Raw genomic sequence first — 129,135 nt, 5'->3', positions numbered from 1 at the left:
GGGGTGGGGTATGGGTGGGGGGCACCCACTAACCCCCCCTCTCCCCCCCTCCCCACCAGGCTACGGCTCGGTGGCCCCCCTCTCGGCGGCCGGCAAAGCCTTCTGCATGGCCTACGCCGTGGTGGGCGTCCCCATCACCATGTTGACGTTGACGGCGACCGTTCGGCGCTTGACGGTTCCCTTGATCGACCGGCCCCGGTTGTACCTACAGGCGCGTTGGGGCTACAGCCGGCGCGGGGCCGCCCGTACCCACTTGGGCGTCACGGCGGGGGTCGCTTTGGGGGTCTTGGTGCTTCTCCCCGCCGCCGGGTTCTACCTCCTGGAAGGCACCTGGTCCTACTTGGACGCCGTCTACTTTTGCGTCATCTCTCTCGGCACCATCGGCTTGGGAGACCTCGTCCCGGCCGAGGAAGCCGGTCAACCGTGGAGACAACTCTACCAAGTGGCCGTCGCCGGTGAGTGAAATTTGGGGGGGGGGGGGGGGTCGGGACCCTCAAATTTGGGGGGGAGGGGGGGGGGGGGTCTTGGGTCTCGGTTGGGTTGCTGACGCCTTGTCCCGCCAGCGTATCTGCTGCTGGGGTTGACGGGCGTCCTGCTGTTGGCGCAGAGCTTCCGTCGCTTGGCCGAGCTCTACGGCATCGCCGGCGGCGCCTCGGCGGCGGAGGAAGGGGCCGGGTTGGTGGAGGGGAGGGGGAGGGGCGTTGGGGGGCGCGGGGGGGACGGGACGCCGTCAGTGGGTAGCACCCTTGGGTGGGGACGGGGGACACCGCGGGGGGCAATAAAAGGGTGCCCAACGCAGGTGCCGTGTTCACCCCATGGGTTGGGGAGGGGGGTGGTTTCCGATGGCAACCGCCCGTTTTTGGGGTGTCGCTGGGTGGGGGGGGGGCATTTGGGGGGGGGGTCCCCAGTCTCAGGGAGGGGGGTCCCAGTGCAAGGCAGGTCCCGATCCTGGGGGGTCCCAGTTCCATGGGGGGGGGTCCCAATCCCAAGGAGGGGATCCCAAGGTGGGGGGGGGCAATCCCAAGGGGGGTCCCAAGGTGGGGGGGGATCCCAATCCCAAGGGGGGTCCCAAGGTGGGGGGGGGATCCCAATCCCAAGGGGGGGGGGTCTCAAGGGGGGGGTGTCCCAATCCCAAGGGGGGTCCCAAGGTGGGGGGGTCACGGTGCCAGGGCGTCCCAAGGTGGGGGGGTCCCAATCCCATGGGGGGGTCCCAAGGTGGGGGGGTCGCAGTGCCAGGGGGTCCCAAGATCGTGGGGAGGGTCCCAAGCCCATGGGGGGGGGGTCTCAAGGCCATGGGGGGGGTCCCAAGGTGGGGGGTCCCAGTGCCGGGGGGTCCCAATCCCATGGGGGGGTCCCCAAGTTCCAGGGGGTCCCCAATCCCATGGCAGGGGGGGTCCCAGTCTCAAGGGGGGTCCCAGTCCCATGGAGGGGGGGTCGTAGCGCCGGGGGGGGGGCACCAGCACCATATGGGACCCAACCCCATGGGGTCCCAGCACCCCTGGGGGTGGGGGGCACCCAAATAGCCCCCCCCAAAAAAATGGGGGGGGGGATGAACCCACCCCCCAGCACCCTCATTTTATAGAAAACCTTTATTTTGTAAAAATGGGTGTAGGGGGGTCCCCACCCCCCCCGGGGACGCGCTACCACAGCACCCCGACACCGGGGGGGGCCCACAGCCAGGCGCCAGCGGGGCCACCCATGGGTGCCCCCCTATGGTCTCGGGGGGGGGGCAGAATGGGCCCCCCCCCGGATCCTATACATATATATATATATATATATATACACACACAATAAATATGGGGGGGTCGTCAGGCGCGGGGGCGCGCGGGCAGGCAGCGGGGGGGCGCAGCGCCAGGCCGTGGCCGGGGGGCACAGGCAGCGGAAGGAGCCGGGGGTGTTCAGGCAGCGGCCGGGCAGGCAGGCAGCTGCCTGCGAGCACTCGTCCACGTCTGGGGGGGGGGGGGGGGCGGGGAGAGAGGGGGTGAGATGGGTGTCTGAGGTTTGGGTGCTGGGGGGGGGGGGGTCAGGGTGCTGGGGAGGGGGTCTGGGTGCTGGGGGGAGGGGGTCAGGGTGCCCAGGAGGGGGTCTGGGTGCCGGGGAGGGGGTCAGGGTGCCCAGGAAGGGGTCAGGGTGCCGGGGAGGGGGTCCGGGTGCTGGGCAGGGGGTCTGGGTGCTGGGCAGGGGGTCTGGGTGCTGGGGGGGGGTGGGGGTCTGGGTGCCCAGGAGGGGGTTTGGGTGCCCAGGAGGGGGTCTGGGTGCTGGGCAGGGGGTCTGGGTGCCCAGGAGGGGGTCTGGGTGCTGGGGAGGGGGTTTGGGTGCCCAGGAGGGGGTCTGGGTGCTGGGGAGGGGGTCTGGGTGCTGGGGAAGGGGTCTGGGTACCAGGGAGGGGGTCTGGGTGCTGGGGAGGGGGGTCAGGGTGCCCAGGAGGGGGTCTGGGTGCTGGGGAGGGGGTCTGGGTGCCCAGGAAGGGGTCTGGGTGCCAGGGAGGGGGTCTGGGTGCTGGGGAGGGGGTTTGGGTGCCAGGGAGGGGGGCTGGGGGCTGGGGAGGGCGTCCGGGGGCTGGGGAAGGGGTGTGGGTGCCAGGGAGGGGGTCTGGGTGCTGGGGAGGGGGTCTGGGTGCTGGGGAGGGGGTCTGGGTGCCCAGGAGGGGGTCTGGGTACTGGGCAGAGGGTCTGGGTGCCCAGGAGGGGGTCTGGATGCTGGGGAGGGGGTCAGGGTGCCCAGGAAGGGGTCTGGGTGCTGGGGAGGGGGTTTCGTGCTGGGGAGGGGGTCTGGGTGCCCAGGAAGGGGTCTGGGTGCTGGGGAAAGGGTTTGGGTGCCCAGGGAGGGGGTCTGGGTGCCCAGGAGGGGGTCTGGGTACTGGGCAGAGGGTCTGGGTGCCCAGGAGGGGGTCTGGATGCTGGGGAGGGGGTCAGGGTGCCCAGGAAGGGGTCTGGGTGCTGGGGAGGGGGTTTTCGTGCTGGGGAGGGGGTCTGGGTGCCCAGGAGGGGGTCTGGGTACTGGGCAGAGGGTCTGGGTGCCCAGGAGGGGGTCTGGGTGCTGGGGAGGGGGTTTGGGTGCCCAGGAGGGGGTCTGGGTGCTGGGGAAGGGGTCCGGGTGCTGGGGAAGGGGTCTGGGTGCCAGGGAGGGGGTCTGGGTGCTGGGGAGGGGGTTTGGGTGCCAGGGAGGGGGTCTGGGTGCTGGGGAGGGCATCCGGGTGCTGGGGAAGGGGTCTGGGTGCCAGGGAGGGGGTCAGGGTGCCCAGGAGGGGGTCAGGGTGCCCAGGAGGGGGTCTGGGTGCTGGGGAGGGGGTCCGGGTGCCGGGGGGGGTCGGGGTGCCGGGGGGGGTCGGGGGGGGGGTCTCACCGACGCAGTCCAGCCGCGCGGGGTCCAGCCGGTACCCCGGGTCGCAGTCGCAGGTGAAGCCGTCGGGCACCCGTACGCAGCGCCCGTTCCTGCACCCGCTCAGCACCCCGCACTCCTCGTCCCCCCCTGCAACGGGCGGGTGGGTGGGGGGGGGATCCCATCACCCCCCACCCCCCCCGTGCCCCCCCCACCCCAAAAACTCACCTTCCTCCTCCTCCTCCTCCTCCTCCTCCTCCTCCGGCTCCTCGATGAAGGCCCCGGTCCCGTGGGGTTGGTAGGACCAAGGGTGGGGGTCCGGGGGCTCGTAACGGGGTCCCCGAGGCCGATGGGTGCCGGGGCGCCGGGGGTCCTCAAAATCCTCCCCCTCATAGCGGGGGGGGGCGTAGAGCGGCTCCCCCCGGGGGTCGTAACCCCCCGCCGCCCCCCCAAAGCCGTAGGGGTCGTAGTCGGAGCGGAGAGCGGGGGGGGCGAGGCGGGGCCCCCCAAAAACCTCGGGGCCGTAGGGGAGGCCGGAAGGGGGGGGGAAGTCGGGGGCGTACTCGTAGGCGGGGGGGCGCGGGGGGGCCGTAGCTGGGGGGCGCAGGACGTTGCAGAGGAACTCGAAGTCATCTGGGGAGGGGGGTAGAAGGAGAAGGTGGTTTTGGGGGACCCCCATCATGGGGGGGGGTGTCCCCCAATCCCTGGAGGGGGGGCAAGGGACCCCCGGAATAATTAGGGGGGCCATAAGGCCCCCCCCCATCCTTGGGGGGCTGTAGGGATGCAAAAGGGTCCCCGTAAATTGGGGGGGGGGGCTACAAAGGGCCCCCCCATCCTTGGGGGGCTGTGGGGATGCAAAGGGGTCCCCATAAATTGGGGGGGGCTACCAGGGGTCCCCCCGTAACTGAGGGGCTGTAAGGGACCCCCCCCCCCCCCAATCACCCAAGGGCTGGAGGGGTCCCCATCATGGGGGGGGGGCTACAAGGGGTCCCCCCATTTTTGGGGGGCTATAAGGGACCCTCCATCACTGGGGGGGTCAGTGGGGGTGCAGGGGGTCCCCACATTGCTGGGGGGGGTCAATGGGGGCAGGGGGTCCCCGTTTTGGGGGTGCAGGGGGTCCCCACATTGCTGGGGGGGTCAATGGGGTGCAGGGGGTCCCCGTTTTGGGGGTGCAGGGGGTCCCCCATTGCCATGGGGCCAATGGGGTGCAGGGGGTCCCCACATTGCTGGGAGGGGTCAATGGGGGCAGGGGGTCCCCACTATGGGGGTGCAGGGGTCCCCGCATTGCCATGGGGTCAATGGGGGCAGGGGGTCCCCATTTTGGGGATACAGGGGGGTCCCCACATTGCTGGGGGGGTCAATGGGGTGCAGGGGGTCCCCGTTTCGGGGGTGCAGGGGGTCCCCACCCCAGCACCCCCCATTGCAGGGAGGGGACGATGCCGACGCAGCACCCCTCCCGGGGAAGGGGGTGGATTTGGGGGTGCGGGGGGGGGGTTGGGGGGGTCACCTGAGTGGCGGGCAGGGCAGAGGGCGCAGTCCATGCCCCAGGCCTGCCCGTACAGGCAGCAGCACTCGGTGTAGGTGACCTGCCTGTCCAGCCGGGGTCTGCCGCACACCAGGTCGACCCCCACCTCCTGCCAGCACACGGCTTGGGCGGCATCTGGGGGGGGGCACCATCAGGCAGGGGCCCTTAGGGACCCCCCCCCACCCCCACCCCACCCATGGGTGGGACCCTCACCCAGGTGGGTGTCGTTGGCCACGCAGCGGCGCTGGGACCCGTCCAGGACCAGTGGCGGGGGGCAGGAGCAGTAGTAGGAGCCCACCGTGTTGACGCAGCGGCCCCCCAGGCAGGGCTCGGCCTCCTCCGCCCCGCACTCGTCGTTGTCTGGGCAGGGGGGAAGGCAGGCGTCAGGCAGGGGGCAGGCAGGGGGCAGGCAGGGGGGTGAGAGTGCAGGCAGGGGCTGGGGTGCAGGCAGGGGTCAGAGTGCAGGCAGGGGCTGGGGTGCAGGCAGGTGGTCAGGGTGCAGGCAGGGGGTCAGGGTGCAGGCAAGGGCTGGGGTGCAGGCAGGGGGTTGGGGTGCAGGCAGGGGTCAGGGTACAGGCAAGGGCTGGGGTGCAGGCAGGGGGTTGGGGTGCAGGCAGAGATTGGAATGCAGGCAAGGGCTGGGGTGCAGGCAGGTGGTCAGGGTGCAGGGAGGGGTCAGGGTGCAGGCAGGGGTCAGGGTGCAGGCAAGGGCTGGGGTGCAGGCAGGTGGTCAGGGTGCAGGGAGGGGTCAGGGTGCAGGCAGGGGTCAGGGTGCAGGCAAGGGCTGGGGTGCAGGCAGGGGGTTGGGGTGCAGGCAGGGGTCAGGGTGCAGGCAGGGGTCAGGGTGCAGGCAAGGACTGGGGTGCAGGCAGGGATTGGAATGCAGGCAAGGGCTGGGGCGCAGGCAGGTGGTCAGGGTGCAGGCAGGGACGGGTGCAGGCAGGGGTCGGGGTACAGGCAAGGGCTGGGGTGGAGGCAGGGGGGTCAGAGTGCAGGCAGGGGCTGGGGTGCAGGCAAGGGCTGGGGTGCAGGCAGGGACTGGGGTGCAGGCAGGGGTTCAGAATGCAGGCAGGGTGCAGGCAGAGGTGAGGGTGAAGGCAGGGCTCAGGGTATGGGGGCAGGGTGGCGGTAGGTGGTCAGGGTACAGGCAGGGGTGCAGGCAGGGGATTAGGGTGCGGGCAGGGGATCAGGGCGCGGGCAGGGGTTGGGATGCAGACGGGAGGGGGGGGGGGTCAGGGTGCCGGTAGGTGGTCAGGGCAGAGGCAGGGGTGCAGGCAGGGGTGCAGGCAGGGGGACCTCACCCACGCACTGCAGATGCTCCTGCTCGTAGTAGTAGCCGCTGGGGCAGTAGCAGCTGAAGCCGGGGCTGGCGTTGAGGCAAACCCCCCCCCGGCAGAGCTGGGGCCCGAAGAGCCGGCACTCATCCACGTCTGGGGGTACGGGCAGCGTCAGGGGGTCCCCGGGGGACGGGGGGGGACCCCAGCGGGCGCCGGGCCCGGCCGTGGGTGGCACCTACCTGTCGGGGAGCCCTGGGGACCGTCGGCGGCTCGGCCCTGCCCGTGCGGGCAGATGGCGAGGTGATCCTCTGGATTGGGGGGACGGGGCCGTCACCAACATGGGTCCTGCCCGTACACCCCGTCCCCTGCCCGTACACCCCGTCCTGACCCCGAACACCACATTCCCTGCCCGTACACCCCATCCCCTGCCTGTACGCCCCAATCTCTGCCTGTACACCCTGTCCTCTGCTCATACACCCCGTCCCCTGCCCGTACGCCCCATCCTGGCCCCGTACACCACATTCCCTGCCTGTACGCCCCATCTCCTGCCTGTATGCCCCAATCCCTGCCCGTACACCCCATCCCCTGCCCGTACACCCCATCCTGGCCCTATACACCCCATCCCCTGCCCGTACACCCCATCCCCTGCCCGTACACCCCAATCCCTGCCTGTACGCCCCGTCCTCTGCTCATACACCCCGTCCCCTGCCTGTACACCCCATCCTGGCCCCGTACACCCCCTCCCCTCCCTGTTCTCCCCCTCCCCTGCCTGTACACCCCCTCCCCTGCCTGTACGCCCCCTCCTGCCCCTACGTCCCCCCCCCAAGACAAGCCCAGGACGACGCCAGGGTGCCCACGCCGAGGGCTGAACCCCCCCAACCGAGGGGGGGGGCTTCGAGGACGGGGGAGGGGGGGGTCCTACCGGTGCCGGGGGCCGGGCAGGGCCGGGCAGGGCACTGGGTGCCCCAAGTCCAGCCCAGGCTGCAGCAGCATTGCTGCTGGGTGACGTTGGGTGCCAGCACCCCACAAGCTTTGCTGAAGCAGGCGGCCGTGCCGGGGGGCCGGAGGGGGTTTTGGGGGGCAGGGGGGGGGCCGCAACGCCCCGTCACGGGGTCGAATTCATCCCGGCTGTCGGGGCAGAGGCAGAGGAAGGAGCCTTCGACGTTCTCGCAGCGTTCGGCCCCGCAGACCCCCCGTAACGTCTCGCATTCGTCCACGTCTACAAGAAATGAGATTTTTGGGGGGGGGGGGGTCCCCACAGGTCGTGTTGTCCCCCCGACCCACCCAGGTCCTGGCCGTACCCACGCAGTGGTGGCCATGGCGGGCGGTTTCGTAGCCCGGGTCGCAGGCGCACTGGAAAGAGCCGGGGAGGTTGTGGCAAGTGGCGTGGGCTCCGCACAAGGTCCCGTTGGAGCACTCGTCCACGTCTGCGGAAGGGGGTGAAGGTGGTTTGGGGTTGGGGGCAGGGGTTGTCCATGGTGGGTGACCCCCACCCCTGGTGTGGGGTGGTCCCTCGGTAGCCCTGTGCCCCGTGGCATGGTCCTTGCTGTCCCCCATGGTCCCTCTGCACCCCATGGCATGGTCCTTGATGTCCCCATGGTCCTTCTGCACCCCATGGCATGGTCCTTGATGTCCCCATGGTCTTCTGCAACCCTGTACCCCATAACATGGTCCCTCTGCCCCTCTACACCCCATGGCATGGTCCTTGATGTCCCCCATGGTCCTTCTGCACCCCATGGCATGGTCCTTGATGTCCCCATGGTCTTCTGCAACCCTGCGCCCCATAACAGCGTCCCTTTGGTCCTCTCTACCCCGTGGCATGGTCCTTGCTGTCCCCCATGGTCCCTCTGCACCCCATGGCATGGTCCTTGATGTCCCCATGGTCTTCTGCAACCCTGTACCCCATGACATGGTCCCTCTGCCCCTCTACACCCCATGGCATGGTCCTTGCTGTCCCCCATGGTCCCTCTGCACCCCATGGCATGGATCTTGATGTCCCCCAGGGCATGGTGCCCCCGACCGCCATGGCATGGCCCCCTGCCTGCCCCAGCACTCACCGACGCAGTCCCCGCCGTCACCAACCCGGTAACCGGGCTGGCAGTCGGTGACGCAGCGGTAGGAGCCGGGGACGTTGTCACAGCGCTGGGCACCGCAGAGGCTGGCACCGTACTCCTGGCACTCGTCCACGTCTGCGGGGACAGGGGGGACACCCCGGGTCCGGCCGGGGGGCACGGCAGGCTGGGGACACCGCGGACCCCCCGGTCCCAGGCCAGGAGCAGCCCCGTGCCCACCCCGCTCCCCATGTCCACCCTGGTTCCCATGCCCATCCCGGTCCCTGTGCCCGTCCCAGTACCTCCCGGCACTCACCGACGCAGTCCCCGCTGTCACCGGCTCGGTAGCCGGGCTGGCAGTCGGTGACGCAGCGGTAGGAACCGGGGATGTTGTCGCAGCGCTGGGCACCGCAGAGGCTGGCACCGTACTCCTGGCACTCGTCCACGTCTGTGGGGACAGGCCACCCTCCATGCCATCCCCACGGCCCTGGCAGCACCCGTCCCCTCCCCGGCACAGCCGCGGCCCCTCACCTTGGCACAGGGCCTTGTCGGTGTCAGTGCGGAAACCCGCCGGGCAGTGGCACTCGAAGGAGCCGTCGGTGTTGGCGCAGCGGCCGCCCTCACAGACGCCCCCGCGCTGGCACTCGTCCACGTCTGCCAGGGGCCACGGGGTGACGGCGGGCATGAGAGGGACCGGGATGGGCACGGGGACCGGGATGGGTACAGGGACACGGGGACTGGGACTGGCACAGGGACTGGGATGGGTACAGGGACACAGGGACAGGGATGGGTATGGGGACACGGGGACCAGGATGGGCACAGGGACCAGGATGGGCACAGGGACACGGGGACTGGGATGGGCAGAGGGACTGGGATGGGCAAAGGGACTGGGATGGGTATGGGGACATGGAGACTGGGATGGGTACAGGAGACCAGGATGGGCATGGGGACTGGGATGGACAGAGGGACCGGGATGGGTAAAGGGACTGGGGTGGGTATGGGGACATGGGGACCAGGATGGGTACAGGAGACCAGGATGGGCATGGGGACCAGGATGGGCATGGGGACACGGGAACTGGGATGGGCAGAGGGACTGGGATGGGCACGGAGACATGGGGACTGGGACGGGCATGGGGACACGGGGACTGGGATGGGCAGAGGGACTGGGATGGGCATGGGACCATGACAGAAATGGGGCCTGGGATGGGCAGGGGCGCGGGGTGTCGCCCACCGGCGCAGGCGGTGCCCTGGGGGGTGCTGACGTAGCCCTGGGCGCAGAGGCAGGTGTAGGAGCCCTCGGTGTTGAGGCACTCGCCGTGGGGGAAGCAGAAGTCGCCCTCCAAGCACTCGTTGACGTCTGCGGGCGCGCGATGCCGTCAGGGCGGCTGATGGAGACACGGTGCCACCGCGAGGGTCCCCACTCACCTGCGCATGGCGCGCCGCCGGCGCCCGCTCGGTAACCGTGCCGGCACTCGCAGCGGAAGGAGCCCTCGGTGTTGGCGCAGCGGCCGTGGGGGCCGCAGGGGGAGCCCACCGCACACTCGTCCACATCTGGGGGACAGGAGGGTTACAGGGGGGTCCCCGGTAGGATTTGGTGGTGCCTCTTGGCAGAGGGACGGGGTGGGGGTACCTGCACAGCGCCCGCGGTGGAGCTGGAAGCCTTCGCGGCAGGGTTGGCACTGGAAGGAGCCTGGGGTGTTGACGCACTCTTGGCCGGGGCAGGCCAGGTGGTTCTCGCACTCGTCGATGTCTGCGTGGGATGGAGGGGTCAGGTATCGGCACGGTGACCCCGTGGTGTGGTGACCCCGTGGTGCGGCGAGCCCGTGGTGCGGCAAGCCCGTGGTGTGGTGACCCCGTGGTGTGGCGAGCCCGTGGTGCGGTGAGCCCGTGGTGCGGCGAGCCCGTGGTGCGGCGAGCCCGTGGTGCAGTGACCCCGTGGTGCAGTGACCCCGTGGTGTGGTGAGCCCGTGGTGCAGTGACCCTGTGGTGTGGTGACCCTGTGGTGCTGCGAGCCCGTGGTGCTGCGAGCCCGTGGTGTGGCAAGCCCATGGTGTGGTGACCCTGTGGTGCTGCGAGCCCGTGGTGTGGCAAGCCCATGGTGTGGTGACCCTGTGGTGCTGCGAGCCCGTGGTGTGGTGAGCCCGTGGTGTGGTGACCTCATGGCATGGGGAGATCATGGCATGGTGGTGACACCATGGCATGGTGGCCTGGTGGCACTGTGACCCCATGGCACAGTGAGCTCATGGCATAGTTACCCCATGGCACGGTGACGCCGTGGTGTGGCGGCCCTGTGACTCCACGGTACTGTGACCCGACGGCACGGTGACGCCCTCCATGGCCCATGCTCAGCCCCCCCCGTCCCCCCACTCACCCTCACAGGGCTCATCCGCCGCCGTCCCCCGGTAGCCGGCGGGGCAAACGCAGCGGTAGCCACCGGGCAGGTTCTCACAGCGCCCATGGGCGCAGGGCGAGGGGCTCTGGGCGCACTCATCCACGTCTGCGGGGACACGGGCAGGGCTCAGGCCACCCGAGGACCCGGGCGTCCGGGTGGGTGGCACCCAGGGTCCCCGCTGACCTTGGCAGTCGGTGCCGGCGGCGCCGGGGCGGTAGCCGGGGGAGCAGAGGCAGCGGTAACTCCCCACCGAGTTCTCGCAGCGACCGTTGGGGCAGGGTCGGGGGCTGCGCCGGCACTCGTCCACGTCTGGGGAGAGCACGGGTGGGTGGGTGCAGGGAGAGGTGGGTGCCCGGACAGACAGATGGACAGCGTCCCCGGTCCCTCGTGCCCCCTCCAGCCTGGACCCCCGCCCCTGCTGCCCTCACCGATGCAGTGGGTGCCCTGGGTGCTCAGCCAGAAGCCGGGGTGGCAGAGGCAGGTGTAGCCGCCCTGGCGGGGGACGCAGCGCCCGGGGCCGCAGATTTGGGGGTTCCTCTCGCAGACGTTGCCAACGGCTGCTGCAAAAAAGGGGGGGGAAGAGGGGGGCTGGGCACGTGCGCGTGCAACCGTGCACACACGTGGAACCGTTTGTGCATGCGTGAAACCACCCACAAGTGCAACCGTGTAGCCACGCGTGCATGCAAGCATGCACACACCTGCAACCACGCGTGCACGCAACCACGCGCACAGCTGCAACCACGCGTGCACGCAACCACGCGCGCACGCAACCAGGCACGTGTGCAACTGTGCAAACCCGTGCAACCACGCGCCCGTGCAACCGTGCATGCCTGCAAACCTGCAAATGCATCCCGCCGCCTCTCCGGGACCCCCCAAAACCCCTACCTGGGCCCGGCCCCTCCCGGGTGGGGAAGGGTCCCACCAGCCCCTGGGTGGGTCGTGGCACCACGATGACCTCGGGGGCGGGGGGTGGCCTCTCGGGGACCAGCGGTGGCCTCTCGGGGACCAGCGGCGGCCTCGTGGGGACAGGTGGCATCTGGGTGACTGGCAGGGGACCCGGTCGCCGCTCCTCCTGCCAGCGGGCTGCAGGGGGAGGGGGACGGTGAGGGTGACCCCGGCAGGCGTGGGGCGCTGCGGGGGGGACGGGACGGACATGGGTGCTCACGGGTGGCGGGGGGGGCGGCGGTGACAGCGCGGGGACGTCCGAGGGGGACGCGGGCCAGATCCTGTCCCAGGTAACGGGTGTTGTAACGAAGGTCGGAAGCGGAGTAATGGTAACCGGGGCCGGCCGGGCAGATCTCCTTGAACCCCTCTGAGATATTGGGGGGGTGAAAATTGGGGGGGGGGGGGTGTCACCCCCAAATCTGCACCCCAACACCCCCCGTGGAGCAGGATCGGAGCATCCCTATGGATGCAGAGTGCTGGGAGGGGACCCAGGAGTCTGGGGAGGGGACCCAGGGGTCCAGGGGGGCTTTGGGGGGCACGGAGCGGGATGGGGGGTTCTCACCGGAGCCGAAGGGGGGGCAGCGGAGGCAGGAGCCCCCCCAGGCCTTGCCCACCCGGCTGCAGCAGCAGATCTGCCGGGTGATGTTGCGGAGGGTGGGGAGGGCGCAGCGGCCGTCCCGCAGGACGCGGTAGCAGGGACCCCGCGCCTCCGAGATCACCTGGTGGGCTGGGGGGCGCAGGGGTCAGCCCCGGCCCCGGCCTGTCCCCATCCCATCTCCATCCCCATCCCATCCCATCCCATCCCATCCCATCCCCATCCCCATCCCCATCCCAAGCCCCATCCCATCCTCCATCCCATTCCCATCCCCATCCTCCATCCCATTCCCATCCCCATCCCATTGCCATCCTCATCTTCATCCCATCCCCATCCCAATCCCCATCCCATCCTCCATCCCATTCCCATCCCCATCCCCATCCTCCATCCCATCCCCAATCCATCGCCATTCCCATCCCCATCCCAATCCCATCCCCATCCCAATCCCCATCCCATTGCCATCCCCATCCCAATCCATCCCATTCCCATCCCCATCCCAATCCCCATCCCCATCCCCATCTTGTCCCCATCCCATCGCCATCCCCATCCCAATCCCAGTCCCCATCCCATTCCCATCCCCATCCCCATCCCAATCCCCATCACCATCCCCATCTTGTCCCCATCCCCATCCCATTCCCATCCCATCGCCATCCCCATCCCAATCCCAGTCCCCATCCCAATCCCAGTCCCCATCCCATTCCCATCCCCATCCCCATCCCAATCCCCATCACCATCCCCATCTTGTCCCCATCCCCATCTCATTCCCATCCCAATCCCAATCCCAATCCATCCCATTCCCATCCCCATCCCAATCCCCGTCACCATCCCCATCCCATTCCCGTTGCCATCCCCATCCCAATCCCCATCCCCATCCCATTCCCATCCCATCACCACCCCAATCCCCATCGCGATCCCAATCCCGGCTCTCACAGATGCAGCTGGAACGGGACGAATCCAGCAGGAATCCCGGCTGGCAGAGGCAGGCGAAGCTGCCCCGCGTGTTGGTGCAGAGCCCGTTCTGGCAGAACCCCCCCTCCTGGCACTCATCCACGTCTGGGGGGGGGAGGGGGGGGGTCAGAGCCCCCCCAACCCCCCCTCCCCCATCCCCCCCCCGGTCCCCCCCCCAAAAAACTCACCCACGCAGGAGCCATTGATGCGCTGGAAGCCCTGGGGACACGGGGCATCCCGCTGGGGCACCTCTGGGGGGCGGGGGGCAGAGATGAGACCCCCCCTTTTGCTCCCCCACCCCCCCTTTCCTCCCCCACCCCCCCCCGTGTCCTTACGGGGGTGGCCGTCGCAGGGCTGGCACTCGTGGACCCCCCAGGCCACGCCGGCCCCCGGCAGCAAACGTCCTGGGTGCGGAGCCCGGGGAGGGGGGAGCTGCACTGTGGGGGGGGGGGGGAGAGTTGGGGGGGGGGGAGGAGGGGCACCCCACCCAGACCCCCACCCATGGGTGGTGGGGGGTAGTGGGGTCCCAACGGGTGATGGCGTCCCAGCACGGTGTCTGGGTGCCAGCCTGCCTTGGACCCCCCCCCAGCACCCCCTACACCACCCAGACCCCCTCCCAGCACCCAGACCCCCCAGCATCCCCCCCAACACCCAGACCCCCTCCCAGCACCCAGACCTCCCCCAGTACCCCCCCAGCACCCAGACCCCCCTCCAGTACCCCCCCAACACCCAGACCCCCTCCCAGCACCGCCCTACAGCACCCAGACCCCCTCCCAGCACCCAGACCCCCCCAGCATCCCCCCCAGCACCCAGACCCCCTCCCCAGTACCACCCCCAACACCCAGACCCCCCCCAGCATCCCCCCCAGCACCCAGGCCCTTCCCAGCACCCCCTCCCAGCACCCAGACCCCCTCCCAGCACCCATGTCCCCTCTTGTCACATCTCAGCACCCACGTCCCCTCCCAGCACCTCTGTCTCCATCCCAGTGTCCCCATCCCAGCACCCACATCCCCTTCCAGCACCCACGTCCCCATCCCAGTGTCCCCATGCCAGCACCCACGTCCCCATTTCCAGCACCCACGTCCCCATCCCAGTGTCCCCATGCCAGCACCCACGTCCCCATTTCCAGCACCCCCGTCCCATTCCCAGCACCTCTGTCCCCATCCCAGCACCCACGTCCCCATCCCAGCACCCACGTCCCAGCACCCCCGTCCCCATCCCAGCACCCCCGTCCCCATCCCAGCACCCACGTCCCCATCCCAGTGTCCCCATCCCAGCACCCACGTCCCCATTTCCAGCACCCACGTCCCCATCCCAGTGTCCCCATGCCAGCACCCACGTCCCCATTTCCAGCACCCCCGTCCCATTCCCAGCACCTCTGTCCCCATCCCAGCACCCACGTCCCCATCCCAGCACCCACGTCCCAGCACCCCCGTCCCCATCCCAGCACCCCCGTCCCCCTCCCAGCACCCACGTCCCCATCCCAGTGTCCCCATGCCAGCACCCACGTCCCATTCCCAGCACCTCTGTCCCCATCCCAGCACCCCCGTCCCCATCCCAGCACCCACGTCCCCATCCCAGCACCCACGTCCCATTTCCAGCACCCACGTCCCCATCCCAGCAACCACGTCCCCATCCCAGCACCCACGTCCCCATCCCAGTGTCCCCATGCCAGCACCCACGTCCCATTCCCAGCACCTCTGTCTCCATCCCAGCACCCACGTCCCCATCCCAGCACCCACGTCCCCATCCCAGTGTCCCCATCCCAGCACCCACGTCCCCATCCCAGCACCCACGTCCCCATTTCCAGCACCCACATCCCCATCCCAGCACCTCTGTCCCCATGCCAGCACCCCCGTCCCCATCCCAGCACCCACGTCCCCATCCCAGTGTCCCCATCCCAGCACCCACGTCCCCATCCCAGCACCTACATCCCCATCCCAGTGTCCCCATGCCAGCACCCACGTCCCCATCCCAGCACCTCTGTCCCCATGCCAGCACCCCCATCCCTCTCCCAGCACCCACGTCCCCATCCCAGTGTCCCCATCCCAACACCCACGTCCCCATCCCAGCACCCACGTCCCCATTGGCAGCACCCACGCGCCCGTCCCAGTGTCCCCATGCCAGCACCCACGTCCCCATTTCCAGCACCCCCGTCCCATTCCCAGCACCTCTGTCCCCATCCCAGCACCCACGTCCCCATCCCAGTGTCCCCATGCCAGCACCCACGTCCCCATTTCCAGCACCCACGTCCCCTCCCAGCACCCACGTCCCCATCCCAGTGTCCCTATGCCAGCACCCACGTCCCCATCCCAGCACCCACGTCCCCGTCCCAGCACCCACATCCCATTTCCAGCACCCACGTCCCCATCCCAGCAACCACGTCCCCTCCCAGCACCCACGTCCCCATCCCAGTGTCCCCATGCCAGCACCCACGTCCCATTCCCAGCAGCTCTGTCCCCATCCCAGACCCCCGTCCCCATCCCAGCACCCCCGTCCCAGTGTCCCCGTCCCGGTGTCCCCGTCCCGGTGTCCCCGTCCCATTTCCAGCACCCACGTCCCCTCCCAGCACCCACGTCCCCATCCCAGCACCCACGTCCCCATTTCCAGCTCCCACGTCCCCATCCCAGCACCCCCGTCCCCATCCCAGTGTCCCCATGCCAGCACCCACGTCCCCTCCCAGCACCCACGTCCCCATCCCAGTGTCCCCATGCCAGCACCCACGTCCCCATTCCCAGCACCCACGTCCCCATCCCAGTGTCCCCATGCCAGCACCCACGTCCCCATCCCAGCACCTCTGTCCCCATCCCAGCACCCACGTCCCCATTTCCAGCACCCCCGTCCCCATCCCAGCACCCACGTCCCCGTCCCAGCACCCACGTCCCAGCACCCCGGTCCCAGCACCCTTGGGCGGGGGTCTCACCTCTGCCCCGCGCAGCTGCCGAAAGCAGTACCCGTACCCAGCACCCTCCTCCTCGGGGGGCACCCGGGGGCTGCTCTGCGCCAGGACGCGGTAGAGGGGTGCCGGACGGGGGGGTCGGGGTGCTGGGGGGGCCGTGGGTGCTGGGGGGGTCTCATCCCCCCCTCGCACCCGCTCCACTTGGTGGATGGCGACCGAGGCTTCGGGTGGGTGCTGCACATGGATGCTCACCATAGACTGGGCACCTGGGGGGTGGTGGGGGGGTTGGGGGTCCTATGGGTGCTGGGGGGGGCTATGGGTGCTGGGGGGGGGGGTCAGCACCCATTGACCCTCCCAAATTAAGGGGGTGGGGGTCCTCACCATCCTCTTCCTCCCGGTAGTTGGCCAAGGGCAGGGTGTAGACGGATTGGGTGAGGGCTTGGGGCCCCCCAGGATTTTGGGGTCCCCCCGGATTTTGGGGTGCCCTCAGGTTTTGGGGCCCCCCCGGGTTTTGGGGACCCCCCCGGGTGCCGTTAGAGGGGAGGTGACAAAATTTGCCGCTGAATTGGGGGGGACACAGGCAGGTATCGGGGCGCGCGCAGACCCCCCCGTTCCGGCACAGCAGCGGGCAGACGACTGCAAGGCAAAACCGGGGGGGGGGGGTGGTCAGGGTGGGGGGCACCCCAAAATTAGGGGACCCCCCCCCACCCTAAAAACTGGGTGACGACGCTGGAGCGGGTTTAAAAAAGGAGGGGGGGGGGGTCGTCGTCGTCCCCCCCCCAAATCCATCCGGATCCTAAATATCCAAGGAAAAAGGGGATCCAGGTGTTGGGGGGGGGGCACCCAGATGGGGGGGGGCACCCAGATGTTGGGGGGGGGCACCCAGATGGGGGGGGGCACCCAAGCGTCCGGGGAGGGACCCAAGCCTCCGGCTTCCAATTTTTCTTTGGGGCCCCACTGTTTATTTTTCCAAATTCCCGACGTTTTCCAAGCGGGATGCGATGAGGTCATCGGCGCCGCGTGGGTGGGAGGGGGCCCCACCCACCAGCACCCATCACCCCCCCCCCCCCGCACCCATCACCCACCCCCCCCCCAAGTGGGAGGGAGCGGGTGCTTGGGGGGGGGGGGTTGGGGGACCCCCCAGGGTGGGCGGGGGGGGGAGCAGGTGCACCCCCCCCATCACCCCGCGGCACCCCCAGTTTGGGGGGGGGTCACCCATGGGGTGCAGGACCCCCCCCCCGCACCCCAAAACTCCCCGCATCCCCCCGAGCCCCCCCCCCGCACCCTTGGGGTGCCGGAGCCCCCCCACCCCAGACTCTCCCAGTCCACCCGGACCCCCTCCCCCGGTACCGGACCCCCCCCCGGGTACCGGGACCCCTCCCCAGTTTGTGGGACCTCCTTCCCAGTTACCGGACCCCCCCCCCCCCCGGGTACTGGGACCCCCCCCCCCCCGCGGTTACCGGACCCCCTCCCCAGTTTGTGGGACCTCCTTCCCAGTTACCGGACCCCCTCCCCGGGTACCGGACCCCCTCCGGGTACCGGGACCCCCCCGCTTACCGGACCCCCCTTCGGGTACCGGGACCCCCTCCCCGGGTACCGGACCCCCCTTCGGGTACCGGACCCCCTCCCCCGGTACCGGGACCCCTCCCCGGGTACCGGACCCCCCTTCGGGTACCGGACCCCCTCCCCCGGTACCGGGACCCCCTCCCCGGGTACCGGACCCCCTCCCCGGGTACCGGGACCCCCTCCCCCGGTTACCGGGACCCCCTCCCCGGTACCGGACCCCCTCCCCGGTTACCGGGACCCCCTCCCCGGTTACCGGGACCCCCTCCCCGGATACCGGACCCCCTCCCCGGGTACCGGACCCCCCTCCCCGGGTACCAGACCCCCCTCCCCGGGTACCGGACCCCCTCCCCGGGTACCGGGACCCCCCCCGGTACCGGCCCCCGGCACTGACCGAGGCGGAAGCCGCTGTCCCCGGGGGGGCGGCCGCTCTCCAGGGCGGTGGCGTTTCCCCGCTGGCAGAGGTGGGAGCAGCGACCCCCGGAGCAGCGGAACCGGCAGCGGGGGGGGGTGAAGAGGAGCCGGAGCCGGGTGGAACCGGGCCCGGTACCGGTAACCGGCAGCGCCAGGGAGGCGGCGGCGGCGGCGGCCAGGAGCAGCGCGGGGCCCATCACCGTCGCCTCGAACCCCCGGGGCGGAGGAGGCGGGGAAAGGGGGGGGGGGGGGGGGGGCGTGGGGGGCGTGGGGGGTCCCGCCCCGGGGTGGGGCTGAGCATCGGCATCGGCACCCACCCCCCCCCCCCCGGGAGGGGCCCCGTGGGGCCACGCGTGGGGGGGCCACGGGGGGGGAGGAGGGCCACGGGGGGGCCAGAGTGGGGGGCCACGGGGGGGACGGGGGCCACGGGGGCCACCGTGAGTGGGGACAGGGGACACGGGGGGGACACAGGACACACCACGAGTGGGGACAGGGGACATTGGGGGGCCACGGGGGCCACCACGAGTGGGGACAGGGGACATTGGGGGGGACACGGGGGCCACCACGAGTGGGGACAGGGGACATGACACGGGGGGGACACGGGTGGGGACAGGGGACACTGGGGGGGACACAGGGGGGACATGCGACACAACACGAGTGGGGCCAGGGGACACCGGTGGACACACGGGGGACAGAAGGGGACAACACGAGTGGGGACAAGGGCCACTGGGGGGGACACGGGGGACACCACGAGTGGGGCCAGGGGACACTGGGGGGGACACGGGGGGGACACGGGACACTACTCGAGTGGGGACAGGGGACACTGGGGGGACACGGGAGACACTGGGGGGGGACACCACGAGTGGGGACAGGGGCCACAGGGCGGTGATGGGTGCCCCCCTCCCTCCCCCCCCTCCGGGGGCCCCCCGCCGGGGGATGACGTCACCTGGAAAAACCGTCGTCATCCTCCAGCTGGAGGCACCGGCTGGGCCCCCCCCCCCTTGGGGGTCCCCCTTCACACTCCATAGGGGACCCCGTAACCCATAGGGGAGCCCCTATAGCCCATAGGGGACCCCATATCCCATAGGGGACCCCGTAACCCATAGGGGAGCCCCTATAGCCCATAGGGGACCCCATATCCCATAGGGGACCCCATAACCCATATGGGACCTCATATCCCATAGGGGAGCCCCTATAGCCCATAGGGGACCCCATATCCCATAGGGGACCCCATAACCCGTATGGGACCTCATATCCCATAGGGGACCCCATTGAAACCACTCACACCCCGTAGGGGACCCCCATATCCCCTATAGGGGACACCTATATTCCATAGGGGACCCTATAACCTACAGGATAACCCCTATATACCCCATAGGGCACCCCATAGAGACCTCTCACACCCCATAGGGGAACCCCTATACTCCATAGGGGACCCCATAACCCATAAGATAACCCCCATACCCTATAGGGGACCCCGTATCCCATAGGATAACCCCCACACCCTATAAGGGACCCCATATCCCATAGGGGAACCCCTATACCCCACAGGGGACCCCGTGTCCCATAGGAGACCCCATAGAGAACCCCCACACCCTATAGGGGACCCCATATCCCATAGGATAAGCCCTATACCCCACAGGGGACCCCGTGTCCCATAGGATAACCCATAGACGCTATAGGGGACCCCATATCCCATAGGGGACCCCTTATACCCCGCAGGGGACCCCATAGAGAACCCCCACAGCCTATAGGGGACCCCCTATAGGGGCCATAGCCCCCCCAAACCCTGCGGGCCCCCCACAAACCGCCCCCCCCAAACCCACCCCCGGCTGCAGCTGCGAGGGGAAACTGAGGCACGGGGGGGGTGGGGGTGTCCCGGATGCCTGGGGCCCCTAAAGAATTGAGGGGGGGGTCCCAGGGGGGTCCCAGGGGTCCTGGGGGGTCTTGGGGGGTCCTGGGGGTCTCAGGGGTCCTGGGGCATCTTGGGGGGGCCCAGGGGGTCCCAGGGGTCCCGGGGGGTCTTGGGGGGTCCCAGGGGTCCTGGGGGGTCCCAGGGGTCCCGGGGGGTCCTGGGGGGTCTTGGGGGGTCCTGGGGGGTCCTGGGGGGTCTCAGGGGTCCTGGGGCATCTTGGGGGGGCCCAGGGGGGTCCCAGGGGTCCCGGGGAGGTCCTGGGGGGGGTCTCAGGGGGGTCCCGGGGGGGTCCTGGGGGGGTCTCAGGGGTCCGGGGGGGTCTTGGGGGGTCCCAGGGGTCCTGGGGGGGTCCCAGAAGGGCCCCAGAGGTCCCAGGGGAGGGGGGGGGGGGCGGTCCCTGCAGAACCGCCCCGTGTGAACACGCGTGTGGGTGGCGGGCGCGATGGCACACGTGTCAGGGTGCGCAGACGCGCGTCAGGCCGCGTACAAGCGCGCCAGGCCGCAGGCACGCGAGGCGGGCTGCGCGCACAGGCGTGAAGCTCCCTGCACGTCTGATGCCCCGTGCCAGCGTGCCAGGCTGCGTGCAAGCGTGCCAGGCTGTGCCCACACGTGTCAGGCTGCGTGCACACGCGTGCGAGGCTGCGTGCACGCTATGCACACGCGTGTGAGGCCGCGTGCCCACACCCGACGCCGCGTGTCCGTGCCGTGCACACGCGTGTGAGGCTGCGTGCCCACACCCGGCGCCGCGTGTCCGTGCCGTGCACACGTGTGTCAGGCCGCGTGCCCACACTCGACGCCGCGTGTCCGTGCCGTGCACACGCGTGCGAGGCTGCGTGCACGCTGTGCCCACACGTGTGAGGCTGCGTGCCCACACCCGCCGCCGCGTGTCCGTGCCGTGCACACGCGTGTCAGGCCGCGTGCCCACACCCGGCGCCGCGTGTCCATGCCGTGCACATGCGTGTGAGGCCGCGTGCCCACACCTGGCGCCGCGTGTCCGTGCCGTGCACACGCGTGTGAGGCTGCGTGCACGCTATGCACACGCGTGTGAGGCCGCGTGCCCACACCCGGCGCCGCGTGTCCGTGCCGTGCACACGCGTGTGCCCCCCACCCCAGTTCCCCCCCCCCCGTCCCCCTTTCCAGTATATCCCCATCCCGGTGCCCCCCACTTCCCAGTGCATCCCAGTGCTATGGGGGAGGGGGCTATAGGGGGTCTGACCTATAGGGTGGGGGGGCTATAGGGGGGCTGAGCTATAGGGCGGGGGGGCTATAGGGGGTCTGAGCTATAGGAGGGGCTCAGCTATACGGCTGGGGGGGCTATAGGGGGCTGAGCTATAGGGCTGGGGGCCTATAGGGGGTCTGAGCTATAGGGCGGGGGGGCTATAGGGGGTCTGAGCTATAGGAGGGGCTCAGCTATACGGCTGGGGGGGCTATAGGGGGCTGAGCTATAGGGCTGGGGGGCTATAGGGGGTCTGAGCTATAGGAGGGGCTGAGCTATAGGGCCGGGGGGAGGGCTGAGGTATAGGACTGGGCTGGGGGGTATGGGGGGTCTGAGCTATAGATCCAGGCTATAGGGGGGCCTGAGCTATAGGGCTGGGGGGGATAAGCTATAGGGCTAGGGAGGACTATAGAGGGGCTGAGCTATAGGGTTCGGCTGGGCTATAGGGGCATAAGGGGGGTCCGGGCTATGGGGGGGCTGAGCTATGGGGGCCTGGGCTATAGGGGCTTGTTTATGGGGGGGCTGAGCTATGGGGGGCACAAAGGGGCTCGGGGGGGTCAGCTATAGGGGGTCTGTCCTATAGGGGGCCAACCCCCCCTTCCATAGGATGCCGCTGGCGGGGGGGCCCCCAAAAAAACCACAAGGCACAGAGCGGAGGGAAAAGGGGGTGTATGGGGGGGGACCCCCAAACCTTTGGCATGGGGGGGCACAGAGGAAGGGCTCCCCCCCAAATCCTCCCCGAGAAGGGGGGGAGGGGGCAGCGGAGCCCCCCCAAAATGAAGGCACAGCGTGGGGGAAGGGGGGGGGGGTCCCGCCCCCCCCCCCCTCAAAACGACGTCTCGTTAAGGCGGGATTTGGGGGTGACCAGCGGGACGATGGGGAGAGCGTCGGCGGCAGGGGGGGGGCCCGGGGGGGGGGCAGGGTCCTGGGGGGCCGTAGGGGGGGCAGGGAATTGGGGGGGCGCCGGGGAGGGGTGGGCCGAAACGTTTTGGGTTTTCCCCCAAAGCGGGGGGGGTTGGGGGGGTCGGGGGGCCGAGGCGTTGGGCCAGCTCCTGGCACCGTTCCACGAAGCTGCCCGCCCCCCCCGCCCCCCCCGGAAAATTGGGGTTCCCCCTCCGCCCCCCGAGAACGGGGTTGGGGGGGGGCGCCCAGGGGATCCCCCCGAAGTTTCGGCGTGGGGGGGGAAGGGGTCGGCGTTTCCCCGCGGCTGGGCCCCGGCGACCGGAGGCTGCGGAGAAAAAAACGGGGTGGGGGGTGCACCGGGGAACCCCCCAAAATTGGGGGGGGAGGGGGCTGCGGCGCTCCCTTACCTGGTGTTGGGGGGCCGGGGGGGGCCGGGGGGGCCGGTTAACGCCAAATCGCACTGATCCAGTTGCCGTAACAGCTCCTCTTCGGTCAAACCGCCGGTTTCTGCGGGGTGAAGGGTGAGGATTTGGCGTTTGGGTTTTTTTTTAGGGGGGGGGGGGCACCCCAAAACTGCCCCCCTCCAGGTACCTGGGGGCTTCCCCAGCATCTCCATGGCGGTGGTGAGGTCCCACATCTGGACGCTGCCGTTGGCGTGGCCGGTGAAGAGGTAACGGCGCGGCCGGGAACCGATGCGGCTGGAACCTTCGCACTCGTGGACGGTGAAGGCGGTGATGGCCGCCGCGTCGACCGAACTCACCTCGCAAATCCTGGGGAGGGGGGGAAAAAAACACCCCGTCACCCCCCCCCCCAGCACCCCGATTTTTCCACCGCCGGCGGTAAATCCGGCAACGCTCACCTTTTGCCGGTGGAGGAAAGCCGGACGAAGACCTGGCACGCATCCGGCACCACTCTTTGGATGAAGACCTGCTGCTCATCCCGCTCGCCGAAGGGTCCTGCCGGCAAAAAACCGGCGGCTCAGCGCCCGTCCCGCGCCGTCGTCCCGCCTCACCGCCCAACCCGGCGCCCTCTCACCGATATCGGTGCCGGCGCCGCAGCCGGCGGGACCGTCCAGATCATCCAGGGAGAGGATTTTGAAGGAAGCCAACGGCGTCGAGCCGGGTTGGGTGGAAATCATCCCGCGGAAACGAGTCACCGTCCAGGTCCGGACGTGGTTGTTATCGGCACAAACTGGGAAGACGGAGGGCGGGTGAGCGGCAAACGCCGGCGATTTCGGCGCCCGGCGGTGTTTTCCTCGCCCCGGCGCTCACCGGAGATGAGGTGTTTCTCCGAAAGCATGATTTTGGTGACGGGGCTGCGGTGGACGGTGAAGGTTTGGAAGAGTTGAGGACCGGAGCCCACGGTTTCGGGGTGCTGCACGATGACCCGCACCACACCGGAACTGGTGCCGTAGGCGATCTCGATCCAGTTCCCGCTGTCACCTACGGACACGACCCCACCCCAAAAATGATCCCAAAGCCCTCCCAGTTCACCCCAGTAGCAAACTGGTGGGGCGAGAAGCCCCGCCTCGGAAGCTCTTACTGGTTTTGGGGGTGAGGTAGACGCTGAGGGCGGTGACGGCGTCTTCGGTGGGGTCGCGGTAGAGCTCCGTCACCAGGAGATCGTTGTCCTTCATGCGCAGGGGGAACTTCTGAACGTCTGCGGGGGGACGGAGGGACGGTGACGGCGTTGCCGCCGGCCGGGGCGCTCAGAGCCGCGGCATCGGCGCTCACCCACGTAGTAGATGGAGCCGTTGTTGCAACCGAGGAGGAGGAAGGTGCCGGCGGCGTCGTAGCTGTTGATGGGGACGACGTCTTGGATCTGCGGGAGGGACAGAAGGGGAGTTTTGGGGACAATTTGGGGACAATCCGGTGGCGGTGCCACCCGCGCTTACCTGCCAGTGCTTGGTGACGGCGTTCCAGACGCCGATTTTGCCGGTGTGGCTGGTGGCGATGAGTTGGTTCCCCACGAAGAAGAGGGCTTCCACCGGCACTCCCAGGTGGAAGACGCCTGGGCGAGGAGAAGACATCCAGGAGGAAGCCCGGATCCTGCCCAGATCCTCCAGGATCCTTCAGGATCGAGTCCGGTGGGGGAATCTCACCGATCTCGCTGCCGTTGCCGTCGGCTTGCAGGGCCCAGAGGATGATCTCGCTGCAGGACGCCACCGCCACCATCTTGTCGTGGTCACCCAAGGCTCCGCCGAGCACCTTGGCGTTGAGGGCCACCCGCTCGATCACCCAGTCCAAGCGCGGGCTGGAGAAGACCTGTTGCCACCCCGATGTCTCCTTCATCCTGGGGACAAGCAAGAGGGGGAGCTCGGGGACACCGCCGGCACGCGACGGCGGTCCCCAGTTCCCCCCAGTCCCCCCCAGTTTACCTATAGCAAACGAGGAACTGGGCGTAAGCCACCGCGATCCAGTTGTGATGCCCGCAGACGATCCGCACCGCTCCCGGTTCGCTCGCTAAACGGCAAAACCGGACGGGTAAAACCTGCGCCGCGACGGTAAAACCGGAGAAACCGCCCGGTTGTACCGTTCTTACCGGCGGGGGTGAGGGTTCGGTCCTCCAACAAGCGCCCCAACAAACCGGCGTTACCCAAATTGGGGGGCATGGTGTTACTGCGTCGCACCGGGGCTCTGTCGGTCGTCGTCGGTAAACGGGCGGCGATCTGCGGCCCCGCCACGCTGTGCCGGTTCCGGCGTTTGGCCGGTAAAACTGTTTGGGGTGGGGGGAGGAGAAATTTGGGGGGGTTCGGGGGTGATTTCTCCCCACGGCGCGTTGGGAGGGGGGCGGATTTACCTGGGGGGGGCAGGTACCCGTTGAAGAGGACGCTGCCGCAAGACGAACGGTCCAATTCCTCCCGCAGCTGCAAGCGGCGAACTTGGGAGAGGAGGAAAGCAAAAACAGAGCCGTGAACCCCCAAAATCGGGAATATTTGGGGACCCCCCCGCCTCGTCAGCCACCCCCCCCCCCCAAAAAAGTCGTCACCTAAAGGGGTGATGCCGTAAAATTGAGCTTCGTGGAGGAGGAGGGAGATGCTGACGCCGCGGGGGTCGAGTTCTTTCGTCCGGAGGAAATTGAGGATGGGGGCGAAGACGGTGGGGTCCCGGTCGATGAAGATCTTATTTTGGTTTTTTTGGGGGGGGGCGGGGAATGAGATATTTGGGGACCCCCCCATGAGATATTGGAGGATTCCCCCCATGAGATATTTGCCCCCCCCCCCCTTAAAATATTTGGGGATCCCCCCCATGAAATATCTGGGGGCTTGGGAGGGTCGGGGGCAGGACTCACCGCTCCCGTTTCATCCTTCAAGGTGGAGATGCGGCCGCTCAAGAGGCTGGGGGTGGGGGGGAGATGGGGGGGAGGATTTAGGGGCTGGGGGGGGCTTGTGTGGACCCCCCCCAGCCCTGGGAGCCTCCCCCCAGGGGGTGTCCGTGTGTCTGTCCGTGTGTGTCGTCCCCCCCCCCCATCGGCGTCACCTGGAGAAGAAGGAGTCTGAGGTCCAGGTCAGGGTCTGGCGGGATGTGCTGAACCTGCGGGAGGGGGCGAGGGTCAGAGGGGGGGCAGAAAACCCCCGGGGGGGGGGCAGATACCCGGGGGGGCAAGAAAGACCCGGGGGGGAGAAATACCCCAGGGTGGGGGAAAGAAAGTCGGGGGGGGGGCAGAAGGATCCTGGGGGGACAAGAAAGACCCTGGGGGTAGAAAGACCCTTGGGGGGGCAAAAAAATGGGGGGGTGGGGCAGAAAGACCCCGTGGGGGGCAAGAAAGACCCTGGGGGGGGCAAAAAGACAACTTGGGGGGGGCAAAGACCCTGGGGGGGGCCCAAAATACCTGGGGGGGGCAGGAAGACCCTGGGGGCCCCCAAAAACCTCGGGGGGGGGGGGGGCAGAAAGACCCGGGGGGGGCAGAAAGAAGCCGGGGAGGGGCAAAAAAGACCGGGGGGGGGGGGGGGCAAAAAACCTCGGCGGGGGGGGGGGGAGAAAGACCCTGGGGGCCCCAAAAAATCTCGGGTGGGGGGCGAGAAAGATGGGGGGGCCTAAAAACCTCGGGGGGCAGAAAGACCCGGGGGGGGGGGGCAGAAAGATCCGGGGGGGATAAAGACTCTGGGAGGCCCCCCAAAACCGCGGGGGGGGAGAAAGGGGGGCAGAAAGACCCTGGGGAGCCCCCCCCCCAAAAATATGGGGGCGCAGAAAGAGTCGGGGGGGGCAAGCTGGGTTTGGGGGGTTCGGGGGGGCACAAGGGGGGGTCCTGAGGGTTTGGGGGGTCCGGGGGGCTTCAGGGAGGCGAAATCGGGGCGGGGGGGGGGGAGAGCTCGGGGGATACCGGGGGGGTACCCCAAAGTGCCGGGGGGGCGAGGAGGGGAAGCGGGGGGACCCGGAAGGCTGAGGGGGGGACACAGAGGGAACCCGGAAGGATGAAGGGAGGGACTGGGGGGGGGCTTGGGGGGAACCCGGGGGAACCGGAGGGGACCGGGGGGAACCGGCGGGAACCGGGGGGGACCGGGGGGCCGGGCCCACGCGCCTCTTGCCGCCCACGTTGAGCTGCACGACCTCCGCCCCGGGCCGCGCCGCCCCGCCCGGCGCCGCCATAGTGGCCCGGCACTACCGCTTCCGCCCGGCTCTACCGCCCCCGAGCTTCTCATTGGTCGATTCTCTCCGCCGCCCCGCCCTCCGCCGCTCTCTATTGGTCCGCCCGAAGACAACCCAAGCGGCCCCGCCCTCCCGCCCCGCTTCGTTTCGCCCAGCCCGCGCCGAGCCTGCACGTCCATTGGTCGAGCTCGATGTCAGTCAAGCAGAGGGGGTGGGCTTTTCCGTCCCGAGCCTGCTCTTTCTTAAAGGGCCAGCAGCATCACTTTGGGAGCGGCGCGGGGGGGCACGGAGCGGTGTCACCCCCCAGCCCCATCAAACGCCCCCAAGCCCTCAGACACCCCCCAGCCCCCCAAAACCCCGCCAGTGCCCCCCGAACCCCCCGGACCCCCTCAGGGTGCCCCCCCGACCCCCTAACCCCCCCAACCCCCTCCAGTGCCCCCCAGAGCACCCCCAGACCCCCTCAGGGGTCCCCCCCAGCCCCAGGGACCCCCTAAACCCCCCAAACCCCTCCAATGCCCCCCGGAGCCCCCCCCCGAACCCCCCTATCCCCTCAGGGGTTCCCACCCAGGGACCCCCTCCAAATCCCCCCCAGCCCCTAACCCCCCCAACGACCCCCCCAAATCCCCCTCCAGCCCCTAACCCCCCCAACCCCCTCCAATGCCCCCCCGAGTCCCCCCAAACCCCCAGACCCCCTCAGGGGTGTCCCCCCAGTGACACCCCCCCCCCCCCCAAATCCCCCTCCCCCAGCTCCAGGGACCCCCAAATCCCTCCAGTGCCCCCCCGAGCCCCCCGAACCCCCAGACCCCCTCAGGGGTCCCCCTCCAGGGACCCCCCCCCAAATCCCCCCTCAGCCCCTAACCCCCCCAACCCCTCCAATGCCCCCCCCGAACCCCCAGACCCCCTCAGGGGTCCCCCCCCAGGGACCCCCCCCCCAAATCCCCCCCTCAGCCCCTAACCCCCCCAACCCCCTCCAATGCCCCCCCCGAGCCCCCCCGAACCCCCAGACCCCCTCAGGGTCGCCCCCCCCCAGACACCACCGGGGGGGTCCCCCCAAGTTCCTTCCTGCTCCTTTATTTTGGGGGTGCTGGGGGGTGCAGCGGGGGGGGGGGGTTTATTACATTTATACAGTCACAGCGCGGCGCTCGGGCCCGGGGGGGGGGTCCCCAAATTAGGGGGGGGCGTCCCCAAGGTTGGGGGGGGCAAGTGCTCGGGGAGGGGGGCTGTTAAATTTTGGGGTTCTTTTCCTGCCTTTTGTTAAAATCTTAAATACAAACTCTGCTCCTCCCCCCTCCCGAGTCTGGGGGGGCCCCCCCATGGCTCTGTCACACCCCCCCAGTGTCAAATCACCCCAGGGTGATGGGGACCCCCCCCCCGAGGTGTTGGGGACCCCCCCTGGGTGATGGGGACCCCCCCCCCGGTTCTATGGCTTGTGCATGGGAAAAGGGGGGGGCCGGGGGGGGGACACCCCAGGGAGGGGGAAGTTGGGGGGCACCCCCCTCCCCAAATCCAGGATTGGGGGGGGCACCCAGGATTGGGGGGGACCCCAGGATTTTGGGGGGACCCCCAGGATTGGGGGGTACCCGGGAATTGGGGGGGCACCCTGGATTTGGAGGCACGTGGAATTGGGGGGGCACCCTAGATTTTTGGGGGGGTCACCCAGGATTTTGGGGTATCCAGGACTTGAGGGGGGCACCCAGGATCTGGGGGGGCACCCTGGATTTGAGGGGGGGCACCCCATCCCCATGGGGTGCAAAGGGGGGTCCCCCAAACCCCCCCCCGAGCCCCCTGTGTGGCTCCACGTCCAAGCTGGGTCCCACCATCACCCCAGTGGAGGGGGTCCCCAAAATGGGGGGGGTCCCCAAAATGGGGGGAGGGGTCCTCAAAAATGGAGGGGGGGCCCAAATATGGAAGGGGGGGGTCCCCAAAAATGGAAGGGGGGGGGGTCACTTCCGTCTCCCCGAGGTGCTGGGGCGCCGGTCGCCCTCCCGGCGGGGGAGACCCTCGTCGGTGGAGGAGGTGGTGAGAAGACCTTGGTTCCACCGGGCCACCTCGGCGTGTTCCTGGGCGCAGGCGGCCAGCGCCCTCAGCCACCCCCGCATGTCCTCCTGGGGGGGGACACCCCAAAACCATCATCAGGCCCCCCCCAAAACCACCCATGGCCCCCCCCCAAAACCTCCCTGTCCTCCCTCAAGGCCGTAGATCCCTACCTCATCCTTGGCTTGAAGGAGGAACTCGCTCCCATCGCTGGTCCTACAAGAGAAGGACCAACTCAAGGCCACCCCCCACCCACCACCACGGTTTTGGGGGACCCCACCACCACCACCAAGATTTTGGGGTGTCGTCCCCCGTCCCCCCCCACCACCACCACCATGAGAACGTACTTGAGCTTGAAGACGTTCTTCTTCTTCTTGTAGTCGCTGGCCACCTCGCTGGTGGAGTGGTGGAGGTTGAGGAGAGGTTCGCCGCCGTGGGTGCTGCCCGCCGCTTGGCCCTTGGCGTCCTTGTAGAAGCCCAGGTCGCCCTTGCTCAGGACGCAGTAGAGGTTCACCCAGGACCTGGGCAAGGGGAGGGGACACGGGGGGGTGGTGGCACCGGTGGGTGACCCAACGCTGCTGGAGGCGTTGTGTTGTGGGGGCTGGCGAGCCCTGGGGCACCCTCTCCATTGATGGATCTCCAGACCTTGGTGAACTTTCACCATTGATGGATCTCCAAGCCCTGATGAACCTTCACCATTGATGGACACCCCAAGCCCTGGTGAACCTTCACCATTGATGGATCTCCAAGCCCTGGTGAACCTTCACCATTGATGGACACCCCAAGCCCTGGTGAACCTTCACCATTGATGGATCTCCAAGCCCTGGTGAACCTTCACCATTGATGGACACCCCAAGCCTTGGGGAACCTTCACCATTGATGGATCTCCAGACCTTGGTGAACCTTCACCATTGATGGACATCCCAAGCCCTGGTGAACCTTCACCATTGATGGACATCCCAAGCCCTGGTGAACCTTCACCATTGATGGATCTCCAAGCTCTGATGAACCTTCACCATTGATGGACACCCCAAGCCCTGGGGAACCCTCTCCATTGATGGATCTCCAAGCCCTGGTGGACCTTCACCATTGATGGATCTCCAGACCTTGGTGAACCTTCACCACTAATGGACATCCCAAGCCCTGGGGAACCTTTACCACTGATGGATCTCCAAGCCCTGATGAATCTTCACCATTGATGGACCCCCCCCTAAACCTTGGTGCACCCTCTCCACTGATGGACCCCCAAACCCTAGTCCATGATTGACCCCCCAAGTCATGGCGAACCCTCTCCATAGATGGACACCCCAACCCTCGGTGCACCCCCTTTCCTTCGCAGACCCCTCCGCATCCCACCCGCCCCCCGTTGTCCCCCACCGACCTGTTGGACGCCTTCTTGTTGGGTCCATCGAGCTCGTGCTTGCGGAAGAGGAAGCCCTCGTGCTGCACTGTGTGGGTGGGGGGCGGCGGGGGCGGCGGGGCGCTGCCCTGCGCCGGGGCCGACCGCGACCTCCGCGTCTCCCCCGGGCCCTGGGAGGGGTCTTTGGGTCGCGGGCGACGGCGGGGTTTGGGGCGGTCGCGGGCGCGGGGCCGGTCGGGTCGCGGCGTCCTCTCTGGTAGCGCCTCCGGGCCGGCGGGCAGGCGGGCGGGGGACTCCCGCTCCCGGGGCTGGGGTGGGGGGACGATGGGTGTCGGGATGGGGGTCCTGGCGGCCCCTCAAGGTGGGGATGACAAGGGGACGCCAAGGGGACGCCAAGGAGACATCGAGGAGATGCCAAGGAGATACCAAGGGGACATGGAGGGGACACGAAGAGAATGCCAAGGGGACACCAAGGGGACACGGAGGGGACATGTAGGAGACACCGAGGGGACACCAAGGGGACACCAAGGGGACACCAAGTTGAAGGCAAGCAGACATCGAGGAGATGCCAAGGAGATGCCAAGGGGACATGGAGGGGACACGAAGAGAATGCCAAGGGGACACCAAGTTGAAGGCAAGGAGACATCGAGGAGATGCCAAGGAGATACCAAGGGGACACGGAGGGGACACGGAGGGGACATGGAGGGGACGCCAAGGGGACATCAAGAGGAAGCCAAGGTCATGCCAAGGAGACACCGAGGGGACACCAAGAGGACGCCAAGGGGACATCAATGACTCACCGGAGCCGGCAAGGGGCCACCCGCCTCCTTCTCCTGCAGCTGCTCCACGATGTCGGCCAGCGTGGCTTTGCTGTCGGTGGAGATTTGGGGGGGGGGGGGGGGGGTCACGTCGGTCTCGGCCACCTGACGGTGACACCGGCGCCCCCGTCCCCGCGCTCACCCGCCGCCCTTGCCGTCGTGCCGCGGCGGCTCCGGCTCGCTGGATTCCTGCCGTTCCAACCGGCGCTCTCGCCGCTCCCGGCGCCGTTCCAGCAGCCCCGTCCTCCCCTCCCCGGGCTCGTCGGTTTTGGGGGGCACCGGGGTCTCACCGGCGGTGGCAGGGGGGGGCGGCTCCCCCCCGGGACCCCCATCCCCAGGAGGTCCTTGGACGCGGTCAAGCTTGGGCTGGAGGCGCTCGGGACGGAGCTCGTGGCGCACGTAGGCAACGCGGGGCTCCAGCCGGCGGCTTTCGGGGCGCTCGGACCCCCCCGGTGACGGCGTTGACCCCCCCGGGGGTTCCCCCAAAAATTTGCGGCTGAGGAGCGGCGTGGGCGGCTGCTTGTTCTGCTCCGCTTTCAGCTTCTCGATCTGCGGGGATGGGGTGGGGTGGAGATGGAGGTGGGGATGAAGGAGATGAAGGAGAAGGAGAAGGAGAAGATGGAGAAGATGGAGGAGATGGAGGAGATGGAGGAGATGGAGAAGGAGATGGAGAAGGAGATGGAGAAGGAGATGGAGAAGGAGATGGAGAAGGAGATGGAGAAGGAGATGGAGAAGGAGATGGAGAAGGAGATGGAGAAGGAGATGGAGAAGATGGAGAAGGAGATGGAGAAGATGGAGAAGGAGATGGAGAAGATGGAGAAGGAGATGGAGAAGATGGAGAAGGAGATGGAGAAGATGGAGAAGGAGATGGAGAAGATGGAGAAGATGGAGAAGGAGATGGAGAAGATGGAGAAGGAGATGGAGAAGATGGAGAAGGAGATGGAGAAGATGGAGAAGATGGAGAAGATGGAGAAGGAGATGGAGAAGATGGAGAAGGAGATGGAGAAGATGGAGAAGATGGAGAAGGAGATGGAGAAGATGGAGAAGGAGATGGAGAAGATGGAGAAGGAGATGGAGAAGATGGAGAAGATGGAGAAGATGGAGAAGGAGATGGAGAAGATGGAGAAGGAGATGGAGAAGATGGAGAAGGAGACGGAGAAGATGGAGAAGGAGATGCAGAAGATGGAGAAGGAGATGCAGAAGGAGATGGAGAAGATGGAGAAGATGGAGAAGGAGATGGAGAAGATGGAGAAGGAGATGGGGACAGGGATGGGGACAAAGATGGAGATGGGGACAGGGATGAGGATGGCGATGGGATAGGGATGGAGATGGGTATGAGGATGAGGATGGGGATGGGATAGGGATGGAGAGGAGGATGGGGACAGGTATAGGGATGGGGATGAAGATGGGTACGAGGATGAGGATGGGAATCGGGATGGAGAGGAGGATGGGGATGGGTACGGGGATGGGTACAGGGATGGGGATGCTGAGCCGGCGGCTGCAGTGGCCCCGGGGGGGGGACAAGGCGGGGGGTGACATCAGCCCCCCCAAGGTGCCCGTACCGTGGTGAGCCGTCTCAGGGAGCTGAACCTCTCCTCCCAAGCGGCGGCCGCCTTACGGAAAGCCTCGTGCCGCCGGATCAGCTGCTCCACCTCGTCCACGCTGCTGCCCAGCTCCTGGCTCTTCAGCAGGGGCTCCTGGGCCGTCAGCCACGCGTCGGCCACCACCGCCTCCTGGGCGAACTGGTGCACCTCCAGCACTGCCGGACAAACGGACGGGGAGGGGGGCAGGCGGACGGAAGGACGCGCTCATGGCGGCACCCCCCCAAGAGCATCCCAGCCCCGCGGCGGTGGAGGACCCGGCCCCCTCCCCAAATTACCACCCCCCCCCAAGGTGGGACTCACTCTGCTGCAGCCATTCCCAGTGCTTGTCCCACTTCTCCATCATCTCCTTCTTCTTTGCAAGCAGCTTCTCCACGTGGGATTTGATCTGCAGGGATGGGGGAGATGGGTTGGGACCCCCCAAAAGTTGCAGCCCCCCCCCCCCAAATTGTCCCCCGGGCACCTCGTCGGCCGCCGGGCTCTTGCTGAGGATGAGGGTCTTGCCCAGCTCCAGGCAGGCGGCGATGCTCTTGCCGCGGGCTTCGATCTCGCTCTTGAGCCCTTGGTGGTCGTTCATCAGCAGCTCCACCGAGGAGACGTCCCTACGAGTGGGGATGGGGGCTGGGAGGGCGGGAGGGGACGGGGACACCCTCCCACCGGGCTGGGATGGGAGAGGGGTCCTTGGTGTCATGGGTGGGACAGGACATGGGTCTTCAGGATGGGCCAGGACACGGGTCCTTGGCTTCATGGATGGGACAGGACATGGATCCTTGGGATGGGACAGGACATGGGTCCTCCAGATGGGACAGGACACGGGTCCTTGGCTTCATGGATGGGACAAGACGTGGGTCCTCGGGATGGGACACGGGTCCTTGGCTCCATGGATGGGACAAGACGTGGGTCCTCGGGATGGGACAGGACATGGATCCTTGGCTCCATGGATGGGACAGGACATGGATCCTTGGCATGGGACAGGACACAGGTCCTTGGCTCCATGGATGGGACAGGACACGGGTCCTCAGGATGGGATGGGACACGGGTCCTCCAGATTGGACAGGACACGGGTCCTTGGCTCCATGGATGGGACAAGACATGGGTCCTTGGGATGGGACTGGACATGGGTCCTCCAGATGGGACAGGACACGGGTCCTTGGCATGGGACAGGACACGGGTCCTTGGCTTCATGGATGGGACAAGAGGTGGGTCCTTGGGATGGGCCAGGACATGGATCCTTGGCTCCATGGGTGGACATAACATGGGTCCTCAGGATCAGACAGGACACGGGTCCTTGGTGCTATGGATGGGACGGGACAGAGGTCCTCGGGACAGGACAGGACATGGATCCTCCAGATGGAACTGGACACAATTCCTTGGCTTCATGGATGGGATGGGACATGGGTCCTCGGGATGGGCCAGGACGCGGGTCCTCGGCACCACGGATGGGCCAGGACATGGTTCTTGGGGCCAGCGCAGGACGCAGGACCTCAGCGCAGCCCACAGCTCCTGCTACCTGGGCTTCTCTCCGGCGCCGATCTGGCAGAGGACGCCGTCCATCCAGGCGAGAAGGTCTCTCACGGTGCCGACGAAGCGGATCTTATCGGCGACGCTGGCGACATGGAGCCGGCACTCCTCACACGCCGCCAAGAGCTCCTTCCACGCCCGTAGCACCTCCTGCTCCCTCCCGGCGATGGCCTCGGCGTTGTCCCCGGCATAGAGGGTCCTCAGCTGTGCCGCACCCTCTTGGAGCTGCCGGACTTGGGTCACCAACACCTCCACGTCGTGCTCGAAGGCACCCAACGCCCGTTGCAAGGCGCCGGCCGACGTCCTGCCCTCACGGGCTGCCAGTTCAGGCAGGCGTTGCCTTTTCTCCTCGATTTGCCCCAAAACCTCTTTGCAATCGTTGAAGAACTTGTGCAATTCGTGGGAAGCCGCCAACATCTGGGCCCGGGTCTCCATCAGCTCCAGAAGGTCTGCCCAAGCTTCGTTCACCCCGTCCTTCCATTCGGCGATGGTGGCGGCGTCGGCGTGCCCGTAGTCGATCAGTTCGTCCACCATTTGGTTGACGGCGGCGATCCGTTCCTGCCCGACGCTGCCCGTCTCGCTGGCGAACTCCAGGAATTTCTCCTGGAGTAGCTGGGATGGGCAGGGATAGGCAAGGGTGAGGGGTGGGCAGCGCTGGGCAGGGGTGGGGGCAGGACCCCCAGCATGGGGCAGAAACGGTGCCCAGGACCCCCGGCATGGGGCAGGGATGGTGCCCAGGACCAGGATGGCACCCAGAACCCCTGGCATGGGGCAGGGATGGTGCCCAGGACCAGGATGGTGCCAGGACCCCGGCATGGGGCAGGGATGGTGCCCAGGACCAGGATGGAGGTAGGACCCCCGGCACGGGGCAGGGAGGGCACCAAGACCCCTCTCACCCACGGCAGGGACTTCCCCAGGACCCCCAGCACAGGATGGGGACAACTCCAGGACCTCCAGGCCATGGAAAACACCAAGACCCCCAACTTGGCGCGTCCCCCAACTGACCGTGACGTGTTCGAAGTCCTGTCCCAGCTCCGGTGAGCCGGCCACCACCTCCTTTTCGGCGATCCAATGCTCCAGCTCGTCCACCTCGCGGTTGAGCTGGTAGAGCCAATATTGCTGCTCCAACTTGGCCTTGCGTTCCTCCACCAAGTCCTTCAGAGACACGTACAGCCGGTCAACCTGCGACTGCCGCCTGCTGACCTGTTCGCTGGGCAAGGGACACAGCGCCCGGTGAACGCCAAAGACCCCGGTATTTTGGGGTGGGGGGGTTCAGGGAGGGGTGGGCGATGGAGGGGTTGCACCCACCTTTGAGGGTGGCCAAGCTCTAGAAGGGCACGGCATTGGCGGGAGAGTTGGGCGATGGTCTCCTCGTAGTTCTCCACCGTTTGCTCCGTCAGGAGGTGTTTCTTGAGGAGTTGTAGGGTGCTCTGCTCATCCTTGGGGAGGGGGGACACGTTTTTTGGGGGGGTGAGATGCTGGGGGGTGGTCCTTAACTTCTCCCCCCTCAACCCACCCCGTCAGCACCTTCCCCTTCTCCTCGCTCATCAACAGCAGCTCTTGCTCGCCCAACCACGACTCCACCTCGGCCACGTCGAAGTAATATTGCTCCAGCTGGTAGGTGGCATCCAAACTTTGCTGCCTGCGCTCTGCCTGCTCCTGTAGCTCCTCCCACATCGTCCCCAACCGCTCCAGAAGACGTCGGACCCCTTCAGCTTCGGGGCTTTTGATGGAGGCAACGGCTCCGGCGCGTTCCAGCACCTCGTCCACGCGAGGACGGTGGACCTGGATCTCCCGGCGGAGGTTCTGGGGAGGGGGTGGAGAGGATTTGGGGGTGGGGGAGAGGGGTTGGGGGTCACCGGTGTCCCCCCACCTCGGTTTCCCCGGCGCAGGGGCTGACCTGGTTCTTCTTGATGAACTGCTGGACCGTCTGCAGGTTGGTGCCGTGGTCCTTCAGCGTGGCCAAGGGCAGGCGGTCCTGCACCCACAGCTGGGCGAGAGGGTGGTGGGATGGACCTGGGCGTCATCTCTGTCCCTGATCCTGTCCCCATCCTATCCCAATCCCATCCCATCCCCAGTCCATCATCCTATCCCATCCCCATCCCCATCCCATCATCCCATCCCATCCCCATCCCCATCCCATCCCCATCCCAATCCCATCCCCAACCCATCCCCATCCCAATCCCATCCCCAACCCATCATCCCATCCCCCTCCCAACTCTATCCCCAATCCCATCCCAACCTCAACCCCATCCCAACCCCATCCCATCCCAACCCCATCCTGATCCCAAGCCCATCCCATCCCCATTCCATCATCCTATCCCATCATCATCCCATCATTCCATCCTCATCCCATCATCCCATCATCCCATCCCCATCCCATCATCCCATCCCATCCCCAATTCCATCCCAACCTCAACCCCATCCCATCCCAACCCCATCCTCATCCCAATCCCATCCCAACCCCATCCTGATCCCAAGGCCATCCCATCCCCATTCCATCATCCTATCCCATCTTCATCCCATCATCCCATCCCCATCCCAACTCCATCCCAATCCCATCCCAACCCCAACCCCAACCCCAATCCCATCCCAACCCCAATCCTGTCCCATCCCAATCCCATCCCATCCCAACCCCAATCCCGTCCCATCCCAACCCCAACCCCAACCCCAACCCCAATCCCATCCCATCCCAACCCCATCCTGATCCCAAGCCCATCCTGATCCCAAGCCCAAGCCCATCCCATCCCAAGCCCAAGCCCATCCCATCCCAAGCCCATCCCATCCCCACGTACTCACCACCTCGTCCTCCAGCTCATGGCTGACCTGATGAACCTCCTTGGAAGCCAAGAGGATTCGCCGACGTTCCTTGAGGGGCTCGATCAGGCGGACGATGCGGGTCCCCACCGCGTTCTGCCGCTCCCCCACCGCCTGCCTGCCCGCTGCCTGCGCGGGCAGCGCCGCTGCCTGCACCTGCAGCTCCCCCACCTCCTTGTACCACTCCTCCACCTGCGACTCCATCGTCTGCGGGGAGCGGAGGGACACTGGGATGAGACACTGGGGGAACTGGGGCCAAAGGCTGGGGGAACTGGGGCTGAACTCCCATTGCAACTGGTCCTCAGCCCTGGAGACAACCAGTGCCCAGCTCTGGAGGCTACTGGTGCTGAGCCTGGGGGCAACTGGGCCCAAGCCCTGGGGGCAACTGGTGCCAAGTCCCACAGGCAACTGGTGCCAGGCTCTGGGGGCAACTGGTGCTGAACCCCTATTGTAACTGGTGCTGAGCCTGAAGGGTTACTGGTGCTGAGCCCCCATTGCAACCAGTGCTGAGCCCTGGGGCAACTGGTGTTGAGACTGGGGAGCAACTGGTGCCAATCCCCATTGCAACTGGTGCTGAGCCCCTGTTGTAACTGGTCCTCAGCCCTGCGGACAACCAGTGCCCAGCACTGGGGTCAACTGGTGTCTCCCCAACACCCGATGTCCCCCATAACCTGGTGTCCCCCCATAACCTGGTGTCCCCCCAACACCCGACGTCCCCCCAAACCTGGTGTCCCCCCATAACCTGGTGTCCCCCCATAACCTGACGTCCCCCCATAACCTGGTGTCTCCCCAAACCTGGTGTCCCCCCAAACCTGGTGTCCCCCCATAACCTGGTGTCCCTCCATAACCTGCTGTCCCCCCATAACCTGGTGTCCCTCCAACACCCAATGTCCCCCCATAACCTGGTGTCCCCCCAAACCTGGTGTCCCTCCATAACTTGGTGTCCCCCCAAACCTGGTGTCCCCCCAACACCCGCCGTCCCCCCATAACCTGGTGTCCCCCCATAACCTGGTGTCCCCCCCAACACCCACCTGCAGCCTCTTGAGCTGCCTGCTGACGCTGAGGAGGTCGGCTCCTGCCCCCACCGTCTCCAGCTGCTCCTCCAGCCTCCCCAACCGCGCCTCCATGTCGGCGTAGCTCCGCGCCAAGCGCTCGGCGGCGGCGGCCTCCGCCAACCGCCGGCTCCTGGCCTGGCTGGTGGTCTCCAACTCCACCCAACATTGCCGTAACTCTTCCAGTTGACGCCGAACGGCGCCGGTTAATTCGGGTTTGGCGAGGAGGAGCTCTTCGCCTTCCTGGGGTGGGAGGGGGTCAAGGGGGGGTCAAGGGGGGTCAACCGGGAGTGTGTGTGTCCCCCCCGGAATTGGGGTGGTGGGGGGCAAGGCCGTTGGCCATGGGGGTGGGGGGTCTTTGGGCGTCATGGCGAGCACCCTCTGGGGGAGGGAGGGGGCGCAGGGCTTGGGGGGGGGGGGGCAGAAAAAGGGGGTGCAGCTGGAGGGGTGCGGGGAAAGGGGGGTGAAGAGAAGAGAGGGGCGCAGGGAAATGGGGGCGCAGCAGGGAAATGGGGGCGCAAACGGGGGGTGTAGAGAAAAGAGGGGTGCAGGGAAACGGGGGTGCAGTTGGGGAGGGGTGCAGTGGGGTGAAGCAAAACGGGGGTGCAGGGAAAGGGGTGCAGGGAAAGTGGGGTGCAGAAAAAGGGGGTGCAGGGAAAGGGGGCGCAGCAAAAGAGGGGGTGCAGCTGGGGAGGGATGCGGCGGGGTGCAGAGAAAGGGGGGTGCAGCAAAAGGGGGGTGATGCAGGGAAAGGGGGTGCAGCTGGGGAGATGCAGAAAAAAGGGGGTGCAGGGAAAAGGGGGATGGAGCTGGGGGGTGCAGTGGAAAGGGGTGCAGGAAAGGGGGGTGCAGCAAAAGAGGGGGTGCAAGGAAAGGGGGTGCAGCTGGGGGATGCAGCAAAAGGGGGTGCAGCAAAAGGGGGTGCAGCAAAAGGGGGGTGCAAGGAAATGGGGGGTGCAGCAAAAGGGGGGTGCAAGGAAAGGGGGTGCAGCTGGGGGATGCAGCAAAAGGGGGGTGCAGCAAAAGGGGGTGCAGCAAAAGGGGGTGCAGCTGGGGGGTGCAGCAAAAGGGGGTGCAGCAAAAGGGGGTGCAGCTGGGGGGGTGCAGCAAAAGGGGGGTGCAGCAAAAGGGGGGGTGCAAGGAAATGGGGGTGCAGCCGGGGAAGGCTGCGCCGAAGAGGATGCAGCACGCAGGGATGCAGCGGGGGGAGCTGCAGCGCGGGGGGGGGGGAGCTGCAGCGAGCAGCAATGCAGCCAAGGACGAATGCAACGAAAGGGGGGGGGCTGCAGCGGGGGGGGGGGGCCACCACGACGACGTCACCCCCAACCCCCCCCAGCAACCGCCCCGCGACCCCTCTCCTCCCGTTAACCCTCCTCCCTCCCCCCATCCCCCCTCCATACCTCCCCCCATCCATCCCACCCCAATTCCATCCCACCCCTCCCCTTTCCATACCCCCCCATTTCCATACGACCCCCCCCCCCCCCCATTTTCCCACACCCCCCCCCCCCCGCTACCTTCTCGATTTTCTCCAGCCACTCTTTATTCTGCGCCAGCTCGGCCATGAACGCCTGGTGCTTCAGCCATGGTTTGGGGGGGCGAGGGGGGGGTCCCGGGAGGGGTCCCCCGCCATCAGCACCTTCTCCCGGATCCAGCCATCCAGCTATTTTTTTTTTTTTTTGAGGGGGGGTGGGATATAAGGTTGGGATCCCCCCCCCTTGGGAATCCCCACAACCCTTTGGGGGGGGGGGGGGGGGGTGCCGGGACCACGTTTGGGGCCTGTGGTTCCTCTACGGCGCTGAGGAGGATGAGGAGGAGGAGGAGGATGGTGGCATTTGGCGCGATGCCGCAGAGCCTTGCAGCAGATGCCGGGCGGAGCGCGGAGGCCGGATTCCGGCCTTGCCGGTAGCTGCGCCAGAAAAACCCGACCGGGGTCTGGGCCAACCTCCCGGTTGCCGTAACCGCGCCGGTGATGGGACCGCGGCGGCTCCGACCACGGCGGCTCCCATCGGCGAAGCCCCCTGAGATGCTGAGGAGCATCTACGGGGGGTGCAGGACACCCTGGTCCACCCGGGGGGGGGGGGGCTTGGGGACCCCCTCCCCCCAAAAGCCATGGGTGACGCGATCCGGACCCCGCCGACGCCGGTGACGCCGGCGTGGGGTGACATCCCAAGGGTCCGGCTCCCACCCGCACCCATCTTAGGGCCCTCTGCACCCAAATCTGGAGCCCCCCCCACCGCCCCATGGGTAATTTGGGGGGGTCAGGGGTTGGGGGGGACACGCGGGGGGCGGGGGGCCGGGTCCTACCTCACGGCAGTTCTGGAGGAACCGCTGCAGCTCGAGGTGGTCCTTCAGCCGCTGCGTCCGTTCCTGCGCCAGCTGGTAGTTGCGGTGGCTCCTGCGGGGTCGGGTGGGTCCCAGCTCAGCGCTGCCCACCCATTACCCCCCCCCCCAGCACCCCAATTAAGCACCTAATTAACCCACCCCACCCCGCAAAGCAAATTAACCCAAGGGGGAAACTGAGGCACAGCCCCCATCTGCCGTGGCGAGGATGCACCGGCAGATCCAGCTCTGTCATCGTCCCCGGGGGGGTCCCGGGTGCCGGGGGTGGGGGTGCAGGCATTGCCGTCCCGGCACCTACTTGGCACGGAGACCCTCCATCGCCTCGGCCACGCGGTCGCTGTAGAGGTTGCCTTGCCGTTGGAGGCTCTCGCCAGCTTGTAGGGCCAGTTGGATCTTCTGCAGGTTGAGGTCCATGGTGGTGGTGAAGTCCTTGTGCTTCTTGATGGCGTTGCTCACCCCTTCCACCGTGTCGGGGAGCTCGGCGTGGACCAGGGTGGACTCCTGGAGAAGGGATGGAGGAGATGCCGGTGTTGGGTTCTCCATCCATGGCCACCTCTTCTCCTTGCTCCATCCTCCCCAGCTCAACCAGGAGGTCCACCGAGACCTTCTCCCACCCGTCTCTACCTGGTTGTAGAGGCTGGTCTCGCATTGCTGGACATCCCGGAGGAAGAGATGGAAGACGTGAGATTGCACCAGCACCTCTCGCCGCGTTTCCCAGCTCTGCAGCAACTTGCCCCAGCCCGCGTCCAGCTTCTGCAACCACTGCTGCAACGAGAGGTAGGGGACCTCCGTCTCCTCCAAGGCCAACAAGTCGCTGGCCGCTTGGATCTTGGCGTAGTCCTCCTCGTAGCCGTTGATCTCCTCTTTGAGGGCCGCGTGTTGGTTCAACAACCTCTCCGCTTCGCTCAAGCTGTCTGGCACCTCCTCGGAGGCAACGGCCGCTTGTGTCTTCACCAACCACCCAAGGAAGTTGTCCAAGTCTTGGATGAACTGTTGCAAGCGACCGGCGACGGTCAAAGAGTCTTCACAACCTTGCAGCGCCCGCTTCAGGGCTTCCCACTCCTCGCTGATCTGCTCGAAGGGCAGCAGGATCTCCAGGGCTCTCCCGGGGTGGGAGGCAGCCAAGGCTTCGCCTTCTCGTTGAAGCTCCACCAACCGAGGTTCTAAGACCACCAGAGCCGCCTCCATGGTGGAGAGGCGGCGTTGCAAGGCCAACACGCCGCCCAGGTCGCCGCCGCCCGATTGCGTGGCTTCGATGGCTTTTCTCTTCTCCCGCACCTGCGCCTTCATCTCGCCGCACTCCAGCAGGTAGTTCTGGATCTTCAGGACGGAGCTGAGCTGGCCCTTCTTGCGCTCCACCAGCTCCACCACCCGGTTCCACCTGGGGATGGGGACAGAGGTGGAACAAGACCAGGATGGGGCCCTGGGATGAGGTTGGGCATTGCCAAGGCTTGGGATGGGCTTGGACCTTTGCACCGGAGAGCTGGGCCCCATAGGGACGTCCCACCAGGCTGGGAGAACCACAGGACTGGGGTCTGCCAGCAGCCCCACGGTTGGTTCCCCTCACCAAGGAGCCCCCAAGCAGGATGAGGCCCCCCATGAGCATTGCTGACCCCCAGGACGGGCTTGGCCTGTTGCACCGAAGAGCTAGACCCCATAGGGACGTCCCACCAGGCTGGGACAACCACAGGCTGGAGTCTACAAGCAGCCCCACAGATGGTTCCCCCCATCCAGGAGCCCCCCAAGCAGGATGGGGTCCACCACGGGCATCACTGACCCCCAGGATGGGCTTGGCCCCACAGCTCGGTCCCCTCCCCACTCCCGTACCTGCTATTGAGGTGGTCCTGGCAGGAGCGGACCTCCTCCGAGCTGGGGTGGCCCCCGTCCACCAACTGCTGCACCACCTGGTTGACGTCCAAGATCCGTCCCATGACGCTGTTCATCTCCTGGTCCAGGCTCTCAAACCTGAGGAGGAGACGTGAGCAGCGGGGTCCATGGCGGGGTCCACGACGGGGCAAGGGACCCAGGTGTCCCAACCCCCCCACACACCTATGCTGGACCACCTCAACCTCATCCAGCTCCTCCGGCACCTCCATCCTCTCCAACCACTGCTCCTTCTCGTCCACCCAGACCTCGCAGGCGTGCACCTCGCTGAACATGCGGTAGACGGCCAAGGCGTCCTGCAACCACTGCTGCCGCAGCACAGCCACCTCAGCCACCTCCCCATAGAGCTGCTCCACCTCCACCACCCGGATCTGCACGTCAACCCCTTGACGATGCTCAGGTGCCAGAAGAGCCAACTGTTTCCGGAGGGCCAACACGGCCGCCCGGTGCTTCTCCACTTCTTCCACCACCGCCCGGTGCTTCCGCAGAAGAGCTTGGGTGGAATAGTCATCATGGCCAAAGTCATCGCTGGAGACGATGCGGTAGGTGTCCTGCAACCAGGCCACCAAGTCGTCCGTCTCGGCGCTGAACTGGAAGAAGTTGAGGGCCTCCTGCAACCGCTGTTGGTGCAACCCCGTCACCTCCTCCAGCTTCTTCCAGCGGAGGCGAACCTCCCGCATCTTCTCCTGGATCCCACCGGGGCTGAAGCGTTTCTTGGCCAAGATCTGCTCGCCCCTTTTCATGGTCTGGTGCAACAGCGCCCGTCGGCTTCCCAGCTCGCCCAACATGCTCTTGTGCTTGTTGGTCAAGGTCAAGACGCTGCTCAGGTCCCGGCCGCACGTCTTGGCGGCCAGGATCTGCTCCTTCTCACGGATCCACGCCTCGGCCTCCTCCATCTCCTGGAAGAAGGCCCAAAGCTGGCGAGAATCCTCCAGCTCCTTGCGTCTCTTGCCCGCCAGCTCCCCCAGCTCCTCCAGGCACGTCTGGACGTGGTTGACCCGGTTGCAGATGATCTGGGGGTCGCAGGGTTGATAGCCTGGACCAAGAGAACCAGATCTTAGCCGGAGATGGTCTACAGCACCTTGAAGACCTTGGTTGACCCCTCCCAAGGTCAAGTATCTCCCCGGTCCTCGTGGTGCCCCACGTTACCCTCCAGCTCCGAGAACTTGAGGGCGGCGGCGTTGAGCGCTTGCACCCGCTCTGTCTGGGCAGAGATGTCAGCTTCCAGCAGCCCGTGCTTCTGCAGCAGGTCCTCAACCTCCAGAAGATGCTTCCCCAAATCCTTGGAGACCAGGAGCACCTGGAGAAGGGGAATGAGACCACAGGGTCCAGAGCTGCCCACCGCATCCTCCATGGGGATTCCGGGTACCTCTCCCGTCCCCGGCTCTACCTGCATCTCCTCCATCCAGTCGATCATGTAGACCATCTCCTGGAAGATCTTCTGCAGGGCCAGGTTCTGCTCGAGACGGGCACGGCGGGCGCAGACCAGCTCGGTCAACAGCCCCCACTGCCGAAGGATGTTGTCCTTTTGGGCGCTGATGCGTTTGGTGTCGTAGTAGCCCTCGGACTCCATCTCCAGGGCCAGCTCCACCACCACCTGGATGCGTTCTTGGTAGGAGGAGATGTCGGCCTCGATGGCCTCGTGCTTCTTCATGGCGGCCTCCACCGCCGGCAGGTCGTAGCCGAAGTTGTCCTGGGGTGGGGGGGAGATGGCGTCAGGCAGGGTGGACCCCTCCCCGGTCAACGAGGGAGCCCAATGAGGCAAGCCAGGAGATCCCACCACCCGAGCGTTGTGGTCCTCACCCCCCCACCCCGGCCAGGGAGAGGACCCAGGCGTCCCACCCTAGGGTGGGGGTCCCTGCCAAGCCCCGCCCACCCCATCCCACCTGCGAGACCAAGCGTTGGTTCTCGTTCAACCACGTCTCCCTCATGACGGCTTTGTGGTCGAACCGTTGGGCCAGCAGCTCCAACTTCTCCTGCCGGATCAGCTCGTTGCGCAGAGACACCTCCCGTTCGTGCTCTGCCTTCTCCAGGCAGGTCCAGGCCTGAGGGGTGGGACACCGGGGCTCGACGAGGGGGTCCCCAGCCCTTCTCGGGGTCCCCCAGGATGGAGACCTCGCCCCGGTCCCACCAGCACCTTATTGATGTCGGAGATGCTCTTGCCCTCGCTGGGGACGTAGAGTTTGCGGTTGTTGGCCCGTAGTTTGCTCTGGATGGTGAAGAGCAGGACCTCCAGGTTCCCCTTCTCCTGGAACCTGCGGGGTGGCAGCACCGGGTCAGGATACGGCCACGGTTGTCCCCTCTCCGTGGTTGTCCCCCCGACCCCAGGAGGTGGCTCACTTGACGGGCTTCTCCAGGGTGCAGAAGGCGGTGAAGGCTTGGAGCTGCTGCTGCACCCCGGTCAAGGAGTTGGCGAACTTCTGGTTGCTGATGATGGTGATGGTGTGCTGGATCCAGGCCAGCAGCTCGGCCGCCAGCGCCTCGTACCGCTCGATGATGGCCTCGATCTCCATGGCCTGATCCAGAACCTGGTGGGAGAGGGGTGGGGTCACCTGCAGGGCTCGGGGCTGCATCCCACAGAACCCCCTTGGGCAACCATGCGTGGTTGAGGGGCAACCTGCTTGTCCCAGCCCCGCCAGGGACCAGCACAGCTCTGCCCTTGCTGGTCCCTGGTGCAGCGAGGGATGGGACATCCCTGTGGAGCCAGGGATGAGGAACCCCATGGAGCAAGGATGGGACATCCCGTGGAGCCAAGGATGAGGAACGTCATGGAGCAAAGGATGGGACATCCCCGTGGAGCCAAGGGTAGGGCATCCCATGAAGCAAGGATGGGGAACCCCATGGAGCCAAGGATGGGACATCCCGTGGAGCCAAGGATGGGACATCCCGTGGAGGCAAGGATGGGACATCCCGTGGAGGCAAGGATGGGACATCCCATGAAGCAAGGATGGGGAACCCCATGGAGCCAAGGATGGGACATCCCGTGGAGGCAAGGATGGGACATCCCCGTGGAGCCAACCCACCCAAACCCACCTTCCCGATGCGCTTCCCCTCCACAGCCAGCGCCTTCATCTTGGAGAAGTAGTGGTAGAAGGACACCACATAGGTGATGATGGACTTCTCATCGGGGTCCTCCATGTTGACGTCTGGCAGGCGGTGAAGCATTGGTCCCCGAGCCCTGCCCGGCTCCCCAAAGCCCCCCCTTGGCCACCAGCCCTCATCCAGCAAAGCCCAGCCCTGGGCTGCTCCCCTCAACCTTGAGCCCCCCCCCCCAAAATCCTTTGAGGTGAAAAACAGAGCCAGGAGCTTGGTGGAGACACCCCACCCCGCGTGGACGGACAGACAGACGGACCCCCCACCCTGTCCCGTCCCTACCCTCGGGGTCCAGCAGTTTGCTGAGCCCTAGCTGCTGCTCGGCCGTGTTGAAGGCTTGTTGAAGGTTGTAGGTCGCGTTGGACTTGGTCAACTTGTGGAAGTCGATGAGGTCCGGCCTGCAAGCGGGACACGGCCACTTCGACCCCCCCCCCCCCCCCCCCGCTGAGGGAACCCGGGCGTCCGGGTTGTCCCCCCTGCTGTCCCCCGCGGCGGACCTGTGCTTGTGGATGAGGGCGTTGAAGGCCAACCCATCCCTCCAACTGGTGGTGAAGTTCTGGATGTTCACCTCGGGGTAGCTGTGGGGAAAGGGTGGGGGTCACACGGGGCTGGATCCGTCCCCCGTCCGTGGCGGGGGCCGTCCCAGCACCGGGACGGCGCGAGGAAGGGGGTGACCGCTCACCCCGCCGTCTTCATCTGGCACCAGAGAAGCAGAGCGTCCTTGGCCGAGCGCGTCTCCCGGTTGTCTTCGGTCTTGATTTTGATCACCTGGATCTGGGGAAAGCCAAGGGGCACTGACGCACGGCGGGGTCCCGGGGTGGGGACACCGTCCCCGGGGTGGGGACGGCCCCGCCCCGCTACCTGGAAGCGGAGGATGATGGTCCAGATGAGGCCGAGGGTGAGGCGGTGGTTGCCGTCCACGATGTCGTGGGAGCCCACGTTCTCCAGGTGCACCCGTTGCTCCTTGAGGAACTGCAGCGCCTTGTCCACGTTCTCCAAGGAGTGGATCCGCATCCGGCCCCGCGTCGGTTTGGGCTGACGGAGACACCGGCACCCGGCACCCCCACCTCCGAGAAGGTCCTCCCACCCAACTCATCCCCCACCCGGTGGTGATGGGACCTGGGTGGTGCTGGGGAGGTCCCAGCTCATCCCAACCTGGTGGTGATGGGACCTGGGGGGTGGTGGTGGTGATGGGGAGGTCCCAGCTCATCCCAGCCCAGTGGTGATGGGACCTGGGTGGTGCTGGGGAGGTCCCAGCTCATCCCAACCCGGTGGTGATGGGACCTGGGTGGTGGTGGGGAGGTCCCAGCTCATCCCAACCTGGTGGTGATGGGACCTGGGGGGTGGTGGTGGTGATGGGGAGGTCCCAGCTCATCCCAACCCGGTGGTGATGGGACCTGGGTGGTGGTGGGGAGGTCCCAGCTCATCCCAACCCGGTGGTGATGGGACCTGGGTGGTGATGGGGAGGTCCCAGCTCATCCCAGCCCAGTGGTGATGGGACCTGGGTGGTGCTGGGGAGGTCCCAGCTCATCCCAACCCGGTGGTGATGGGACCTGGGTGGTGGTGGGGAGGTCCCAGCTCATCCCAACCTGGTGGTGATGGGACCTGGGGGGTGGTGGTGGTGATGGGGAGGTCCCAGCTCATCCCAACCCGGTGGTGATGGGACCTGGGTGGTGCTGGGGAGGTCCCAGCTCATCCCAACCTGGTGGTGATGGGACCTGGGGGGTGGTGGTGGTGATGGGGAGGTCCCAGCTCATCCCAGCCCAGTGGTGATGGGACCTGGGTGGTGCTGGGGAGGTCCCAGCTCATCCCAACCCGGTGGTGATGGGACCTGGGTGGTGGTGGGGAGGTCCCAGCTCATCCCAACCTGGTGGTGATGGGACCTGGGGGGTGGTGGTGGTGATGGGGAGGTCCCAGCTCATCCCACCCTGGTGGTGATGGGACCTGGGTGGGGGTGGTGGTGGCGGGGAGGTCCTGGCTCTCACCAGCTGCTCCCCGGAGAGCACCTCCAGCAGCCGGGTGAGGACGTAGCCATCGCGGAGGTCGGCGTAGAGGTCCCCGATGCGGCAGGAGACGCGGGCGAGGTGGGAATTCACCCATTTGGTGAAAGTCTTCTTCTGCACCGCGTCCCTCTCGTCTACCCGGTGAGGGAACGGGTTGAACCGCGATGCCGGGGACTGGGGAGGGCACCCCGGCGGGCGGGCTGTGCCGGGGCGGCGAGGACGGACCTACCGGCCAAGGCCTTGATGCGGGAGCACTCGAAGAGCTTGGCGGTGGCCGCGGCGTCGTCCCAGCCCCGCGCCTCGGCGGCCTCCCAGGGGCCGTTGTTGTTCTGCTGCTCCATGTTGTCCAGCTCGGCCGCCACCGCCGCCATCGGGCTGGGGGGGGGGACACGGTGGGGGCGAGGGCGGCCGGGGCTCCAGGGCGCTGGCTGCGGCCCCCCAAAACTCCCCTGCAGCCCCCCAGCACCCCATGCACCCCCCAGCGCCCCTATAGCCCGCCCAGCACCCCCTGCAGCCCCCAGCACCCCCTGCAGCCCCCCCAGCACCCCCTGCAGCCCCCCAAAACTCCCCTGCAGCCCCCCAGCACCCCATGCACCCCCCAGCACCCCCTGCAGCCCCTTGAGCACCCCATGAAGACCCCCAGCACCCCTACAGCCCCCCCAGCACCCCATTAAGATCCCTCAGCACCCCATGAAGACCTCCCAGCACCCCTACACCCTCCCAGCACCCCTGCGGCCCCCCAGCACCCCTACAGCCCCCCAGCACCCCTATAGCCTCTCCAGCACCCCTATAGCCCCCTCAGGCATCCTATGCACCCTGTGCATCCCCTTGAGCACCCCATGGAGCTCCCAGCACCCCTCCTGCACGCCCCAGCACCCCTATAGCCCCCCCAGCACCCATACAGCCCCCCCAGCTCCCCATGCACCCCCCAGCCCCCCTGAAGACCCCCCAGCACCTCTATGGCCCCCTCAGCACCCCTATAGCCCTCTCAGCACCCCTATAGCCCCCCAGCACCCCTATAGCCCCCCATAGCACCCATACAGCCTCCCCCCCCAGGCCTCCCCCCTCCCCATCCGGTAGCAGCCGGATCGGGCCCCTCCCGGGCGGTCACCTTGAAGGACCCCACTGGTGACCGTGCCCCCACCCCCGTGCCCCCCTCCCCCCACACCCCCGTTCCCCCCTCCAACCCCCCGGGGAGGGGGGGGGGGGGGGCCGGCTACACACACACACACCCCCCCGCCCCCGGTACCGACGGAGAAGCCGCTCCCGGTGCACCGGGAACGGGGATGGGGGGGGTGATGCTGGGGGGGGGGGATGCTGGGGGGATGCTTTTGAGGAGGGGGGTCGGGGGGGGGGGCTCACCGTGGGGGGGGGGCAGCCGGTGCTGCCGGTGCTGCCGGTGCTGCCGGTACCGCCCTGCGCACCGGGGCGCGCCGCCGCTCGTCCCCGCAGCCAATGGCGGGGCCGCGCCCGCCCCCCCCCGCCGCGCCCGACGTCGGGCTCGGCCCCGCCGCCGTCACCGGGAGCCGCCCCCCCCCCCTCCGGTACCGGGGAGCGGGAGGGAGCGGGCCCCTATAGAGCGGGGGTGCGGGGATCGGGCCCCTATGGAGCGGGCCCCTATAGATTGGGGGTTCACGGACCGGGACCGTACGGATCGGGGGTGCGGGGATCGGGCCCCTATGGAGCGGGGGTGCGGGGATCGGGACCGTACGGACTGGGACCCTATAGACTGGGGGGGCACGGATCGGGACCGTACGGACCGGGGGTGCACGGATCGGGCCCCTATGGAGCGGGGGTGCACGGATCGGGACCGTACGGATCGGGCCCCTATAGACCGGGGGTGCACGGATCGGGCCCCTATGGAGCGGGGGTGCACGGATCGGGCCCCTATGGACCGGGACCCTATAGATTGGGGGTGCACGGATCGGGCCCCTATAGACTGGGGGTGCGGGGATCGGGCCCCTATGGAGCGGGGGTGCACGGATCGGGACCGTACGGACTGGGACCCTATAGATTGGGGGTGCACGGATCGGGCCCCTATAGACTGGGGGTGCGGGGATCGGGCCCCTATGGAGCGGGACCCTATAGATTGGGGATGCACGGACCGGGACCGTACAGACCGGGGGTGCAGGGATCGGGCCCGTATGGATCGGGACCGTATAGATTGGGGGTGCAGGGATGGGGACCCTATAGATTGGGGGTGCACGGACCGAGGTCGTGCACGGATCGGGCCCATATGGACCGGTACCGTATAGAGTGGGAGTGCACGGACTGGAGGTGCACGGATCGGGACCCTATAGATTAGGGGTGCAGGGATCGGAACCGTACGGACCGGGACCCTATAGATTGGGGGTGCACGGACCGGGACCATATGGACCAGGACCGCATAGACGGATCGGGGTCGTGCAAACCGGGGGTGCAGGGATCGGGACCATATGGAGCGGGACCCTATAGACCGGTACCGTACGGCCCCGGGGGCGCGGGGATCGGGCCCCTACGGCCCGGGACCCTATGGACCGGGACCGTATGGACCCTATAGACCGGTACCGTACGGCCCCGGGGGCGCGGGGATCGGGCCCCTACGGCCCGGGACCCTATGGACCGGGACCGTATGGACCCTATAGACCGGATCCCCCCCGTCCCCCCCAAATCTCCCCGGTCCCGCCGGGTTTCGGCAGCGCCGTTCGTTGGCCCCGCCCCCTCTGGGGGGGCGTGTCCCGCCCCTGGGGGCGGAGCCAAGCCCCGGTAGCCCCCGAGCGGCTGCCGGTGGCCCCGTCAAGGCCACAGCCATGGCCACCGTGCGGAACGTCGCCATCTTCGGTGCCACCGGCAGGACCGGGCTGCCCACGCTGGCCCAGGCCCTGGAGGAGGGTGAGGGGCGGGGGGGGGCCCCCGCTGCACCCCAAAACCCCGCGGTGGCCACGGGACCCCCGGGCTGGGGGGGGGGGCCCTGGGGTTTGGGGGGGCCCTGGGGTTTGGGGTTTGGGGGGATTTGGGGGTCCCAGGGGGTTTGGGGGGGCCCTGGGGTTTGGGGGGCCCTGGGGTTTGGGGTTTGGGGGGGGGATTTGGGGGTCCCAGGGGGTTTGGGGGGCCCTGGGGTTTGGGGGGGTCCATGGGGTTTTGGGGGGGGCTTGGGGGTCCCTGGGGTTTGGGGGTCTCTGAGGTTTGGGGGGTGGGGTTTTGGGGGGGCTTTGGGGGGGTGTTGGGGGTCCCTGGGGTTTGGGGGGTCCCTGGGGTTTGGGGGTCTCTGAGGTTTGGGGGTGGGGTTTTGGGGGGTGTTGGGGGTCCCTGGGGTTTGGGGGGTGGGGTTTTTGGGGGTTTTGGGGGTCTCTGAGGTTTGGGGGGGTGGGGGTTTGGGGGGGTGTTGGGGGTCCCTGGGGCTTGGGGGGTCCCTGGGGTTTGGGGGTCTCTGAGGTTTGGGGGTGGGGTTTTGGGGGGTGTTGGGGGTCCCTGGGGTTTGGGGGGGGTGGGGTTTTTGGGGGGTTTTGGGGGTCTCTGAGGTTTGGGGGGGTGGGGGTTTGGGGGGTGTTGGGGGTCCCTGGGGCTTGGGGGGTCCCTGGGGTTTGGGGGTCTCTGAGGTTTGGGGGGGGGGTTTGGGGGGGTGTTGGGGGTCCCTGGGGTTTGGGGAGGGGTCCCTGGGGTTTGGGGGTCTCTGAGGTTTGGGGGGTGGGGTTTTGGGGGGTGTTGGGGGTCCCTGGGGCTTGGGGGGGTTGGGGTTTTGGGGGGGGGTTGGGGAGTCCTGGGGTTTGGGGGGTCCCTGGGGTTTTTGGGGGGTTTTGGGGGGTCCCTGGGGTTTGGGGGTCCCGGAGGGTTTGGGGTCACTGGGGGTTAGGGGGGCCCCTGGGGTTTTGGGGGGGCCCGGGGGGGTTTGAGGGGGGTCCCTGTGGTTATGGGGGGTCCCTGGGGTTTTGGGGGGGCCCTGGGTGGTGCGGGGGGCACGGCCAGTGCAGATAGAGCCTATAGCGGGGTACAGAGCCTATACGGGGCACAAACAGCCCAGCCAGGGCCTATAGAGCCGTTGGAGCCTATAGATCCTGGGGGAGGGGGGGGGGCAGATACAGCCCATCCAGGCCATATAGAGGCTATACGTGGGGCAGAGCCAGCCCGGGGGGGCCGTATGGAGCCTACGTGGGGCCGAGCCGGCGTGTGGGGGGCAGATAGAGCTTATCAGGGGCGGCCGCGGCCTCTTCGGGGCTGATAGAGGCCATATGGGGCTGATAGAGCCCCTATGGAGCAGGCAGGGCCCCTATGGGGCACACGTAGCCCGTTCGGGGCTGTGTGGGGCAAGCAGAGCCCCTATGGGCCATATAGAGCCTGTATGGGGCAAGCAGAGCCTATGTGGGTTATATAGAGCCCCTATGGGGCAGATGTGGGGCCAGGCAGAGCCCATATGAGCCGTATAGAGCCTATACGGGGCAGACAGAGCCTATATGGGGAGTATAGAGCCCCTATGGGGCAGGCAGAGCCCCTATGGAGCAGATGGAGTCCGTGTGGGCCATATAGAGCCTCTATGGGCCAGGCAGAGCCTATACGAGCCATACAGAGCCTATACAGGGCAGGCAGAGCCCCTATGGAGCAGACAGAGCCCCTATGGGTTATATAGAGCCCCTATGGAGCAGGCAGAGCCCCTATGGGGCAGATGCGGGGCCAGGCAGAGCCCGTATGAGCCTTATAGAGGCTATACAGGTCAGGCAGAGCCCTTAGGGCCCTATAGAGCCCCTATGGAGCAGGCAGAGCCCCTATGGGGCAGATGCGGGGCCAGGCAGAGCCCGTATGAGCGATATAGAGCCCATATGAGCCTCATAGAGGCTATAGGAGGCAGACAGAGCCCCTATGGAGCAGACAGAGCCCCTATGGGGCAGATGCAGGGTCAGGCAGAGCCCGTATGAGCCTTATAGAGGCTATACAGGTCAGGCAGAGCCCTTAGGGCCCTATAGAGCCCCTATGGAGCAGGCAGAGCCCCTATGGGGCAGGTGTGGGGCCAGGCAGAGCCCGTATGAGCCATATAGAGCCCTTATGAGCCGTATAGAGCCCGTATGAGCCTTATAGAGGCTATACGGGGCAGGCAGAGCCCCTAGGGCCCTATAGAGCCCCTATGGGGCAGGCGGGGGGCTGCTGACTCATCATCAGGCCCCGGGGCCCGATCCGGGGTGCCCCCCGCCCCCCGCCAAGGCTCGGGGACCCCGGCGCGCGGGCGGCGTCACCGGCGTGGCCCCGCAGGGTACACGGTGACGGTGCTGGTGCGGGATCGGGCCCGGCTGCCGGCGCAGCATCGCCCCGCCCGCGTGGTGGTGGGGGACGTGCGGGACCCCGCCGCCGTGGCCGAGGCCGTCAGGGGCCAGGACGCCGTCATCATCCTCCTGGGGACGAGGGACGACCTGGGTACGCCGACACCCCAAAGCCCGCGGGCCTGCACCCCGAAACCCCATCGCCCCGCACCCCCGGCCCCCACGGATTTGGGGGGACCCCATTGCCCCAGGGCACCCTGCACCCCCTGACCCCACGGATTTGGGGGGACCCCATAATTTTGGGGGGACCCCATTGCCCCGGGACCCCATGACCCCACAATCAGGCACCTGAACCCCTCCCAATCACCCCCAAACTTGGGGGGCTGCCCCCAAACCCCCCTATTCACCCCAAAACTTGGGGGGCTCCCCATAACCCCCCAATCACCCTAAAACTTGGGGGGCTGCCCCATAACCCCCCTATTCACCCCCAAACTTGGGGGGCTCCCCATAACCCCCCTAATCACCCCAAAACTTGGGGGGCTGCCACATAACCCCCCCAATCACCCCCAAACTTGGGGGCCCCCCCAGACCCCCCTAATCACCCCCAAACTTGGGGGGCTCCCCATAACCCCCCTATTCACCCCAAAACTTGGGGGGCCTCCCCTGACCCCTCTAATCACCCCAAAACTTGGGGGGCTGCCCCATAACCCGCCTATTCACCCCCAAACTTGGGGGGCTCCCCATAACACCCCTAATCACCCCAAAACTTGGGGGGCCTCCCCTGACCCCCCTAATCACCCCAAAACTTGGGGGGCTGCCCCATAACCCCCCTATTCACCCCCAAACCTGGGGGGCCCCCCATAGCACCCCCTAATCACCCCAAAACTTGGGGGGCTGCCCCATATACCCCCTTAATCACCCCAAAACTTGGGGGCCCCCCCCGACCCCCCAATCACCCCAAACTCGGGCCCCCCGACCCCTCTCCCCCCAGGCCCCACCACGGTGATGTCCGAGGGCACCCAGAACATCGTGACGGCCATGAAGGCCCACGGCGTCCGCAAGGTCGTCGCCTGCCTCTCGGGTGGGTGCCCCCCCCCCACCCCCCCCAAAAAATGGGGGGGGTCCCCTGCTCTGAGCCCCCCCTTTCCCCCCAGCTTTCCTGCTGTGGGACCTGCAGAAGGTGCCCCCCCGGCTGATGCCGGTGACGGAGGACCACATCCGCATGCGCCGCATCCTGCAGGATTCGGGGCTGGATTGCGTCTACGTCATGCCCCCCCACATCGCCGGTACGCGGGGGGGGGGGACGACCCCCAAAACAGCCCCCCCAAATCCCACCCCCAAATCCCACCCCCAAATCCCACCCCCAAAAATGAGGGGGTTATCCCGCTTTATCCCCGTATCCCATTCAATCCCCCATCCCATTTTGCCCCAGTATCCCAGCTCATCCCCGTATCCCAGTTTATCCCCGTATCCCATTCTATCCCCCATCCCATTTTGCCCCAGTATCCCAGTTTATCCCTGTATCCCAGCTCATCCCCGTATCCCAGTTTATCCCCGTATCCCATTCTATCCCCCATCCCATTTTGCCCCAGTATCCCAGCTTATCCCCGTATCCCAGTTTATCCCTGTATCCCAGTTTATCCCCGCATCCCCGCTTATCCCTGTATCCCAGTTTATCCCCGTATCCCAGTTTATCCCCGTATCCCATTCTATCCCATCCCATTTTGCCCCAGTATCCCAGTTTATCCCTGTATCCCAGCTCATCCCCGTATCCCAGTTTATCCCCACATCCCCGCTTATCCCTGTATACCAGTTTATCCCCGTATCCCATTCTATTCCTCATCCCATTTTGCCCCAGTATCCCAGTTTATCCCTGTATCCCAGCTCATCCCCGTATCCCAGTTTATCCCCGTATCCCATTCTATTCCTCATCCCATTTTTCCCCAGTATCCCAGCTTATCCCAGTATCCCAGCTTATCCCCGTATCCCAGTTTATCCCCACATCCCAGTTTATCCCCACATCCCCGCTTATCCCCGTATCCCATTCTATCCCCCATCCCATTTTGCCCCAGTATCCCAGCTTACCCTGTATCCCAGTTTATCCTCACATCCCAGTTTATCCCCACATCCCAGCCCATTCCCCTATCCCAGTTTATCCCCGTATCCCATTATAGCCCCCATATCCCACCCTATCCCCATATCCCATTTTACCCCATCCCATTTTACCCCCATATCCCACTTCATCCTGGTTTCCCCCACTATCCCCATTATCCCTCTATCCCCATTCCCCCAGTCTCCCCAGTCTCTCCATTCCCCCATTATCCCCATTCCCCCAGCCTCCCCATTATCCCAGTCTCCCCATTATCCCCAGTCTCCCCCATTATCCCCATTACCCCATTCCCCCAGTCTCACCATTATCCCCATTCCCTCAGCCTCCCCATTATCCCAGTCTCCCCATTCCCCCAGACTCCCCATTATCCCAGTCTCCCCCATTATCCCAGTCTCCCCAGCCTCCCCATTCCCCCAGTCTCCCCCATTACCCCATTATCCCAGTCTCCCCATTATCCCCATTCCCCCATTATCCCCATTCCCCCAGTCTCCCCCATTATCCCAGCCTCCCCATTCCCCCAGTCTCCCCCATTATCCCCATTATCCCCATTCCCCCATTATCCCCCATTCCCCCAGTCTCCTCCATTACCCCATTATCCCAGTCTCCCCCGTTATCCCATTATCCCCATTCCCCCAGCCTCCCCATTCCCCCAGTCCCCCCCATTCCCCCATTATCCCCATTCCCCCAGTCCCCCCCGTTATCCCCATTATCCCCATTATCCCCATTCCCCCATTATCCCCATTATCCCAGCCTCCCCATTCCCCCAGTCCCCCCCATTCCCCCAGTCCCCCCATCCCCATTCCCCCATTATCCCCATTCCCCCAGTCTCCCCCATTATCCCCATTATCCCAGCCTCCCCATTCCCCCAATCCCCCCAGTCCCCCCATTATCCCCATTCCCCCAGTCTCCCCCGTTATCCCCATTCCCCCAGCCTCCCCATTCCCCCAGTCCCCCCAGTCCCCCCAGTCCCCCCATTATCCCCAGTCTCCCCCATTATCCCCATTATCCCCATTCCCCCCGGTATCCCCATTATCCCCATTCCCCCAGCCTCCCCATTCCCCCAGTCCCCCCAGTCCCCCCCAGTCCCCCCATTATCCCCAGTCTCCCCCATTATCCCCATTATCCCCAGTCCCCCCGTTATCCCCATTATCCCCATTCCCCCAGTCCCCCCGTTATCCCCAGTCCCCCCAGTCCCCCCAGTCCCCCCATTATCCCCAGTCTCCCCCATTATCCCCATTATCCCCAGTCCCCCCGTTATCCCCATTATCCCCATTCCCCCAGTCTCCCCGTTATCCCCATTCCCCCAGCCTCCCCATTCCCCCAGTCCCCCCCAGTCCCCCCATTATCCCCAGTCTCCCCCATTATCCCCATTATCCCCATTCCCCCAGTCCCCCCGGTATCCCCAGTCCCCCCGGTATCCCCATTATCCCCATTCCCCCATTCCCCCAGTCCCCCCGTTATCCCCATTCCCCCAGTCCCCCCGGTATCCCCAGTCCCCCCGGTATCCCCGCCCCCCCGGTATTCCCGTGATCCCGGTCTCTCCCGCAGCCGACCGGCCGCTGACGGGGGCCTACGCGGTGACGGTGGGGGCCTGCGGCGGCTCCCGCCTCATCTCCGCGCCCGACCTCGGCCATTTCCTCCTCCGCTGCCTCCGCACCTCCCGCTACGACGGGGAGAGCGTCCACGTCTGCCGGGATTATCCCCGGGATTAGGGATTATCCCCCGGGATTAGGGATTATCCCCCGGGATTAGGGGATCCCCGGGATTAGGGGATCCCCAGGGATCGGGGGGGGGGGGCCAGTTAAACCCCGCTTCTGCCCAGCCCGGCCCCCGCCTCTTCCCTCGGCGCCCGCCATCGACCGAGCCTGGGGGGGGGGGCATAGGGTGGGGGGACCCTATAGGGATGGGGGGCACCTATAGGGCTGGGGGGTCCCTATAGTCCTGGGGGGGTCCTGTAGGGTTGGGGGGGACCCTATGGGGTTGGGGGGTCCTATAGGGCTGGGGGGTCCTATAGGGTTGGGGGGGACCCTATGGGACTGGGGGGGTCCTATAGGGTTGGGGGGTCCTGTAGGGCTGGGGGGTCCTATAGGGTTGGGGGGACCCTATGGGACTGGGGGGGTCCTATAGGGCTGGGGGGTACTATAGGGTTGGGGGGGACCCTATGGGACTGGGGGGGGTCCTATAGGGTTGGGGGGTCCTGTAGGGCTGGGGGGGCCTGTAGGGCTGGGGAGGACCCTATGGGGCTGGGGGGGGTCCTATAGGGTTGGGGGGGGCCCTATGGGACTGGGGGGGGTCCTATAGGGCTAGGGAGGGTCCGATGGGGTTGGGGGGGACCCTATGGGACTGGGGGGGTCCTATAGGGTTGGGGGGTCCTGTAGGGCTGGGGGGGCCTGTAGGGCTGGGGGGGACCCTATGGGGCTGGGGGGGTCCTATAGGGTTGGGGGGTCCTGTAGGGCTGGGGGGCCTGTAGGGCTGGGGGGACCCTATGGGACTGGGGGGTCCTATAGGGCTGGGGGGTACTATAGGGTTGGGGGGACCCTATGGGGCTGGGGGGGTCCTATAGGATTGGGGGGGACCCTATGGGGCTGGGGGGGCTCCTATAGGGCTAGGGAGGGTCCGATGGGGATGGGGAGGGGGCCCTATGGGGTTGGGGAGGGATCCTATGGGGCTGGGGGGTCCTATAGGGCTGGGGAGGAGACCCTATGGGGCTGGGGGGGCGCCTATGGGGATGGGAAGGGGGCCCTGTGGGGTTGGGGAGGGTGCTATAGGGTTGAGGGGGGTCCTATGGGGATGGGAAGGGGGCTCCTATAGGGCTGGGAAAGGGATCCTATGGGGCTGGGTGGTCCTGTAGGCCTGGGGGGATCCTATAGGCCTGGGGGGATCCTATAGGGTTGGAGGGGGTCCCATAGGGTTGGAGGGGGTCCTATGGGGCTGGAGGGGTCCTATAGGGCTGGGGGAGGATCCTATCGGCCAGGGGGGGGGATCCTATAGGGTTGGAGGGGGTCCCATAGGGTTGGAGGGGGTCCTATACAGCTGGGAAGGGAGCCCTATGGGGCTGGGGGGGATCCTGTAGGCCTGGGGGGGATCCTATAGGGTTGGGGAGGGTCCTATAGGGCTGGGGGGGTCCTGTGGGGCCGGGGGGGTCTCCAGGCGAGCAGGGCGGGGGCGGGACTTCGGCTTCTGATTGGCTGCGCGCCGCGCTCCGCACCCTGCTGATTGGTCCCTGCGTGCGCCCGTATGTAAATGAGATATCGGGGGAGGCGGGGCCGCTCGCGGAGGGGGGCGTGTCCCCAATGTGGGGGTGCCACACCCCCCGGGGGCTCCGCCCCACAAACGGGTCGCTGCCCCTTTAAGACCCGCCCCCCCCAGGCGGGCGGCAGCGCCCTCTAGCGGCGGGGAGGACGGCCCCGCCCTGCCTCTCCCGCCAGGCTCCGCCCCCTCTCTCAGGCTCCACCCCCTACTCCAGGCTCCGCCCCTCCGCCAAGGCTCCGGCTCTCCTCCCTCCAGGCTCCGCCCCCCTCCCCTTGCGCGGCGTGCGCGCCCCGCCCCTCCGTCGCCGCGCGCGCGCCGGCCGCGGGCTGCCCTCGCGCTGCTTGGCCGCCCCCCGATTGGCCCGTGAGCTCGCGCCGCCGGGTGAGAGACCCCCCCCCACCCCCGCGCCCTTCGCCTCAGTCTCCCCCGGAGGCTCGGGGGAGACGGAGGGGGAACGGGGCGCTGCCGCCGCCGCCTTCCTGTCAGGGCGGGCCCGGGCTTGGGGCCTGGGCCTGGGCTTGGTTTTGGGGCCTGGAGTGTAGCGGGGGAGGGTCCCCGGTAACCTCCGGTTTCTCCGCTTCCTTCTACCCGCGAGGGGGAGGTTGGGGGGGTGACCGGTGGCTGCCGGGAGTTGTAGTCCTCGGGGAGCGCCTGGGGCTGGGGGGGTGAGGGGAGGGGGAACTACGATTCCCAGCGGCCCCTGAGCGGGAAAGGGTGGGGGGCTGAGGGTGTCGGGGGGGGGAGGCCTAGGGCTTCGTGCGGGGGAGAGGCCTGGGCCTTCATGGAGAGGTTTGGGGGGCCCCTGGGCCTTCATTGAGGGGTTTTGGGGGGGGCTGGGCCTTCGTAGAGGGCTCGGGGGGGCTTTGGGGGGCGTAGGAGAGGCCTGGGCCTTCATGGAGGGGTTTGGAGGGGACCTAAGCCTTCGTGGGGAGGCTTTGGAGGGGGCCTGGGGCGTCGTGGAGGGGTTTGGGGGGGCTTGAGGGGGGCCTGGGACGTCGTGGAAGGGCTTGGGGGGGGCTGAGCCTTCATAGAGGGGTTTGGGGGGCCCTGGGGCTTCATGGAGGGAATTTGGAGGGGCCTGAGCGTTTGGGGGAGCTTTGGAAGGGGGCTGAGCCTTCATAGAGGGCTTTGGGGGGGCTTTAGGGGTGGCCTAGGGCTTCATGGAGGGGTTTGGGGGGGGGCCTGGTGCACTTGGGGGCCCAATGGAGGCCTCTCCCCCCTTGCAGGGGGGGCAAAGAGCTGGCCTTGATTATGGGGGGGCCCTGAGGGAAGAACTGGGGAAGGGGCTCCCCCGTCCTCCCCCCAGCACCCCTTTTTTGGGTTAAATTTTACATCAAAACCACACACACCCCTCTCCCCGATTTTGGGGGGCCCCGTGATAAAACCCTGTGGTCCAAAGGCTTTAACGAACCTCCCCCCCCCCATTAGGCTGCTCCCCAATTTCCCTCCTGTTTATTGATATTATTTTTATTTCTCCCTCAGTGCTCGACGGGGAGCTTGTAATAAACAGGGCTGCAGCATCATCCAGGCAGGTACCTCCTTATCCCACCCTTCCCTCTAATTCTGGGGGGAAAACCGGCGGTTTTGGGGTGCAAAAACCAGGAGAGGAACTGGAGGGGGGGGCTCAAAGACACACCCCCCCCCCAGTGTTTTCCAGAGCCACACAAATCGGAGTGGGGAAGTTGGAGAGCGCCGAGCGAAGGCAGCCCGCCTCTTTTTTTTTTTTTATTTTGAGGTTAAAGCGTGAGGTTTTGGGGCCGCCGCAGGTCTGGTGCCGGCAGCGAGGGGACGCGGCGGTTGTATTTTTATTTTCTTTTTTTTTTTTGGGGGGGGGGGTGGTTTTGTGCCGGGAGTCGCTGGGTGTTTACAGATAATTATACATTCAAACCTGTATTAAAGATTCAACTTCAGTTTAGCTCCCAAATTCCCCTTTAAAAAGGGATTATTTCCTTTAAAGAGAGGGGAAACAACCAGAAAACACCCTAAAAAAACCCCAAACCCCCCAAAATCCACTCCCCCCCCCCCCAACCCGAGCGTGCCGAAGCGAAGCCGCCGCGGGATTATTCCCTTTGTCCCCAATATAAACAGGATTTGTTTGAGCTGCGGAGGGAGGGGGTGAAAAAAAACACGCCGATCCCGAAAGGTGGGGTTTCGTTTTTCCTCGTTTAGTGTAAAAATGAGTTTATTTTGCCCGATTTTATTTTTGATACGGGGAAGGTGGGGGGAACCTGCGCAGGTGCCACGTCGGCAGGAGCTTCGTCTTTGCCCGGCTCCGTTGGGGCAATAATAATAAAAAATAAAGCCCCTCCCCGAGCGTTGCGAAGCCTCCTCCCGCCGAGGTCGGGGCAGCAATTAAACGCAGGGAAACGATCGGGATGTGATGCAAATGAGCCTGGGGCAGCGTTTGGGGGGGTCGGGGCACCCCGAATTTCCAAGTTCCTAATTCTCAATCCCTCCCTCCCGCCCCAAAAAAGAAAAAAGCCACCGCCAAACCTTCCCGCAGGTTATCGCAGGCGTGTTGTTTTTCTTTTTTTTTATTATTATTATTATTATTATTTTCTTTTTTTAATTAAATCCCCCTCGTCAAAACTTGCCTCGGCCTGACCTATTTGCGAGGCCGAGTCGGGGCCGTTGGCTAACGAGGCGCCGCTAATGAGGATACGCTGACGAGCTTCGCTTGAGACCTGCGTCCTCGCCGCTCGTTTATTTAGGAACCGGGAGGGGGGGGGGGTTCCCCACCTTTGCCTGCCCCCCCCTCATTGCTTTCACCAAAAAGCCCAATTTGCTTTATTTTTAAGCCGCTAACGAAGCTGCTGTCGCTCCCCGCTCGCCGGCTCCGCCGCCGCTTGGCTTTTTCGGGGGGAAAAACTGGGGTTTTAGTTGGTTTTAGCGAGGGGGGGGCGCGAGCCCGGCGTGGATTTGGCTGCGCTTCCCCGCCTGCCTGCTGCAGGTCGGTGCTTGCCGCTGGGGCGAGCGCCTCGGCTCCGCTCCCTTTATCTGCGTTTGCTTTCGGGGCTTGGGTTTTAGGTTTATTTCTCGGGGTTTTGGGCTTTTTTTTTTTTTTTTTTTTTTTTTAGCAGTGTATATTCTCGTTTAAAACCGCCCGCGGCAGCGCGATCACCGTTCCTGCCTCCCTACCCCTTCCCCGCCTTCCAAATCGCCTCTTCCTTCTGGTTTTTAAGCTCCTCAGAGCTTTTTTTTTTTTTTTTTTCCCCGTGGAGCCGAATCCCAAATCCCTCAGAAATCCCGATAAGGGGGCGACGGTGGAGGAGTGACCCCGTTTTTAACGTCGGTCCGGGATTCGGGAAGTCGCACGGCTCCGTTGCACCCACGTGAACCCACCCCTTGCCTAGGTGAAACTTTAAATCCTTTCTTGCTTTATTTTTCCTTTTCATCCAGAATTCCTCCACAAATTTGGACGCCGGGAACGCCGTAGGAACCCCCTCTTCCTTTCCACCCCGGTAAGGAGCTTCACGCCCCTCCTCTTCATCACGGTTGTTCCAACAGTCGGACGCCGAGCCGGCCAGGATCCGTCGTCCCCTCCGGGCGAGGATTACAGCTCGCCCGACGTGTTTTTACAGCGAGACGTAGCATTTAAAAAAATAGATTTAACCCAGCGAAGGGGCCAAATCCGGGGGGATTTCACGGGGCGGAGCTGCGTCTAACGAGTTCCCTCATTCCGGATAATAATTTATTGAAATATCCCGGTGTTTTGGCCAATCCCATCTTCGGGCGCTGCCATCCCGGAGCGAGATAGCCCAGATCTCCGTGTTGGCGCAGCCCCGGAACCCAGGCAAGTAGGAATTTGTCCGTATTTACGGCCGTGCTGAAAAAAATCTTTCGTTTGATTAGCGTTAATTAAGCCGTCTCCATCAGATAAAGCGCGGAGAGATGGATCGGCTCCCCGACGAGCTCCCGGCTCGGATTTTATCCCCTTTTCCCTTTTCTTTTTTGCGCTGAGAAAATTAATGGTGTTCTCATTGCCCGGTAATGGGGATTATTTGGCTTTAACCACCCCCTAATTAAGCGTAAAGTTGCCAACCTCTTCGCTTAATTGCTTTACTAATTTCTTCTTGGCCATCGGTTGGTTTTAGTCTTGGCTCTTACCTGGAGCTGCGTTTGGCTCCGGGCGGGCGTTGGGAAAGCCGGGGTGACCCCAACCCCTCCCCGATTAAACTCCCAAAGCCTTTTTGGGGCTGTTTCGTCCCAAAAGAGTCCCGGGATGATTTATTTTTTCCCTGGGAAGCGTTGTGGGACGCACGCCTCGGCAGCGAACCCGTGCCGAGGAGGGGAGAAGGAGCCGGCGGCGAGTTTTGGGGTGATTTTGAGCTTATTTGGGGTCAGGCGGGAGGTAGAAAGCACCGCGTGGGTCGTTAAATCTTGATTTTTTTTTTAATCGGAAATAGGCGGGGTCGGACTTTCTCCTCCGGCTCACAATGGCGTCTCGGCTAAGAAAGAGTTAAAAATTGTAGCTTAATTTATTGAAAAACCTGTGGTTAATAATTAAAACCTCCCTCCCTCCCCGCCCCCCCTTCTCGTTAGCGGGGAAGGGCTGGGTCTTGCTCCTGCAAATCGCAGCTGCGGCTCTGGAGCAGCAAAATTGGGCTCAAAAATCCCAATTTTGGGTTCCACCGGGGGAGCGGGATTGATCCGGGGGGGGCTCTTTAACCCTTTTCCCCCATTTTTTACCCCAAATTACATCCATGGGGCACGACGGAGCTCCTTATCCCTGCGCCGTGACCCCTTAGAAGGATTCGGGGACCCGGCTCTACCCGGTGCGGTGCTGCCGGCGTCGGTGCCGCCAGGTTTCCCCGGCGCGGCTTAAAATAAAAAATTAACGCCCTATAATTAATTTTTCAGGCTCGTCCCGCTTTCCCTTATTTTACGCTAAGAAATAGGGCGAGATTCCCTCGTGGATTGATTCCTGCCGGAGCGCGAGCTCGGCTGGGCGGATAACGGCGTCGTTAATTCAGGTTGCGGTGCTCCGGCGATGTAAAAATTTGATTGAAAAATTCTTTTTGTTTTTTTTTTTTTTTATTTTAAATCCCTAAATCTGCTCGTTCCTCACCTCTCCGCCGGATTTGAAGCCGAACTCGGATAATTCGGAGCTTTCCAGAAGGAAGGAGAGGGTCTCTCTCCTACCGGGCACGACGCTCCGTAGCTCGGAGCGGGATGCAGACGGATTTAATTAATCACCCGCCAATTCGCAGCCCGGGCGAGGGGTTCGCCGCCGGAGGAGCGTCGGGCGCCGGTTTTGGGGTGGGAAAACCGGGATTTATTTCCTGGCTGATGTCTGTTTTCAGCCTGGAGGGGCGACGCCGTAGTTTGGGGGGGAAGCGCCGACGGTTTGCGGGATTAATCCCAAATCCTCAAATTTCCAGCTAACGCAGGGATTTAGAAATCCATTCTGAAGGGGTTTTTTGTTGTTTGTTTTTTTTTTTTTTTGCCTGACTGGCTCCGGATCCAGGATGGGGCTCAAATCCTCAAATCGGAATGGGCTGAGGAGGAGTTGGAAAAGCATCATCTTCCTCTTCCTCCTCCAGCCTGGCAAAGGGTAGAGTTTCCTTCCATTTTGGGGAGAATTTTAGCTTATTTAGATCGTTCCTCCCCAGATTTGGTCAATAAAAGGGGGCACAGCGTTCCCGCGATAACCAGCGCCACCGTGGGAAGAGTTTTCTTCGGAAAAAGCGTTTTCTGTATGGTTTTTGGAGGTTTGGTTTTTTTTTTGGAATAGAGGGAAGCGTGTGTGTTTTGCAAATACATCTTTGATGCCAGGACCCCAAAACTGGGTTTTAGACCCCAAAAAGCTGCCGAACCTCAACCGGGAGCCCCGATCTCCGCACCTGGCTTTGTCCAAGGGCTGGTCGAGCTCCTTCCCGCGGGATTTATTGCCGGTGAGACCCGGCATCGCCGGCTGGGGATGCTCCTCCGAGATCCGCCCTCCTACCCGCTACCCGCTCGTTAGGCTGCATTTAATTAAGGCTTTCAGGTATTGATTTAACGTCCCCTCCCAACAGATGCGATCTTAGCCGGCTCGCGGCGTAATTAGCGGGGATTAGGCGAGCGCCGGACAGGAGAGGAGGCTCGGCCGCCGCGCCGGGGTGGGTTAATGCCAAACACAGACGGTTTAATGCTTGTCCGTCTGTCTGTCCATCACCAACCCGCCGGGGCTGAGCTGCCTCTCTCGGCCTCGGGGCTCCGGCTTCGCCAGATCCCGGCGCGGAAACCAAAGCCGGGCCGGCAAACCGGGAACAACGGAGCAGGAGGAGGCTGAGGGACTCAAGAACTTGGTTGGCAATCTCTCATCCCGCGCCTCTCGAGCGGACGGACCTCGGGGAGCAAAGCCCCTCGCGGTGGGGGGAGAAGACGGGGTTCAAGATCGCCTGAGGAACCTTGGCAGATATAAAGCTATGTCTTTCAAGACGATGTGAGGGAGCTCAACGGAGGTAAGGCTACGTATTCCAAGACGAGCTGAGGAACCTCAGCAGATACAAGTCCACAATATTTCAAGATGACGTGAGGAACCTCGACAGATACAGGTCCACGTATTTCAAGACAACGTGAGGAACCTCGACAGGTAAAAGTCTACGTGTTCCAAGATGACCTGAGGAAGCTCAGCAGATAGAAGTCTACGTATTTGAAGACATGAGGAACCTCAACAGATACAAGTCGACATGTTTCAAGACCACCTGAGGAACCTCAACAGATGTAAGTCTTCGTATTCCAAGATGAGCTGAGGAACCTCAACAGATACCAAGTCTCTGTATTTCAACACCACCTGAGGAACCTTGAGAGACAGAAGGCTACATGTTCCACGATGACCTGAGGAACCTCAACAGATACAAGTCTACGTATTTGAAGACGATGTGAGGAACCTCGACAGACAGAGGTCTACGTATTTGAAGACGATGTGAGGAACCTCGACGGATATAAGCCTACGTATTTCAAGACAACCTGAGGAACCTCGACAGGCATCTGGGGCACATCTGGCTGGTCACCAGCGGTGCTCCTCAGGGGTCGATACGTTGATCAGCCGCCTGGAGGCAGGAGTTGAAGGCGAGTTTGCCGGTGACACCCGACGGGGAGGTGCCGGTGATTCCCCTGAGGGGACAAGAGGCCTTGCAGAGGGATCTGGATAGATCGGGAACGGGTCCAGAGGAGACCACGGAGACGATGGAGGGGCTGGAACCCCTCTGCTGTGAGGATGAGGAGGGTCGGGGTTGGTCGGCCTGGAGAAGGCTCCTCGTGGTGGCCGTTGCTGCTTTTTAGCAGGGCCTGTTGTGGTGGGACAAGGGGGAACGGTTTTAAGCTAAAAAAGGGGAGATTTGGGCTGGATCTAAGGAAAAAAATTACTACGCTGAGGGCGGGGAGACCCTGGACGGATCGGAGAATCGTCGAGGTTGGAAAAACCCTTTAAGATCACCGAGCCCAACCGTTAACCCGGCGCCGCCGAGGCCACCGCGTCCCCCCGGCTTTTAGATCCCGCGGGCGAAGGGATCGTTCCCAAGATCCGACCCCATTCGAGCTGCGGCCTCGCCAGCGGGGCGATCCCTTCCCCGGCCCGCTGGCCACACCGTTCCTGACGCAAGCCAGGCTGCCGGTGGCCTTCTCGGCCACCTGGGCACGGGTCCTTTTCCGCCGGGCAGCTCTCCGGCCGCTCTTCCCCTGCGTGCCGGCCCTCGGGATGATCGGTGGTAGGTGCTCCATCCCGGGGAGGGTTCAAGGTCAGGTTGGACGAGGCTCCGAGCAGCCCGGTCTAGTTGGAGATGTCCTTGCCCTTGACCTTTAACGGTCCCTTCCCACCCACACCTGAGTCTAAGCAAAACCGAAATAATCCCTCGGCGTTCCCACTCGCCACGCTAACCCTCTGCTCTCCTTCCCGCTGCAGGATGGCCCCGGAGACGCGGCAGCGCCCGGCGTGAGCGCCGACGCCGAGGAGAACCATGCGGCGGCAACGCGGCGAAGCCGGACCTCGCGGGATCTCGTTTGCCGGCAGCCGGACGGCGCCGACCGAAGCCGGCCCGGCGCGGCGGCGGCAATGAGCGGCCCCGTCCCACTGCCTCGGCTCGGCTCCGGCGCCGCACCATGAGCTCCCACCGCCCCCCGCGGCACGACGGCGCCGATGCCGAAGGTTGCCCGCCGACCTTTTGGGCGCAAAATGGCAGCGTGCCGATGGCGGGGGGCGAACCCCCTCCTCGCCTGGCCACCGCCACACCGGCCGTGCCCAAAATGGGGGTGCGCGCCCGCATCGCCGACTGGCCCCCCAAGAGAGACACCGGCAAGGACCCCCCCGCCGGCACCAGCCCGTGCCGGGATGCAGCGGGCAGCCGGGATGCCGCTTGTTGCCGGAGTTTTGCCGGCGGGCAGCAGCCCCTTGCCGGCGTTTCGGGTTTTAAAGCCCTTCACCGCTTGGCGCGGCGACGATCCAAGGACGTGGAATTTCAGGAGGGCTGGCCCCGTTCTCCGGCGAGGGGTTTGGCGCCGCTGCGGCACCGGAGCAGCAGCGAGGTGACGCTGAGCGAGTGCGACCCGGAGGAGCCGGCGGAGCCGCGAGGGACCAAACTGGGAGGAGGCGCCGGGCTTTTCCGCGAGTACGGCAGCACCTCCTCCATCGACGTGCAGGGCATCTCGGAGCAGAGCTTCTTCGATATGCTCAATGAATTTCGGACCAAGAAGCCGGACCGACGAGCCGGGACGCCCGAGCGCCTCGGGGAAGCCGGTTTTCCACCGGGATCGTATCCTGGGATCAAGACGGAGGGTAGGAATGGACCCCGGGATGAGCCGTCGGCACAATCCAAGGAGAAACCCCGTAGGAGGTGTCCCAAAGGCGATGCCGGAGGCGAATCCATCTTTAAAAAACTCCGGAGCGGGCGAAACGAGGGGGAGCCGGAGGAGCCGCGGACGCCGGAGCCGGGCAAGGCCTGGGTGTGCCAGAAGAGCTTCGCCCACTACGACGTGCAGAGCATGCTCTTCGACCTCAACCTCGTAGCCATCAACCGAGCCGTGGTAGCCCAACGGCGCAACACCACCACGGGCGCCTCGGCGGCTTCGGCCGCCACCGTTCGTGCCGGCGGCTTGGGCGGATCGGATCCGGCGTTTGCCAGCACCGAGGATCTTAATTGTAAGGAGAATTTGGAGCACGACGTGGGGGATAACACCAGCAACGAGCTTCTCCTCAGCTGCCCCCATTTCCGTAACGAGATCGGCGGCAGCGGCGAGCGCAACGTCAGCTTCTCCAAAGCTTCGGCGGGATCCCCGGGAATGCCGGCGGCGGAGGGGGGCTTCTCCGAACCCGTCCTCGACGTCCGTCCCACCAACGCCGGCGTCTCGGTGCTGGAGGTCCCCAAGGAGCTGCAGAGAAACCCCAACCGCCTCAAGCACTACAGCGTCGAGCACGTGGATCTCGGCGCTCGCTATTACCGGGATCATTTCCACGGCAAAGGTGGGAGCTCCAGGGAGGGATGTTTCAGGGTTCGCCCCGTCGCCGCGAGACCCACGGTGCTCGGAGGGGGGCACGGCTTCTTCCTAAAGCCCCCCCCCCAATCCTTTCTGCCACCGGGGTACGCCCGGCTCCATCCCCTTCCCCGTTTTGGGTGGGAAAGGGGCACAGCAATGCTTCCTCCATCTCCCCCGTGCCTCCTCCGTGTGTCCCCCCCCGGCTTCTCCGTCCCCTCCGTGTGTCCCCCCCCGGCTTCTCCGTCCCCTCCGTGTGTCCCCCCCCGGCTTCTCCGTCCCCTCCGTGTGTCCCCCCCGGCTTCTCCGTCCCCTCCGTGTGTCCCCCCCGGCTTCTCCGTCCCCTCCGTGTGTCCCCCCCGGCTTCTCCGTCCCCTCCGTGTGTCCCCCCCGGCTTCTCCGTCCCCTCCGTGTGTCCCCCCCGGCTTCTCCGTCCCCCTCCCCGTGCCTCCTCCGTGTGTCCCCCCGGCTTCTCCCTCCCCTCCCTGTCCCCCCCCCCCTTCTCCATCCCCCCCCCCCGTCCCTCCTCCGTGTCCCCCTCGGCTTCTCCGTCCCCTCCGTGTCCCCCTCGGCTTCTCCGTCCCCCCCGTGCCTCCTCCATCCCGGTTTTCCTCGGCAGAGCACTCAAACTACTTCGGAGTGGATGAAAAATTGGGCCCGGTGGCCGTCAGCATCAAACGGGAAAAACTGGAAGACCACAAGGACCACGGCCCTCAGTACCAGTACAGGATCATCTTCCGGACCAGCGAGGTACGTCACAGTGACGGGGAAAACCAGTTGGGAAAGCGGGATTGGGAATGGGGAACCGGGGGGGGCCTCTCTTTCCCTCTCCTATATTTTTTTTTTTATTTTTTCCTTTCCCAGCTCGTCACCCTGCGCGGTTCCATCCTGGAAGACGCCACCCCGACCGCCACCAAACACGGGACGGTCCGGGGTCTCCCGTTAAAGGACGCTCTGGAATACGTCATTCCGGAGCTCAACATCCACTGCCTGCGCTTGGCCGTCAGCGCGCCCAAGGTCACCGAGCAGCTCCTCAAGCTGGACGAGCAAGGGGTGAGCGGCGGGAGGGGACGAAACGGGGGTCCCCTGCGTGCCGGGGGGCTGATCCCCGCCTCCGTCCTCTTCCTCCCTCCGCAGCTTTGCCGCAGGCACAAGGTGGGAATCCTCTACTGCAAAGCCGGGCAGAGCTCGGAGGAGGAGATGTACAACAACGAGGAAGCGGGGCCCGCTTTTGAGGAATTCCTCGCTCTCCTGGGGGAAAAGGTTTGCCTGAAAGCCTTCAGCAAGTACGCGGCCCAGCTGGACACCAAAAGTGAGCGAGGCGGGGGGTCCCGCTCGCGCCGGGGGGGACGCGCGGGGAACCCCCACCCGTTTCACCGCCTGGTTTTTACCCCCGCAGCCGACTCCACCGGCACCCACTCCCTCTACACCACCTACCAGGACTACGAAATCATGTTCCACGTCTCCACCATGCTCCCCTACACCCCCAACAACCGGCAGCAGGTACCCCCCGACCCGAAACCCCCCCCCCCCCAAACATTTAGATTTGGGGTTCTCCCTCCCCTTTCCCGCGCTGGTTTGGGGGCTGTCTGTCTGTCCAGCGGCTCGACCGTCCCTTGGGTTATTTTTAGCTGCTGAGGAAGCGGCACATAGGGAACGACATCGTCACCATCATCTTCCAAGAACCCGGAGCGCTGCCCTTCACCCCCCAAAATATCCGCTCCCACTTCCAGCACGTCTTCATCATCGTCCGAGCCCACAACCCCTGCACCGACAGCGTCTGCTATAGGTGAGCCCTTCCCGCCGCCTCCGAGGGGCTCCGGATTCGGGATGCGGCTGCGGTGGGGGGTGTTGCGTTCCCGGGGTTTTTTCCCGTGTTTCTGGTTTCGGTAAAGCGGCCGGGGTGTTGGAACGAGGGCGGAGGGGGCGGCAGCCAGCTGGGGGGCGGTGAGGGAGTGGGGAAGGGGAAGGGGAAAGGAAGGGGAAGGGGAAGGGGAAGGGGAAGGGGAAGGGGAAGGGGAAAGGAAGGGGAAGGGGAAGGGGAAAGGAAGGGGAAGGGGAAAGGAAGGGGAAGGGGAAGGGGAAAGGGAAGGGGAAAGGAAGGGGAAGGGGAAGGGGAAGGGGAAAGGAAGGGGAAAGGGAAAGGAAGGGGAAAGGAAGGGGAAGGGGAAGGGGAAAGGAAGGGGAAGGGGAAGGGGAAAGGAAGGGGAAGGGGAAGGGGAAAGGAAGGGGAAGGGGAAGGGGAAAGGAAGGGGAAGGGGAAGGGGAAAGGAAGGGGAAGGGGAAAGGAAGGGGAAGGGGAAGGGGAAAGGAGGGGAAGGGGAAAAAGGGAAGGGGATGGAAGGGCCTGTTTGGGCCCCGATCACCTCGTCCGACCGCCCGCCCCCTCGGGCTGCCCCGGGCCCTGCCGCAGCCCTTCCCCGCGTCCCATCCGAGCCCCCAGCCCCTCCGCGGAGGGATCCCGACAGGCTGGATCCACGGGGTGAGGAGATCCCACACGGCCGAGTGCCGGCTCCTGCCGTTCGGCTTGGATATCGGGAACAATTCCCTCACCCGGAGGGCTGCCGAGCCTCGGAGCAGGCTGCTCGATGATCTCAAAGATCTTTTCCAACCCAAACGATTCCACGATCCCCCAATTCCATCACCGCCGAGCGATCCTAACCCTGTTCCCCTCTCCGTCCCCCAAGCGTGGCCGTCACCCGATCCAAAGACGTCCCGCCCTTCGGACCCCCCATCCCCAGCGGCGTCACCTTCCGCAAATCCGACGTCTTCCGAGATTTCTTGCTGGCCAAAGTGATCAATGCGGAAAACGCCGCTCACAAATCGGACAAATTTCACACCATGGCGACGCGAACCCGGCAGGAATACCTGAAGGATTTAGCCGAAAACTGCGTCACCAACACGCCCATCGATTCCGCCGGGAAGTTCAACCTCATCTCCCTGGCTTCCAAAAAGAAGGAGAAGACGAAAGCGCGAGCCGGGGCGGAACAACACAGCGCGGGGGCCATCGCCTGGCGCGTTTCCGCTCAGGATTTCGCCCGGGGAGCGGAAATCGCTTGCGCCTTGGGTATTTCCAACGAATTCGTCGTCCTGCTCGACCTCAGCGCCAAGGAAGTCGTCTTCAACTGCTTCTGCGGTGACGTCATCGGCTGGACCGCCGACGCTTCCACCGTCAAGATCTTCTACGGTCGAGGCGATCACATTTTCATCCGGGCGGCTGAGGGCGGCCCCGAGGACATCAAGGAGATCGTGCAGAGGCTGAAGGTGAGCCCCAAAATCCCCCTCGAAGCCGTTGGCGTCGGTCCTAGGACGCGCTCGGGATGTTTTCCGACGCGGAGGCTGCAGGGAAAAGAGGGAAATCCCAGCCCCGGGTGGTGGGAGAGGGGAACGGCTGCGGGATGAGCCCCCTCCCCGCCATCCGCCCGTCCTTTCCCGCCGCTCCAGGTGATGACGGACGGCTGCGAGACGGTGGACATGACCTTGAGGAGAAACGGGCTGGGTCAGCTGGGTTTCCACGTCAAGTACGACGGCACGGTGGCCGAGGTGGAGGATTACGGCTTCGCTTGGCAAGCCGGTCTGCGGCAGGGCAGCCGGCTGGTGGAGATCTGCAAGGTGGCGGTGGTGACCTTGACCCACGACCAAATGATCGACCTCCTACGTACCTCCGTCACGGTCAAGGTCGTCATCATCCCGCCCCACGAGGACGGAGCCCCTCGCAGGTAGGTGGCGGCCACCGTCGCTCCGCAAGCCCGGCTTTTCTCCCGAAGCTTTTGAGGGCAAAGCCCCGCAAAAAGCCATGGGGGGGGGCGGGCCCGGAGCAGACCTCACCCACAGGGCCCTGCCTAATTAAGCCTAATTAAAGCCAATTAACATCTCCAGGCTTTGGAGAATATCCCCTTTCTGTCGCTTAATACAGTGCTGCGTCCCGCTGGTGGGGAAAAACCCCTTCCCGGCAGGTTTTGGGGGGGCCGGGGCGGGTATTTTTAGGTTGGGGCGTCCCACTTTTCCCATGCGTGGCCAAATCGGTCACGTCCGCGTGACCTCGACCGCCGATACCATTAATTAATCATTAAATCGTAATTAAATAGTCAGGGGAGGACGTTGCTTTGCCGGGGGACGGGGTGGTTTTGGCTAAAGCCCTGCCAGACGCTGGCGACGGTGGCACCGGCCGGCTTCGTGTGCCGTAAGCGCCGATCGCCGCCGGCTTCGCAGGGGCTGGGCCGAATCCTTGGAGATGAGCAGCGCGGAGCCGAAGGGAGAGGTGGAGAGTTTGCCGTCCGGCTACCGCCCGCCGTACCGGAGCAACGCCGGCTGGCAGTGGAGCGGGCCGGCCTCGCACAACGCGGCCCCGGCGGGGAAATGGGCTGAGACGCTGGCCCTCGGCCACGGGCAAGCGATGGGCCGGTCGGGCAAGCAGCCCCCCGTGCCGTACCGGGAGCCGCAGGCGCTGCACGGCAAGAGGTGAGGTACCGGGATGGGGACGGGGACGAGGACAGGGTGAGGATGGGGATGGGGACAGGGACGGAATGGGGACAAGGACGGGATGGAGATAAGGACAGGATGGAGATGGAGACAGGGACAGGGACGAGGACAGGACAGGGACGAGGACGGGATGGAGACGGGGACAGGATGGGGATGGAGGTGGGATGGGGACAAGGACGGGATGGAGACGGGGACAGGATGGGGACGGAGGTGGGATGGGGACAGGATGGGGATGAGGTCTGGGATGGAAATGAGGACAAGGATGGGATGGGGACAAGAACTGGGACAGGGATGGGAACGAGGACAGGATGAGGATGGGGACGGGGACAGGATGAGAACGACGATGGGATGGGGACAGGGATATGGGGACAGAGACAGGACAAGGATGGGATGGAGACAGGGATGGGGACAGGACAGGGACAGGATGGGATGGGGACAAGGACTGGGATGGGAACGAGGACAGGATGAGGACGGGGACAAGGACAGCGGGCGAGCACGGCCCAGCTCCAGGCTGTGGCAGGGAGCGGCTCCTCCGTACGCCCCGACACAAATCCGGCTGTTGGCCAGCAGCTGCCGGCCTTGCCCGCGCAGGCAGGAGCCAGGCCAAACCCCTTCTTTCCCGCTTTTCCCCACGCCTCTCCCTGGAGCCAGGCCGGTCAGCTTTCCCGAAACTCCCCATCCCACCTCCGCCTCGCCGGCGGGAGCGGAGAGGGCGCAGCCGTACCGGCAGCCATCGGGCAGCTTCTCCGCGCCGGGCAGCGCCGGACCGACCTACGCTCGCTACAAACCCTCGCCGGAGAGGTGGGTGACGGCCGCGGGGACCCTCTGGGGTCCCAAGGGTGCAAACTGGGGAGAAACAAGGAGATTTTGGGGTCCTTTTCACAGGTACGTGACCTCGCAGCGGCCGCCGTTGCCCTTCGAGCCGCACGCCGGCCACGACGGCCCCTCCAGCGGTGACTCCTCGTCCGGGGGGCTCAGTAGCCACGAGAGCACCATGGAGCGGCACAAACCGGGTAGGGGAAGGCGGGCAGAGCCCGGGGCCACCCCGCTGGACGTTTCGGTGGCCTCTCCGGTGACGCCGGCGCATTGGGGACTTGTTGCAGAACCGTTGTGGCACGTACCGGCGCAGTCCAGGTTGCCGGGAAGCGGCGGCGGGAGCAAGCGATCTGGCAGGCAGGAACCGACGACGGGCAAGGACTCGCCCAACCGACACTCCAAGGTGAGAGCCGCCCTTCGCTGCGGCAAAGCCGGACTTGGAAATTCCGTGGAGCAAACCTGGAATTCCCCACGGAGATTTGGGAAGCGAGGGGGTGGCCGGTGGGAGCCCGTTTTGGGGAAGCCCAGACGCCGGGGTGACGGGCAAAGCCGGGGACACGTGGTTTTTCCGGCAGGGTGATGCGCAATACTCGAGCCACTCCAGCAGCAACACGCTCTCCAGCAACGCCTCCAGCAGCCAGAGCGACGACCGTTGGTTCGACGTTCCCGATCCCGGCGAAACCGAACCGGATCCTTTTTCCAAAGGCGGTTCCAGCGATAGCGGCATCGACACCGCGCTCTACGCCGGCAACACCGGCGGGGCCGCTCCCAAACCCCCTCGCCCGCTACCGCAGAGGGACAAGGTCCCCAAAGCCCCGCCGGCGTCTTACGTCGCTTTGCAGGACGACGGCGTCCGTCCCGGTGACAAAAAGAGGGAACCGTCCCCAACCGTCGGCACCGGCAACCAGGGTAAAGGCTACCGGCACAAAACGGGGACCCCCGTGGCTTCGGGGACCCCCGGCGGCAGCCCCGACCCCTTCAAGCAGCCCAGGTGAGCGGTTCCCACCCACCCTGCGTCCCCCGGATTTTTGGGGGGTCCCTGCACCCCGTTTCTCGCTGAACCTCGCTCATCTCCCCCGCCGCCGGCAGCTCCAACTCGCGGCTGGGCTACCTGGGCTACCAAACCCCCTCGGCGGAAGCCACCCGGCCCCCCCACGGCTCCCAGCTCTCCGCTTCCGTCCCCAAATCCTTCTTCTCCAAGCAGACGGGCAGGAATAAACACGCGGGCGGCTGGAAGCGCCCCGAGGAGCCCCCGGACCCCAAAAAGTAAGCGGTGGGGGGGGGGGTCAAGGTCACGGGACCCCAAAAAATAACTCCGGGGGGGGGGGGGTGGGTGTCAGGGTCACAGGACCCCAAAAATTAGGGGTATCAAGGCTGCAAGACCCCAAAAATGAGGGGTGTCAAGGTTGTGGGACCCCAAAAAATGGGTGCTGGGGGGGGGTCGAGGTCATGGGACCCCAAAAATGAGGAGTGTCGAGGCTGTGGGGCCCCAAAAATGGGTGCTGGGGGGGTCAAGGTCATGGGACCCCAAAAATTAGGGGTGTCAAGGTTGTGGGACCCCAAAAAAATGGGTGCTGGGGGGGGTGTCAAGGTCATGGGACCCCAAAAATTAGGGGTGTCAAGGCTGTGGGGCCCCCAAAATAAGTGCTGGGGGGGTGTCAAGGTTGTGAGACCCCAAAAAATGGGTGCTGGGGGGGGGGGTCAAGGTCATGGGACCCCAAAATTAGGGGTGTTAAGGCTGCAGGACCCCAAAATAAGTGCTGGAGGTGGGGGTCAAGGTTGTGGGACCCCAAAAAATGGGTGCTGGGGGGGGGGTCAAGGTCATGGGACCCCAAAATTAGGGGTGTTAAGGCTGCAGGACCCCAAAATAAGTGCTGGAGGTGGGGGTCAAGGGTTATGGGACCCCCAAAATTAGGGGGGTTAGGGCTGCAGGCCCCCTGCCAGGGGCCTCTGTGGTTCTGTCCACCTCGGACACCCCCAAACCCTCCCTCGCCGCTGCCGTCTCGGCGGGTTTGGTTCTTCGGGGGGGTCCCGGCGCGGCGTCACCCCCTCCCCGTCCTCGCGGCAGGCAGGTGGACGCCACCACCAAGAACGTTTTCGGGCAGCCGCGGCTGCGGGCGTCGCTGCGGGATCTGCGCTCCCCCCGCAAAAGCTACAAATCCACCATCGAGGACGATCTCAAAAAACTCATCATCATGGACAGCGCCGCGCCGGAGCCGGAGCGAGCCGCGGTGAGCCGGCAGGCGTGCCGGAAGAAACGCCGGGAGGGGTGGGGGGGGTGGGGGTCTCCTGCTGCAAAGAGGGGGTAACCCCACTTTTTTTACACCCCCCCCCCCCCCCCCCCAAGTCCCCGCAGAAGGGTCTTCAGCGCACGCTGTCGGATGAAAGCCTGTGCGGCGGGCGGCGGGACGGCGGTTACGGCGGCGGTGGCGCGGCGGCGTTGGACGCCGACGTCCTCTTCGCCGGCGTTTATCCCTCCAGCACCCTGCCCAGCCGCCGGCAGCACCCGGCCGCCGCCAACGGCAGCCTCCCCGAGAAGAAATGTGAGTGCGAAAAGGGGGTGCGGAACGGTGGGGGGGGGGGTTGTTTTGTTTCTTTTTTTTAGGGGCGTCGCTCTGATGTCACTTCTTTTCGCCGCAGCCGCCATCTCCGCTTCCGAGTTATCCCTGGCGGAGGCGCGGGATAAACCCCCGCTGCGCCGGATGGATCCCGGGATGATGCCGTTGCCGGATACGGCGGCCGGGCTGGAGTGGGCCAGCCTGGTGAACGCCGCCAAAGCCTACGAAGGTAAAGCCGCGGCCCCCCCAAAAAACCCTCGCGTCGTCCGTGTGTCTCCCCCCCCCTTATTTTTTGGGGTGCGGGGGGGGGGATTTTTGGGGGCGCTGACGCAGCGGTTGCCTTCGCAGTGCAGAGAGCCGTCTCCCTCTTCTCCCTCACCGATTCGGCGCTGAGCCCCGACCCCCTCGCGCCCCCCGAAAGGCAGGCGACGGCGCGGGGGGCTCCCCCCGTCAGGTAGGGGGCTGAGGGGGGACCCCGGGGTGCCGTGTGTTCCCCCTCGGGACTGCGGGGGACCCTGGGGGGCCACGTCCCCCCTCTCGGGGCTGTGGGGTGACTGGGGGGGGGACCCTGGGGTCTTGTCCCCCCCTCCTTGGGGCTGGGGGGGGACCCCGGGGTGCTGTGTGTCCCCCCTTGGGACTGGGGGGGGGGACCCTGGGGTGCTGTGTCCCCCTCCTCAGGGCTGGGGGTGACTGGGGGGGACCCTGGGGTCCTGTGTGTCCCCCCTCTTTGGGACTGGGGGGGGACCCTGTCCCCTCCTCGGGGCTGGGGGGACCTTGGGGTCCCATGTCCCCTCTTTGGGACTGTGGGGGGGACCCTGGGGTCCCTTATCCCCTCCTCGGGGCTGGGGGAGACTCCAGGGTCCCCTGCCCCCCTCCTTGGGGCTGGGGGGTGACTGGGGGGGACCCCAGGGTCCTGTCCCCCCTCTTTGGGACTGGGGGGGGACACGACCCTGGGGTCCCTTAGCCCCTCCTCGGGGCTGGGGGAGACTCCAGGGTCCCCTGCCCCCCTCCTTGGGGCTGTGGGGTGACTGGGGGGGACCCCAGGGTCCTGTCCCCCGTCTTTGGGACTGGGGGGGGGGACACTGGGGTCCTCTCCCCCCTCGGGTATGGGGCTGGAGGGGACCTTAGGGTCCCCTGTCCCCTCCTTGGGGCCGGGGGGTGGCTGAGGGGGCCCCCAGGGTCCTGTGTGTCCCCCCTCAGGTATGGGGCTGGGTGGGGGGACACTTTGGGGACCCCAGGGTCCCCTCCCCCCCTCAACTACGGGGCTGGTCATTGGGGGGGGGACACTCTGGGGTCCCCGGTGCCCCTTCCCCGACGGCGTCCGTCTGTCCCCCGCAGCCAGGCCGCCCCCCTGGACCTGCCGGGGAAGGTGTCCCAGCTGGAAGCCATGTTGAAGCAGCTCCACAGTGACCTGCAGAAGGTGAGGAGGGGGGGCTCAGGGAGGTGTCCCCCCACCCCACGCTGAGCAAGGGGGTGTCACCCTGCCTGTCACCCTCTGTCCCCGTCCCCCCCCCCCCTCCAGGAGAAGCAGGACAAGGTGGTGCTGCAGGCGGAGGTGGCCAACCTGCGGCAGAACAACCGGCGCCTGCAGGAGGAGTCGCACTCGGCCGCCCGGCAGCTCCGGCGCTTCGCACGCATCTTCTCCGGCGCCGGCGAGAAGGAGGAGCTGTGAGCCAAACGGGGGGGCCCCCGACCCCCCCCTTGGGGCCACCGAACCCCCCTTGGGGCCAGCGGCCGCCCCCCGGGGCAGCTGGGATGGCCCAACGGGACCAGGAGCGTCCATACGGGACCGAGGGCGTCCATACGGGACTGAGGGCGTCCGCACGGAGCCGCGGGCCACCGTACGAGGCCACGGCCACCCTACGAGGCCATCAAGCATCCCTATGGGACTGAGGGCGTCCATACAGAGCCACAAGCCACCATACGAGGCCGCAAGCATCCATATGGGACTGAGGGTGTCCACATGGGGCCAGGAGCTTCTATACGGGGCTGGGACCATCCTCTGGAGGGCCACGAGGCACTATATGAGGCCACAAGCTTCCATATGGGACTGGGAGCCTCTGTCCAGGGCCAGGAGCATCCCTGTGGGGCCACAAGCATCCCTGTAGGGCCAGGAGCCTCCATACGGGGCCACGAGCATCCCTATAGGGACTGGGAGCCTCTATACAAGGCCAAGAGCATCCATATGGGGCCACAAGCCACCCTACGAGGCCACAAGCATCCATAGGAGATGGAGAGCCTCCATACGGGGCCAGGAGCTTCCATACGGGGCTGGGACCATCCCTGTAGGGTCACGAACCTCTGTCTGGGGCCAGGAGCATCCCTGTAGGGACTGGGAGCCTCCATATGGGACTGAGAGCATCCATACGGGGCCATCAGCCACCATATGGGGCCAGGACCGTTCCCTGTAGGGACAGAAGCAGCCCTATGGGGCCAGGAGCCTCCATCTGGGACTGGGAATATCCATAAGGGGCCGGGACCATCGCTGTAGGGACAGGAGCCACCATATAGGACTGAGGGCATCCCTACAGGGCCACAAGCCTCCATAGGGGGCTGAGAGCCTCCATACGGGGCCAGGAGCTTCCATATGGGGCCAAGAGCATCTATATGGGACTGAGCGCCTCTATATCAGGCCACAAGCTTCCCATATGGGACTGAGGGCATCCCTACAGGGCCATGAGCCTCCATAGGGGGCTGAGCGCCTCCATATGGAGCCACAAGCTTCCATAGGGGACTAAGGGCATCCATATGGGACTGAGAGCCTCCATACAGGGCCACCAGCTTCCATATGGGACTGAGAGCCTCCGTATGGGGCCAGGAGCTTCCATATGGGACTGCTTCCGTATGGGGCCAGGAGCTTCCATAGGGGACTGAGGGCATCCCTACAGGGCCATGAGCCTCCATAGGGGGCTGAGCGCCTCCATATGGAGCCACAAGCTTCCCTAGGGGACTAAGGGCATCCATATGCGACTGAGAGCCTCCATACAGGGCCACCAGCTTCCATATGGGACTGAGAGCCTCCGTATGGGGCCAGGAGCTTCCATATGGGACTGCTTCCGTATGGGGCCAGGAGCTTCCATAGGGGACTGAGGGCATCCCTACAGGGCCATGAGCCTCTATAGGGGGCTGAGGGCATCCAGATGGGGCCACCAGCTTCCATAGGGGACTAAGGGCATCCATATGGGACTGAGAGCCTCCATACAGGGCCACCAGCTTCCAATGGGACTGAGAGCCTCCGTATGGGGCCAGGAGCTTCCATATGGGACTGAGGGCATCCCTACAGGGCCATGAGCCTCTATAGGGGGCTGAGAGCCTCCATATGGAGCCACAAGCTTCCATACTGGGCCAAGGGCATCCATATGGGACTGAGAGCCTCCGTATGGGGCCAGGAGCTTCCATAGGGGACTGAGAGCCTCCGTATGGGGCCATGAGCTTCCATACGGGCCCAGTAGCCACCATAGGTGGCCGGGAGCCGCCATAGGCACCCCTATACGGCCGGGAGCGGCAGGCAGGGGCTGGAGCCGGGGGGGGGGGGGGGGGGTTAACTGCAAAGGCAATAAGGGGGTGAGGGGCCCCCCCCACCCCCCCCCGCCCCTTTTTTTGGGTGCAAACTACTTAATAATTAATAATATAAGAAGAATTAATAATAATCTTCCAGGCGAGTTGGAGGCGTAAGGAGGAACCTAACGAGCACTTTCTTTCCCCCCCCCCCCCAAAAAAAATAAAAATAAACCCCTAAATTATTTTCTATTGAGGAACCAACGCCCCGAGCGGCTCAGGAAAGGTTAAACGCCCCCCCCAAACCCCCCCAGTGCCCCCCCAAATCCGCGCCCCCCCCCCTTAAATCTTTATAAAACACTATATTTGTATAAATCGCACCGTTTCTAACCTTATTTTCGCCTTTTTCGGCTCCGTTTTCTGCACTGGGGGGGGCTAAACCGCACTGTGAACCCCACTGGGCCCCCCCCCAAAGTTTGGGGGGGCCCCCAGAATCATCCCCCCCCCCTTAATGTATATGGGTGCATGTATATGATTCTATAGGGACCCTATTGTCTTATTTAATGTGCCCTCCCCCCCCCCCAATTTTTGCTAATTTAGGGTAATTTTTGCTAATAAAGCACTGCCCCGCCCCGGGCTGGGGTTTGGAGCTTGAATTGGGGGAGGGGATAAAGGGGGGGGGGCACAATATGGGGGGACCCCCCCTCCATTTTGGGGGTGTTCCCCTCCATTTTGGGGGTGTTCCCCTCCATTTTGGGGGTGTTGAGGGGGTCCTCTCCTTTTTGGGGTGCTGGGGTCTCCCCCCTCCATTTTGGGGGTGTTCCCCTCCATTTTGGGGGTGCTGAGGGGTCCCCCCCTCCATTTTGGGGGTGTTGAGGGGGTCCTCTCCTTTTTGGGGTGCTGGGGTCTCCCCCCTCCATTTTGGGGGTGTTCCCCTCCATTTTGGGGGTGCTGAGGGGTCCCCCCCTCCATTTTGGGGGTGTTGAGGGGGTCCTCTCCTTTTTGGGGTGCTGGGGTCTCCCCCCTCCATTTTGGGGGTGTTCCCCTCCATTTTGGGGGTGCTGAGGGGTCCCCCCCTCCATTTTGGGGGTGCTGAGGGGGTCCTCTCCTCCTTTTTGGGGTGCTGGGGTCTCCCCCCTCCATTTTGGGGGTGCTGAGGGGTCCCCCCCTCCATTTTGGGGGTGCTGAGGGGGTCCTCTCCTCCTTTTTGGGGTGCTGAGGGTCTCCCCCCTCCATTTTGGGGGTGCTGAGGGGTCCCCCCCTCCATTTTGGGGGTGCTGAGGGGGTCCTCTCCTCCTTTTTGGGGTGCTGAGGGTCTCCCCCCTCCATTTTGGGGGTGCTGAGGGGTCCCCCCCTCCATTTTGGGGGTGCTGAGGGGGTCCTCTCCTCCTTTTTGGGGTGCTGAGGGTCTCCCCCCTCCATTTTGGGGGTCCTCCCCTCCATTTTGGGGTGCTGGGAGGTGTCCTCGTCCATTTTGGGGGTGCTGATGGCCCCCCCTCCAGTTTAGGGGCGCTGGGGGGGGGGGTCCCTCCCTCTATTTTGGGGGTGCCCCCCCTCCATTTTGGGGTGCTGGGGTGTGTCCCCCCTCCATTTTGGGGGTCCTGAGGGTTCCCCCCTTCCATTGTGGGGGTGCTGGCGTGTCGTCCCCCCCCCCTCCATTTTGGGGGTTCCCCCTTCATTTTGGGGGTCCCCCCCCATTTCGGGGCGCAGCCAGGCGGGGGGGGCCACTGCCCATGGTTTAATGCACAGACACCCACAGCACACACCAACAACACCACGACGGGGGGGGGGGGGGGGGGGGGGGGGGGGGCACCCCACGACACACATGGGGTCCCCCCACCCCCATAGCCCCCCCATAGCCCCCCCTTTTTTTTTTTGCACCAAAAAAACAACAGAACCCCCCACCACCACATGGAGCAGCTCAGATTTGGGGGGGGGGGGGGGGGGTCCTCCCCAACCACCCCCCTTAAATAAATAAATTTGGGGACACCCCCCCAAATTTCACCTCATGCAACGTGTTGCCCCCCCTTCCCCCCATTCCCCCCCCCCCCTCCAGGCTCCGTTATGGCTTTTGGCAGGATTTTAGGGGGGGGGGGGGGTTTAGGGGAGGGGGGAGGATTTTGGGGTGCGGGGGGGGGTCCAGCCCCCCCCAAACAAAGTGAGGGAGATGTAGGCTGACGCCTTCTCCTTCAGCTGCCGGAGACAGAGGTGACAACTCCAGCTGCCTGCGGGGACACGGCGAGGGGGGTGAGTTACCGACCCCCCCCCAATCCCTTTGCCCCCCCCCCCTCCCCCCCCCCCCCCCCCCCCCCCTGCCCCCCCCCCCCCCCCCTCACCTTCGGGGGCTCCGCCATGGGGGGGCTCAGGCAATACATGTGGTACCCCCGGTCGCAATCGTCGCAAAAGAGCAGCTGGTCCTGGGGGGTGGGGGGGGGGACATAAAAAAACGGGGGGGTGGGGGGTTTTGGGGTGCGGGGGGGTTTTGGGGGGTGGGGGGGGTCCCTTACGTCGTTCTCGGAGGTGCCGCAGAGGCTGCAGGACTTGCACTCGATGCACTGCCAGCGGTAGGTGCGGACGGCCGCCGTCATGTTGACGGTGAACTGCAGGCAGGAGGGGTGGCCTGGGGGGGACACACACACACACACGGGGGGGGGGGCTCCGTGTCACACGCGTGTCGCAGGCGTGTCGCACGCGGGTCGGAGGGGGGAGGGGGGGGGCGTGTGTGCGTGTGTGTGTGTGTCCCCTCCGTCGGCGACGGGCAGGGCGCCGCGTGTGAGCTGGAAGCGGCCAGGCCCGAGCGTGCGTGAGCGTGTGTGTGAGCGTGCACGGGGGGGTGTGAGTGTGCACAGGTGTGCAGGAGCATGTGGGAGCGTGCACGGGGCGGTGGGAGCGTGCACGGGGCGGTGGGAGTGTGCACAGGTGTGCAGGAGCATGTGGGAGCGTGCACGGGGCGGTGGGAGTGTGCGTGAGCGTGTGCGTGAGCGTGCACGGGGGGGTGTGAGTGTGCACAGGTGTGCAGGAGCATGTGGGAGCGTGCACGGGGCGGTGGGAGCGTGCACGAGCATGTGGGAGCGTGCATGGGAGGGGTGTGAGTGTGCACAGGTGTGCAGGAGCATGTGGGAGCGTGCATGGGGCGGTGGGAGCGTGCACGGGGCGGTGGGAGCGTGCGTGAGCGTGTGCGTGAGCGTGCACGGGGGGTGTGAGTGTGCACAGGTGTGCAGGAGCATGTGAGAGCGTGCACGGGGCGGTGTGTGCGTGCACGGGGCGGTGGGAGTGTGCACAGGTGTGCAGGAGCATGTGGGAGCGTGCACGGGGTGGTGGGAGCGTGCGTGAGCGTGCACGGGAGGGGTGCGGGTGTGCACAGGTGTGCAGGAGCATGTGGGAGCGTGCACGGGGCGGTGGGAGCGTGCATGGGAGGGGTGTGAGTGTGCACAGGTGTGCAGGAGCATGAGGGAGCGTGCATGGGGGTGTGTGAGCATGCATGGGAGGGGTGTGAGTGTGCACAGGTGTGCAGGAGCATGTGGGAGCGTGCACGGGGCGGTGTGAGCGTGCACAGGGGCTGTGTGAGTGTGCACGGGGTGTGTGAGCGTGCATGGGGGTGTGTGCACAAGCGTGTGTGAGCGTGCACAGGGTGTGTGAGCATGCACGGGGGGGTGTGTGAGCGTGCACGGGGGGGGGTGTGAGCGTGCACGGGGCGGTGTGAGCGTGCACAGGGGTGTGTGAGCGTGTGTGAGCACGCGTGAGCGCGCCCAAGGCACGTAAGTGTGCGGGAAGGTCCTGAGCGTGCGCCAGCGTGCCCAGGGGTGTCGGGACGTGTCGGGGCGTGTCGGGGCGTGTCAGGGCATGTGGGGCACACGTGGCGGGGTGTGGCAGGGCACATGGGGCCTGTGGGGTGGGGCGGGGCGCGGTGGGGCGTGTCAGGGCGTGTCAGGGCATGGCGGGGCGTGGCAGGGCGTGTCGAGGTGTGTCGGGGGCGCGTGGGGCCCGCGTGTCAGGGCGCGTCGGGGCGCGTGGAGCCCGCGTGTCGGGGCGTGTCAGGGCGTGTCAGGGCGTGGCGGGGTGTGGCGGGGCATGTTGGGGCGTGTTGGGGCGCATGTCGGAGCGCGTGGGTCCCACGTGGTGGGGCGGGGCGGGGCGTGGCGGGGCGTGTTGGGGCCCGCGTGTCAGGGCGTGGCGGGGCGTGTGTCGGGGCGTGGCAGGGCCCACGTGGCGGGGCGCATGGGGCCCACGTGTCAGGGCGTGGCGGGGCGTGTGGCGGGGTGCGTGGGGCCGGCGTGGCGGGGCGCGTCGGGGCGTGGCGGGGCGCGTGGGGCCGGCGTGTCAGGGCGTGGCGGGGCGCGTGGGGCCCACGTGTCAGGGCGTGGCGGGGCGTGTGGCGGGGCGGGGCGGGGCCCACGTGGCGGGGCGCGTCGGGGCGTGGCGGGGCGCATGGGGCCCACGTGTCAGGGCGTGGCGGGGCGTGTGGCGGGGCGCGGCGGGGCGTGGCGGGGCGCGTGGGGCCGGCGTGGCGGGCGCAGGCGGGGGTTACCGGCGCGGCCGCAGTCGGCGCAGGCGATGAGCTCCTCGGGGCCGCCGGGCCGCCTCCCCCCGCCTAGACAGAAATCACAGTAACCGGTGGGGGCCAGCGGCCCCCCGGGGGCTGCGCGAGCTGAAAGGCAGCAGAGAGACCCCGTCAGCGGGCAGGGCAGGCAGGGGGCAGGCAGGGGGGGCAGGCAGGGCAATAGGGCAGGCAGGAGAGCAGGCAGGGCAATAAGGCAGGCAGGGGGACAGGCAGAGGGGCAGGCGGGGGGCAATGGGGCAGGCAGGCAGGAGGACAGGCAGGAGGGCAGGCAAGAAGGGAATAGGGCAGGCAGGAGGGCAGGCAGGGGGCAATGGGGCAGGCAGGAGGGCAGGCAAGAAGGGAGTAGGGCAGGCAGAGGGGCAGGCAGGGCAAGAGGGCGGGCAGGCAGGAGGACAGGCAGGAGGGCAGGCAAGAAGGGAGTAGGGCAGGCAGGGGGGCAATGGGGCAGGCAGGGGGACAGGCAGAGGGGCAGGCAGGGGGCAGGCAGGACAGGCAGGGGGGCAATGGGGCAGGCAGGGGGACAGGCAGAGGGGCAGGCAGGGGGCAGGCAGGACAGGCAGGGGGGCAAGAGGGCAGGCAGGAGGGGAATAGGGTAGGCAGGAGGGCAGGCAGAGGGGCAGGCAGGGCAATAAGGCAGGCAGGGGGACAGGCAGAGGAGCAGGCAGGGGGCAATGGGGCAGGCAGGAGGGCAGGCAAGAAGGGAATAGGGCAGGCAGAGGGGCAATGGGGCAGGCAGGGGGACAGGCAGAGGGGCAGGCAGGAGGGCAGGCAGGGGGGCAATAGGGCAGCCAAGGGGCAGGCAGGAACGCAGGCAGGGGGACAAGCAGGGCAATAGGGCAGGCAGGGGGACAGGCAGGAAAGGCAGGAGAGCAGGCAGGACAGGCAGGGGGGCAGGCAGGGGGCAATGGGGCAGGCAGGAGGGCAGGCAAGAAGGGAATAGGGCAGGCAGAGGGGTAGGCAGGGCAATAGGGCGGGCAGGCAGAATGACAGGCAGGAGGGCAGGCAGGGCAATAGGGCAGGCAGGGGGGCAGGCAAGGTGATAGGGCAGGCAGGGGGCAGGCAGGGCAGGCAGGAGGGCAGGCAGGAGGGGAATAGGGCAGGCAGGGCGATAGGGCAGGCAGGGGGGCAGGCAGAGGGGCAGGCAGGGCAGGCAGGGCGATAGGGCAGGCAGGGGGGCAGGCAGGGGGGCAGGCAGGGCACCCACCGCCCCCTTCCGAGCCACACACCCCCTCCCCCCAATTTCCAGCCCCCCCGGGCTACAAAGGGCCCCCCCAGCTCGCCCCGCCCCCCTCCCCCAACGCCCCTCCCCCCGACCCCTCCCTCCCCCCGCACTGGGGGGGCTGGCAGCAAGGGGGGGGGGCACCATTTTGGGGGTGCTTCGCACCCCAGAGCCTGGCAGCAGTGGCGGGGGGGGGGGGGGATGGGGAGTGGGGGGGTGTTGGGGGAGGGGCGGGGCTGTGGGGGAGGGGCGGGGGGGGGGGTTACCTGCGTTCCTGCGCTGGTTTTCGGGGACCCAGTTCAATTCTTTGTAAAACTCTGGGGGGGGAGGGGGAAAAACAAACAAAAAAAGAGGATTAAGCCCCCCCCCGCCCCCCGCCCCCTCCCCCCCCCCGAGCCATCGGGGTGGGGGTGGGGACCAAGGGGTGCCCCCCGCCCCCCCCCCCGCCGCACCCATCGCTCTTTGTGTGCGATGCTGCGCGGCGCGGCGTTGCCATGGAAACCGGATGGGGATGGGGAGCGGGGGGGGGGCTGTGTGCTGAGCACCCCCCCATACCCCCCCCCCCCCAGCACCCATGGGACCCCCCAGGTGAGGCAGGGACCCCCCAGCACCCCTGGGACCCCCAAATGGGCAGGGACCCCCCCCAAATGGGACAAGACCCCCCCCAGGGTGGGTGCTGGGACCCTCGGGGACCCCCGGAATGGGGATGGGACCCCCCAGGATGGGGCAGGGACCCTCTGGGACCCCCCCAGGAGGGTGCTGAGACCCCCAGGATGGGACAAGGACCCTCAGAATGGGGCTGGGACCCCCTGGGATGGGGATGGGACCCCCAGGAGGGTGCTGGGACCCCCAGGATGGAGCTGGGACCCCCTGGGATGGGGCTGGGACCCCCAGAAGGGTGCTGGGACCCCCAGGATGGAGCTGGGACCCCCCAGGATGGGACAAGGATCCCCAGGACCCCTGAGGATGGGGATGGGACCCCCAAATGGGTGCTGAGACCCCCAGGATGGGGCTGAGACCCCCCAGGATGGGAATGGGACCCCCAGAAGGGTGCTGGGACCCCCTGGGATGGGGCTGGGACCCCCAAATGGATGCTGAGACCCCCAGAATGGGGCTGGGACCCCCCCAGGTCCCCCCAGGATGGGGATGAGACCCCCCAGGTGGGACCCCCAAATGGGTGCTGAGATTCCCAGGATGGGGCTGAGACCCCCCCAGGACCCCTCAGGATGGGGACGAGACCCCCAGGAGGGTGATGGGCCCCTCAGGATGGGACAAGGACCCTCCAGGATGGAGCTGGGACCCCTCAGGATGCGACAGGGACCCCCAGGATGGGGATGGGACCCCTCAGGAGGGTGCTGGGACCCCCCCAGGATGGGACAAGGATCCCCAAGACCCCCTGGGGTGGGGCTGGGACCCCCAGAAGGGTGCTGGGACCCCAGGATGCGACAAGGACCCCCCCCAGGATGGGACAAGGACCCCTAGAAGGGTGCTGAGCCCCCCAGGATGGGACAAGAATCCCTCAGGATGGGGCTGGGACCCCCTGGGATGGGGATGGGACCCCTCAGGATGGGACAGGGACCCCCAGGATGGGACAGGGACCCCTCAGGAGGGTGCTGGGACCCCCAGAATGGGACAAGGATCCCCAAGACCCCCTGGGGTGGGGCTGGGACCCCCAGAAGGGTGCTGAGATCTCCAGAATTGGGCTGGGAACCCCCCAGGACTCCCCAGGATGGGGCTGGGACCCCCAGAAGGGTGCTGGGACCCCCAGGATGGGTATGGGACCCCCCCCCAGGATGGGACAAGGACTCCCAGGACCCCCCAGGATGGGGACAGGACCCCCAGGATGGGTATGGGACCCCTCAGGATGGGGCTGGGACCCCCAGGATGGGGACGGGACCCCCAGGAGGGTGCTGGCCCCCCCCCCCAGGAGGGTGCTGGGCCCCCCCAGGATGGGGCTGGGACCTCCAGAAGGGTGCTGGGCCCCCCAGGATGGTAATGAGATGGCCCAGGGTGGGTATGGGACCCCCAGAAGGGTGCTGGGACCCCAGGATGGGGCTGGGACCCCCCCCCAGGACCCCCCAGGATGGGGCTGGGACCCCCAGAAGGGTGCTGGGACTCCCAGGATGGGGCTGGGACCCCCAAGAGGGGTATGGGACCCCCCAGGATGGGGATGGGACCCCCAGGAGGGTGCTGGGCCCCCCAGGATGGGTATGAGACGGCCCAGGGTGGGTATGGGACCGCCAGAAGGGTGCTGGGACCCCCAGGATGGGGCTGGGACCCCTCAGGATGGGGACGGGACCCCCAGGAGGGTGCTGGCCCCCCCCAGGATGGGTGCTGGGCCCCCCCCAGCGCCCCGCTCACGCTTGTGATGGTTCCTGCGCGGGAGGGGCAGGCGCTCGCCGTGGTCCTCGCCCTCCTCCTCGGCCAAGTGCGTGTGGGTGTAATGGTAGCTCAGCCCCGGGCGGTTCTTGTAGCGCTTCCCACAGACTGGGGGGGACACGGACACGAGTGGGGGGTCCCATCCTGTGTGTCCCCCCCCCCCCCAAAATGTCCCCTCCGGTGTCCCACTCACTGTCACACACGTAGGGCTTGTCCCGGTCCTCCAGCGCGGTGGCATCCTGGCGCTTCCGCATGGCCCCGATGCCGTAGGCCTGGGGGGGGGGGGACGCAGGGAGGGGGGGGGGTCAAGGTCATGGGGGGACACCCCCCCCCCCCCCGGGGGGTCATGGGGCCCGTCCGTCCATCCGTCCGTCCGCCACCCACCTTGCCCTTGGCCTTGTTTTTGCGGCGGGGGGTGTCGTCCTCCAGTTCGTCCCCCTCCGGTTCGTGGGGGAAATCGCCCGGCGGCTGCTTCTGCGGGAGGGCGGGGGGGGGGGGGTCAGGGACAGACAGACGGACGGACGGACGGACGGACAGGGCCAGCCGGAGGCTGGAGACGTGGGTGGGTGGATGGAGGGGTCGGACAGACGGACGGACGGGGCGAGCAGGGGTGGCTTGGATGGAGGAATGGACGGCAGGGACAGCCAGGCTGGAGGGAGGGAGGGACGGACGGACAGCCAGGCCAGAGGGCGGGATGGACGGACAGATGGACAGGCAGAGATGGATGGATGGACAGACAGACACAGGGATGGCCAGGCCGGATGGATGGGCAGGCGGACAGACGGACAGTTGGATGGATGGCTGGACAGACAGACACCCCCCCCCTTCCCTTGTGAGTCAGGGCCGGCCGGAGGCTGGAGACAAGGGACGGAGCCGAGGGGGATGGACGGACAGACGGACGGATGGGGCGGGCGGACGGCCTGGAGGGGACAGACAGACGGACGGAGAGAGGGCAGGGTTGGCCAGGCCGGGGCGGGGTGGGAAGGACAGACGGAGGGAGGGAGGGATGGAAGGAGGGATAGCCGGGCGGGTGCATGGATGGATGGACGGACGGACGGACGGACGGATGGGCGGGCGGACGGACAGACGGACGCACCGGACACTCCAGCACCGTCTCCTCCTCCTTCAGCTCCACCTTCTTGTCCCCGGGCTCGGCGCAGAGCAAAGCCTCCAGCACCGGCCCCTCGGGGAGCCCCCCCCCCTCCTTCTTCAGGGGGGCCTCGCAGTCTGGGGGGGGGGGGGGGCAATGGGGGGAGGGGTCAGGGTGGGGGGCGGGGGGGACACCACCCCCCCCGGCCCCCATCGTGCCCCCCCCCGCTCACAGGGCCGCAGCCGCGGGTCCTCCAGGATGTTGAGCCGCCGTTTCTTGCGCCAGCAGCGGGCCGGGTAGGTGTAGATCTGCCCCGGGGCCAGGCCTGGGGGGTCCTGGGTCACCCACGGACCCCCACCCCCCCCCGGCCAGGCCGTGACCTTGACCCCGGCCCCGCCACGGAGCCCCCCCGGCAGCCAGCCGGACGCTGAGCCTGACCCCGGCCCCGCCACGGAGCCCTCGCCAGCCCCTGACCTTGACCCCAACCCCAGCGTGACCCCCCCCTCCAGCCAGCCCCTGACCTTGACCCCAACCCCAGCGTGACCCCCCCCCTCCAGCCAGCCCCTGACCTTGACCCAGACCCTGAGCCCCCCAGCCAGACCCTGACCCGACCCTGACCCCAGCCCTGACCTCCCCTGACCTTGACCCAGACCCTGACCTTGACCCAGATCCCAGCCCCAGCCCTGCCCCACCCTTGACCCAGACTCTGACCCCCCCATCCAGCCCCTGACCTTGACCCAGCCCTGACCCCCAGACAGGCCCTGACCCCAGACCTGACCCTGCCCCCCAACCCCAGCCCTGACCCGACCCAGACCCTGCCCTTGACCCAGACCCTGACCCCAGACCCTCACCTCCATCCCTGACCCCAGCCAACCCCTGACCTTGACCCTGACCCCTCCCAACCCCAGACCTGGCGCTGGGACGTCCCCAGGGTGCCCAGGGGTGCAGGGGCTGGTGGCCACGGGTGCAAGGGGGCTCAGTGGGTGCAGGGGTCGGTGGCCACGGGTGCAAGGGGACTCGGTGGGTGCAGGGGCCGGTGGCCACGGGTGCAAGGGGACTCGGTGGGTGCAGAGGCCGGTGGCCACGGGCGCAAGGGGACTCAGTGGGTGCGGGGGTCGGTGGCCACGGGCGCAAGGGGACTCAGTGGGTGCAGGGGTCGGTGGCCACGGGCGCAAGGGGACTCAGTGGGTGCGGGGGCCGGTGGCCACGGGCGCGTGGGGCCTCAGCGGGTGCGGGGGTCGGTGGCCACGGGCGCAAGGGGACTCGGTGGGTGCAGAGGCCGGTGCCCACGGGCGCAAGGGGACTCAGTGGGTGCAGAGGCCGGTGGCCACGGGCGCAAGGGGACTCAGTGGGTGCAGGGGCCGGTGGCCACGGGTGCAAGGGGACTCACTGGGTGCAGGGGTCGGTGGCCACGGGCGCAAGGGGACTCGGTGGGTGCAGGGGCCGGTGGCCACGGGCGCAAGGGGGCTCAGTGGGTGCAGGGCCTGGTGGCCACGGGTGCAAGGGGGCTCAGTGGGTGCAGGGGTCAGTGGCCACGGGCGCAAGGGGACTCGGTGGGTGCAGGGGCCGGTGGCCACGGGCGCAAGGGGACTCGGTGGGTGCGGGGGCCGGTGGCCACGGGCGCAAGGGGACTCAGTGGGTGCAGGGGTCGGTGGCCACGGGCGCAAGGGGACTCAGTGGGTGCAGAGGCCGGTGGCCACGGGCGCAAGGGGACTCGGTGGGTGCGGGGGTCGGTGGCCACGGGCGCAAGGGGACTCGGTGGGTGCAGAGGCCGGTGCCCACGGGCGCAAGGGGACTCAGTGGGTGCAGAGGCCGGTGGCCACGGGCGCAAGGGGACTCAGTGGGTGCAGGGGCCGGTGGCCACGGGTGCAAGGGGACTCACTGGGTGCAGGGGTCGGTGGCCACGGGCGCAAGGGGACTCGGTGGGTGCAGGGGCCGGTGGCCACGGGCGCAAGGGGACTCGGTGGGTGCGGGGGCCGGTGGCCACGGGCGCAAGGGGACTCAGTGGGTGCAGGGGTCGGTGGCCACGGGCACAAGGGGACTCGGCGGGTGCGGGGGTCGGTGGCCACGGGCGCAAGGGGACTCGGCGGGTGCAGGGGTCGGTGGCCACGGGCGCGTGGGCCGGTGGCCAGGTGGCGGGGGCTCACCGGGCCCGCGGTGGGTTTTCTCCATCCAGATGTAGCAGTTGTTCTGGGCGACGCCGGTCTGGGAGTCGAGGAAGGGCAGGCGCATGCTGCGCTCGGCGCAGAGCCGCGCGTTGTAGCTGCGGCAGTGCTCCAGCGCCTCGCGGTAGAACTCCTCGCCCAGGCTGCGGGGCGGCAAGGTGGGTGCCGCGCCCCGCCAGCGCCCCGAGAGCGCGGCCCCGCGCCCCGAACCCCCCGCCAGCGCGGCCCAGCACCAGCGCCCCCATCCTGCACCCCAAACCCCCCCGCCAGCGCGGCCCAGCGCCCCCATCCTGCACCCCAAACCCCCTGCCAGCGCGGCCCAGCACCAGCGCCCCCATCCTGCACCCCAAAGCCACCCACATCATCACGGCCCCGCGCCCCAAACCCCCCCGCCAGCACGGCCCAGCACCCCCATCCTGCACCCCAAACCCCCCGCCAGCACGGCCCAGCACCCCCATCCTGCACCCCAAACCCCCGCCAGCACGGCCCAGCACCCCAAAACCCCCTGCAGCACCATGGCCCACCACCCCCATCCTGCACCCCAAAACCCCCCAGAGCATCAGGGTCCAGCACCCCCATCCTGCACCCCAAAACCCCCCAGAGCATCAGGGTCCAGCACCCCATCCTGCACCCCAAAATCCCCAAAGCCCCAGGGCCCAGCACCCCATCCTGCACCCCAAACCCCCCCAAAGCCCCAGGGCCCAGCACCCCCATCCTGCACCCCAAAACCCCCTGCAGCACCATGGCCCAGCACCCCCATCCTGCACCCCAAAACCCCCCAGAGCATCAGGGTCCAGCACCCCATCCTGCACCCCAAAACCCCCCAAAGCCCCAGGGCCCAGCACCCCATCCTGCACCCCAAAGCCCCCCCGCAGCATCCCGGCCCAGCCCCCATCCCGCACACCAACCCCCCCCGGCCCCGTTACCGGGGGTCTCCCCGCTGCCCCCCCCCCCCCGGGACCCCCCCGGGGGGGACACGTTCCCGCGGGGCCGGGGCCCCCGGGGGCCCCGGCCCGGGGGGGGGGGGGGGGGGGGGGCGGGGTTCGGCCCGGACGGACGGGTCCCTCCCCGCCGGGCGGACGGGGGGGCCGGGGCGGCCACCGGCACCGGGGGCTCCCTCCCCGCCGCTACCGGAGGCTCCATCCCCGGCGGGTCCCTCCCTGCCGGTACCGGAGCCTCCATCCCCGGTCGGTCCTTCCCCGCCGCTACCGCAGCCTCCATCCCCGGCGGGTCCCTCCCGCCGCTACCGGGGGCTCCATCCCCGGCGGGTCCCTCCCTGCCGGTACCGGAGCCTCCATCCCCGCCGCTACCGGGGGCTCCATTCCCGGCGGGTCCTTCCCTGCCGGTACCGGAGCCTCCATCCCCGACCGGTCCCTCCCCGCCGGTACCGGAGGCTCCATCCCCGGGTCGGTCCCTCCCTGCCGGTACCGGACCCTCCAGCCCCGGTCGGTCCCTCCCCGCCGCTACCGGAGCCTCCATCCCCGGTCGGTCCCTCCCCGCCGCTACCGGAGGCTCCAGCCCCGGCGGGTCCCTCCCTGCCGGTACCGGAGCCTTCATCCCCGCCGCTACCGGAGGCTCCATCCCTGCCGGTACCGGAGCCTCCATCCCCGGCGGGTCCCTCCCTGCCGGTACCGGAGCCTCCATCCCCGCCGGAGCCTCCATCCCCGGTCGGTCCCTCCTCTCCGGTACCGGAGGCTCCCTCCCCGGCGGGTCCCTCCTCTCCGGTACCGGGGGTCCCCCCCGCCGGTGCCGGTGCCCCCCGGGCCGCACTCACCATTTGAGGGGCTTGTGCAGCGCCGTGGCCATTTTGCGCCGCCGGGGCCGCTCCGCCGCTCGGGCACGGGGAGGGGGCGGCGGGGCTCAGCCCCGGTTTTCCTCCGCTCCCCCCCCCCCCCCCCAAATCCCCCCCGCCCCGGCTCCGGGTCCGGGTCCCTCCCGGGACCCCCCACCCGCCGGGGAGGGTCCCGGTCCCGGTGCCCCCCCCTCCCCTCCCCGCCCGCTCCCGGTGCCCCCCCCGCTCCCCGCCGGTACCGGGCGGGGGGGGAGGGGGGGGGGGCGGCTGGGGGAGGGACTACATCTCCCGGCATGCCACGCCACGCCCCCCCCCGCCGGCCCCTATTGGGTGGGGAGCTGTCAATCACCACGGGGGCGGGACCCCCCCCGCGGGTGGCACGGCGGGGGGGGGGTCCCGGGGACCCCCCCGGGACACGGAGACGGGCGGGGGGCGGGACACGCCGGGCACCCCCACCCCCCCCGCCGGCACCCCGCGTCCCTGCCCGGTGCCGGGAACCGGTGCCCGGTTCCCCCCGGTGCCGCTGCTCGGTCCCCGGTGTCCCCCCCCGTGTCGGTGCCGGTGCCCCCCGGCTCGGTCCCCCCGCCCGGTACCGGTCCCCCCCGTGCCGGTGCCGGTGCTCGGTGCCCCCCGGTGCCGGTCCCCGGTTCCCACCGGTGCCCGGTCCCCCCGGTGCCGGTGCCTCCCACCCCCGGTGCCGGTGCCCGGTCCCCCCCCGGTCCCCCCCCGGTGCCGGTGCCCGGTCCCGCCTGGTACCGGTGCCGGTGCCTCCCACCCCCGGTGCCGGTGCCCGGTTACCCCCGGTCCCCCTGGTACCGGTGCCGGTGCCTGGTCCCTCCCGGTGCCCGGTTCCCCCCGGTCCCCCCCGGTGCCGGTGCCCGGTGTCTCCCACCCCCGGTGCCAGTGCCCGGTCCCCCCGGTGCCCCCGGTACCGGTGCCGGTGCCCCCCCGGTCCCCCCGGTGCCGGTGCCCGATGCCTCCTACCCCCGGTCCCGGTGCCCGGTCCCCCCCCGGTGCCTCCCACCCCCGGTGCCGGTGCCCGGTCCCCCCCGTGCCCCCGGTGCCCCGGTGCCGGTGCACTCACGCTCTCCGCGGGCCGTGCAGGGCCGTGGCCGTGGCCATGCCCCCCCCCCCCGCCGCCACCGGGGCCGCGCCCGGGGGCCTCCTTCATCCTCCGGGGCCGGGGGGGGGCGGCGGCGGCGGCGGGGGGGGGGGCGGCCGCATCCCGCCCCCGGGCCCCGGCAGCCTGGGAAATGCAGTCCGGGACCCCGAGACCCCCCGGCCCCCTATGGCCCCTATAGCCCCCATGGCCCCTCCGTGGGCCCCTATAGCCCCCCCATGGCCCCCCCATAGGCCCCTATAGCCCCCTATACCCCCACCATGGCCCCTTATAGCCCCCCCATAGGCCCCTATAGCTCCCTATACCCCCCATGGCCCCCTATAGCACCCCCATAGGCTCCTATAGCCCACTATACCCCCCATGGCCCCTTATAGCCCCCCCATAGGCCCCTATAGCCCCCTATACCCCCTCCATGGCCCCCTATACCCCCCCATGGCCCCTTATAGCCCCCCCATAGGCTCCTATAGCCCCCTACACCCCCCATGGCCCCCTATAGCCCCCCCATAGGCCCCTATAGACCCCATGGCCCCTCCGTGGGCCCCTATAGCCCCCCATAGGCCCCTATGGCCCCCTATACCCCCCATGGCCCCCTATAGCCCCCCCATAGGCCCCTATAGCCCACTATACCCCCCATGGCCCCCTATACCCCCACCATGGCCCCCTATAGCCCCCCATAGGCCCCTATAGCCCCCTATACCCCCCCGGCCCCCTATAGCCCCCCATGGGCCCCTATAGCCCCCATGGCCCCCTATAGCCCCCTATGCCCTCTTATAGCCCCCCCGGCCCCCTATAGGCCCCCCATGGCCCCCTATAGCCCCTCCATGGGCCCCTATAGCCCTCATGGCCCCCTATAGCCCCCCTGTGTCCTCTTATAGCCCCCCCGTGGCCCCCTATAGCCCCCCCGGCCCCCTATAGCTGCCCCATGGCCCCCCACCCCCCCAGGCCGGGACCCTCCCGAGACCCCCCCCCAGATCCCTGTAGATCCTCCCAGACCCCCCCAGACCCCCCAGATCCCCCTAGACCCCCCAGACACCCCAAGACCCCCAAATCCTCCCTAGATCCCCCCAGACCCTTCAGATCCCCCCAGACCCCCCCAGACCCCCCTCGCTCCCCCCGAGACGACCCCACCGGCATCTGGGGAAACTGAGGCAGGGCGGGGGGGGGCGGGGGCCCTTTGCAGCCGCGGCCCCTTTAAGAGGCGGCCGGGTTCCCGCCGGTTGCCATGGCAACGGCCGGTGCTCCAGTTCCCTCCGGCAGGCGGGAGAGGCACGGGTCCCTATGGATCCGGATGGGTCCCTATGGATCCGGATGGGTCCCTATGGATCCGGATGTATAGCCGGGCCCACCCATGGGTGCGCACACGCGCGTGCGGCGCCCCGGCACGCGAACGGGGGGGGGGGGAACCCACGGGAAAACAAAAAAGCAACCCAACCCCCCCCGCCCTTGCACGAGGGTCCTTGCACGAGGGTCCTTGCACGCCGTGCGCGAGGGCCTTGCACAAGGGTCTGCACACCTGGCACCAGGGCCTTGCAGACCTCGCATGAGGCTCCTGCACGCTTTGCACAAGGGCCTTGCACGCCTTGCACGAGGGCTTTGCCCGAGGCTCCTTGCACACCTTGCACGAGGGCTTTGCACCAGGGCCCTGCACACCTGGCGCGAGGGCCTTGCACGAGGCTCTGCGGGCCTTGCACGAGGGGCTTGCACGGGCTCCTTGCACACTTTGCACGAGGGCCTTGCACGAGGCTCTGCGGGCCTTGCACGAGGGGCTTGCACGGGCTCCTTCACACTTTGCACGAGGGCCTTGCACAAGGGGCTCGCACGGGCTCCTTGCACACCTTGCACAAGGGCCTTGCACGAGGGGCTTGCACGGGCTCCTTGCACATTTTGCACGAGGGCCTTGCACGAGGGGCTCGCACAGGCTCCTTGCACACCTTGCACGAGGGCCTTGCACGAGGGGCTCGCACGGGCTCCTTGCACACCTTGCACGAGGGCCTCGCACGAGGGCGGGGGGAGCCCGGCCGCGCGCCTTTCCCGAGGTTCCATTAAATCAGAGCCCGATACCAAAATCTCCGTGGTTTAAGTTAAAAATAAAGAAGAAAACGGAAGAGAATTTGGGGGGGGCCCCCCCCGCCCCCCTCCCCCCCCCGGGGCCCGACGGCAGCTGGGACCCCCCCTCCACAGCCCCCCAAAAAGGGGGGGCGCTGGGACCCCCCCCGGCCTCAACCGGGGACCCCCAACCTCGGGGGGGGGGCACTGGGGACCCCCCCAGCCTCTACTGGGGACCCCCCAATTCGGGGGGGGGGGGCACTGGGGACCCCCCCAGCCTCTACTGGGGACCCCCAACCTCGGGGGGGGCACTGGGGACCCCCCGGCCTCTACTGGGAGGGACTGGGGACCCCCCCGGCCTCTACTGGGGACCCCCAGCCTTGGGGGGGGGGGGGCAATGGGGACCCACTCAGCCTTGGGGGTGGGCACTGGGGACCCCCCCAGCCTCAATTGGGGGGGTACTGGGGACCCCCCAGCCTGTACTGGGGCCCCCCTAATCTCAGGGGGGGGCACTGGGGACCCCCCAGCCTCTACTGGGGACCCCCCCAGCCCTGGGGACCCCCAAACTCGGGGGGGGGGGGGATCAGGACCTCCCCCCCCAGTCCTGCACTGGGGAACTGGGACCCCCCCAGCCCTGGGGACCCCCAAACTCGGGGTTGGGGGGGGGGGATCAGACCCCCCCTCCAGAAAAGGGGGTCCCCCCCTCACAGCTCGATCTCGAAGGTTTTGTGGAGGTCCCCGGCGAAGGGGTTGGGGTTCGGGGGGGGGGGGCTGGGCCCCCAGCGCCGCCCACTGCACCTCGAAAGGGTCCGGGGCCGTTTTGGGGGCGCGGGGGGCGGGGGGGCCCCGCTAACGCCGGGGGGGGGCGGCTTTGGCGGGGGGGCCGGCGGCGCAGAAGATGTTGGCCACCATTTGGGAGGGGGTGGTGCCCACCACGGGCACGGCGGGGGGGTAGGGGCCCCCCGGAATGGGGGGGCCGGGGGGGGCCGGGGGGGCCCCCCCGCCCTGCTGCTGCGCCATGGCCGCCTTGGTCACCTCCTCCAGCCAGCGCTCGGCCTCCGAGGGGGTGCGGCGATGGCGGGGGGGGCCCGGCGCCCCCCTTCCACCCAGGACGCCGGGCCTGCGGGGGGGAGAGAGGGATGGGGGGGGTGGGGGGCAGCCCCCCCCCAAGGCAAGCAGGGACCCCAAAATAGGGGGAGGGGAGAGGGGAGGGGAATGTGGGACCCCCCGGACAAGCAGGGACCCCAAAATGGGGGGAGGGGGCATTGGGGGATGCGGGAGCCCCCCCGGGCAAGAAGGGACCCCAATATATGGGGGGGGCGAGGGGGGGGGGAATGTGGGGCCCCCCCCGGCAAGCAGGGACCCCAATATATGGGGGGGGGGGGGGCTTTGGGGGGGGGCATTGGGGGATGCGGGAGCCCCCCGGACAAGAAGGGACCCCAATATATGGGGGGGCGAGGGGGGGGGGGAATGTGGGACCCCCCAGGCAAGCAGGGACCCCAATATATGGGGGGGGGGCTCTGGGGAGGGGGCGAGGGGGGATGCAGGAGCCCCCCAGCCAAGAAGGGACCCTAAAACACGGGGGGGGGGGCATTGGGGGGCAAAGGAGCCCCCCGGACCCCAAAACACGGCGGGGGGCACCCATGGGTGGCCCCAAGCATGGGGGGGGGGGTGGGACGGCCAGGGTGGGGGTGGGGGGTTACCTGCGAGGCCCCCCCTCGGGGGGGGGGGGGGGGGCGCCGTTGGGGTCCCCGGCGAGGGGGGGGCAGGCGAAGGAGGCGTCGATCTGACTGCAGAGATCGCTGATCCCGTCGCTCGCCCCGGGGGGGCCCGAGCCCGCCTCCGCCGCTGCGGGAAACGGACACGGAGCCAAGTGACCCCCCCCCCAAAACCCCTTTTGCCCCCCGCCCCCCCTACCCCCCCCCAGCCCCTCACCGGGGTCTCGGGCCTGGCCGCCGTCCCGGCGCTGGAGGGTGGAGGGCAGCTCGTTCAGCCGGAGCGAGAGCTGGCGTTTGAAGGGGGAATTTTGCCGGCTGAGGCTGGGAAAACCGCGGAAAGAGCCTTGGCGCACCAACTGCTCCAGCGGAGCGTGGCGGCGGGGGATGGCGCGTTGGGGACCCCCCCCGGCGCCCCCGGCCGCCGCCGCCGGCGAGGTGTTACCGGGCTGCGCCGGGACAGGGGGTTCAACCGGGGGGGCTTCATCTGCGGGGAAAATGTGGGGGTTAGGTTGTTGTACGCCCCCCCCCCCCCCCCAAAATCGCCCCCCCCCCCCCCCCCCCCAGATAAAAAGGGGCTCACCCCGCTTTTTGTCGGAGGGGGCGCGGGAGGCGTCGAAGGCGGGGGGGAGGCCGCACTCCTTCTCCCGCCGCTGCTTGCGCTCCAGGCAGGCGGCGAAGGCGCAGCCCACGGCGTGGCTCAGCCGCTCGCCCTGCGCGGGGACGGGGCGGGGGCGTCAGGGGGGCACCCGCGGCCCCCTCCCCGCGCCCACGGGGGTCCCTACGCCCGCCCCCGAGCCTCCCGTACCCCCCACCCCGGAGCATCCCGCATCCCCGACCCCGAGCCTCCCGCATCCCCGACCCCGGAGCATCCCACATCCCCATCCTTGAGCATCCCATATCCCCGACCCTGGAGCATCCTGCATCCCCGACCCCAGAGCATCCCGTATCCCCGACCCCAGAGCATCCCGTATCCCTGACCCCAGAGCATCCCGTATCCCTGACCCCGGAGCATCCCACATCCCCATCCCTGAGCATCCCGTATCCCCAACCCCAGAGCATCCCGTATCCCCGACCCGAGCCTCCCCTATCCCTGACCCCGCAGCCTCCTGTATTCCCAACCCCCGAGCCCCCTGTATTCCCGATCCCAGAGCATCCCCCATCCCTGAGCATCCCATATCCCCACTCCTGGAGCCTCCCATATTCCCAATCCCAGAGCATCCCATATCCCCAGCCCTGAGCATCCCGTATCCCCGACCCCGGAGCCTCCTGTATCCCCGGCTCTGAGCATCCCGTATCCCCAACCCCGGAGCCTCCTGTATCCCCGGCTCTGAGCATCCCGTATTCCTGATCCTGAGCATCCCGTATCACTGGCCCCGGAGCGTTCCATATCCTCAACCCCAGAGCATCCCAGATTCCCAACCTGGAGCCTCCTGCATCTCCGACTCCAGAGCATCCTGTATCCCCATCCCAGAGCATCCTGAATCCCTGATCCTGAGCATCCCATATCCCCAACCCCGGAGCCTCCTGTATCCATGACCCTGGAGCATTCCGTATCCCTATCCCGGAGCATCTGGTATCCCCGACCCTGAGCATTCCATATCCCCAACTCCGGAGCTTCCCATGTCCCCAGTCCTGGAGCATCCTGTATTCCTGACTCCAGAGGATCCCGTATCCCCAATCCTGGAGCATCCTGTATCCCTGGCCTTCAGCATCCCATATCCGACCCCAGAGCATCCTGTATCTCCATCCTGGAGCCTCCCGCCTCCCCAGTCCTGGAGCATCCTGTATTCCTGACCCCGGAGCCTCCCGTATCCCTGAGCATCCCATACCCCTGACCCCGGAGCCTCCCGTATCCCTGAGCATCCCGTATCCCTGATCCCGAGCATCCCATACCCCTGACCCCGGAGCCTCCCGTATCCCTGAGCAGCCGGTATCCCTGATCCCGAGCATCCCATACCCCTGACCCCAGAGCCTCCCGTATCCCTGAGCATCCCATACCCCTGACCCCGGAGCCTCCCGTATCCCTGAGCATCCCGTATCCCTGATCCTGAGCATCCCATACCCCTGACCCCGGAGCCTCCCGTATCCTCAACCCCAGAGCATCCCATATCCCTGACCCGGAGCCTCCCGCATCCCCCACCCTGGAGCATCCCACATCCCCGCCCTGGATCCTCCCGTGTCCCTATCCCGGCGCCTCCCGTGTCCCTATCCCGGCGCCTCCCGTGTCCCTATCCCGGCGCACGCCCTCGGGAGCCCCCCCGGCCCGGCACCCACGGAATCCTTCAGCGCCAGGAAGCAGTGGCAGATCCAGCGGCGCGTGGTGCCGTCCCGGCAGATGTAGGAAAAGGCTTTGTCGAAATTGCGGTCGGGGGCGCAGAAGGAAACCTTCTCGATGGTCTGGTCCAGCAGCAGGTCCTGGGGGGGGGGGAGGGGTGGGAAAAGGGGGGTGGGGGTCACCCAGGGCCCCCCCCCCCCCCCCCCGGGGACCCCCCCGCCTCCCGCTCACCTTGGTCTTGTCGTCCACCACGCGCAGCCCGTCCGCCGACACCCACAGCACCGACTTCACCGCTTTACGGCCGCTCTGCGAGGGGTGGGGGTCAGGGGGTGGGCGAGGGGCCCGGCGGGGACCCCCCCCCTCCCCGTTCCCGGGTGCCGAGGGGAAGATTCCCGGTTTTCCGGGGAAGTGCTCACCGCCTTCAGCTTCTTGACGGCCTCCTCGCAGACGTGCATCCCCCGCGACTCGTCCACCTCCGCGTGCCCCAGGTACTGCGGGGGGGGGGGGGGGGCCGTCAGGGGGGGACCCCGCGCCCCCCAAAACGACCCTGGCCCCCGCGCCGGAGCATCCTGCATCCCCGCACCGGAGCATCCCGCGTCCCTGGCACCAGAGCATCCCGCGTCCCCACCCCGGAGCATCCCGCGTCCCTGACACCGGAGCATCCCACATCCCCACCCTGGAGCATCCCGCGTCCCCGACACCGGAGCATCCCGCATCCCCACCCTGGAGCATCCCCGCATCCCTGCCCTGGAGCATCCCATATCCCTGACACCAGAGCATCCCACATCCCGTCCCAGAGCATCCCTGACCCTGGAGCATCCCGCGTCCCGTCCCCAACCCCGGAGCATCCCGCATGCCATTCCCAACTCCGGAGCATCCCGTCCCTGACCCTGGAGTGTCCTGCATCCCGTCCCCAACCCCAGAGCATCCCGCATCCCGCCCCAGAGCATCCCGCATCCTGTCCCCAACCCTGGAGCATCCCGCATCCCGTCCCCGACCCAGGAGCATCCCGCATCCTGATCCTGGAGCATCCCGCATCCCGCCCCACAGCATCCTGCATCCTGTCCCCAACCCTGGAGCATCCCGCATCCCGACCCTGGAGCATCCCGCATCCCCGACACCGGAGCATCCCGCATCCCGCCCTGGAGCATCCCGCATCCCCGACACCGGAGCATCCCTGCCCCCGGAGCATCCCGCATCCCTGCCCCAGAGCACCCCTGACCCCGGCGCACCCCGCATCCCGTCCCAGAGCACCCCTGACCCCGGCGCACCCCACATCCCGCCCTGGAGCATCCCTGCCCCCGGAGCATGCCGCATCCCGCCCTGGAGCATCCCTGACCCCGGCGCATCCCGCATCACCCCGCATCCCGTCCCGGAGCATCCCTGCTCCCGGAGCACCCCGCACCCCCGCCCCTGGCGCACCCCGCATCCCATCCCAGAGCACCCCCGCCCCCGGCGCACCCCGCATCCCGTCCCAGAGCACCCCTGACCCCGGAGGACCCCGCATCCCGCCCCGGAGCATCCCTGCCCCCGGAGCATCCCGCATCCCGCCCCGGAGCATCCCTGCCCCCGGAGCACCCCGCACCCCGTCCCCGACCCCGGAGCACCCCTGACCCCGCATCACCCCGCATCCCGCCCTGGAGCATCCCTGACCCCGGAGCATCCCGCATCCCTGCCCCAGAGCACCCCTGACCCCGGAGCACCCTGCATCCCATCCCCGACCCCGGAGCACCCCTGACCCCGGAGCACCCCGCATCACCCCGCATCCCGCCCCGGAGCATCCCTGCCCCCGGAGCATCCCGCATCCCTGCCCCAGAGCACCCCTGACCCCGGAGCATCCTGCATCCCGTCCCGGAGCATCCCTGCTCCCGCAGCACCCCGCACCCCCGCCCCCGGCGCACCCCGCATCCCATCCCAGAGCACCCCTGACCCCGGAGGACCCCGCATCCCGCCCCGGAGCATCCCTGACCCCGGAGCATCCCGCATCCCTGCCCCAGAGCACCCCTGACCCCGGCGCACCCCGCATCCCGTCCCAGAGCACCCCTGACCCCGGAGCACCCCGCATCCCGTCCCAGAGCACCCCGCACCCCGGCGCACCCCGCGTCCGCTCACCCTGACGGGGAAGCTGCAGGCGCCGCGCCGCACGGCCTCCTCGTCCGCCTGCCACTGGTGCGGCCGCGCCGCCTCGGGCACGTAGGCCCCCGCCTTGCGCCGCAGGCTCTGCCGCAGCCTGTGCATCGCTGGCCCGGGCTGCGGGGGCCGCCGTCAGGGGACCCCCGGGCTGGGGGGGCAACGGCCCCCGCGGCGCCTGGGTGAACTGGGGGGGGGACTGGGGAGGCTGGGGGGAGACATCGTGGCTGGAAGGGGACTGGGGACACCATGGGGGGGGCAACTGGGGACACTGGGGGGAGACATTGTGGCTGGAAGGGGACTGGGGACACTGGGGGGGCAACTGGGGACACTGGGGGGAGACATCGTGGCTGGAAGGGGACTGGGGACACTGGGGGGGGGCAACTGGGGACACTGGGGGGAGACATCGTGGCTGGAAGGGGACTGGGGACACCATGGGGGGGACTGGGGACACTGGGGGAGACATCGTGGCTGGAAGGGGACTGGGGACACTGGGGGGGGCAACTGGGGACACTGGGGGGAGACATCATGGCTGGAAGGGGACTGGGGACACCATGGGGGGACTGGGGAGGCTGGGGGGACTGGGGACACTGGGGGGAGACATCGTGGCTGGAAGGGGACTGGGGACACTGGGGGGCAACTGGGGACACTGGGGGGAGACATCGTGGCTGGAAGGGGACTGGGGACACCATGGGGGGGGACTGGGGACACTGGGGGGGACTGGGGACACTGGGGGGAGACATCGTGGCTGGAAGGGGACTGGGGACACTGGGGGGCAACTGGGGACACTGGGGGGAGACATCGTGGCTGGAAGGGGACTGGGGACACCATGGGGGGGACTGGGGACACTGGGGGGGACTGGGGACACTGGGGGGGGACTGGGGAGGCTGGGGGGGGAGACTGGGGACACTGGGGGGAGACATCGTGGCTGGAAGGGGACCAGGGACACCCTGGGGGGGGACTGGGGACACTGGGGGCGGGCATTAGGACAGGGGGGGACAAGGGGTAATGGGGGGGGCTCAGGACACTGGGGGGTACTGGGGGCACCGTGGGGGGACTGGGGACACCATGGGGGGGAGTGGGGACACTGGGAGGGGGACTGGGGGGACTGGGGACACTGGGGGGAGACATCATGGCTGGAAGGGGACCGGGGACACCATGGGGGGGACCAGGGACACTGGGAGGGGGAACTGGGGACACTGGGAGGGGACATTGGGACTGGGGGGGACAAGGGGTAACGGGGGGGGCTCAGGACACTGGGGGGACTGGGAACACTGGGAAGGGGACATTGGGGCTGGAAGGGGACCAGGGGCACCATGGGGGGGGGGGCTGGGGGGACTGGGGACACCGGGGGGTCATCACGGCTGGAAGGGGACCGGGGGCACCCTGGGGGGGGCCGCGCCCCTGGAGGGGCTGGGGACATTTTGGGGGGGTCCCGGGGCCACGGGGGGGGCCCACGGGGCGGGAAGGCGGCCGCGGTCCCCGTGGGAAGGGTCCCCTCCCGCCCCCCCCCCCATCCCCAGGCCCAGGGGGGGAGCCCGGCAGCGGCACGCGGCGCCCCCCGGCCCCCCCCCGCCCCCCGTGGGGACCCGCCGAGGGACACGGGGCCCCACGCGTGTCCGTGTGTCCGTCCGTGCGTGTGTCCGCCCCCCCCCCCCCTTACCCGCCGCCGCGCCCGGGGCTCGGCCCCCTTCGGCCCCGCTCGGCTCCGTTCGGCCGCGCTCGGCTCCCTTCGGCCACGATCGGCTCCGGGGCTGTGGCTCCGGGACTGCACGCAAGCGCCCGTCGCTCCCCGCCCACCTCATGCATATGTAAATGTAGCCACGCCCACACAGCCCAGCCGGACACGCGCCTCGCCCACTCTGGCCACGCCCGTCTCATTAATACGCAAATAAGGGCTAACCCCGCCCCACACGGGGCAGAGCGAGCGGGGCCAGCGCGGCCCCGCAGCCATTGGCTGGCGGGCTCATGAATATGCAGATTAGCCACACCCCCTCCGGGCTGTCCCCCCCCCATCCATCTGCTCCCCCCCTGCAAACAGCCGCCCCAAAAATGGGATCCCCCACCCCAAAACCGGGACCCCCCACCCCAAAATTGGGATCCCCCACCCCAAAACCGGGACCCCCACCCCAAAACCGGGACCCCCCACCCCAAAACCGGGACCTCCACCCCAAAACCGGGACCCCCCACCCCAAACCCCGGCCCCCCCACTCCAAAACCTGGCCCCCCACCCCAAAACCGGGACCCCCACCCCAAAACCGGGACCCCCCACCCCAAAACCGGGACCCCCCACTCCAAAACCTGGACCCCCACCCCAAAACCGGGACCTCCACCCCAAAACCGGGACCCCCCACTCCAAAACCGGGACCTCCACCCCAAAACCGGGACCCCCCACCCCAAAACCGGGACCCCCACTCCAAAACCTGGACCCCCACCCCAAAACCGGGACCCCCACCCCAAAACCGGGACCCCCCACTCCAAAACCTGGACCCCCACCCCAAAACCGGGACCCCCCACTCCAAAACCGGGACCTCCACCCCAAAACCGGGACCCCCCACCCCAAAATTGGGACCCCTCACCCCAAAACCCAGCCGCCCCCCCCCAGGACCCCCCCACCCCATAGGGGAAGGGTCCCCCCCCGCTACTCCCAGCACCCATTTTGGGGTTGATCCATCCTTTATTGGGGAAAAGGGGGGGGGGGGGGGGAACAGGCTCAGGGTAGGGGTCCCCCCGCTTGGCCGGGGGTCCCCTTGGGTCGTGGGGGGTTCCCCGCCGTTTGGGGAGGGTCCCCACAATTTGAGGGGGGGTCCCAATAACGGGCGTAAAGCTCCTCGAAGAGGCGTCGGCAGGGGACGCGGCCCCCGAGGCGGGCGCAGGCCAGGAAGGCGCCCGCCATTTTGCGATGGAGGGAGTAGGTTTGTTCGGGGGGGGGGGCCAGGCGATGCCGCAGCATCACGGGGAGCAGCGCCTGCACCCGCCGCGCCGTCCCCTGCCCCCCGAAATCAAAGGGTTGCCCCCCCGAAAAAGCTTCGCCCAGGATCATGACGGCGTCTACGTGGGCCGCCTCGAACGCCTGCGACGGGGAGGGGGACGGTGAGGGAGGGGGCACCCCTAAAATTAAGGGGGGGGGGGGGGTCCGCGCCCCCCGCGCTCCTCACCTTGGTCTCGAAGCCCGTGAGGAATTTGAGGTCTCGGGATTTTTGCAGCACTTTGGGTCGGTCGCCATCGGCCGCCGCTCGGATCACCTGGGGGGGGGGGGGGCGGATTTTGGGGAGGGGGGCACGGCTTGGGGGAGATTTGGGGGGGCTATGGGGTACGACCCCCCCCCCGCACCCCCGTGCACCCCGTACCTCGATATAATGATCCGTAAACTCCTTGTCGAAGGAGCGGCTCGCCCCGAAATCCAACAGAGTCACCTGGGGCGGGGGGGGGGGAGAGGGGCGCTCAGGGGTCCGATTTGGGGCGAGGGGGTCTGGGGTTTTATTTTGGGGGGGTGGGGGGTGGGGGTCTGTACCCCGGGGACCCCCCCAAAACGCTCACCCTGTGCCGCTCGGCGTCGTAGAGGAAATTCGCCCAGTTGGGATCCGTCTGCATGAAGCGAAACTCGAAAAGCTCCCGCAGGCAGAGGCGGAGGAGGTTGGCGCAGATCTGGGGGGGGGGACACACACAGAGAGGGGTTAGGGGACAAGGGTGGGGGGCACAGGGCCCCCCCCCCCCCCCCCCCCCAAAAAAATTTGGGGCTGCCTCACCTGGTCCCGCAGGTCCTGGGGGAGATCCCGGCACCGGTCGAGGGGGACGCCGCTCCCCAGCTCCATGGAGAGGACGCGGGACGCCGTCAGCTCCTCCACCACCCGCGGCACCGAGAAAAAGGGGTCGTCCCGCAGGAGCTGCCTGGAAAAGGGGGGGGGGAGGGGGGAAGCGGGAATGGGGACCCCCCCCGAAACCCCCGGCGCCCCCCAAAACCCCCTGCCCCCCCCCCCCCCCCCAAACCCCTACCTGAAAGTCCGGGCGCAGTCGGCTTCCCGGCGGTAGTCGCATTCCCACTCCAGCTCCCTCTGCAAGACCTGGAGGGATTTATCGGCGAAGAGACCTGGAAAACGGGGGAAAAAAACGGATTTAGGGACACCCCCCCCCCCCCCCGGCAGGATTTGGGGGTGTCCCCCCCTCTCTTCTGGGGGAGTCGGGGTCCAGCTCACCCTCCGGCAGCGCCACGCTCATTTTGAGCAGGGAGAGGAGATTATCCACGTCGCTGCGGATGCTCTGGGCGATCCCGGGATACTGCGGGAGAAGCAGGGAGCGGGGATATCGGTGGGGTAGGGGGATCGGCGGGGGAGGGGGGCCCCCCAAAACCCCCCTTCTGGGGTTCACCTGGATCTTGACGGCCACCTCGGTGCCGTCCCGCAGCACCCCGAGGTGCACTTGCCCGATGGAGGCGGCGGCGAAGGGCGTCTCCTCGAAAGCCGCCATTTTCTCCCGCCAACCGGGGCCCAGCTCCTCCGCCAGCACTTGCTGCGGGATTGGGGGGGGGGGCTCAGCTGAGACCCCCCAAACCTGCTTTCCTGCCCCCCAAAACCCGGGGGTGGGGGAGCGGTGACCCCCCCGGACCCTAAAAAGCGGCTCACGGTGGTCTGCCAGCGCGGCATGAAGTCGGCGCTTTGCCGGACGCGCTCGAAGATCCGCTGCAGCTGCGGGCTGAGGAAGCTGGCGTCTGCGGGGAGGCGGGGGGTGTCGGGGAGCCGGGACCCCCAAACCCCACTCCCAGAGCTGGGGAACCCCCACATCCCCCCCCCAACCCCAGCCCCAGAGCCCTGGGACCCCCAAACCCCACCCTGACCCCAGCCCCAGCCTCCTGGGACCCCCAAACCCCCCCCCCCGAGCCCTGGGACCCCCAAGTCTCACCCCAGCCTCCTGGGACCCCCAACCCCCCCCCCCCCAGAGCCCTGGGACCCCCAAGTCTCACCCCAGCCTCCTGGGACCCCCAAACCACACCCCAGAGCCCTGGGACCCCCAAATCCCCCCTGACCCCAGCCCCATCACCCTGGGACCCCCAAACCCCACCCCAGTCCTCTAGGACCCCCAAATCCCCCCTGACCCCAGGCCCCACCTCCTGGGACCCCCAAATCCCCCCAACCCCCAGCCCCATCACTCTGAGACCCCCAAACGCCAACCCCAGCACCCTGGGACCCCCAAATCGACCCCCAAATCCCAACCCCAGCACCCTGGGACCCCCGAATTCCCCCCCCCCAACCCCATCCCAAAGTCACCCCAAGGCTGCTCTGCCCCCCTGGGGGGTCTGGGGGGGGCCCTGAGGACGGATCCGGGGAGGCCCCCCCACCTTGGATGCTGAGCATCTGCCCCAGCTTCAGGGCGGCCCCCCGCACCCGGCAGAGCGTGGCCACGATCCGCTCGGCGTTGGCTTCTGAGAGGAGGGGGCTGGAGTCCAGCAGGGAGCCGGCACCTGGTGGGAGGGGGGGGACACACACGAGCCCAGTGAGCCCCCCCCAAAACGGGGGGGACTGGGGGGGCCCCCCCCAATGTCTACTCACCCCCGGGGTTGCCCTCGCCACTCAGCTTTGCCCGTGCGGCCTGGGCCAGGGTCCCCACGCCGAGCCCCACGGCCAGTCCTGGGCGGGGGGGGACACGCACGTCAGAGGGGAGGGCACAACAAAGGGGGGGGGGGACACAGAGCAAGGGGGGGGACAAATCAAAGGGGGGGCACAGAGCAAACGGGGGGGACACGGCAAAAGGGGGGGACAGCAAAAGGGGGAGGGGACACAGAGCAAAGGGGGGGGGACAAAGCAGGGGGGAGGGGCGCAGAGCAAACGGGGGGAGGGCACCCCAACGCCCCCCCCCAGCCTGACCCGGGGGGGGGGTCCCAGGGCCGCCCCGTACCTCCGAAGCTGGCCAGCCGCCCCAGGCGGGACACGGGCACCCGCCGCTCCCGGGCCCTCTCGCTGAGCTGTGGGGACACACGGACACAGAGGTTGGGGGGCGGTCCCGGGGGCCCCCCCGAGGCCGTGCCCCCCCCCACACACACACTCACCGCCTGCCGGGGGGGGTCCGGGCGGCCCCGGGCCTCCCGCGCCCGCCGGGCCTCCTCGGGTGTGAGGCCCCGCAGGGCCCCGGCTCGGTGCAGCCCCCGCAGGGGCACCGGGCGAGCAGCCGCCATGGGGGCAGAGGGGCTGGGGTCACCGGGGGGGGTCAAAGGTCACAGCCCCCGGTGGGGTCAAAGGGCAAAGGGGCGCCCGGTGCGCTCAGCCGCGCTCGTCTTCGCCCCTCTCCGCGCCATCCCGCCGCTTCCGGGTCTGCGGCCACGCCCCTCCCCGGTCCACAGCCAATGGGAACGGGAGGAGGGGCCGCGGAGGCCGCGCCCACGCTGGCAGCGCATGCGCAGAAGAGCACCCCAGCCCCGCCCACCGCGCCTGCGCGCTTACGGCCCCCGCCCCCCCCCCCCGCCCTGGGGACCCCCAAAATCCCCAGGACCCCCCCCAAGACAGCATAGCCAACAGTGGGGACCCCCCCGACCCCCAAGGGGACCCCCTCCCTCCTCCCAGGGTCACCCAAACCAGCACTACCCCACCCAGGACCCCCCAAACTCCAGGAGACCCCCTCCCTCCCCTCAGGGACCCCCCCAACCCCCCCCCAAACCAGCACTAACCCACCCCGGGACCCCCCAAACCCCAGGGAGACCCCCTCCCTCCCCTCAGGGACCCCCCCAAAGCCCCCCCAAACCAGCGCTAACCCACCCCAGGACCCCCCAAACCCCAGGGACCCCCCCAACCCCCCCCCCCAAACCAGTGCTAACCCACCCCAGGACCCCCCAAACCCCAGGGACCCCCCAAACCCCCAAAGGCCCCCCAAACCAGTGCTAACCCACCCCAGGACCCCCCAAACCCCCAAAGGCCCCCCAAACCAGCGCTAACCCACCCCAGGACCCCCCAAACCCCAGGGAGACCCCCTCCCTCCCCTCAGGATCCCGCCAAAGCCCCCCCAAACCAGCACTAACCCACCCCGGGACCCCCCAAACCCCAGGGACCCCCCAAACCCCCAAAGCCCCCCCGAACCAGCGCTAACCCACCCCAGGACCCCCCCCAAACCCCAGGGAGACCCCCTCCCACCCCTCAGGGACCCCCCAAATCAGCACTAACCAACTCGGGGACCCCCCCAAAAACCGTTTTATTTAGGGGGGGGGGTGCAGCAGCACGACCCTCCCCTTCAAGCCCACCCCCAGCCCCCCCAAAGGCAGGACGTAGCGATGGCCGTCCCCGAGGCGGCGGGGGCTCAGCTCCCCCAGCTGAGCGTTGCTGTCGTGCAGCCCCCCCAAACCCCAAAGCTGACAACGGGGGCTCTTCCCCTGCTGCGCCAGCACCAGCACCCCCTCCACCGCCCCCCCCGGGCCCCCCCAAAATAATTCTTCCCCTTTTTCGAACGCCATTTCCCCCCCCTCAAACGAGGGCGGGTGGAAGAGGTTGGGGATTTCGGGGTCCTGCCGGTACGTCGGGCTCAGCGCCGCGCTCCGGATCCCCAACAAAACGCCTACGGGGGGGGGGGGGAGGGGGGGAGGGGTGCAGCGTCACCCCTGGGGCCCCCCACGTTGTGAGAGTGACCCCCCCGGGGTGCGGTGACCCCCCCCAGTTTACCCGTCAGCACGGCCCAGTGGGCTTTGTGGCCGCGGCGGCGGCAGGGCTCGTGGTTGCTGTCCTCATCGTAGCTGGGGTGACGTTAAGGGAGGGGGATAACGGCGTAAAGGGGACCCCACCCCCCAAAAAAAAAGACCCCCCCAAGACGGCGGGAGGATACGGCACGAGGAGGGGGAGCCCCCCAACCAGGTGACGCAGGATTCGGGGGCGGTTGGGTCCCTCCAAGCCCCCCGAAAGGAGCTCGGCGCGACAGGGGAAGAGCTCCTGGGCCAGCGCTGCCATGTCAGCCGCTGCGGGGACAAAATGGGGGGGCTAGGACAATCCCCAGCCCCCCCCCCCCCCCCAAAAAAAAAATGGGGTGCCCCCAACCTTCCCGTACCTGAGAACATCTCGCCCCGGGCGGTGAAGCCGCGATCCCGCGCCGTCCGCACCAGTTCCTCCAGTCCCACGCCGTGGGTGGGGGCCAGCAGCGAGGCCGCCATCCATAGGGCCACCAGCCCACACCTGGGGGGGGGGGGACACACACAAAATGAGGGGGGGCCCCAGCAGCACCCCCAGACTGTGCCCCCCCCCCCCCCCCAACGCTTACTGGGGTCCGTCCTGGATGAGGGGCGGCGCCGGGCGGTGGAAGAGGAGCCATTTCAGGGGGGTGCTCAAACTGGGGGGGGGGGAAAGGCTCAGGGGGGAGCCCCGAGGAGGAGGCTGGGCCCAGGCCCCCCAGACCCGGTTCAGACCGGGCCCAAGACCCCCCCCCGCCCAATTCAGGATGGGCCTAGGACCCCCCAGCCCAGGCCCAGGACCCCCAGCCCCAGTTCAGGCCAGGCCCAGGACCCCCGGACCCAGTTCAGGCTGGGCCCAGGACCCCCCCCGGGCCCAGGACCCCCAGACCCAGTTCAGGCCAGACCCAGGACCCCCGGACCCGGTTCAGACCGGGCCCAGGACCCCCCCCCGCCCAATTCAGGACGGGCCTAGGACCCCCCAGTCCAGGCCCAGGACCCCCAGCCCCAGTTCAGGCCAGGCCCAGGACCCCCGGACCCAGTTCAGGCTGGGCCCAGGACCCCCCCCGGGCCCAGGACCCCCGGCCCCGGTCCAGCCGGGGCCCCGGACCCCCCCCCCGCCCAATTCAGGACGGGCCTAGGACCCCCCAGTCCAGGCCCAGGACCCCCAGCCCCAGTTCAGGCCAGGCCCAGGACCCCCGGACCTGGTTCAGGCTGGGCCCAGGACCCCCCGGGCCCAGGACCCCCCAGGACCCCCAGACCCAGTTCAGGCCAGGCCCAGGACCGCCTCCCGTTCAGACCGGGCCCGGGATCCCCCCCCAGGACCCCCAGACCCTGTTTCAGGCTGAGCCCAGGGCCCCCCCCGGACCCTCCATTGGACCCCCTGGTTCAGGCCGGGCCCAGGACCCCTCCCAGGCCCAGGACCCCCCCCCAGTACCTCCAAGCCCCGGTCCAGGCCGGGCCTAGGACCCCCAGATCGAGTTCAGACCGGGCCCAGGACCCCAGACCCCCCCCCCGGGGCCTCCCCCGGTCCCCACCTCTCCCGCCGCCGCCGCAGCAGCTCCCGGACGCCGCCGTCCTCCCCCAGCGCCGCCCCCGCCCGTTCCAGCGCGTCCCGGAGAACCCGGCCCGGCGGGGGGGGCGGCGGCAACGGCGGCGGCGGCGGCGGCGGGGGGGCCTGGGCCATGCGAGGGTCAAAGGGCACCGGGGCGGAAGCGCGGGGTCGAAGGTCAGAGAGAGCCACTCCCGCCGCCGCTTGGGCCGAGCCCGCTCTGATTGGTTACCTCCCCCCGGTACGCTTCCCGCTCTGATTGGAGGAAGCGGCGGTGGGCGGGGCGGGAGAGCCGTTGCGGCGCGGCTATTGGTTGGGTAGTGGCGGGTGCACGCGGCTGAGGCGGTGGCTGGTGGTGAGGGGCCGCGATGGGGCCTGGGGGGGTCCGGGGGGACTTGGGGGGTCTGAGGGGTCCCGGGGGGTCCCGGAGGGGTTTGGGGGGCCTGGAGGGGTCCCGGGGGCGTCTGAGGGGGTCCCGAGGGGGCCTGCAGGGGTCTGGGGGGAAGCAGGGGGATCTGGGGGGGCCCGGAGGGGTTTGGGGGGGCCTGAAGGGGAGCAGGGGGATCTAAGGGGGTCCCAGAGGGGTTTGGGGGGGCCTAGAGGGGTCCCGGGGGCGTCTGAGGGGGTCCCGAGGGGGCCTAGAGGGCTCTGGGGGAAAGTAGGGGGATCTGGGGGGGCCCGGAGGGGTTTGGGGGGCCTGAAGGGGTCTGGGGGGAGCAGGGGGATCTAAGGGGGTCCAGAGGGTCCTGGAGGGGTCCCAGGGGGGCTTAGAGGGATCTGGGGGGAAGCAGGAGGGATCTGGGGGGGGCGGAGGGGTCTGGGGGTCCCGGGGTGGGGCTGGAGGGGTCTGCGGGGGGGCAGGGGGGATCGGGGGGGAATAGGGGGTTTGGGGGGCCTGAAGGGGTCGGGGGGGTGCAGGGAGGTCCCAGAGGGTTTTGAGGGGGCCAAGAGGGGTTTGGGGGGCCTGAAGGGGCCTGGGGGGAGCAGGGGGGATCTAGGGGGCTCCCAGAGGGATTTGGGGGGCCTGGAGGCATCCTGGGGGGTATGAGGGGGTCTCGGGGGGGCCTAGAGGGGTCTGGGGGTCCCAGGGTGGGGCTGAAGGGGTCTGGGGGGAGCAGAGGGGATCTCGGGGGATTTGGGGGTCCCAGGGGGATCTGGGGGCCTGAAGGGGTCTGGGGGGGGAGCAGGGGGATCTGGGGGGGCCAGAGGGGTTTGGGGGGCCTGGAGGCATCCTGGGGGGTATGAGGGGGTCTCGGGGGGGCCTAGATGGGTCTGGGGGTCCCAGGGTGGGGCTGAAGGGGTCGGGGGGGACAGGGGGGATCTGGGGGGCCTGAAGGGGTCTGGGGGGAGCAGAGAGGATCTTGGGGGGTTTGGGGGTCCCAGGGGGGATCTGGGGGGCCTGAAGGGGTCTGGGGGGGAGCAGAGGGGATCTGGAGGGGGTTGGGGGGCCTGGAAGGCTCCCGGGGGGGGTCTGAGGGGGTCCCAGGGGGGCCTAGAGGGGTCTGGGGAGAAGCAGGGGGGATCTGGGGGCCTGAAGGAGTTTGGGGGTCCCGGGGCGGGGCTGGAGGGGTCTGAGGGGGGGCAGGGGAGATTTGGGGGGTCTGGGGGGGATCCCTGTGGGGTCCGGAGGGGTTTGGGGGGGCCTGGAGGGATCGGGGGGAGCAGGGGGTCTGGAGGTGTCCGGGGATCTCAGAGGGGTTGGGGGGTCCCAGGGGGGTCCGGTTCAGCTGGGGGGGTCCCCACAGTGTGGGGGGATCCAGGTGGAGCAGCCCCCGTGGTGGTGGTGGGGGGATTAATCCCTCCCTCACCGGGGGACCGGGCTGTCCCCCCTCTCATTTCTGCAGGAGGGGGTCCTCCTTCCTCTCCCAGCCCCTCCTTGGGGGGGTTAAAGGGGGGCAGCCCCCCCCCAGCCCCCCCAGACACCCCCCTTTCCCCGCAGACGGGGGTCCCCCCGAGATGGCGGTGCAGGACGCGCGGCCCAACCACACCATCTACATCAACAACCTCAACGAGAAGATCAAGAAGGATGGTGAGGGGCTGCGGGGGGGGTCCGGGGGGGGGGCTCCCCTTCCTCCCTGCTCGCCCTCATCTTCCTCTTCCTTTTCCCAGAGCTGAAAAAATCCCTCTACGCTATTTTTTCCCAATTTGGGCAAATTTTGGATATCCTGGTATCGCGGAGTTTGAAGATGAGGGGTCAAGCCTTCGTCATCTTCAAGGAGATCAGCAGCGCCACGAACGCTCTGCGCTCCATGCAGGGCTTCCCCTTCTACGACAAACCCATGGTGAGCCCCCCCAAATCCCCGTGGAGCAATCCCCGTGGAGCCCCTCCAAATCCCCATGGAGCCCCCCTAAATCCCCTAGACCTCTCCTAAATCCCCTAGACCCCCCCCCAAATCCCTTTGGAGCTCCTCTAAATCCCCACGGAGCCCCCTCCAAATCCCCTAGATCCCCCCCAAATCCCCATGGAGCCCCTCTGAATCCCCGTGGAGTCCCCCAAATCCCCAAGGAACCCTCCTTAAATCCCTACGGAGCTTCAAATCTCCTAAATCCCCCCAAATCCCCTTGGAGCTCCCCCAAATCCCCTTAGAGTCCTTCCAAATCCCCTAGATCACCCCCAAATCCCCTAGATCCCCTCCCAAATCCCCACGGAGTCCCTCCAAATCCCCTAGATCCCCCCCCAAATCCCTATGGAGTCCCCCCAAATCTCCTAGATCCCTCTCAAATCCCCTTGGAGTCGTTCCAAATCCCCTAGATCCCCCCAAATTCCCTTGGAGCTCCCCCAAATCCCCTTGGAGTCGTTCTAAATCCCCTAGATCCCCCCCCCAATCCCCTTGGAGCTCCCCCAAATCCCCTTGGAGTCCCTCCAAATCCCCTAGATCCCCCCAAATCCCCTTGGAGCTCCCCCAGATCCCCCAGATCCCCCCCAAATCCCCATGGAGTCCCTCCAAATCCCCCAGATCCCCCCAAATTCCCTTGGCGCTCCCCCAAATCCCCTAGACCCCCCAAATCCCCATGGAGTCCCCCCAGATCCCCCAGATCCCCCCAAATCCCCATGGAGTCCCTCCAAATCCCCCAGATCCCCCCCGAATTCCCTTGGCGCTCCCCCAAATCCCATGGAGTCCCCCCAAATCCCCATGGAGTCCCCCTAAATCCCCCAGATCCCCCCCAAATCCCCATGGAGTCCCCCCAAATCCCCTAGATCCCCCCAAATTCCCTTGGAGTCCTTCCAAATCCCCCAGATCCCCCCGAATTCCCTTGGCGCTCCCCCAAATCCCATGGAGTCCCCCCAAATCCCCATGGAGTCCCCCTAAATCCCCCAGATCCCCCCAAATCCCCATGGAGTCCCCCCAAATCCCCTAGATCCCTCCCAAATCCCCTAGATCCCTCCCAAATCCCCTTGGAGTCCTTCCAAATCCCCCAGATCCCCCCAAATCCCCTTGGAGCTCCCCCAAATCCCCATGGAGTCCCTCCAAATCCCCCAGATCCCCCCCAAATTCCCTTGGCGCTCCCCCAAATCCCCTAGATCCCCCCTAAATCCCTAAGCAGCTCCCCCCCCCCCCCCAAACCATTCCCGCTCACCCCCGCCCCGGCTTTTCCTGCAGCGGATCCAATACGCCAAAACGGATTCGGATATCATCGCCAAAATGAAGGGGACTTTCGTGGAACGCGACCGTAAGCGGGAAAAAAGGAAACCCAAAGGCCAAGACGCGCCGGCGGCGAAGAAAAGCGGTGCCGGAACCGGCACGGCGGCACCGGGCGGCGTTCAGGGAGCCGTTCCCGTGAGTTGGGGGGGGTTGATTTGGGGGGGATTTGGGGGGGGCTGTGGGCGCTGAGCCTGGGTTTTTTTTCCCGTAGGGAATGCCGCCGTTGAACCAGGCGCCGCGGATGATGCACCATATGGCGGGGCAGCCCCCCTATATGCCTCCGCCGGGGATGATCCCGCCGCCCGGCATGACTCCGGGCGGAATTCCCCCGGGAGCCATGCCCCCCCAGCAGGTGATGCCGGGCCAGATGCCGCCGTCGCAGCCGGTGAGTCCCGGCGTACCCCCAAAAAATCCAATTTAACGCTGAACGGGGCGCTGAAATGTGAAAATAAACCATCCCCGCGCCCCGATTGGGGGGATTGTTGTGGCGTGAGGGGGGGGGGGGAGCCTTTTGGGGGGGCTCCCCGCTTCTCGTTGGGGCTGACACCCCCTTTTTTTCCACTCCCCCCCCCCCCAGCTGTCGGAGAACCCGCCGAATCACATCCTCTTCCTCACCAACCTGCCCGAGGAGACGAACGAGCTGATGCTCTCCATGCTCTTTAATCAGTGAGTGCCTTGGGGGGGGTTTGGGGGGAGCCGGGGGGGGGTTTGGGGGCCCCCCCTGACGTCTGTGCGCCCCCCCCCCCTTCTTTTTTTGCCAGATTCCCCGGTTTCAAGGAGGTGCGGTTGGTGCCGGGTCGGCACGACATCGCCTTCGTCGAGTTCGATAACGAGGTGCAGGCGGGGGCGGCCCGCGACGCCCTCCAGGGTTTCAAGATCACCCAAAACAACGCCATGAAGATTTCCTTCGCCAAAAAGTGACACCCCCACCCCCCAAAAGCACCCCCCCCTGCACCCCAAAATCCCCCTCACACCCCAAAATCCCCCCTCGCTGCCCCCCCAAAACCCCTTCCCCTCCCACCCCCCCCCCGAAGGTAAGTTTGCCCCGAGGCGGCCGAGCCTTCGTCCCCCCGCCCTCCTCCTCTGCCTTGCCCTGCTCCTCTCCTCTTCCTCTGGCCCCCGGGGGGGTCTGGGGGGGTCCAGCCCCCCCTCCCCCCCCCCCCAGCATTGTACCCAGGGTCTCTCTGCAGACATTGCACCTGGAGCCTCTCCCCCCTCCCCAAAATAAACCCCCCCCCCCTGCGTCCCACCCAGGCGTTTGCTCTGTCGTGGAGGGGGATGGGGGGGGGGCAGATTTGGGGGTGGGGGGGGCGGGGAGGGTTTGGGGCATGGTTTTGGGGCTGGGGAGGGGGCTTGGGGCGTGGATTGGGGGGTTTGGGGCTGGGGAGGGGGCTTGGGGGGGGTTGGGGTGTGGATTGGGGGGGCTTGGGGGTGTGGGGCTGGGGAGGGGGGTTGGGGCGTGGATTGGGGGGTTTGGGGCTGGGGAGGGGGGTTGGGGCGTGGATTGGGGGGTTTGGGGACAGGGACTGGGGGTTTTGGGGGGGTTGGGGGCAGGGGATGGGAGGTTTGGGGGGGTTGGGGCATGGATTTGGGGGGAGGTTTGGGGCTGGGGTCGGGGCTATGGGGGGGGGGGTTGGGGCCGGAGGACCCCCCCCCCCGAGCGGTTTGGGGCCGGGCGGGAGTTAGGGCCCAGGAGCCCGCCGCCCCTCTAGCCCCGCCCACTGGCTCCGCCCCCGCTCTTCGCCCCGCCTCCTTCGCTGCGCCCGGCCCCGCCCTTCTGGTGTTCCGCCCTCGCTGCGCAGGCGCGCAAGACCAGGAAGCGGCTCTCCTGGGCGCCGCCATATTGTGCCCGCTCCCTTCCGTACGGCCCGGTGGCGGCAGGAGGCGGCGGGGCCCGGCCCGGCCCGGCGGCTCCAGCCATGTCCGAGACCTACGGTGGGTCCGGGGGTGGGGGAGAGCCCGGGCACGGCCGGGCAGGGGGGGGGCGGGGCGGGGGGCTTGTAGGGAGCGGGGGGCCTGTGGGTGGGATGGGGGGCCCTATAGGGGGTCTGGGGGCCTCTGTGTGGGATGAGGGGGTATCTGTGGGGTTCTGTGGGCTCTACAGGGGCTGTGCGGGGCCCTATGTGGGATGGGGACCTTATAGGGAGTGTGTAGGGCTCCTGGGTGGGATGGGGGGGGCGTCTGTGGGCCCCTGTAGGGGGTCTGGGGGCCTTATAGGGGTCTGTGGGGCCCTATGTGGGAAGGGGACCCTATAGAGAGTGTGGGGGGGGCCCTGTGTGGGATGGGGGGTGTCTGGGGGGCCCTATAGGGGGTCTGGGGGCCTTATAGGGGTCTGTGGGGCCCTATGTGGGATGGGGACCCCATAGGGAGTGTGTGGGGTCCCTGTGTGGGATGGGGGGGTGTCCGTGGGGGCCCTATAGGGGGTCTAGGGGCCCCTGTGTGGGATGGAGGGTTGTCTATGGGGGCCCTGTAGGGGGTCTCTGGGGCCCTATGTGGGATAGAGGCCCTATAGGGCGTCTGTGGGGTCCTAAGTGGGTTTGTGGGTCCTTGTGTGGGATGTGGGGGCGTCTGTGGGGTCCTGTGTGGGATGGAGGCCCTATAGGGAGCGTGTGGGGCCTCTGTGTGGGATGGAGGGATGTCCATGGTGCCCTATAGGGGTTCTAGGGGCCCTGTAGGGGGTCTGTGGGCCCCTGTGTGGGATGGAGGGGTGTCTGTGGGGCCTTACAGGGGTTCTAGGGGCCCTATAGAGAGGGTCTGTGGGGTCCTATGTGGGATGGAAGCCCTATATGGAGCATGTGAGGCCCTATAGGGTGTCTGTGGGGTCCTAAGGGTGTCTGTGGGTCCCTGTGTGGGATGGGGGCGGGGGGGGGGGCATCCGTGGGGTCCTAAGGGGCTCTGTGGGGTCCTATGTGGGATAGAGGCCCTATAGGGAGTGTATGGGGCCCCTGTGTGGGATGCAGGGGGGTCTGTGGGGCCCTATAGGGTGTCTGTGGGGTCCTAAGGGAGTCTGTGGGTCCCTGTGTGGGATGGGGGGGGGCATCCGTGGGGTCCTAAGGGACTCTGTGGGCTGTATAGGGGGTCTGTGGGCCCCTGTGTGGGATGGGGGATGTCTGGGGGGCCCTATAGGGGGTCTGGGGGCCTATAGAGAGGGTCTGTGGGGCCCTATGTGGGATGGGGGGGTGTCGGTTCACAGGGACCCTGCTCCCGGGGGGTGACACCCCACGCACGCGGGACTCGGGGCCCTTTCGGCGCCTCCTGCTTTTGCCAGGCACCGAAACGAGGGAAACCCCCCCACTTTTGGGGGTCTTTTGGGGTGGTTTTTGCCGCGTTTGAAGGGCAGGGAGCGGAGCCAGGCGCGAAATTGCTTCCCCAAGGTCGCTCCCCTCCGCGGGGGCTGCTCCCCCCATCCCGCCGCTGCTTGAGGCACCTTGAGCCTAAAAAACACCTTTTTTTTTTTTTTTAATTATTGTTTGTTTTATTTTATCTTCCCCTTCAGATTTTCTCTTCAAGTTCCTCGTGATCGGGAGCGCCGGCACGGGGAAGTCCTGCCTCCTCCACCAGTTCATCGAAAACAAATGTAAGTTGGGTTATTTTGGGTTTTATTGTTGCTGCGCCGGGTCACTCCCGACCAGATTCGTCTCTCGGGCTGCTGGAAAACGCCGCCGAAATATTTCCCCGCGGGACGTTTTGCCAGTAGGAAACAAAAAAAAGCGGGTTTCGTTGGGTTTTTTTTGTCTTCTGGAGCCTCAACCTTTCCTTGCCAAGTCCGGCGATGGAAAAGATCTTTTTCTGTTTCGGTGGATAAACAGAGCTTCGCCTCAAAACACCAAAACTTCGGCTTTTCTGAAACCTTTGATTTTTATTTTTTTTTTTCCTTTTGTAACGGGGCGGAGGAAGGCTTTAAGCCTGCTTAATTGGAAGTGAAATGCCAGGCGCCCCTCCTCGGTGCTTTGCGGGTTTAATTTCACGTATTCCGGCCCGCTCCTCGCTTCCTCTGCACCGCCGCTTGCAAAATCATCTCGTAACGAGGAATAATCAGCGGCGTTTGCCCGAGGAGCTGCGATCGACCCGGTTACGGTGGAGAGAAGCTCTTATTTCTTTCCTAGCCGGCCGGTAGCGCATCGGGCACCTCTCGTTTCCGCAGTCAAACAGGATTCGAACCACACGATCGGGGTGGAATTCGGCTCCAAGGTCGTCAACGTCGGCGGGAAGACGGTGAAGCTGCAGATCTGGGACACGGCCGGGCAGGAGAGGTTCAGGTAAAGGAAAAGCTCCCGGCGCTGGAGCTGCGCGCAAACCCTCGTCTTCAGCGGCCTCCGGCTTTTTGGGCCGCTTTTTTAATTTTATTTTATTTTTAAAACGCATTTCCAAAGTGAAACCGGGCGCCTTTGGGAGCGCGGCTGCCTCGCTCAAAGCGCGCGGTGCCTGAAACGCCGGGGAACCACGGAATCGTTTGGGTTGGAAAAAAGATCTTTAAGATCATCGAGTCCAACCATAAACCCGCCGCTAAACCACGTCCCCAAGCACCGCACCTACGCGTCCTTTAAACCCTTCCAGGGCTGGGGGCTCCGCCGCTCCCCCGGGCAGCCTGTTCCGATGCCGGACAACCCTTTGGGTGAAGGAATGGTTCCCAATATCCAAGCTCAACCTCCCTCAGCCGCTCCTCCCAGGATTCCTTCTCCAGAGCCTTCGCCGCCTCCGTTGCTTCTTCTTTGGCCGCGCTCCGGCACCTCGACGTCTTAGGGCCCAAAATTGACCGCGATATTCGAGGGGCTGAGCACGGGGGGCCGATCCCTTCCCTAGTCCCGCTGGCCACGCCGTTCCTGATCCGAGCCAGGATGCTGTTGGCCTTTTTGGCCACCTGGCCACGCTGCCGGCTCCTCTTCAGCCGCTCTTCCCCAAGCCCGTAGCGTTGCCTGGGGTTGTTGTGACCCAAACACAGGACCCGGCACTCAGCCTCATTGAATCTCCTCATCCCATCGGATCCGGCCTGTCCGGATCCCTCCGTAGAGCCTTTCCGCCCTCAAGCAGATCACCACTCCCGCCCAACGCGGCGTCCTCGGCGAACCGAGGGCACGCTCGATCCAGGCAAACGCTTCGCCGGGTATAAATCCGGCCGGATCGCCGGGCGCAACGATGGTGAAGGGAGTTAAATCCGGTTGGCGGCCGGTCGCCAGTGGCGTCCCCAGGGCTCCGTACTGGGGCCGGTCCTGTTTAACGTCTTTATCGGTGATCTGGAGGAGGGGATGGAGCGCAGCCGACGCCGAGGCGCATCGCTGGATCGCTGGGCTGAGGTTTAACAAGGCTCAGCGCCGGGTCCCGCGCTTGGGTCGCGCCAACCCCGTCCGACGCCGCCGGCGCGGAGAGCTGCCCGACAGACAGGGACCCGTGCCCAGGTGGCCGAGAAGGCCACCGGCAGCCTGGCTTGCGTCAGGAACGGTGTGGCCAGCGGGCCGGGGAAGGGATCGCCCCGCTGGCGAGGCCGCAGCTCGAATGGGGTCGGATCTTGGGAACGATCCCTTCGCCCGCGGGATCTAAAAGCCGGGGGGACGCGGTGGCCTCGGCGGCGCCGGGTTAACGGTTGGGCTCGGTGATCTTAAAGGGTTTTTCCAACCTCGACGATTCTCCGATCGCCTCCTCCAGGTCGTTGATAAGGATATCGAACAGAATATCTGCGTGGCTGGAGGAGCAGAGCGCGCCCAGCAATTAAATAAGAATATAGGGCTCTCGTCTGAAGGAGGGAGCCAAAAAACGCGGATTTGGGGCCAATCCTGTCCCTGCCCGAGTCGGCCGCGGAGCTCCTGCCTTCCTGGCAGCGCAGCCCACCCAGGGGACCCCAAGCCCCTCAAACCCGAGGGTCAGGCCTCCGCTCTCATCCTCCTCTTCCTCCTCAGATCGGTGACCAGAAGCTACTACCGGGGCGCAGCTGGCGCGTTGCTCGTGTACGACATCACCAGGTTGGTCGCAGCATCCGCGGACCCCCGACCCTCTCGTTTCGGGGTGGAAAATTGGGGTTCGGCAACCCGCCTTTTCCCTCTCCTCCCCATCCAGCCGGGAGACCTACAACGCGCTGACCAACTGGCTGACGGACGCCCGCACCCTCGCCAGCCCCAACATCGTCATCATCCTCTGCGGGAACAAGAAGGATTTGGACGCCGACCGGGAGGTGACGTTCCTGGAGGCTTCGCGCTTCGCCCAGGAGAACGGTGAGGGAGGCGGGGAGAAACGCTGGCTCCCGCCGCGCCCTGGGGCTAATTACGGTCGAATTCACGAGCCCTTTCTACTTGCCAGAGCTCATGTTCCTGGAGACCAGCGCCCTGACGGGAGAAAACGTGGAAGAAGCCTTCTTAAAATGCGCGAGGACCATATTAAACAAAATCGAATCGGGTACGGCGACTCCGATTTGGCTTTGCCAGGGTAGGGAAGGGAGGTTTTGGACCCTGGGGGGGGAGGTTTTGAATCCCAGCAGAGTGTTTGGATCCCAGGAGAGGTTTGGATCCCAGGGATGGAGGTTTTTGGATCCCCGGGAAGGTTTGGATCCCCGGGGACGGAGGTTTTGGATCCCCACCAGAGGTCTGAATCCTTGGAACGGGGCTTTTGGATCCCCGGGGATGGAGGTTTTTGGATCCCTGGCAGGGGTTTTGGATCCCCGGGATGGAGGTTTTGGATCCCCAGGGACGTTTGGATCCCCAGGGATGGAGGTTTTGGATCCCTGGCAGGGGTTTTGGATCCCCAGGACGGAGGTTTTGGGATCCCCAGGGACATTTGGATCCCAGGGATGGAGGTTTTGGATCCCTGGCAGGAGTTTTGGATCCCTGGGGACGTTTGGATCCCCAGGGACGGAGGTTTTGGATCCCTGGCAGGAGTTTTGGATCCCCAGGGATGGAGGTTTTGGATCCCTGGCAGGGCTTTTGGATCCCAGGGATGGAGGTTTTTGGATCCCCAGGGAGGTTTGAATCCTGGTGGAGGTTTGAATCCCAACGTTGTGAGGTTTTGGATCCCAGGGATGGAGGTTTTGGATCCCGGCAAAGGTTTCGAATCCCGGGGACAGAGGGATTGGATCCCAGGCAGGGGTTTGGGATCCTAGGGATGGAGGCTTGGGATCCTGGCGAGGGTTTTGGATCCCAGGGATGGAGCTTTGGATCCCCGGCAGGGGTTTTGCATCCCGACAGAGGTTTTAATCCTTCCCCTCGCCCCTTCACCGGGGTTTTTCCATCCGCGCAGGTGAACTTGACCCGGAGAGGATGGGCTCAGGGATCCAGTACGGCGACGCCTCCCTCCGCCAGCTGCGGCAGCCGCGGGGAGCCCAGGCGCAGAGCCGGCAGCAGTGCAGTTGCTGAACGCCTGCGCCCAAGGTGAGACCCCCGCGCCCCTGGAGGGGGGCTGCCCGGACCCCCGTCGCCCCCGGCCGCCGCAGAAGGGGTCGGATGACCCCCGCCCCGTCGCTAAAAACCTCTTTTCTCTCCTTTTTTTTTTTTTTTCTCCCTTTTTCCCCGCCGCCAGGACCACGTGCCTCGCCCGCCGAGCCCCCCGCCCCTCTCCTCCCTGCCATCAGCCCCCTCCTCATCCGAGAAGCCCCGGGACTCTCGAGTTTACCTCTGTGGCAAACGCCTTGTTTTGATTGTATTTGACCGAGGTGGCTTCTGGCAAACGCTCCTTGCCCGCTGCTTGCCCCCCGCCCCCCGTGGCCACCGGCCCGGTGGGCTGCGTTGTGTGTGTGGTGTGTGTGTCCCCCCCGCCCCGCCCCCGAGCAGGTTGGGTCGTATTCAGCTTGTTTAAAAGAAAAAAAAAAAAAAAAACCAAAAAACCCCCCTCCAAGATGCTACCGGTAGCGTTTCGGGGGGGGTGCCTGAATGAAGGGGGGTCCCCACCTCGCCTGGGGGGGGGGATGGCCCCCCGCAGTGGGGGTGGGGGGGGTCTCCCTGCCCAGCCCCTGGGGTTTTGCCTTTTTTTTTTTTTTATGGCGTGGTCTGCGTTTTGCATTTCTACTTTTCCCCCCCCCACCATGAGAGAAAAAAAATGGTTTTTTTTGTGGGGGGGGGGACACACATGATGTCATCAACCCCTCCGCTGTCACTTTGAGCGGTGGGGGGGGGACAGGGACTTCATTGCCTGCGCTGGAAGCTGCTGCCGTGTCCCCTTCGCCGCGGGGGCAAGGGGGGGTTTGGGGGGGTCCCCAGGCACCCGGGGGGGGGGGGGGCTCTGAACCCCCCCCATTCGGGGACAGCGTCTCCCTTGGGCTCCCCCCAGCTCCCCATCCCCCACCCCGGGGTGCTTCTGCTTCTCTTCGTGTTATTTATTGCACTTGCCGGGGGGGGGGGGTCCTGGGGGGGCCGGGGCTGCGTCCCAGTTGGGTTTGGTGGTTTTTTTTCTCTGGAAAAGGAAAAAAAGAAACACACACGCAACGAAAAAAAGCGAGTTTCCCTCCCTTCCAGGCTGTGAAAATGTGACTCTGGTACATAAAGTATTCATGTTTTCCAGCGCGGCTCCGCTGCTTCTTTGGGGGGGGGGGGTGTTCGGGTCCCCCCGAGCTGCCTGTGTAATGGGGGGGTCACCCCCCCCCCAGGGCTCGTGTCACCTCCTTTTGGGGTCCCGGGGTGGGGGGGGTTGCTCCCCTCTGCCCCTTCCTGGGCTGCTCCCATATGGGGGGGACCCTCAGTTTTGGGGGTCCGGTGGCCAGGCTAGCCCCCCCCCCACTCCACCCCCGGGGGGGGCGCAGGGGTTGATTCTTAACCACCCTGTTAAACAGCCGCAGGGGAACGGCACCGGGGCCCCTGTCTGTCTGTCCGTCCGTCCTGCGGTGTCTGGGGGTGCGGAGCCCCCCCCCCCGGGACCACAGCCCCACCAGCTCCTTTGGGGGGGGTCCTATATGGGGGGGGGGGTTCTATAAGGCGAGGAGGATGGTGGCGAGCAGGGTGCTGAGCATCACCTGGGTGCCAGGGGGCTGCTGTTCCTCTGGGGCCGGTGGCCAGCGGGCAACTAGCCCCCCCGGGCCCCCCCTCCGGAGGAGCGTGCCGCAAGTGGAGGCGACCCGGCTCATCGCCTCCCTCGCAAAGGTGAGTCCTGGGGGGGCTCGGGGGGGTCCCGGGGCCGGGACCACCGCTCAGCACCCCCCTCGTCCCTCTCCCCGCAGCTCGGCGAGAGCCACGGCCCCGTCTCCGGCGTCCGCTCGGGCTACCGCTTGCTGAAGGAGGCTCCGAGCGACCGCGCCGAGGAGTTCGCCGGCCGCGGCGACTTCCCGGCGGAGCCGCGGCAACGGTGAGACCCCGGGGTTGCCCCCACCGGGTTTTCGGGGAGCCACCGGCAGTGCCTGACCCCCCCTTTTTTTGGGTGTCCCCCCCAATCCAGGTATCGTTTACGGGACCGGGGAGCGCTGGCGGCAGCTTCGGCACGGGCAAGCGCGGCGCAGAGGAGCTGATCCGCGAGGAAGCCCGGCATCTGCTCCGGCACCATCCCGCCGCTCGGCCCATCCCAGTTTGATCCCAACCAGTTCGCCAACCCCCCAGGCCTTCAACCCCGGGCGTTTTTTGGATGAGGACGGACGCTTCAAGCGCAACGCCGCCATCTCCGCAGGTGAGGAAGGGGGGGTTTGAGGCTGCGGACCCCCATCCCGTCGGTGGAGCCCCTCGGATGCCAACGCCGCCTCGCAGGGAAGCGCACGTGCCTGGGCGAAGGCTTGGCCGCGACGGAGCTCTTCATCTTCCTCGCCATCCAGCGCTTCGAGCTGAAGGCTGGGGAGGATCCAGCCGCCATCGCTATCGCCCCCGAATCCCCCACCCGGTAAAGGCACCGCGCGTCTCCGCTCCCGGGGACCCCGGCGTCACCGGGACCCCCAGCTCCCACCCAGGGGGGCTCTGATGGGGCCGCGGAGCCCTGGTTTCAGCTGGGATCAAGTTTAATTTTCCCGAAAGCAGGACCGTTGGCGCGGGGAGAACGCCGTTAGTTTGGGGACGAGCCGTCCCGCTGCGGCGGGGACGAACGCGCGGCGGGGGTGGGGGTGTTCTTCGCGCCGCGGCGGGGGGCCGTCAGCGGGGACAGAAGCAGAGCTGGAAGGGGCGGGGGACGTTCATGATGCCGCTGACGTCGGGGCGCAGGTCGAGGCGCGGGCGGCCGGGGGGGTGACGCAGCTGGAAGCGCTGCAAGATGGCGGTGAGGAAGAGGAAGAGCTGCGTCCGCGCCAGGCTCTCCCCCACGCACATGCGCTTCCCTGCGGGGAGAAGCAAAGAAGGGGTGACTTGGGGGTGTCCCCCGCTTTGGGGGGGTCCTCGCAGCACCCCCCGAGCTGCCACCCACCTGCGGAGAAGGGCACGAAGGCTTCGCTCTTCTTGAACCCCCCTTTTTCATCCAAAAAGTGCCGGGGGTCGAAGGCTTCGGGGTTTTTGAAGTGCCGGGGGTCGCGCAGGGCCGAGCTCAGGACGGGGTAGATGGTGCAGCCCTGCGCCAACGCTAATCAATCATTAATCGGCGATCGATAGGCGAGGGCGAAGCGCCCGGCACAATTAAGTCAATCATTAAGCGCCCGGCGCAATCGATAAGGGCTGGCGCGCCGCGCGGTCTGTAATCGGTGCCGAAGCGCGCCGGGCGATCGATAATCAACGATTATCGCGCGTACGAGCACCAACGAAGCGCGTCGTGCAATTAATAGTCGATGATTAACGTCGTGGGGTTACGAGCGATTTCTAATCAATGGCCTGGGGCGATTAACGATCGACGGGGGAGCGCGTGGGGTGATTTACGGCTGATGGATGATTAACGGGGAGCGGTTAACGAGGAACGAGCGGCACCTTGGGGATGGTGAAGCCGCCCAGCTGGGTGTCCCGCTTCACCGTCCGGATGAAGCCGAGGGGGATGAGGTCGAGGTGGCGCTGGGCCTCGTGGAGGACGGCCTCGGTGTAGGGCATGGCCCCCCGGTCCCGCAGGGCCGGCGGCCGCTCCTGCCCCATCACCCGCTCGATCTCCTCCTGTACCTTCGCTGGGGAGGGCAGGGGGGTCAGCGGGCCCCCCCCGTCCTCCCCAGGGGCCCCCCCCGTCCTCCCCAGGGACCCCCCCCGTCCTCCCCAGGGACCCCCCGGCACCCCTCGCCGCGCCCTACCCGCCACCTCGGGGTGCTCCAGCAGCAGCAGCAGGCAGTAGCGGAGGGTGATGCTGGTGCTCTCCGTCCCGGCCACGAACATGTCGAACACCGTTATCTTCATGTTGTCCCGTCGGAAGGGCGTCCCGGGCTTCCCCCGCTCCTGGGTTTGGGGGGGCAGGGGGGGCGGCTGAGCCCCCTGGCACCCCGGCACCCCGTGTCCCCCAGGATGAAGCCTGGGGTCCCATCCCCTTGTACCCTGTGTCCCCCTGAAATGATGCTCGGGGTCCCCTTGCACCCCTTGTCCCCCCCAAAATGACGTTTGGGGTCCTGTCCTCTTGCACCCCGTGTCCGCCAAAATGATGCTCAGCGTCCTGTCCCCTTGTACCCTGTGTCCCCCCTGGATGGCACCCTGTGTCCCCCCAAAATGATCCTCGGGCTCCCATCCTCTTGTGCCCTGTGTGTCCCCAAAACGATGCTCAGGGTCCCCTCACACCCCTTGTCCCCCCAAAATGACACTCGGGGTCCCATCCCCTTGTACCCTGCGCCCCCCTGAGATGAAGCTTGGGGTCCTGTCCCTTTGTACCCCGTGTCCCCCCAAAACGAAGCTCGGGGTCCCGTCCCCTGGCACCCCGTGTCCCCCCGAGGCGACGCTCGCCGTCCCCCCGCCCCACCTGCTCTATCTTGTGGAGAAAAGCATCCACGAAATCCCGGGGCGCCGCCAAATCCAGGGTGGCCTCGTGCTCCGCCACCTTCCTGGCCAAGAAATCCTGGATGAAGGAGTAGTTCTGGAAGAGGGTTTGGTGCGGGCCGGGCAGGCGCTCCATCAGGCCGGGCAGGATGGTGTAGAGCTGCCGGGAGAGAGCCAGGCGGCACGGTGGCATGGTGGCACGGTGCCGGTGCCACCAAAAGCGGAGGGGTCCCCCTCCAAACCCCTCACCTGCCCGGCGACGGAGCTCTCCAGGCGGAAATTTTCGGCCAGGCGCCGGAGAACGCAGCGGTATTCCTCGTCACCGTAGCCGAAACGCTCGCCGAAGAGGATGCGGCAGATGGCGTTGCCCACGGCGGCGCTCAGCAGCATGGCGGGGTCGAAGGGCTGCCCTGCGGCGGCGGGGGGACGGTGACGACGACGGCGGCCCTGGACCCCCCACCGTGGCCCCGGTGCCCACCTTTGGTCCGCGCCAGCTCCTGCAGCAGCAGCCCCGTCTCCTCCTGGACGTGCTCCTCCACGCTCCTCTTGCCCATGCCGAAATCCCGCAGCGTGGTGATGGTGAAGCGCCGGGTCTGCACCCACATCTCCCCGTTGCTCATGAAGAGGCCGAGATTTTGGTTGGTTTTCTCCGCCAAGGGGAACCGGCCCCGGTCGGTGAATTCATCCCCGCGGTTCAGCAGCACCTCCCGCACCACCTCGTAGCCGAAGGCCACCACCACCAGCTCCGAGCCGAAGCGCAGGGCGAAGACGGGGCCGTACTTCTCGCTCAGCTGCGGGGCGAAGCGACACCCATCCGCTGTGGGTGGGGGCACCCCAGGGCGCTCGGCATCGGCAACCCGGGGGGCTCGGCATCGGCACCCTGCAGGGTTTGGCACTGGCACCCCAGGGATCTCGGCACTGGCACCCTGGGGTGCTCGGTATCGGCACCCCAGAGTCTCAGCGTCAGCACCCTGGGGGTCTCGGCACCGGCACCCCAGATTCTCAGGATCGGCACCCCAGGGTGCTTGGCATGGGCACCCCAGGGGTCTCGGCATTGGCACCTTGGGGATCTCAGCATGGGCACCCCGGGGGTCTTGGCATCAGCACCCTGGAGGGTTTGGCATTGGCACCCTGGGGATCTTGGCATTGGCACCTTGGGCATCTCGGCATGGGCACCCCGGGGGTCTCGGCATCAACACCCTGGGGTGCTCAGTATTGGCACCCTGGGGATCTCAGCATTGGCACCCCAGGGTGCTTGGCACTGGCACCCTGGGGATCTCGGCATTGGTGCTTTGGGGATCTCAGCATGGGCGCCCCAGGGATCTTGGCATCGGCACCCCGGGGGTCTCGGCATTGGCACCTTGAGGATCTCGGCATCGGCACCCCAGGGGTCTTGGCACTGGCAGCCCAGGGAGCTTGGTATCAGCACCCCGGGGGTCTCGGCATCGGCACCCTGGGGGTCTCGGCGTTGGTACCCCAGGGTGCTTGGCACTGGCACTCTGGGGCGCTCGGCATCGGCACCCCGGGGATCTCGGTATTGGCGCTTTGGGGATCTCAGCATGGGCGCCCCAGGGGTCTGCCATCGGCACCCCAGGGGTCTCGGCACTGGCACACCGGGGGTCTCGGCATCGGCACCCCGGGGGTCTCGGCCCCCCGCTCACCTTGCGGAAGGTCTTGCAGGTGTCGGTCGCCCTGAGCTGCAGCAGGTTGCCGATGAGCGGCAGCGCCAGCGGCCCCGGCGGGTAATTTCGGCTCCGCTCTTCTTTTTTCCGCCAGGCCGCGAGGGCCGCGGTCGCCAGGACGAGGAGGAGGAGGAGGATGGTGACGGTGCCCACCGCCTCCATGGCTGCTGGCGCCCGCCTCGGCGGCGAGGAGCAAAGTCTGCCGGCACCGGGGAGGTCGCGGCGGCGCAGCCGGGGCTACCGGATGGTCGACGACCTCGGGGATGTTTCTGGAAAAGTGACCTGCTCGCGGCATGCATCAACACGGACCCTGCCTGCCCGGCGCCTGCTGCGTGCCCCCGGCACCCTGAGCTGTCCCTTCGCCTGCTGCAACCCCGTCCCCTCCTTGCAACCCTGTCCCCTCGCTGCAAACCCCGTCCCCTCCTTGCAACCCCGTCCCCTCGCTGCAAACCCCGTCCCCTCCTTGCAACCCCGTCCCCTCGCTGCAAACCCCGTCCCCTCCTTGCAACCCCGTCCCCTCCTTGCAACCCCGTCCCCTCCTTGCAAACCCCGTCCCCTCCTTGCAAACCCCGTCCCCTCCTTGCAACCCCGTCCCCTCGCTGCAAACCCCGTCCCCTCCTTGCAACCCCGTCCCCTCCTTGCAAACCCCGTCCCCTCCTTGCAACCCCGTCCCCTCGCTGCAAACCCCGTCCCCTCGTCGCAAACCCCGTCCCTTCGCTGCAAACCCCGTCCCTTTGCTTGCAAACCCCGTCTCTTCGCTGGAAGCCTCGTCCCTTTGCTGCAAGCCGTGCCCCTTTGCCGCAACCCTTGTCTCTTTGCAAACCCCGTCCCTTTGCTTGCAAACCCCGTCCCTTTGCTGCAAACCCCGTCCCTTCCCGTCGTTGCCAGCCCCGTGGCCGGGCACGCAGCGGCCTTGGCAGCCGCCGGTGCTTTCTCCTGGCTCCGGGTGCGGGTTTTGCCCGGCCCCCGCAGCCTTTGGGCCCCGCTGCCTCGGCCACCGGCCGTGAGCCCTTGGGGGGCCCCAAGCCCTCGGTCCCACAGCAGAGATGGGAACAGGAGCCCGGAGCCGAGGAGGAGGAGGAGGATGAAGGCCTGGCAGCCCACGAGCCATGGGCAACCCCTGCGCGGCCTCAGTGCTGGGTTGGGCCCTTTGGATCTTGGGCTCGGCTGGGGCTCTGCACGGCTCTGCACGGCTCTGCACGCTCTCTGCACGCTTGGCTGGGGGCTCTGCATGGCTCTGCACGGCTCTGCACAGCTCTGCACACTTGGCTGGGGGCTCTGCACGGCTCTGCACGCTTGGCTTGGGGCTTTGCACGGCTCTGCACGGCTCTGCACACTTGGCTGGGGGCTTTGCACGGCTCTGCACGGCTCTGCATGGCTCTGCACACTTGGCTGGGGGCTTTGCACGGCTCTGCACGGCTCTGCATGGCTCTGCACACTTGGCTGGGGGCTTTGCACGGCTCTGCACGGCTCTGCACACTTGGCTGGGGGCTCTGCACGGCTCTGCACGGCTCTGCACACTTGGCTGGGGGCTTTGCACGGCTCTGCACGGCCCTGCACACTCTGCACACTTGGCTGGGGGCTCTGCACGGCTCTGCACGGCTCTGCACAGCTCTGCACACTTGGCTGGGGGCTTTGCACGGCTCTGCACGGCCCTGCACACTCTGCACACTTGGCTGGGGGCTCTGCACGGCTCTGCACACTTGGCTGGGGGCTTTGCACGGCTCTGCACGGCTCTGCACGCTCTCTGCACACTTGGCTGGGGGCTTTGCACGGCTCTGCACGGCTCTGCACACTTGGCTGGGGGCTTTGCACGGCTCTGCACGGCCCTGCACACTCTGCACACTTGGCTGGGGGCTCTGCACGGCTCTGCACACTTGGCTGGGGGCTT

The 129,135-nt window shown here is 67.1% G+C and overlaps 14 protein-coding genes across 22 annotated transcripts in view; 6 read left to right on the top strand and 8 right to left on the bottom strand.

Annotated features, from left to right (window-relative positions):
• The window catches only part of KCNK6 (potassium two pore domain channel subfamily K member 6), a 3,132-nt gene extending 1,532 nt beyond the window's left edge, over positions 1-1,600 (top strand). The window contains exons 2-4 of the mRNA XM_087729651.1: positions 60-455; positions 564-679; positions 1,583-1,600. Of these exons, the coding sequence (XP_087585777.1) occupies positions 60-455; positions 564-679; positions 1,583-1,600 (530 nt within the window). The remainder of the gene's footprint in view (positions 1-59; positions 456-563; positions 680-1,582) is intronic.
• LTBP4 (latent transforming growth factor beta binding protein 4) lies at positions 1,572-18,127 on the bottom strand. The gene is made up of 27 exons (XM_087729649.1): positions 17,911-18,127; positions 16,335-16,391; positions 15,978-16,127; positions 13,390-13,491; positions 13,243-13,305; positions 13,037-13,159; positions 12,074-12,238; positions 11,732-11,878; positions 11,452-11,649; positions 10,995-11,126; positions 10,750-10,875; positions 10,546-10,671; positions 9,805-9,924; positions 9,600-9,725; positions 9,406-9,531; positions 8,706-8,828; positions 8,491-8,622; positions 8,181-8,312; positions 7,425-7,550; positions 7,046-7,342; positions 6,363-6,431; positions 6,148-6,276; positions 5,060-5,206; positions 4,829-4,981; positions 3,550-3,954; positions 3,346-3,471; positions 1,572-1,949 (listed from the first exon to the last, which is right to left on the bottom strand). Exons 1-27 carry the CDS (start codon positions 18,125-18,127, stop codon positions 1,711-1,713), a joined length of 4,056 nt encoding a protein of 1,351 aa, XP_087585775.1. The 3' UTR covers positions 1,572-1,710.
• Positions 18,128-21,607: 3,480 nt separating this feature from the next.
• SHKBP1 (SH3KBP1 binding protein 1) lies at positions 21,608-26,591 on the bottom strand. 3 transcript variants are annotated; one of them, XM_087729715.1, is made up of 17 exons: positions 26,486-26,591; positions 25,444-25,497; positions 25,256-25,301; positions 24,953-25,085; positions 24,764-24,844; positions 24,506-24,679; positions 24,342-24,426; positions 24,066-24,256; positions 23,859-23,974; positions 23,698-23,785; positions 23,507-23,623; positions 23,236-23,406; positions 23,000-23,155; positions 22,824-22,920; positions 22,556-22,734; positions 22,372-22,471; positions 21,608-22,289 (listed from the first exon to the last, which is right to left on the bottom strand). In XM_087729715.1, the coding sequence occupies exons 1-17, from the start codon at positions 26,551-26,553 to the stop codon at positions 21,623-21,625; spliced, it is 2,523 nt and encodes an 840-aa protein (XP_087585841.1). In that variant the 5' UTR covers positions 26,554-26,591; the 3' UTR covers positions 21,608-21,622. The 3 variants fall into 3 exon arrangements, with proteins under 3 accessions (XP_087585841.1, XP_087585843.1, XP_087585842.1); XM_087729717.1 differs by having other exon boundaries at positions 24,953-25,024; positions 26,486-26,508; XM_087729716.1 differs by lacking the exon at positions 24,953-25,085 and having other exon boundaries at positions 26,486-26,526.
• A 1,737-nt stretch (positions 26,592-28,328) lies between these two features.
• SPTBN4 (spectrin beta, non-erythrocytic 4) lies at positions 28,329-48,527 on the bottom strand. The gene is given in 36 exon segments (XM_087729657.1): positions 28,329-28,658; positions 28,761-28,803; positions 28,935-29,108; positions 29,969-30,255; positions 30,748-30,817; positions 30,908-31,314; positions 32,328-32,524; positions 32,670-32,754; positions 32,830-32,968; positions 33,877-34,499; positions 34,893-35,097; positions 35,196-35,326; positions 35,415-35,693; positions 35,788-35,877; positions 36,687-36,911; positions 37,736-37,999; positions 39,271-39,359; positions 39,362-39,416; positions 40,061-40,151; positions 40,395-40,597; positions 40,721-41,477; positions 41,924-42,061; positions 42,146-43,016; positions 43,130-43,280; positions 43,371-43,673; positions 43,867-44,025; positions 44,118-44,235; positions 44,321-44,508; positions 45,014-45,126; positions 45,356-45,471; positions 45,571-45,651; positions 45,756-45,847; positions 45,935-46,108; positions 47,059-47,210; positions 47,306-47,451; positions 48,439-48,527. Coding segments are annotated over 35 exon segments (7,374 nt in total). The 5' UTR covers positions 47,448-47,451; positions 48,439-48,527; the 3' UTR covers positions 28,329-28,496.
• A 1,260-nt stretch (positions 48,528-49,787) lies between these two features.
• On the top strand, positions 49,788-56,211 carry BLVRB (biliverdin reductase B). Its single transcript, XM_087729666.1, has 5 exons — positions 49,788-49,947; positions 52,297-52,458; positions 53,296-53,385; positions 53,459-53,590; positions 55,963-56,211. Exons 1-5 carry the CDS (start codon positions 49,866-49,868, stop codon positions 56,124-56,126), a joined length of 630 nt encoding a protein of 209 aa, XP_087585792.1. The 5' UTR covers positions 49,788-49,865; the 3' UTR covers positions 56,127-56,211.
• Positions 56,212-57,522: 1,311 nt separating this feature from the next.
• On the top strand, positions 57,523-78,848 carry SIPA1L3 (signal induced proliferation associated 1 like 3). 3 transcript variants are annotated; one of them, XM_087729659.1, is made up of 23 exons: positions 57,523-58,047; positions 59,149-59,194; positions 61,066-61,459; positions 65,555-67,108; positions 67,739-67,869; positions 67,984-68,172; positions 68,257-68,431; positions 68,519-68,622; positions 68,751-68,908; positions 69,807-70,383; positions 70,564-70,838; positions 71,332-71,580; positions 72,253-72,402; positions 72,487-72,614; positions 72,705-72,820; positions 72,993-73,408; positions 73,507-73,683; positions 74,486-74,648; positions 74,765-74,960; positions 75,058-75,204; positions 75,324-75,429; positions 76,314-76,395; positions 76,498-78,848. In XM_087729659.1, exons 4-23 carry the CDS (start codon positions 65,752-65,754, stop codon positions 76,645-76,647), a joined length of 5,046 nt encoding a protein of 1,681 aa, XP_087585785.1. In that variant the 5' UTR covers positions 57,523-58,047; positions 59,149-59,194; positions 61,066-61,459; positions 65,555-65,751; the 3' UTR covers positions 76,648-78,848. The 3 variants fall into 3 exon arrangements, with proteins under 3 accessions (XP_087585785.1, XP_087585784.1, XP_087585786.1); XM_087729658.1 differs by having other exon boundaries at positions 59,149-59,198; XM_087729660.1 differs by lacking the exons at positions 57,523-58,047; positions 59,149-59,194; positions 61,066-61,459 and adding exons at positions 63,722-64,112; positions 64,200-64,722.
• Positions 78,849-80,662: 1,814 nt separating this feature from the next.
• On the bottom strand, positions 80,663-91,792 carry DPF1 (double PHD fingers 1). The gene is made up of 12 exons (XM_087729648.1): positions 91,662-91,792; positions 89,870-90,030; positions 87,955-88,047; positions 87,729-87,859; positions 87,017-87,106; positions 86,826-86,904; positions 86,615-86,740; positions 84,520-84,570; positions 83,002-83,121; positions 80,981-81,093; positions 80,810-80,890; positions 80,663-80,698 (listed from the first exon to the last, which is right to left on the bottom strand). The coding sequence occupies exons 1-12, from the start codon at positions 91,691-91,693 to the stop codon at positions 80,663-80,665; spliced, it is 1,113 nt and encodes a 370-aa protein (XP_087585774.1). The 5' UTR covers positions 91,694-91,792.
• A 3,902-nt stretch (positions 91,793-95,694) lies between these two features.
• NUMBL (NUMB like endocytic adaptor protein) lies at positions 95,695-102,803 on the bottom strand. Its single transcript, XM_087729647.1, has 9 exons — positions 102,632-102,803; positions 100,951-101,088; positions 99,255-99,329; positions 99,070-99,144; positions 98,838-98,978; positions 97,144-97,273; positions 96,781-97,047; positions 96,549-96,693; positions 95,695-95,965 (listed from the first exon to the last, which is right to left on the bottom strand). Exons 2-9 carry the CDS (start codon positions 101,074-101,076, stop codon positions 95,695-95,697), a joined length of 1,230 nt encoding a protein of 409 aa, XP_087585773.1. The 5' UTR covers positions 101,077-101,088; positions 102,632-102,803.
• Positions 102,804-103,631: 828 nt separating this feature from the next.
• COQ8B (coenzyme Q8B) lies at positions 103,632-107,431 on the bottom strand. 3 transcript variants are annotated; one of them, XM_087729662.1, is made up of 13 exons: positions 107,012-107,425; positions 106,861-106,927; positions 106,515-106,592; positions 106,304-106,426; positions 105,591-105,676; positions 105,337-105,477; positions 105,165-105,246; positions 104,965-105,058; positions 104,718-104,859; positions 104,509-104,616; positions 104,319-104,384; positions 104,127-104,213; positions 103,632-104,041 (listed from the first exon to the last, which is right to left on the bottom strand). In XM_087729662.1, exons 1-13 carry the CDS (start codon positions 107,135-107,137, stop codon positions 103,682-103,684), a joined length of 1,560 nt encoding a protein of 519 aa, XP_087585788.1. In that variant the 5' UTR covers positions 107,138-107,425; the 3' UTR covers positions 103,632-103,681. The 3 variants fall into 3 exon arrangements, with proteins under 3 accessions (XP_087585788.1, XP_087585789.1, XP_087585790.1); XM_087729663.1 differs by lacking the exon at positions 104,319-104,384 and having other exon boundaries at positions 107,012-107,431; XM_087729664.1 differs by lacking the exon at positions 106,515-106,592 and having other exon boundaries at positions 107,012-107,430.
• Positions 107,432-108,148: 717 nt separating this feature from the next.
• On the bottom strand, positions 108,149-110,364 carry ACTMAP (actin maturation protease). Its single transcript, XM_087729646.1, has 6 exons — positions 110,143-110,364; positions 109,198-109,266; positions 108,988-109,112; positions 108,769-108,898; positions 108,609-108,679; positions 108,149-108,504 (listed from the first exon to the last, which is right to left on the bottom strand). Exons 1-6 carry the CDS (start codon positions 110,289-110,291, stop codon positions 108,149-108,151), a joined length of 900 nt encoding a protein of 299 aa, XP_087585772.1. The 5' UTR covers positions 110,292-110,364.
• Positions 110,365-110,445: 81 nt separating this feature from the next.
• SNRPA (small nuclear ribonucleoprotein polypeptide A) lies at positions 110,446-115,012 on the top strand. Its single transcript, XM_087729665.1, has 7 exons — positions 110,446-110,511; positions 112,096-112,185; positions 112,266-112,438; positions 113,759-113,935; positions 114,012-114,185; positions 114,378-114,466; positions 114,562-115,012. Exons 2-7 carry the CDS (start codon positions 112,113-112,115, stop codon positions 114,719-114,721), a joined length of 846 nt encoding a protein of 281 aa, XP_087585791.1. The 5' UTR covers positions 110,446-110,511; positions 112,096-112,112; the 3' UTR covers positions 114,722-115,012.
• Positions 115,013-115,582: 570 nt separating this feature from the next.
• RAB4B (RAB4B, member RAS oncogene family) lies at positions 115,583-122,255 on the top strand. Its single transcript, XM_087729681.1, has 8 exons — positions 115,583-115,735; positions 117,297-117,377; positions 117,945-118,059; positions 119,695-119,757; positions 119,852-120,006; positions 120,092-120,187; positions 121,025-121,155; positions 121,304-122,255. Exons 1-7 carry the CDS (start codon positions 115,720-115,722, stop codon positions 121,138-121,140), a joined length of 642 nt encoding a protein of 213 aa, XP_087585807.1. The 5' UTR covers positions 115,583-115,719; the 3' UTR covers positions 121,141-121,155; positions 121,304-122,255.
• A 151-nt stretch (positions 122,256-122,406) lies between these two features.
• On the top strand, positions 122,407-123,287 carry LOC148052590 (cytochrome P450 2C21-like). Its single transcript, XM_087729683.1, has 3 exons — positions 122,407-122,856; positions 122,934-123,058; positions 123,149-123,287. The coding sequence occupies exons 1-3, from the start codon at positions 122,701-122,703 to the stop codon at positions 123,216-123,218; spliced, it is 351 nt and encodes a 116-aa protein (XP_087585809.1). The 5' UTR covers positions 122,407-122,700; the 3' UTR covers positions 123,219-123,287.
• Positions 123,288-123,825: 538 nt separating this feature from the next.
• Positions 123,826-128,108, bottom strand: LOC148052589 (cytochrome P450 2C23-like). 3 transcript variants are annotated; one of them, XM_087729680.1, is made up of 9 exons: positions 127,991-128,108; positions 127,224-127,513; positions 126,041-126,353; positions 125,812-125,972; positions 125,546-125,722; positions 124,893-125,034; positions 124,585-124,772; positions 124,094-124,235; positions 123,826-124,007 (listed from the first exon to the last, which is right to left on the bottom strand). In XM_087729680.1, the coding sequence occupies exons 2-9, from the start codon at positions 127,404-127,406 to the stop codon at positions 123,826-123,828; spliced, it is 1,488 nt and encodes a 495-aa protein (XP_087585806.1). In that variant the 5' UTR covers positions 127,407-127,513; positions 127,991-128,108. The 3 variants fall into 3 exon arrangements, with proteins under 3 accessions (XP_087585806.1, XP_087585804.1, XP_087585805.1); XM_087729678.1 differs by having other exon boundaries at positions 123,827-124,235; XM_087729679.1 differs by having other exon boundaries at positions 123,827-124,235; positions 127,970-128,054.
• Between the last annotated feature and the right edge of the window lie 1,027 nt (positions 128,109-129,135).

The sequence above is a fragment of the Nipponia nippon genome, unplaced genomic scaffold (genome assembly GCF_047370975.1).
Source record: "Nipponia nippon isolate SJK-2023a ecotype South Korea unplaced genomic scaffold, ASM4737097v1 scaffold_46, whole genome shotgun sequence".
Lineage (NCBI taxonomy): Eukaryota > Metazoa > Chordata > Aves > Pelecaniformes > Threskiornithidae > Nipponia > Nipponia nippon.
The sequence above is the reverse complement of the archived record's forward strand: the minus strand, read 5'-3'. Positions and strand labels throughout refer to the sequence as shown.

What these genes read in the sequence shown, in the direction of transcription:
- DPF1 (XM_087729648.1), bottom strand. Translation starts at nt 91,693, where the DNA reads ATGGCCACGGCGCTGCACAAGCCCCTCAAATG. An exon ending in GAAAACCCACCGCGGGCCCG is followed by an intron (nt 88,048 to 89,869) that starts GTGAGCCCCCGC and finishes AGGACCCCCCAG; the next exon opens with GCCTGGCCCCGGGGCAGATC. An exon ending in GGACCCGCGGCTGCGGCCCT is followed by an intron (nt 87,860 to 87,954) that starts GTGAGCGGGGGG and finishes CCCCCCCCCCAG; the next exon opens with ACTGCGAGGCCCCCCTGAAG.
- ACTMAP (XM_087729646.1), bottom strand. Translation starts at nt 110,291, where the DNA reads ATGGCCCAGGCCCCCCCGCCGCCGCCGCCGCCGCCGTTGCCGCCGCCC. An exon ending in CTCATCCAGGACGGACCCCA is followed by an intron (nt 109,113 to 109,197) that starts GTAAGCGTTGGG and finishes CCCCCCCCCCAG; the next exon opens with GTGTGGGCTGGTGGCCCTAT. An exon ending in GGGCTCCCCCTCCTCGTGCC is followed by an intron (nt 108,680 to 108,768) that starts GTATCCTCCCGC and finishes ACGTCACCCCAG; the next exon opens with CTACGATGAGGACAGCAACC.
- SNRPA (XM_087729665.1), top strand. Translation starts at nt 112,113, where the DNA reads ATGGCGGTGCAGGACGCGCGGCCCAACCACACCATCTACATCAACAAC. An exon ending in CCTTCTACGACAAACCCATG is followed by an intron (nt 112,439 to 113,758) that starts GTGAGCCCCCCC and finishes CTTTTCCTGCAG; the next exon opens with CGGATCCAATACGCCAAAAC. An exon ending in AGATGCCGCCGTCGCAGCCG is followed by an intron (nt 114,186 to 114,377) that starts GTGAGTCCCGGC and finishes CCCCCCCCCCAG; the next exon opens with CTGTCGGAGAACCCGCCGAA.
- LTBP4 (XM_087729649.1), bottom strand. Translation starts at nt 18,127, where the DNA reads ATGGGCCCCGCGCTGCTCCTGGCCGCCGCCGCCGCCGCCTCCCTGGCG. An exon ending in CCAGGGCACCCACTGCATCG is followed by an intron (nt 10,876 to 10,994) that starts GTGAGGGCAGCA and finishes TGCTCTCCCCAG; the next exon opens with ACGTGGACGAGTGCCGGCGC. An exon ending in CCATGGCCACCACTGCGTGG is followed by an intron (nt 7,343 to 7,424) that starts GTACGGCCAGGA and finishes CATTTCTTGTAG; the next exon opens with ACGTGGACGAATGCGAGACG.
- LOC148052589 (XM_087729678.1), bottom strand. Translation starts at nt 127,406, where the DNA reads ATGGAGGCGGTGGGCACCGTCACCATCCTCCTCCTCCTCCTCGTCCTG. An exon ending in TTCTCCACAAGATAGAGCAG is followed by an intron (nt 125,035 to 125,545) that starts GTGGGGCGGGGG and finishes CCCCAAACCCAG; the next exon opens with GAGCGGGGGAAGCCCGGGAC. An exon ending in GCGGCTTCACCATCCCCAAG is followed by an intron (nt 124,236 to 124,584) that starts GTGCCGCTCGTT and finishes GCGTTGGCGCAG; the next exon opens with GGCTGCACCATCTACCCCGT.
- RAB4B (XM_087729681.1), top strand. An exon ending in CTCGTGTACGACATCACCAG is followed by an intron (nt 119,758 to 119,851) that starts GTTGGTCGCAGC and finishes CTCCCCATCCAG; the next exon opens with CCGGGAGACCTACAACGCGC. An exon ending in ATTAAACAAAATCGAATCGG is followed by an intron (nt 120,188 to 121,024) that starts GTACGGCGACTC and finishes CCATCCGCGCAG; the next exon opens with GTGAACTTGACCCGGAGAGG.
- COQ8B (XM_087729662.1), bottom strand. Translation starts at nt 107,137, where the DNA reads ATGGCGGCTGCTCGCCCGGTGCCCCTGCGGGGGCTGCACCGAGCCGGG. An exon ending in CGGACCCCCCCCGGCAGGCG is followed by an intron (nt 106,928 to 107,011) that starts GTGAGTGTGTGT and finishes GTGTCCCCACAG; the next exon opens with CTCAGCGAGAGGGCCCGGGA. An exon ending in CCCAGGACCTGCGGGACCAG is followed by an intron (nt 104,617 to 104,717) that starts GTGAGGCAGCCC and finishes CCCCCCCCCCAG; the next exon opens with ATCTGCGCCAACCTCCTCCG.
- BLVRB (XM_087729666.1), top strand. Translation starts at nt 49,866, where the DNA reads ATGGCCACCGTGCGGAACGTCGCCATCTTCGGTGCCACCGGCAGGACC. An exon ending in GGCCCAGGCCCTGGAGGAGG is followed by an intron (nt 49,948 to 52,296) that starts GTGAGGGGCGGG and finishes GTGGCCCCGCAG; the next exon opens with GGTACACGGTGACGGTGCTG. An exon ending in GGGGACGAGGGACGACCTGG is followed by an intron (nt 52,459 to 53,295) that starts GTACGCCGACAC and finishes CTCTCCCCCCAG; the next exon opens with GCCCCACCACGGTGATGTCC.
- NUMBL (XM_087729647.1), bottom strand. Translation starts at nt 101,076, where the DNA reads ATGCACAGGCTGCGGCAGAGCCTGCGGCGCAAGGCGGGGGCCTACGTG. An exon ending in CCGTCAAGAAGCTGAAGGCG is followed by an intron (nt 99,145 to 99,254) that starts GTGAGCACTTCC and finishes CACCCCTCGCAG; the next exon opens with AGCGGCCGTAAAGCGGTGAA. An exon ending in CCCCTCCGACAAAAAGCGGG is followed by an intron (nt 97,048 to 97,143) that starts GTGAGCCCCTTT and finishes TTTTCCCCGCAG; the next exon opens with ATGAAGCCCCCCCGGTTGAA.
- LOC148052590 (XM_087729683.1), top strand. Translation starts at nt 122,701, where the DNA reads ATGGTGGCGAGCAGGGTGCTGAGCATCACCTGGGTGCCAGGGGGCTGC. An exon ending in TCATCGCCTCCCTCGCAAAG is followed by an intron (nt 122,857 to 122,933) that starts GTGAGTCCTGGG and finishes CTCTCCCCGCAG; the next exon opens with CTCGGCGAGAGCCACGGCCC. An exon ending in CCGGCGGAGCCGCGGCAACG is followed by an intron (nt 123,059 to 123,148) that starts GTGAGACCCCGG and finishes CCCCCAATCCAG; the next exon opens with GTATCGTTTACGGGACCGGG.
- SHKBP1 (XM_087729715.1), bottom strand. Translation starts at nt 26,553, where the DNA reads ATGGCGGCGCCGGGCGGGGCGGCGCGGCCCGGGGCGGAGGTCGTGCAG. An exon ending in CTCAACGTGGGCGGCAAGAG is followed by an intron (nt 25,498 to 26,485) that starts GCGCGTGGGCCC and finishes CCCCTCCCGCAG; the next exon opens with GTTCAGCACATCCCGCCAGA. An exon ending in CAGTTCCTCGTTTGCTATAG is followed by an intron (nt 24,257 to 24,341) that starts GTAAACTGGGGG and finishes GCTTGTCCCCAG; the next exon opens with GATGAAGGAGACATCGGGGT.
- SIPA1L3 (XM_087729659.1), top strand. Translation starts at nt 65,752, where the DNA reads ATGAGCTCCCACCGCCCCCCGCGGCACGACGGCGCCGATGCCGAAGGT. An exon ending in CGCCCAACCGACACTCCAAG is followed by an intron (nt 72,821 to 72,992) that starts GTGAGAGCCGCC and finishes TTTTTCCGGCAG; the next exon opens with GGTGATGCGCAATACTCGAG. An exon ending in TCCACAGTGACCTGCAGAAG is followed by an intron (nt 76,396 to 76,497) that starts GTGAGGAGGGGG and finishes CCCCCCCTCCAG; the next exon opens with GAGAAGCAGGACAAGGTGGT.